The 124,035-nt window shown below is 39.9% G+C and overlaps 1 protein-coding gene across 1 annotated transcript; it reads right to left on the bottom strand.

Annotated features, from left to right (window-relative positions):
- Nucleotides 1–2,650: 2,650 nt before the first annotated feature.
- Nucleotides 2,651–122,101, bottom strand: LOC148847844 (alpha,alpha-trehalose-phosphate synthase [UDP-forming] 1-like). Its single transcript, XM_088952281.1, has 18 exons — nt 121,807–122,101; nt 120,606–121,020; nt 120,193–120,290; nt 119,627–120,015; nt 88,785–88,899; nt 88,510–88,611; nt 63,521–63,671; nt 47,241–47,329; nt 27,696–27,744; nt 25,068–25,168; nt 14,667–14,854; nt 13,681–13,798; nt 12,570–12,749; nt 12,369–12,491; nt 12,188–12,275; nt 11,938–12,068; nt 11,748–11,846; nt 2,651–3,388 (listed from the first exon to the last, which is right to left on the bottom strand). The coding sequence occupies exons 2-18, from the start codon at nt 120,997–120,999 to the stop codon at nt 2,990–2,992; spliced, it is 2,814 nt and encodes a 937-aa protein (XP_088808407.1). The 5' UTR covers nt 121,000–121,020; nt 121,807–122,101; the 3' UTR covers nt 2,651–2,989.
- Between the last annotated feature and the right edge of the window lie 1,934 nt (nt 122,102–124,035).

Raw genomic sequence — 124,035 nt, 5'->3', positions numbered from 1 at the left:
ATAAATAAATAAAACAAAATAAAAATGAAGGGTCCATTTCATTCATAGTTGGAATTGGAATCAGAATGATCTATTACCATAGTCTATTTGGTTCAGACAGGAATTGGAATGAGAATTGAAATAAAGCTAGAATTGGATTTCATTCTCAAGGGTGGGGGAGGGAATGGCCATTCCCTCATTTTAGGGAATGCCATTCCACCAGGAATGAGAATGGGAATGAGATTCCAATTCCACCCAACCAAACAGTTGGAATTGGATTGATCCATTGCAATTCTGATTCCAGACCCCTATTCCAGCAAACCAAACATGCCCTAAAAAATGGGATGCGCCAATAACCCCCACCTCACCCAGACATAAAAATAAATAACGGAACCAACAAGAATAACTTAGACAACAATGGCACTATGAACATAAATGTGTAAAGAATGAAAAAAAGGAAGAAAAGTTTTGAGACGACGCATAACAATGGAATAGGAGCATGCGTGATCACCATCAAGTGTTTTAGTTTCATTGAGTATTGCACCTATTGAACTTAAAAAAAAAAATTGAGAACTAGACCCGATCTCGGTCCATTAACATTTTATACTGATTTGGGCTCACGTTTCAAGATGGGTCCATTCAAATTTTAGTAGAAGCTCAACTTTAGCCCAGCCCATGACCAGGTCTACCAAAAACCATCCAAAGTCACAACAATATATCCTTTTGTCCTCTGACTAGTTCACATCTTCCCCTCCGGAGTAGCACTTTTTATGTTGATATTGACTATGGAAAAGAACAGAAAAGAGGGAAAAAGAGGACCCTCTTTGGTTTTTGTATCAATCATTCTAAAAGGTTTTTAAGATCTTTACAAAAAAAAAGGTTATTTACTAAATCCCCTGTAATTTCATGTTTTTACTAAATTCTACCCTACAATTTGTGTCTTGCTAAACCACCCTTTATAGTTTACAATAGTGTTGTCAATGGACTAGTTTTGGATTGGACCCCGTCCAAACCAAAATCAATTTGGACGAATTGGACAGACTAACAAGACATATTGAATTGGACCAGTTCAGACTTAATGGTCCAAAGTATTTATTGGATTGGATTGGACCTGCTCCATCCATAATGAATTTATATTGGAATGGGTTGGGTTGAGCCAATATCTGGTCCATTGATAGAAGATAAGAACATAGGTGTCAATGGACCAGGTTTGGGTTAGAATTAATCTAAATTAAAACAAATTTAAACAGATTGAATGGTCTAAACATTGAATTGAACTGGTCCAAAATATTCATTGGATTGGATTGGACCTAGTCCATTTGTAATGGACTCACATTGGACTGGATCAGATTGGAACAAAGCCAGTCCAATTGACAACCCTAGTTTAAAACCGATTTACTTAATCCAACTTCCTTCACTTAAACCAAGTAGAAAATGTTTAAGGGCCTGGGCCCATGGTTATTTATTACGAAATTACCCCTATCAGTTCAAATCAAGCTTTCAAAAGAAATGCTTCACCCACAACAGAAGATGCCTTATTTGTGGAAGCTTGGCATTATTGGATTGAATTCGATTAGATTAGACCATGGGGTTAATTGCACCACTATCCACTGCTGCAAATTAGGATTCGACGGAGAAAACGATTTGGCAATCGTCCCATCACTGGAACTAATTATATTCTTGGCATTTGGTGACATGAACATAGTTTGGCGTTTGGCTCCACACTGAATAATTATATCCTGTGAGTAGATGTGATAATAGAATGATTTCAGATTGATCTGAGATTCTGAATGGTGAAAGTATAGGGGATGAAATGAATCTGAAACAATCCTCATACTTGGATAAAATTGATATTAAGTTGGAGCAACCAACTTAACAACTATTAGTTGGTAATGGTACCGTTCTTATTTGCTTGTGGCATCTATACATTCAGATCATCTTAACTCGCTCCACTCTCCTCAACAATTAATGAAGGCACAATAATTGTAGAAGGTTAAATGTAAGTCTCTTAGTTAATAGTACCCGTTGTTTCTTTTTCTGTCTTGCTTTCGCTCTTAATATATTTCAATACAACTTAAGTTTTTCAATCATTTCATTAGTCTTTTAGGTATGTTTTCTATTAGCTTCTTCTTCTCCCTTTGTTTCGTAGGCGAACCTCATGGAGACACTTCAAGCTGGTTGGTAACAGCTTAAGTGGCTACACAAAAACTAAATGATATTTCTTTGTTCTTTAGCGGATATATAAAATAGCTAAATAATAAAATGTTTAAGCGTATAGCATAATAGCAATCAACTAAGCATCAGCTTCAGCCTCACAACCTTCTTAATAACTTATTCACAAAGAGACAAAGACATTCAGTTTTGCCCCTTCAGGTGTTATCAAATGGCCACTTGGAAGCATGAAAGACAGAGAAGGTTATACACTCACGCAAAGTAGACAGAAGTTGAGTACACGATGATGGGATTTCTATTGCAGATTTTTCAATCTTAATTTTGTCATTCTGATCATTGTTTTCAATCTTAATTTTGTCATTCTGATCATCGTTTTTCAATCATAATTTTATCATTCTGATCATTGTTTTTCAAATTTAATTGGTTCCAACTATTCTGCTTCAAGTGTTGAAATCCCCACAACTTTGGCAACATGTTTTCAATAATTGTACAAACAGGGTGGGCCAAAAGAAGGATTTTACTCCCATTTGTAATTTCTGTTTTAGGACAAGAATCATTTCTTTTTCTTTCTTTCCATTAGTATTCAGAACAAAAGATTGTGATTCAGATTAATTTAGTCCAGTTAACATTGAAGCACTTAGTGAGTTCACCCACAGCAAGAATCCTAGACTATCAAATCATTTAGAATGGTGAAAAAGGTAGAGAAGAATGGGAGAACTCAATATTTGCCTCAGAAAAGAATTGAATGACCATTTTGCTATCACCCCCACCAAATCTTGAGGATTCATTGCCAGGTTGAATCTGGAGAACCCATCACAAGAAGCAATTCATAAAGATTTTAACTCCAGGAAGAAGCCGCTGCCAACTCCTTTAAAAATGTGACAATGCCATCTGATGAACTGAGGAGATACCGTGCATTGGAGCGCTTTCTCCCAACAGCACAGGAAAAGTAATTCTCTCCCTTGAGATCAAGCACAGAACCCTCATGCCGTGGGATACTGTCCTGTGGATGCTGCAACACTGACCCACTGACATGATTGGTTGTTTTCTTCTCAGGGGTCACTGATGCCCGCTGTGTCCTACCATGACATGACTTGGATGCATTTTTGCTTGCTAAGAGTTTTGGTGTAGGACGTTTTTCAATAGGTGTCTTTACTGCATCAGCTACCTTGGCTCTTGTATTACCTGATGGTTCTGCAGGAAGCTCTGGCTCGAAAAAAGTATAGATATCTTCATCCTAAAACAGAAAGAATATGTCACCATGAGTCATAAGCTAGAAAGACATGAAGTCAAAGCTTATATTCTAGTTTCTGTGCTTCTTCATCAAGCAATCAACCCATTGGAGTGTCATTTTGAACTTTAGGCATCCAAGCAAATTAAAACTCTTATATTTGGTGCAAGTTTCAAGAGGATTAACTGATTTAAAAGTGGATAAAGATGCATAAGAGTATTTAGCTATAATTGTATTGAACATTCACTATTATGCCATCCGGCCCATCCATTTCTATTCCAATAATAAGCACAAAATTTCCATTATAGAAGCAATCTTCCTATATATGCCATCTGCCTCAATGCATAAGAGTATTTAACTATAATTGTATTGAACATTCACTATATATTCCATCCTCTATTTTGATGATGAGGAGGCATAGGCATTGGTGTAGCTGGATACTTCCTAAGGTAGGTTTGGAAGGGGTAGTATTGGAAATTCAGAATCATTTGCAGAGACAAAGTTATACAAAATAGAGAAGGATGGTGCAGGTAATTTAACAATATGTTAAAAGAAAGATATATTTAAAGATAACATTCTGAGATATGCAAAGACGACGAACTTTAGGATAATAGCAGAAAAAGCCCTTATGTTATGAACTGCAACCCATGAAGGTACATATACCCGATTGAGCAATAAGCTTAGTATGCTCATGGGGAGGGAGATGCACAAAACAAAAACAACCAAAGACAAAAAGTATAGAATAGCTTGGTGAACAATGAAAGAGGCAATAAAATGGTGATTGATTATTAAGAACTGAAGATGGGATGATGTTAACGAGATATACAACAATATTGGTCGCTTCCACCCTAAAGGTAACAAGGACGTGGGATTCAAGAAAAAGGGATCTCACCATGCTCAAGATGTGTCAATTCATGCGTTCAACAACTCCATTTTGTTGAGGAGTTCCTGGGCAAAATTTTTGGGACAAAAATACTATGTTTCTTTAGACATGTCTGGAATTCTCTGTTTTCCCATCAAAATATTCTCCCCCTGAATCCGATTGTAAAATGTGAATGGTGGCATTATGTTGGGTCATTACCATAGTGTGGAAGTGCTGGAAGGTAGAAAGAACCTCTGATTTCTTTCGAAAAAAATAAACCCAAGTGTATCTAGTGCAATCATCAATAAATAACACAAAATATCTACAGTGAATTCTAAATATAGCATTAAATGACCAAACATCACTATGTATAATTTGGAAAGGAATGGCAGCATGCTCAGAATATGGAAAAGGAAAAATATGACCATTGCTAACACCACAAGTTATGCAAGATTTATTAATGTTCTTAGAAACAGAAGAAACAATACGGAAGCAACTAGAAGCAAATAAATGATCCAAGTTCTTATCATGTGTGTGGCCTAAATGTCAATTCTATAAATGCCACACATTATTAAAATGAGAATGCAAAACATCACTAGTAGTAGAAAGGAAACAAGAAACTGTACATGAATCGGGGTGCAGCATGGGCTAGCCTAGCCCAAGCTTGAACCTACTCAGCCCGAAATTTTACACATTCTGAGTTTGGATTTTCGGTCTTTGGGCTGGGCTGGGCTCAGGCCCAAGAAGTTGGGCTTTTTAATTTTTTGGGTTGGGCCCGGGCCTAGCCCTTCAGTAGTCCGAACCCAGCCCAACCATACATACAATACATACATACATACGTACATACAATACATATGTACATACAATACATATGTACATGCATACATACAATATATACATACCAGTGTTTTAAAACGTGGAGGCATGATGCGAGGTGTTCCACTACCCGGAGGTGTGAGACGTAAGCCTCACGTATGTATTTTTTTTTTTAATTATAGTGGGTATATTAATAAAAATTAGATATTTTAAGCATAAAAACATATATAACACTAAAATGACTTAATTTCAATCAATATTTGAGTTCTAAATCTCAAATTTTCAACACCAACCAACAATATAGCATAGTGAAAATGTGAAATACAATTATTGATTCAAGTACGCAACATAGATCACAAAAAAAAAAAAAAAAACCTCTAAGGACTGAAACTCAGTCAAAATTCACAAATTATAATTTCTATCATTTAATTCAGATATCTACTTTCTATAAGACTATAAGCATTCAGTTTCTACAATTCACAAGCAAAATCAATTAATCATTTATCAAATTCAAAAGAAGCAAAATCAATAAAAGGCTGAACTGATGAAGTTACAGCCAACAGTTGGGTCTTGGGCCTCTTGGCCTATTTGGTCCATTAAATGTGTTACAAAAAAAATAAAGAAAAAATAGGAAGAACAGAATCAACAAATTACATAATTTATTCATGCAACTTTGTTCAAGAAGGCTGAAACAAAACTACTAAAATCAAGAAAAAAAAAAGAAACAAAGAAGCAAAGAAACAACAGAATACAGAAATGAAGAACACAACTACTAACTACTAAGTACTAAGTTACTAACCGTTGAAACTTATTTCCAAAAAAAAAAAAAGAACCGTTGCAGCTTTGTCACGTTCACAGCCGCCCAGGTTGGTCGGATACTCGGTTGGCCCAGCAGCAACCTCTCTTCAATAGTTCGATTGCAATTGAAAATAGAATAAAAAAAGTAAGATCACATCTGAGAAATTTCAGGTGACTCGAAGAAGAAGAAAGAAGAAGTTGCAGGTTGCGAAGTGCAAAAGGTTGAACATTGGAACAGAGTAGAGGTTCTTTGCAGTTCACACTTAGCAAGAGGTTTCACAGTTCAGAGTTCTTTCGAGCCATAAAGTTTGGGTTCAAAAGAGGGATATTTCCCCCTCTTAGACTTAAAAAATAGTTGTATACAATGGGGGCCATGATATAATCGTGGCTCCAGCAATTAGAACATTAAAAAATTAAAACAAATAATCTGTTAAATGTTTACACACATGGGAGGCGTAAGCCTCTTTCCAGGGCGTGCCAGAAGCGTACGCCTCTGTCATGCGCCTCCGGGCGTACGCCTCCCACGCCTTTTAAAACACTGATACATACATGCATACAATATATATATATATATATATATATATATATATATATATATATATTTTGTATGTATGTATGTATGTATGTATGTAAATTTTGCATACACATTTACACACACACACACAGATATATATGCATACATATTTACATACATATATGTATACATATTTACATAAATGCATATATATATATATATATATATATATATATATAATTTTAGAGTGGGTTCATTGACCAACTTGAGCCCGGCCTAAGCCCGAGCCCAACCTGAGAACATCAAATTGCAATGCGGGCTGGGCTCAGGTTGGGAAGATCTGGCTTGAACTTGGGCTCGGGCCTAAAGCCCAAATTTTAGGCTTGGGCCTAGGTTGACCATAAGCTCTGCCCAACCCGCCTTGTTTGCAGCTTTATATATGAAGGTCTCTTCTCAAACTCAAGAGCAAATAGACTCCCAAGCCTATGCCCCTTCCCCTTCACTTCCCAAGTGATCTGGTCCTATATGACACAACCATCACGAGAAAATAAAACCAAGTTACTATCATCAACAAGTTGTCACATAGATATAAAATTGGTTGTTAACTAAGGAATAAAGAATGTTTTGGGAGATGACTGAGAAGTAGGAAGAAATAAATCATTACAATCGGAAATTTTCAGTGACTCATCACTAGTAGTGACAATCTAGTCATTAGAAGAGTAGGGTTTGGGAGTTTGACCAAAGGAGGCCCCAATCATATGATTTGAGGCAACAAATCAATAATCCACAATACATATGGCTAGGAGAGAAATAAGTAGTAGAGGACTTCCCAAATAGGCCAATAGTAGAAAAAGTAGATAAAATAGATGAAGACATAAGATGTCATATCTTTTCCTCAATCAAAGTGCCGAATGATTCCCCCTTTTTATCTGAAATGGAGGAAGGAGTACCATCAAATGAAGACATTGCAATTGTCTAAAGTGACTTATGCTGACCTTTCTTGGGAGGCCGAGTAGGACGTTCAATGATTATATAACCTTGTTTGTAGTAGGTATACAAGTTTTTTTTTTTCTTACAATGAGAGGCCACATGCTCAAACTCCTTGCATTCATAACATTGTATCTAGGAAAAGTCCTTCCCTTTCAGTTTGGTGGCTAGAACCACTATGTCATGGCCATGTTCTCTCTTGCTATCAAAGAGAGTACTGTGTGTACAATCTGGTCTCCTCCCTTAGAAGATCACCCAATATAGTGTCTAGATTAGGCACATTTTCCCTACTAAGTATGCTAGACCTTATCATCTCATAATCCAGTCTAAGATGCATTAGAAAATGTATGATTTTCCTCAGACCAAAAATGCTTTCTCATAGTCTTCACATAACAGTCGATAGTGATAGCCCCAAGATGAAAAAGTTCATGTTATGTCCATAGATTAAATCCAGCATAGTATTCCTAGATCTTTCTCTCCTCCTGAGTGTATGACAGTATGTCCATTTCAATCTGATATTTTTTTGATGAATGTCCATTTCAATCTGATATTGCATAGACATGTTACTGAGATTTTCTCTAGGTAGTCATGCCTGTTACTAAGGTTCCGCATTAATCTGAGGGTGAAAAGATGAGGATGCCCTCAAGGGTCTACGAGATGACAAGATTGTCCCCATGGGTGTGCCACGAGTCATCATGTGGTAAAGAGGGTGGATTTGGCTACATCAGCTACATCAACAGTAATCGAACTCAATATCTAGGAGACTATCCGGGCATTATTAATTTTCCATTGTTTCAGCCCTTTAACATCTGTATTATCAGGGATGGTTGTGATACCATCCAAATACCCTTTCCCTCAACAAAAAAACTGGAAATGAAATTTCTAAAAGGGCATAGTTTGTTTCATCGAACTTCACAGAGATGAAATCACTCCTTTTGCATCCCATATTCAGCCAAGAAACCAAGAAAACAATAAGAGTGACTAACAATAGCCACCAAAAAACAAGAGGAATACCTAAAAGATAAGTTAGATAATCATCAAGAGTCACTGAAGATCTTAGAGCAAGCAAAATAAGCCCAAAACTTGAGTTTGAATGAGCGACAGTCTAAACAAGGAAACTATAAGTAGCAACCGCCCGAGGAAGAAGATCAAAACTCCATAAAAACTTCACCACAACAAGATCTGTTTATAAGGAAGAGATATCAGGTCTAGGTGACACCAGATCTGAAGTTTGGCCTTGATCTGAAGTCTCCTACGAGAGATCTAATGAAATCTCTCTTGCTGGTTGTGCAACAGCAAGTAGGGTTGACCAAAACAGCCCTACACTCTTCCACCAAAAGAAGAATGCAATGAATCCCAGTATGGAAATGAGATTACTACGTAAAGAAAGTATTAAACAAACAAGAGGCTGATCAAATAGCAACCTGCTCCAATGCCATGTCAGTTCCAGTCAAAATAGAGAGGAAATGAGAGAAACATGATTTCGTGGGGTGTTACACTTGTCTCACACACCCAAAAAGAAATATATATATATATATATATATTTGTGTTAATGGACATTCTTGTCCTTACGAGAATAATAAAATACAGAAGTGTACAAAAGAGAAATAAAAAGAAAGGTAAAATTACAATATTAACACCCATCTTCTCTACACTTATATCCTTTATTACATAACAAACCACATCACGTCTCTTGCATGGTTGTTATGCACACGGCTCAAGCTTTCTAATGTGGCTTCTTAATGTATAGATACTTGATGGGGGGCTTCTGGGCTGTGGCTATCGCTCTGGGCTGGTAGTCAGCTAGCTAGGCTAAAGCTGGTGATGGGCTGGGGACTTGGGCCTTATCATAAGGAATGCATGAACTTGTGTCTATAACTTTGGGGTGTACCTTAGGGTTAAATTAATATACATTGTGCTACTGTAGTATGAATAAGCTGGAAACATATATAAAATTTCAACAAGTGATATTCTTTTTTCTTCATTGCAGAAACAAGTGATATTCTCATTGATAGATGGTTGGCAGATGTCCCTAATTGATCAACATTATGGTATGTTGAATACCAGAAAAAAAAATAAAGCTCAGTTTGGAAAGAGTACAAATACATACAAAAAAATATAAAATGCAAGGTTTTCTACCCTACAAATTTGTATTTGTACTCCTTCCAAACTGAGCCTAAGGTACAATGAGAATGCTTTTTATATTTTTCATCCAATGGAGTATACCACAACAACCATTATTCATAAAAAGATGATTTTATTTACATTCTAGTTACATTCATAATGTGGAGAAACAAGGTGTTCACTTGTTTGGAAAGAGTACAAATACATACAAAAAAATATAAAATGCAAGGTTTTCTACCCTACAAATTTGTATTTGTACTCCTTCCAAACTGAGCCTAAGGTACAATGAGAATGCTTTTTATATTTTTCATCCAATGGAGTATACCACAACAACCATTATTCATAAAAAGATGATTTTATTTACATTCTAGTTACATTCATAATGTGGAGAAACAAGGTGTTCACTTGTAAATTTTTGTGCAGTGTTTTGTTGCAATGAAAATAAATTTACACTGATGCAAAACTATGGCAGTGCAAATGATTTGACTGTAAATTCTGATCTATTTTTGTTTTGAATTTTAGCTTATTTTGTTTGATTGCAGTGCAAATGAAGTAAATTAAGACCTGAAGCATAATAAAGTAAAACCCAAAACAAAATTAAGCAAAAATTTACATTTTTTTTTTCATTTGCACTCCCATGCATTTGTACCAGTGTTTTAAAAGGCGTGGGAGGCATACGCCTGGAGGCGTGAGGCTCCCCCAAAACGCCCTGAGGCATATGCCAGAGGCGTACACCTTTTTATGAGGCGTGCTAGAGGCATACGCCTCATGTGCCTCATGCACATTTCATCTTAACATGGTTAATTGTTAACTAAGACCAATACATCTCATATTTTGGTTTTAGTGAAAGTCATAGTAGAAAGCAACTCTACCTTAGTGAAATTTACAAACACCTAAGCTACCTAGTTAAGGTAAGGATATGGACAATGATAGAAAAGATGAATAAAATAACTTCAACTCTCAAGATAAAAGGGTCATTATCCAATGTTGGCCCCAGCTGTCCAAGGTCTTTGGGAGAGGGAGAAAGGAGATGGACCTTTGGCATTTTGGCACAGAGTAACCATTGTTAGATAGGAACATGCATTCTCATGCTTGCCAATCTGAGAGTTTACCACAGCAACCAATTGCCCCTAGTTCAACCCTTAAGATCTATCATAGAAATACGGGTAGGCATACATGTATCCTATTCTATATACTATCAAAATTTTAATTTTAGTTTTTTCTTCAGAATTAATATTATATTTTACACATAATATCATACTTGAATGTGGTGGATAGATGGTTAATTCCATAGTTTTTAAAGCAAAGTTCAAGACTTGCTATTGTCATTTTGAAATTTCAAGTCATTCAATGACTCAGGTGGTTTTATGAACACCGGTTCTTTGGTTAAATCAACTGGTCAGCCAGTTTTGACCAGTTTTCTATCAAATCTGGTTTCTACGGTATGACCAAACCAGCCAATGCCCTAGGTGCTAGGTCACGGTTCAACCAGTCTGATTGGCTTGTCTGGTTTGGTTTTCTAAACACTGTATATAACTATGTTTATGTGAAAAAGGAGAGAGGATGGTAATAAAAGGTGCTTTATTGTAAAATGTTGCTATAATACGATGTCTATATATGACCTACATATACAATATGTGTGTTTGCATGAACATGATGATGTGTGTATTTATAAATTTATTTGTAAATGCGGCAGAGAAAGTTACAAAACAGACCAGCTTATCCATCCTAGTCTAATGATTGGGTTAAGAACCTTGGGTTGGGTTAGAGTTTGCACCCCATACCAAGCATGTTGAGCTAATGGAGTATCATAGATCAATATTGGACCACCTCAAGTCCAATGAAAATTTAGTGTTCAATTGTTTGTTCTTACACTGATTGTAAAGAAAATGAGAGGAAAGAAAAGAAAATAATTTCTTTTAGGAGGTAGTGGGTCCAGTTTTGCTTCCTCTCATTCTTCATTGTTTCTCTCTGCTTTGTTTACCATTTTGGAGAGAAAATAAATGCAAGCCGAAGAGAAAATTTATCTTCCTATTTTCTCAAAGATGTTTCTCTTTTCAGCCAAACCAAGCCAAGTCACTTTCTTTTTGAAATTTCTTTCCAATTTATTTGCAACTAAAGGTAGCCTTATAATATTTTTTAATAAAAATGCAAAGTTATGCAAAACACAAAGATAGAAATTTCTTCACCCTAAAGCATAACAACTCTAGAGCAGTTTTAGTTCTTGAAAGACATCCTGGGCTTTATAGTGAAGGTAAATATACCTTGCCCAGAAAGTGACCAACGCATAGAACATAGTCAATAGGTGTCACCATGCATTTGCTGTGGATTATCTCTCCTAGGATGCGATCGATTGCAGCACCCTGTGAACATGTACCAAATAAATAAGATAAACCTGTCTTTCAATATATTATGAATCTAGAAAATAAAGCATATACATTTGGGATAAGTCACCTTCGTAACACCAACTGATCGAACCTCAACTGATCGGCTACCTTGGACAACATCAACAGCTGAATTAGAAATTGGGCCAGTCCATAGGTGCTGCAGCAGATCCCTTGCTTGGAGCCTCCCAAATTCAACATCTTCAGTACAAACAGGTGATAAGGAAATAAACAACAGCATATAGGTAATGGAGATTAAAGCAAACTAGAAAAGAAAAAGAAAAACAAAATTAAAAGAAATTAAACATCTGATCAAGTACCTGCATACTTGTAATTCCACACAAGTGAGGTCTCACGAAGTTCAAAATGAGAGCGAGGTGTTCTTTCTGTGAAGTACTCAAAAACATGCTGAAAAATCAACAAGAACATTACCTGTTTAGAGTCTGGAAGACACCATATGAAGATATTATAGATAAATTTGGAAAATCCAACATCAATTACCTTTACACTATCAACCCAATCCATATTGAGATGTTCAGGCATCGTAGTCATCCAGTTTCCCTTTGCACGGCGCAGAAACATCCCATTTTCGGCAGCTAGCCACAGGTTGTACTCCCCAAAGTTCTGTGGATGCAGTAATTTTTTTTTAAATATGATATACTTGGGAACAAAAGAGGAAAAGGAAATGTGAAATAGATTTACATCATCCAACACACGTCTGTTACTTCCACTGAGGACGACGATTGTTGTCCTTGGATCATTGCAAAGTATTGCCAAGGGCTCCTTTAAATCTGGGTGCAACTTAAGCTCCATCTCCTTAATTTGATCACCTCCTCTTCTACCAGGAGTATCCACTGGCTCAGTTAATGTTGCATTGAATCCCTACAATTTTGAAGCACCATAGCTGTAAAAAACAGTGTAAAATAAACAGCTAAATGATGACAAACTCCTAGAAAAAGGACCCTGAACCATAGATGGAGACATAATGTAACCTTACTTAGGATAACAAATTTCTCCCTTATTTATTCAAACTACAAATTCCCAAACTCACTATCAGATTTTCATGTAAGGTGGAGTTAAACAATCAACATTTTACAGTCAAACTAGATTCTTTTTCATAATATCAGTCAAACTAGATTCAAGAAGTACAAATTACCCAATATTGGTCCCAGCAGAGTAGAACCTCCTTTTTTTAATGCTGTTCATTCATTCTTCTTAATACAAGACATTTTTTAAAAGAATTAAAATAATAAAACCATTCTTTTGTAAGGATTAAGAACTTAAGACCCTAACATGGACATGTTTGAGCTTGTTTCGAGGGGCTTGATTGGGGATCCAGGGTTGGAGTCAAAATTTAATGAAGGAGCATGCCTGAGCTGAGGCACAAGGTACACCAGGTGCACTAGGCACACACATTTTCAAAGGGGATGCACCTGGGCCTAGGCGAGGTGCAGACCTTGAAATGCACCTCAGTTGTGCACCTAGGCATGCCTATTAAATCACTGCCGATATCGTCATGGTGACAATCTAAGAAAACTGCAACATTTGTTAATCCTAAGAACTTCACAAAACAAGAGGAGAGAGTGGCATTCCAAGAGTTTCACACCTGTCCATTGGTTCAATACCAAACAGAATTTACATGATAAATTGTTAGGAACAAAACCTAATTTCGAGACTGGTCATTTCACCAACTAAATGAAAGAGAAATGCACGAAAAATATTTGGGAGTTTTCTTATTGAACTAGAGTTTAATAGAGTGACATTGATATTTCAAGTTTTGACAGTACCAAATAAGGTATGAAATAGAGAATACCAGTATGAGCAATCGATTCCGAGATTGCAAATAACGTTCAACTGCATCCCTAACTGGAAGTGGTGGTGGAATTTGTCTTGTCCTCAATTGAGCTTCAACGATGGTATCATTCAATTCACTACATGTAAAACAGTGCATGAAACACCACATCTCAAACATCATAAAGGAAGTTAAAAGTTATCTAGAAACCAAGAATAAAATATTCAAAGGTACAAGCAGTGCATAAAACAAGGTTCATTTGGTGTGCAGAGTGGGAAAGACCTTGGAGATGCAGTACCAAAACTTTGTTTACTTACTAACCAAGGCCATAATTGCCAAATATCAATCAAAAGAAAGGCCATTTTAAAGCACATAAAGAGATAAAAAGCAAACTTTACTGAAAGTTTTTTTTTTCTTTTTCCTCAAACTATATCAAATATCCAACACAAGGAAGCAATTTGCAATTTTGAAGAGTTGGAAAGGTGAACGAGTTTCCAATACATTCAAACCCTTAATGTATAAAAATCTTCTTTTTTCCTTCCAATATACAGTACATGAGAAGATATACCAACGACCTATTCCTTGAAAAACAATATTTATGTGTCCCATGCCATGAGTTTCATATATTTACATGCTAGAGATTTTTTTTTGAAGAGTAAAGAAAAAAATTATTAAAATAAAAAGTGAACACAAGCTAGTTGAGTGTCAAGGTGACGCACCAACATGGGCACCAGAATACTTGGCACTAGTGCTATAGACCAAGATAACATTGGTAAGAAGAATATCATTAGGCCTCTTTGTCCTTTTCACCCCTCTGTTTGCAGTAAAATTCTACCAATAATGGTCTCCTATTTATCCCAATCAATTTTATTTTCTTATACATGGTGCTGAAGAAGAAAAGGATTTCCATTTACAAAGCAAGAGTTTAAAATAATATATTTCAAGTTTCATTACATATGAAAATATAAAAAACTACCCACAGACAAATCCAGACCAATTAACCATACCTTACAAATGTTTCAGCCCAATCTTGAGCAGTGTGGGTTGTCACATGCAAAAAATTATGGCGGTGACGCTTTTCTCTTTCATCAGCTGGCATGTTCAAAGCATGGCCAATTGCAGAAGCAACCTCGGTGATGTTCCATGGATTTACTAGGATAGCTCCAGCACCAAGTGACTGTGCAGCACCTGCAAACTAGAAACCAATAGAAGGCATTAAACCAAAAGTATAATCCATTTATTGTTCATCATAGATGGAATAAGATTCTACAAGCTTAAGATAGAAAGAAAAGCATAAAACCTAATAAGATCCATTTACCTATCAATATATATAACATCCAAAGTTTACCTATCAAACAAAACTTCCATCTATATATCCATTCAAAAAATCCAATGGGCATGTAGACATAGAGATTATAGGAGTTAAGATTGTATTGTATTGTATTACTATTTTCCCTGTTGTATTTTATTTCTTATTCTTTTAACTTCAGCCCTGTAAGGGCATTTATGTAATTGTACATATCTTATATTCTTTAATATATATATTTGGCTCTTTGGGTTGGGGGTCAATTAACTCTAGAAACTCCTTTATTCTGTTTTCCTATCTTTCTCTGTTTAAATCCTAAGATCAAGAGTATGAGTGGACTAGTTGTCATGGTACCAGAGCAGGTCACGATCCAGCCTGCCTGATTGTGCTTCCTCTCTGTTTGATTTCTTGCAGTCATGATATAAATCTGGAGTGTTTAAGGGTTGTTTTTTGCTGTCTTTGGTGCTGCTCTTAGAGCTCTTTCAATCAGTCCTAATCTTCCATCTTTTCTGAAGTCTGTGCAATCTTAACTGGTGTTTTATGTGGAGAGTATTGATGTATTCTGTTATTATAGCCCCTTCTGTATTGTATCTTTTATTCTTTTGTTTTTTTCTCTTTCAGCCCTATAAGGGCTTCCTTTGTAATCCTTTAGGCCCATAAGGGCTTACTCGTAAATCCTTTAGGCCTAAAAGGGATTACTTGTAAATCCTTTAGGTCCATAATATAATAAAGGCTCTTTGGGGGTGGGGGTTGAATTCATTCCTTGCACTCCTGAAACCTGGTGTTAGACTCTCTTTTGTTCAGCTTGTTGTCATTGGTATAAGAGCATTTGTTTTGATTTAAAACCTGGAATTTGAAGAGCTGTTTAGAGAGATCAAGAACTACTTTCAGTCATAGTTTGGGCCTTTCTTGAGTAGAGTTTTCTCGGTCCAAGAAGCTGTCTTCTTCCTGGAAAAGGACGCCTACCAAGTAGCTTTTTCTTCGATCTCTCTTGATTGGCTTATCTTACTGATGACAAGCAAGTTGATACTCCCTTGGAATTGAATGGCAAGTTATCCAAAACAGACGGTTCACTACTTCCTAATGCCACACTCTATCGACAACTTGTGGGCTATCTCATTTATCATACTATGACTCGTCCTGACACCTCCCATGCGGCTTAGGTTGTTAGTCAGTTTGTTTCTGTCTCCTCGTCATCCCCATTTGACTGTTGTTCATTGGATTATTTGATATGTTCATGGAACACAATCCTAGGGCCTGTTCTTTTCCTCCTCTTCCTGTTCAATTGAGGGCATATGCTGATGCTAATTGGGCAGGCTGTCTTAACACTAGACGCTCTACTACAGGGTGGTGGTCTTCATGGGTGATTCCCTTATTTCCTGGAAGTGCAAGAAACAACAAACAGTCTCCAAGTCATCTACAGAAGCAAAATATAGAGCTAAGTCATCTGTCTGCAGCGAGATTGTCTGGCTACAGTCCCTTTCTGATGATCTCGGTGTTCATCTTCCTACCCCTATTCCTCTTTATGATGATTAAACATATTGAGTGGATTGTCACTTTATCGAAGACCTGTTCCTTGCTGGTTCTATTTCTCTTTCTCATGCAGCCTCAGGTATGCAGATTGCTAACATTTTTATTGAGGTTATGACAAGAGTAAGACATCTCTTTCTTGTGAACAAACTGATGCTTATGATTTCACATCAGTTTGAGGGGGAGTGTAGAGAGTATTGATATATTCTGTTATCATAGCCCCTGCTGTATTGTATCTTTTATTTTTTTTGTTTTTTCTCTTTCAGCCCTATAAGGGATTTTTGAAATCCTCTAGGACCATAAGGGATTACTTGTAAATCCTTTAGGCCTATAAGGACTTACTTGTGAATATACATAATATACATAATATAATAAAAGCTCTTTGGGGGTGGGGGTCGAATTCATTCCTTGACACTCCTGAAACCTGGTGTTAGACTCTCTTCTGTTCAGCTTGTTGGTCATTTTATTCCTTAATCTATTTTTGGAAGTGTCAGATCTTGTTGAAACTCTAGATTGTGGATCACCAAGACCTGGTTTACTTGTTCTCTTGGATGATTCTAATTCTGATCAGATTTGAGAGGCTTTTGATCACTTGTTGCAGTTTCCTTTTTTGGACAGGTGTGCAGCATCTCTCTTATTTGATTTCTAGTTCTATTGGCTTACTCAAATCTGGTTTCAAAATAAGGACCAGGATCTTGATACATATCTCTATACCTAGTGCTACAAGTATTTTCAAGGGATTCTTGCAGTCTGATTTAAATGTGCTTGCTGAAATTAATATTTGGACACAATATTTTCTTTCTTCGAGAAATCACACTTTATTCATATATCATACCTGTTTGATTGCAAATGGCCTTTGATAAGATTGAAGTTATTCTAGTTAACCTTATTGGATCCAACTAGGGAATACGGAAATTCCATTTTGACTTCTTTGTTGAAGAGAAAGGCCTAGAAGATCATTTGAATGGTATTGTTATTTGTTACTCAGCCCAATGAAACTGATGCCAAGGCCTATCAACAAGGGAAGTTGGATAATGGTAGATTGGTTTTCAGGATTCTTGGTACAATTGAGTCTAACATTGCACTACCTATGAGAAAGATACAAACTTCCTATTACCCGTAGAGGAGGTATGCTTCAGAGCATGCTGCAACTTCAAGTTTGTCATGTTTATTAAATAGTAAACCTTTTCTACGGCATGTCTTGAGGTATCTGAAGATTCTTTCAATGGCCTTCATGTGACAAACTCTAGGGGCATGCAATCTACTGAGAGACAATAGAGAAGTTTAACAACCAGCCATTGGTACCTTGTTGGGATATAGCTCGTCATCACCTTCATGCAACCCATGATTCTATTCAATGGAAGTGTCTGCCAGCCTACTTACTAGCTTCCCTGTTTCATTCAACAAGTCCAATGCATACTTCCTCTGACATATGTAGATCCCTTCACTACACCTTGCCACTTCTATTCCAAGAAAATATCTTGAAGGACATAGGACATTGATTTCAAATTTTGAAGCCAAAAAACTTTTCAGCCTTTGAATCATTTCTATTAACCACCATATCATCAACATACACAACCACCTCAAAATTCTCCTTTCGATTTGAGTATTGTTTCTATTAGCCCGTTTATCCATATTTTATCCTCTAATATTGATAGTCCTAATCCTTCTACTTTTCCTACTATCAATGTTTCTTCTCCCTCCAACGTTGATTTGCTCATTGCCCTTAGGAAGGGAAAGAGTATCCAACATCCTATTTTTAAGCATGTTTCTATCTCTATTTCTCCAACTTACCATACCTTTATTGCCTCCAGTGAGTCCATTTCTTAGCCCACTAGTGTGTCAAATGCACTTGCCAAACCTTAAAGGAGAAAATCCATGGATGAAGAAATGAGAGCATTAGAAAAGAATGGTACTTGGGAATTGGTGGACTTGCCTATTGGGAAATGTCTAGTAGGATGTGAATGGGCGTACAAAGTTAGATACTATCCAGATGGATCTTTGGAAAGGTACAAGGCAAAGCTTATTGCTAAAGGGTTTACTTAGACCTATGGAATATAGACTATCAAGAGACTTTTGCTCTAGCTGCCAAAATTAACTCTATAAGAGTGTTTCTCTCTATTGCAACAAATAGGAGTATTTCGGTCTTTGTACTTGTTGAGAATGTTGATGTGTACTGTTATGTTAGTTCGAGTGCCTCTTACTTAAAGAAGGGCACTTAAGTCTTTTCCAATAAGTTAATAATATAATAACAGGTCTGGCCGAATCTAGGGATGACTTTTTCTCTAATTCGAACCAGTCCTTCTCTCTTTTCTTTCTTCTTCTTTCCTCTCCTACTTCTTGCTGTTTACTTTACTTTACAGTCAACGAACAAGACAGAATTCTAGGGCAGGTCGAACTTCAACATGGTATCAGAGCAACATTAAACAAATCAGACTTGCTAGAATTCAGTCTTCTGCACATTCGAACTAGGGTTTCTCTTGGGTTTCTCAGCTGTGAGTTGGAGACTGGGAAAAGGGCTGAAAAGGAGTGATTGCCCTCTTCCCTTGGAGGTTCCTATGCCTCCAATTGTGTTGCTGGTGATTGGTTGCTGTGGCTTCTAAGCCCTAATTAGGGCTGGTACGTGTGGTGCAGTGATGTCTCAGTCTTTCGTGTGGTTGGCCTTCAGGCGATGAGGTAAAGTTTTTTTTACGCATATTTTCTATTATGGAATACATGAGAGGTGTAGTACAGTTCGTATGATAGGTTTTCAGATTGCAGTATGCTAGGGTTTATTCTGGTTTGTGTGTGATTCGAACGGCAATAGTGTCAACTTAATGGTGAAACTTCTGGTAGCTGTGGATTAGGGTTTGTGGTGTTACAAGTGTGGTTTTCAGCATTTAATATTGCTGAAATCAGTGTGCAGACTTCGGTGAGTAGGGTTTGTGGTGTTGCAGTTTTCAGCATTTAATACTGCTGAAATCGGTGTGCAGATTTCGGTGAGTAGGGTTTGTGGTGTTGCAGTTCTCAGCATTTATTACTGTTGAAATCAGTGTGCAGATTTCGGTGAAGTGTCTGTGTGTAGTGTTCAGAATTTAGTGCTCAGAATTTAGTGATAAGGGAATTCGGCAATGGCAAATAACAGTGATAGTAAACCTAGTGTCATGATATCTACTGACTACCTGAATGTCCAAATGACCTCCATTAAACTGAATGGAGAGAATTATGACCCTTGGGCCAAGTCTGTAGAGGTTTTTCTGAAGGCGAAGAAGAAAGTGAAGCACATAAGAGAGGAGAAACCCCCCGCTAATTCTCAGGAGTATGAAGACTGGGAACAGGAAGATGCACAGATCATCACATGGTTGTGGAATAGTATGGAACCCAGAATCAATGTGAACTTCATGTTTCTTGACACAACCAAAGAGGTGTGGGATCATTCTAAGAAACTGTATTTAGGTCAGGATAATACCACTAGGGTATATCAACTATATCAGGAATACTTCAATCTGTAACAGGGAAATTAGAGCCTTGAGGAGTACTATGCCAGTGTGAGAAATATCCGTAATGAGTTAAATGTCTATCATCCTATCACTTCTGATGTCAAAGTTCAACAGCAATAGCGAGAGTAGCTTGATGTGACACGGTTTCTGGTGGGGCTGAGGTCTGAGTATGAACCAGTACCAGCCCAGATACTAGGGGGATCTTCTCTTCCATCTGTAGAGGAGGTGTTTGCTCGTCTTCGGAGGGCTTCCATTGGATCTATGGATTCTAATGTCTCAGATAAATCAGCATTTGCAATGTCGAGAGGTCGAGGTGGCAGAAGTGGGGCTCGAGGAGCCCAGCCTGGCAGGAGTGGTAGTGGTGGATCTACACATATCCGTGGTGGTGGTCGTACTGGAGGCAGAGATTCAGGGGAAGCTCGTGGTAGAAGACGTGGCTCGAGTCCACGGAAGTGTACTCATTGTGGTTTGGATGAACATACTATAAACTACTGCTATGACTTACATGGTCCTCCCTCGATGTGGGCTAACCATGCCATGACTAGTGACACCAGTTTCAGCTCTAGACAGGAGAACCGGTCAGCTGACCTGATGCCTTCTACTCCCTCAGATGGTCTAGGCAAGGAGATGGTGAGTGTTCATCGGGATGAGTATGAAAGGTTTGTTCAATCCAAGTCGCAGCAGAACACAACTACCTTTGCACACTCAGGTATGGCTTGTTTGGCATCCACACCCAACCCCTGGATTATTGACTCTGGAGCCTCCGATCACATGACAGGAACTCCAGGTGTGTTTTCATCTCTCACTCATTGCTCAACATCACAATTTGTTACCCTTTCTAATGGCTCCACATCATCTATCTGTGGTGTTAGTAATGTTGACCTAGACCCTGTATCCCTATCCTCTATTTTATATGTACCTAAGCTTCCATTTAATCTTATGTCTGTTAGTAAGCTGACCAAGTCCCTTAAGTGCTCCATCACATTTTACCCCTCTATGTGTGTTTTTCAGGATCTCAAGACGGGGATGAAGATTGGTGGAGGGCATGAAGCCGGTGGCCTGTATTATCTTGATGGTGGTGGAAGAACGTCAACGGCCCTTCAGTTATCCATTTCTCCTCTCCAGTGGCATTGTAGATTTGGTCATCCTTCGCTGAAAGTGTTGCAGTCCTTAGTCCCTTCATTGAGTCAACTTTCTGTTTTAGATTGTGAGTCATGTCAATTTGGGAAACACCATCGTGTTCCCTTTCGTTCTAGGGTCGATAACCGTGTGTCGAGTCTTTTTTCTTTAATTCATTCAGATGTTTCGGGTCCTTATAAAGTGATGTCATATAATGGATACAAATATTTTGTTATTTTTGTTGATGACTGTTCAAGAATGACGTGGCTCTATTTAATAAAAGAAAGAAATGAATTATTTGCCATCTTCCAGAAATTTTATGCTGGGATCCGCAATCAATTTGGCGTTCACATCAAATTTTCCGTTCTGATAATGGTCGTGAATACTTGTCTTCATCTTTTCAAGAATACTTGGACAAACATGGCATTATACACCAAACTTCATGTACCTACACTCCGCAACAAAATGGGGTTGCTGAGAGAAAGAACCGACATCTTGTAGAAACGGCACGCTCCCTCATGCACCACATGAATGTTCCCAAAACCTTTTGGAGCGATGCAATGCTCACCTCTTGTTTCTTAATTAATCAGATGCTCACATCTATTCTTGATGGTCGTTCTCCTTTTAGTGTCTTATTCCCCAACATGTCTCCGTTTTTGCTTTCTCCTCGGGTATTTGGGTGTGTCTGCTTCATTCATAATTTGGGTCCCGGGACTGACAAGTTAGATGCACGTTCCCTGAAGTGTATCTTCCTTGGCTATTCCCGAACTCAGAAAGGGTACAAATGTTATCAACCCAGTTCTCGTCGTTCCTTGGTATGTGCTGATGTTACATTCTTCGAGTCTACTCCGTTCTTCGTGGGGTCTGGTGCTGCTGCTTCCTCCACATCACCACCTCCTCTTCCTCTTCCTGTGGCTGATCCACCTCCTCTGATTCCAGTCATGCCTACGTCCTTGCCTCCGGAGCCACCGTCAGTTGACCGTCCACCCATCCGTCACGTGTATACACATCGCCCACGTGTACCGGCTGCAGCTCCTCCAGCTTCATCACCGTCGACAGATCCAGCTCCAGCTCCAACACCAGCCTCTGACCTAGATCTTCCTATTGCCTTCCGGAAAGGTAAACGTACTTGCACCCTTCACCCTATTTCCAATTTTGTTTCACTTACTCACCTGCCTCCCATCGCCAGTTCGTCTCTTTGTTATCCTCCGTGGTTGTTCCTAAGGATGTCCAGGAAGCCCTTACCTCTCCAGAGTGGTGCCGTGCTATGGAAGAAGAGCTCTCCGCTCTGCATCATAATCACACTTGGGACCTCACCGCTCTTCCTCCTGGGAAGCAGGCTGTCGGTTGTAAGTGGGTGTATAGTGTTAAGTACTTGCCAGATGGTCGTGTTGAGCGCCTGAAGGCGTGGCTGGTTGCTAAAGGGTACTCTCAAACCTATTGCATTGACTACACAGAGACATTCTCCCCGGTTGCTAAGATAGGGTCAGTTTGTGTCGTCATCTCCCTTGCAGCTATGCATGATTGGCCTCTACATCAGCTAGATATCAAAAATGCCTTTTTGCATGGTGATTTACTCGAGGAGGTCTACATGGAGCAACCACCAGGGTTTGTTACTCAGGGGGAGGATGGTAAGGTATGCAGACTTAAGAAGGCTATATATGGACTTAAATAGTCCCCTCGAGCATGGTTTGGTAGGTTCAATGAGGTGGTCAAGAAGTTTGGTATGAAACAGTGCCAAGTTGATCACTCTGTCTTCAGTTTTGACTCTTCGGCAGGCAAAATAATATTGGTGGTGTATGTGGATGATATCGTTGTGACTGGGAATGATAAAATGGGCATTGACAAATTGAAGGCATTCCTACAAGAACACTTTCAGACAAAGGACCTTGGCAAGTTGAAATACTTTTTGGGCATAAAGGTAGCAAGATCTAAGCATGGCATTAATTTGTGTTAGAGGAAATATGTGCTTGATTTACTGGAAGAAACAGGGTTGTTGGGTACTAAACTGACTGAGACACCTATGGAAACAAATACGAGGCTGGGCAGTGATATAGGTGAAGTATTTGAAGACCCTGGCAGATACCGATGACTTGTAGGAAAACTAAACTATCTAACCATTACTCGGCCAGATATTTCATTTGTAGTTAGTGTGGTGAGTCAGTTCATGTAGAAACCTTTGGTCCCACATTGGAATGCAGTGCTAAGGATTGTGAGGTATCCGAAAGGAGCTCCTAGTCGTGGTTTGCTGTATAGGAGTGGTGGAAAACTGGTAGTAGAAGTGTACACCGATGCTGATTGGGCAGGTTCTATGTCTGATAGACGATCTACCACAGGCTATTGCACCTTTCTGGGGGGTAACCTGGTAATGTGGAAAAGTAAGAAGCAAACAGTTGTGGCAAGAAGCAGTGCAGAAGTAGAATATAGGGCCATGGCACATACTGCTTGTGAATTAGTGTGGCTAAGGGACCTTCTACAGGAGATAGGATATGACATCAGTACTCCAATGAAGCTCTATTGTGACAATCAGGCAACGGTTCATATCTCTTCCAATCCGGTGTTTCATGAAAGAACCAAGCACATCGAAGTTGATTGTCATTTTGTGAGAGAAAAGGTGCTGAATGGAGTGATAGAAACTGCATATGTTAGTACGGGAAACCAGTGGGTAGACATGTTTACAAAAGGTTTGAGTCGGGGGAGAGTGGACTACATATGTAACAAGCTGGGATTAAATGATATATACTCACCAGCTTGTGGGGGAGTGTTAGTGGTGTTAGTGAAGGGGTATTTTGGTCTTTGTTCTTGTTGAGAATGTTGATGTGTACTGTTATGTTAGTTCGAGTGCCTCTTACTTAAGGAAGGGCACTTAAGTCTTTAATATAATAACAAGTCTGGCCGAATCTAGGGATAACTTTTTCTCTAATTCGAACCAGTCCTCTCTTTTCTTTCTTCTTCTTTCCTCTCCTACTTCTTGCTGTTTACTTTACTTTACAGTCAACGAACAAGACAAAATTCTAGGGCAGGTCGAACTTCAACAGTTACAATGCTATCTAATGAAGATCACTACTTTCGCCAATTTAGATGCTTGCTGGGTGTTATGCTAAACTATGGAATCAACCTAGAAACTATAGTTTCTTTGTCAAAATTCATTTCCTAAGTGGCTGCCTATGTGACTAAATGATCTATTATCACCCAACATAGCCTATACAACTTGACAACTATGCCTTATACATATCCTTGCACATGCAAGCTATTAGCTCTCGGATTCTAACTTCTTAGGGATGAGAGAAATGACCATATCATTTGAACCTTTGATGATGATATCCTTCATGAAATTCCTAAAGAAAATCAAGAAATCATCCTCAATATCCTCGCAACACAATGTGAACCCATCAGGACCTGGGGCATTGTCTTGGTCCATTGCAAACATGCTCTCTCTTATTTCCTATTGCACAAAAAGTCTTCCTGATCAGATGGCTATGTTATGGAGCAAAGGGCCTCCCATTGTCCTTTGACCAAGGGGACCCATGAGAGGAGGGGGGATGGAACGATGTGACATTCTGATCCAGAAGCCTCCACAATTTTTTGTTGATCAGACATCTCTTCCCAATTCAGCTTAATTTGGGATATACAGTATCTTGTTGATCAATGCAAATGCAATTTCTGTTACATATATAGGTCATGCATCTGAATTTCATCAACACCAAATCATCTCTTTATTTGTAGCTTTCAACACCCAAAAATTGACTACTGCTTCAGCTAAATTGATTAGCCAAACCATTCAATGAAGTTTGCAAGATGACTCAATCAAATTATTAGCATGCCAAAGCTGTTTTGCATGAATTTTGGATAGGCAGAAAAAAAAATCTTTTTATCATATATTTATTCTGTATATCCCACAAAAACTAGTATACACTTCAGATCATTAGATAAGTTCAGAAATAAAACAAAAGGAAATAATAATAGCTAATTACTTCGCTCAAAATGAGAACCCCCTTTTTTGAATCTTGGCATGCCACATATTCATAGCTGACGAGGTTCATTCCATCTCTCAATGATGTCACAAGGGCAACATCTGTATAGGGAAGAAAATTAAGGAAACAAATTAGTCTATTAATAAGAGCATACACGCAAGTATGCTTAAGCTTAATGATAAGAGCCATGGACCTGCCCATGGTTTGCAACTTCAATGTCAATAGATGTTTCATCATGCAGAAATGTGGAAATTTAAGAGATATTTTACCAATTCAACTAAGATATTTGGAAAATATGAAGAAATTAGGTGAAATTACTAAAAACATGAATTTTTCTAATGAAACTTCTTAGATACTTGGAACTATAATTTCACAATTAAAACTCAAATGACTACAGAAAACAACCATGTATATAAAATTAAAGAGGATTACGATACTTGAATAGGTATCTCTATTTATCTCCCTTTTAATCTTTTAACCACCTTCTCTTTTATATGCATGTCATTCACTTGCCATTTGATTTGTGCTTTTCGTTAATGTTTTGATTACATTGAGAAATCTTTTTTCAAGTTGTGTGTACTTTTTTTTCTTTCTTTTGAATTATAGCGATTTAGTGAATCACGTATAGACCAATAAATCAATCATCCAATTACAAAAAACCCATTTGTTCTTTTAGGAAAATACTTTCAAAAAAATTGATAATTTTTACATTGGCTCCTAACGAAATGGAGAGATTTCACCAAATCTTGCTGATATTGCAAACCATGGTTTTGACCATCTGGGGCTTTGAAAGGGTAGACTGGAAATAGACCTATTTTTTTTAAGGTGAAGTATAATGTATTAACTGAAAAGAAACTGTACTTTTACCAAAAAAAAAATGTATGGTCCTCTAATAAGATTTCTGTACAATTACAACACCATCAAGGGTTGTACAGTGCAGATAGAGGTATGTTGGTCTTTTTGAAGGTAGACTGGAAATAGAGAGAAGTGCTGAAGAGCTGGGGTATGTTGGTCTTTATGGGAAAAAAGAAACTCCAGGATTTTTTCTGAAATAGAGAGAAGTGCTGAAGAGCTGAGAGAAATGATCCATATAAGGGTTGTACAGTGGCTAAAATCTTCAGAGCTGTTCACAGATTACACAATGGATGACATGTTGAGGAGGTGGGGTGAGATTGCTAGCTGTACCCAGATTACTAAAACAGGAATGAGTTTGTCTTGGACCCCTCCACCAGCTGGTTTCTTAAAACTAAACTTTGATGGTAGTAGAGTTAATCCTGGACACTCGGGGATTTGGGGTGTGTTTAGGAATGAGAATGGGATTGTTTCAGCCCTGTTTTCAGGCCCAATTGGAGTGGGTGATTCTCACAGAGCCGAGATCTATGCAGTTATGGAAGGAGTCCAGAGAACTAAGGATATGAATATAAGAAAACTTATAATTGAAGGGAACTCGGAGGTGGTGGTGGGGTGGCTGAATAAAGACAACAGTGGGTTATGGAATTACAGCAATGAGAGGAGGAAATTTAGGTGGCTGGTTCAAGAGACGGAAGTCAAGATCAGTTGGGTGAAAAGATCAGCTAACTCTTTTGCTGATGGGTTAGCTAAACAAGGGGTGGAGAGGGATTCCATGCTTTGGGCTCAGTTGCAACTCTTTTTTCCTTTTTTCCTTTCTTGGGGGCTCAAGCCTCAGCTGGAAGATAATAAAGCTTTTCTTCCCCTTTGTAATTATTTTCGATTAATTAATGAAATGTTTTATTGATAAAAAAAGGAATTTGTGAGAAAGAAATTCAAAGAGTTGGAAGAGAGTTGTCCAATGCCTATAAGGGTGGCTGAGACAGGGCTGAAATTCCCAAAAAAAAACTTGGATCTGGAACTTGAAAGATTAATGAGAAGACTAACGATTTTACGGAACTTAGAAAGGATAATCTTGCAATTAGAAGATTTAAGACTCAGAAGAGACATCAAACAATATGGTGTCAAATGTTTTTTACTAGATGAAAAGGAGGGCTATTTGGGATTGGTCCAAGAAAGAAGGATTTGAAATATAGGAAAATTCAGAAAAATAAATAGAGAAAACCATTAAGATAATCTTGCAATTAGAAGATTTAAGACTCAGAAGGGACATGAAATGGTATTGGAGTCAAACATTTTTGCTAGACTAGAAGGAGGGCTATTTGGGCTCGGTCCAAGAAAGAAGGGTTTGAAATATAGGAAAAACCAGAAAAATAAATAGAGAAAATTGTTTCTGCTCTTATTTTCTCCAGTTTGTGGGCAGGGAGTACTTGTTTGGGGTATTTGTTTTGTTTCTTGTCTGCTGGCTAGCTTTTGATTGTGTACTATTTCTGTTAAGAATGAAGATGGGTTGTAGTCTTGTTATGGGTCTTGGGATGTTTGTTTTTTCTTGTTTGGAAGGTTTTCTTTGTGGGTTCTTTTAGTGTATGGGGGTGATTTGCTTGTTATATGAGGCTGGGTTCGGAGTCTGAAATCATCAGTAGATATAGAACACGTGCTTGAACAGAGAGTCATATTTAAGAACGGTTCTCAGGAGGTGTTACTTTTTTCTTGGTAATTTAGTGCATATTTCTTGCTACTCACAAGGAACAGTTTAAAAATAGAGAAAGAAAAGAGTACCAGTCACTGCATATAGCGCACATAATTTGTGAAAGTCGAGGGAACGATCCTGTAAACAAAAACATGTCAGACAGACAGTCTTGTTACTCTTGTCAATATTATCATTTTAAGATATTACAAGAAAAAGAAGGGACAGGCTGATAAGCTGTGGACAAGACTATAATGTAAAACAAAAAGTTTTGCCAACATTTTTATATGCCCAACCTTTGAATATAAGTTCTTTGCATAACTATGAATAATAAACACGTTTGTATGGACTTTAAAAATGACAAAACTGGGACTTTTGGTACCACTCAGAAAAATAGATTCTAGTAATTCAAGATTTTACAATACATGGATAAACAACTATAGCAAGAAATGGTCCAACTACTGAACACCATGCATGTTGAAATACAATACTTACAGAAAATGAACACAAAAAAGTCTTGGTTGAACATATACTGGAATCATGAAATAGCTCAAGTAGTGAAGAGTTTCTTATTAATTGAAAGGATCCACAGAAGATAGCATCAAAGCAACATAAGAAGACGACAAAGCAATGAACATATTTAACATCTTAAACTTTATAAATTTGGTTTTTGTTGAAACTGAAGAGAGGAGAGGAGAGGAGACGTGTGTTTCGGCAATGAGGGTTCTGAGAAGAGTTTTCGAACAGTCTCTATCTCAGCCCTCTAACACTGTTTTATTAGATAATTTTGAGTAATTACAAGGAGGCCCTTAGTTGGGCAGAATTTACAATGAACTTAAAAAATAACTTAACATTGACAGGATGAGCCCAAAATAACAAGAAGAATAAACAACCTATGGGCCATTTGGCCCATCTTCTCTACACTCCCCCTCAAGCTGAGCATCGATGTCAATCATGCCAAGCTTGCTGGTATCATGCTGAAGTTTTGCCTTGGGAATGCCTTTGGTAAGAAAATCTGTCAACTGTCCTTCAGATGTGATGAAAGGAAGACACACTTCACCTGAAGAGACCCTTTCCCTAATGAAGTGTCGATCAACTTCAATATGCTTGGTTCTATCATGTTGCACTGGGTTGTGAGCAATGTTGATGGCAGCCTGATTATCACAGTATAACATCATTGGCTTGTCATATTCAACTCCAAGTTCTTCCATCAAAGATTTTAGCCATAATAATTCAGAAACCCCATGTGCCATGGCCCTGTATTCTGCTTCAGCAGAAGACCGAGCAACAACCGATTGTTTCTTGCTTCTCCAAGAAACAACATTACCAGCTACCAAGCTGCAATACCCAGATGTAGATCTTCTGTCATCAATGTTCCCGGCCCAGTCAGCATCGGTGTAAGCTTCAAGTTTCATATGACCATGCTTGGCAAACAGAATACCCTTTCCTGGGGAGCCCTTCAAATAACTTAGGATTCTCTCTGCAGCTGCCAAATGAGTGTCTCGAGGAGCATGCATGAATTGGCTAATGCAACTGACTGCATATGCAATATCTGGCCGAGTCATGCATAGATACAAAAGTTTCCCAAGAAGTCTCTGAAAGATTCCTTTGTCTTCTAACAATGTCCCTTCTGAGGCTGAGAGTTTATGACTCATATCAATAGGAGTAGCAGCTGGTCTAGCACCCATCTTTCCAGTTTCAGAGAGCAAGTCAAGAACATACTTTCTTTGGGAGATAAGAATCCCATCCTTGGATCGAGCCACTTCTATGCCAAGAAAGTATCTCAATTCCCCCAAATCTTTAATCTCAAACTCTGTATGGAGAAAAGATTTTAGATCTTGAATTCCTGAGGCATCATTACCCGTCACTACAATATCATCTACATACACAATGAGGTATACGGCCAGAGGTCCACTCCTCTTCACAAAAAGGGTATGATCGGACTGTGTCTACACATAACCAAAGTTAACAAGTGTTGTTCTAAATCTCTCAAACTATGCTCTAGAGGACTGTTTTAGTCCATAAAGAGATTTCTTCAACCTGCATACCTTCCCTTTTATATCAGTTCCATACATCCCTGGAGGAAGAGACATGTAAACCTCCTCATGTAATTCAACATTCAAAAATGCATTCTTCACATCCAATTGATAAAGGGGCCAGTCAAAGTGAGCAGCTAAAGATAGAAGAACCCTTAGAGATGTCATCTTGGCAACAGGTGCAAAAGTCTCTAAATAATCAATCCCATATGTCTATGTATAGCCTTTTGCAACCAGCCTGGCCTTGTACCTTTCAATGGTACCATCAACTCTGTATTTGATAGTAAAAACCCACTTGCAACCAACAGGATCCTTCCCTTCAGGCAAATCCATCACTTCCCATGTGTCATTCTTGTGTAGGGCATCTATTTCAGATTTCATAGCATCCCTCCATTCTGGAATCTTAAGAGCTTCTGACACAGACCTGGGAATAGGATGAGAAGCAACAGAAGAGAGAGGCAAAATATGAAGGTGAAAGCAAACTGTAAGAAAGGTGCTTGGAAATGCAGTGTGCAGTGCACTTCCGTTTTCCTTTTCTAACAGCAATGGGAATATCAAGGTCAAGGAAGGATGAATCCAAAGGTGCTGAACCAGTACCTGTTGTCTCTTCTGTGACTGGAAGTGTAGGAGGCTCATGTGTTGTAGGAGAAACAACCTGCACATTTCTGGATCTTTGCCTTTGATACACCTTGGGATTGAGGACAGGATGAGGAGGTAGGGTACCAGGACAAGGAGAATGGAACGACTGATCCAACCTTGATTCATTTGAGGGAGAGGCAGACACATCAAGGGACTCAACAGGAACAGGAAGAGGAAGAGCAAACACATGTGTCAAATTCTCCCCCTGTGGACAATGTCCTTCTGGAGAGGAACCATAAAAAGGGGAAGACTCATCAAAGGTGACATCCATTGAGACATACCGATTGCCAGACTTTGGATCAAAACAGCAATAACTCTTCTATTTGGGGGAATAACCAAGGAAGATACACTTTTGGGCTTTGGGTTCAAATTTATGCCTTTGGACACTTGCAACATGTACATAACAGGTTCAGCCAAAGACACAAATAGGAATAGGAAAAGAAAACCCAAAACCCTGGATGGCATGCGGTTTATGAGATAGGTAGCAGTAAGTAAAGCATCACCCCAAAACCTGGTAGGAACATGTGAGGCAAATAAGATACTTCTTGCAACCTCAACAATATGCCTATTTTTTCTTTCAGCAACCCCATTCTGTTCTGGGGTCCTAGCACATGAGCTTTGATGAATAATCCCCATGTCAGAAAGATAGCAGGATAGGTTTTTCTCAAAGTATTCTTTTGCATTGTCTGATCTGAAGATTTTAATCCTGGTATCAAATTGGGTTAGAACAAATTCATGGAATTGTTTTACAAGTCTTGGGACTTCATCACGGGATTTCATCAGGAATATCCAAGTGAATCATGAAAAGTCATCAATAAACAGGATAAAATATTTGTAGCCACCCATGGAGGGTAAGTGGTAAGGCCCCCACACATCAGAATGCACAATATTAAAAGGAACAGAAGATCTTTTATTTCTCAAAGGATACTTGCTTCTACAATGCTTTGACAATTCACAAGACTCACAATGAAGACTGGACAGACTAATTCCCTTAAACAGTTCAGGGAATAGATGACTCAAAGCCAAAAAAGATAGACGACCAAAACGACAATGACACAACATAATCTGACTAACAGACTCTGAAGAGACAGATCCAAGAGCAACATTCCCAAGATGATCAGTGCATTGTCCCGGAGTATCAAGCAGGTATATTCCGTTCGCCTCATGGCCACTCCCAATCACCTTCTGAGACTCCAGATCCTGAAAAACACAGTAGGAAGGAAAAAGGGTTACACAACAGTTTAGTGACTTGGTTAAACTGCTCACAGACAACAAATTTGTATTTAGTTTAGGTACATGAAGGGCAGATGGGAGGTACAAGGAATCTGTAGCCTTGATGGTTCCCTTACCAGAGATAGGGGCAAGTGAACCATCAGCTAAAGTGATTTTATCACGTCCAGGAAGTCAGTCATATGAAACAAACAAGGTAGGCAGATTGGTCATATGGTCAGAAGCACCTGAGTCAATAATCCAAGGGATCTTGAGATTACCTGAAGAAGTAGCATGATTAGCAGAAGCCCTTATACCTGAATGAGCAAATGCTGAAGTAGTAGATTTTCTTGAAGGGTAGGTAGCAGAGGTCACATCACTCAGTTGACTGATCATCTTCCCAAACTTTTCATATTCTGCTCTCATGGCTGCCAACTGTGCAGAAGCATACATCTCTTCACTATCTGGCCCGGCAGCTACATTTGTACTTCCTGATCTTTTACTATCATATTTTTTCTGAAACCTGATGGGAACAAGATTAAGATGTAACTTCCAGCACTTGTCTTTGGTGTGCTTCGGCTTCTTTCAGTACTCACATACAACTTTCTTTCCTGTTCCACTAGAAGCTCCAACATTCCCTTTAGGTTTAATCCCCATATTGGCTAAGTGACCATTAATATCAGCCCCTTAAACCTGTACAGCCCTTCTGCTCTCTTCACTACTCACCAATGCATAAGCTTGTGACAAAGATACACACTCCTTGGAAAGAATATTCTGTTTTGTGATATCATATTCCGGGTTTAGTCCGGTTAAGAACTCAAATACCCTGTTTCTTTCAACCAGTTTCCTGTAGGTCTCTGCATCATTGGTGGTGTCCTAGGTTACAGCTTCTATCAAGTCTATTTCTTGCCACAAAGACTTCAAAGTTGAGAAGTATACAGATAATGGTTTCTCCCCCTGTCTCAGATTCTTCACATCACTTCTTAACTTATAGGCTCTAGCCACATTTAGTTTTTGGGAATAGGTTTCAGCAACACTATCCCATATTTCCTTTGCTGAATTCATCCATAGATAGTGTTGGTTGATCCGTGGCTGCATTGAGTTCACAAGCCACCCAATGACAGTGTAATTTTCTTGCATCCACTTCTCGTAGGATGGATCATCTTCTGGGGGAGCCTTCTTACTCCCGGAAATGAACCCCCACTTTCCTCTACTACAAACATGAATCTTTACTGATTGTGACCATGCCAGATAATTAGTTCCATCTAGCTTAACTGTGGTCACAGTCAATAAGGAATCACTTGGAGTCCCTTGACCCATTCCATATTCAGCACCACTTTTGTTTTCAAACTCTAAGGAGTACATCATGTAAACACTCCAAATATGATTTCAGATGACTTCTACAAGTATGTTGGATAAGAACAAGCAATAACTGAGTTCAGCCGACCACAAGGAGACAACACACTGAGTTCAGCCGACCACAAGGAGGCAACACACTGAGTTCAGGCTTCAAGAAGAAATCAGAGGCACTGTGCACTTAGCCGAAGCACCTTTTCAAGGTTGTACACTCAGCCAAGAAGAGTAAGTACCAATCGGTATTGTTGAATAAGCCTTTTCACAAACACAGTGTGGGCAATAGAGATAACCCAACTGTCAAAGAAGAGAAAAGACCCCAACAACTGTTCGTACAGCCCTCTAAAAAACAGCCGAACAAGAGTAACAATACACAGCCTTGTTACAAGGATGTTTCGGCAGGTTTTAACAGTCCAAGAAGAAGAGAAAAACAGCCCAGAAATTTCTGGGTTAAACTAGATTTAATGCAATTGAAGGTAGTACAGAACAGCTAGGATTTTCAAACACTTCAACAGTCCAAACACAGTCGAAGGTAATGCAAAACAGAACCAGAAAACTGAGCACAACTTACAATTCGAGCTTCAGCAGTCCAAACACAGTCGAGCTTCAAAAAACAGAACCGAGCTGTTCCCCTTCCCTTGTTTTTCTTCTTCTCTGATTCTTCCTGGTCACCGAACCCCTTCTCCAAGAGATTCTAGTCTTGGGCTTGTCCAATGACCTCCAAGAATCAGGCAGTACGTGACTAAGCCTCCAGCCCTAGGACGTTCAAGTTCAGATATGCTCTGATACCATGTTGAAACTGAAGAGAGGAGAGGAGAGGAGACTTGTGTGTTTCGGCAATGAGGGCTCTGAGAAGAGTTTTCGAACAGTCTCTATCTCAGCCCTCTAACACTGTTTTATTAGATAATTTTGAGTAATTACAAGGAGGCCCTTAGTTGGGCAGAATTTACAAAGAACTTAAAAAAATAACTTAACATTGACAGGATGGGCCCAAAATAACAAGAAGAATAAACAACCTATGGGCCATTCGGCCCATCTTCTCTACAGTTTTAATGCAGCTAAAAGGGCACATACCCCTGCAATGAAAAACCAAATATAAGTTGTCAACTCCATAGAATATTCTAGTAGGCATTCATGGCCTAAGATCTCATCAAAACACATAAATCTATGTTCTTTTTCTTCTTTCTTTTGTTTTTCTTTTTTTGTTTTTTTGATGATAACGATCCAAATAAACAAAATGTTTCAATGAGACCAAAAGAACACCTTAGGCAATAGGAAAACCAAAATGCCTACAGATAATACTTGATCAGCTGATTCAAGTATAATAGATTCCCTGAGATTCCATACTTAGACTAAGCAATATTGGACAACCAAGTTTACCACTACAATTAAATGCTTAATTTTGTGCCAAGGATTAAAACTTCTTAAAAAAGTAGTTTAAGCTCCATGGCCCTTCTAGACTTGACATAAAGCCAAACAATCACCAATTTTGAGTCTCCTTCGACTGAAATGCTCAAATAACCAAGAAAAAAGACCAAGATAATATAATAGCCTAAGGCCTTGGAAAATAGATAAGATCTTAGTCATAGGCTCCTAGCAGAATCACTCTGTCTGATAAATCCTAAGAAATATAAAATGATCTGGCATCCAGAATCCTTGAAAAACCTCCTATCCCTAAGGGAACAGAATTTCCCTAAGAACATCTGTTAAAATTGAGCTTAACAAATTCCAAAAGAGCATGAAGAAAGTTGAACTTTCCATTTGGTGCAACTTGGATCCTAAAACTGCATATCTGCCATGATCCAAGTAATTAACAGGGATTCCTCTGGAGTCTGGATAGATCCACAAAAAGTGCCAAATAACTACCTTATGAAATCAATAACAACCTGGAAAGAATCAGCCTTTTCAATAAAAGATCCTGAAGCAACTTTACTTCCATATGCTCCAAAATATTGAAAGACTTGTGCAATGCCCTCAGTAAAGGATCATCACACAACAGCAATCTCTTCAGTAAAAGATCATCACATATGAAAGAGCTACTCAGTAAATTGGTAGTGAATATCAAATGGCTATTGACTTCCCGTCACCACATACAATGAGCAGAACTCAAGGGAAAGAATCTATCATTTTCTTTGTCTTCTCAGAAGCATATCACAGGTATTAACTTTCTTGTTGGCTACTTCCCTCCCAAACATCTTGATCACGGGAGGAACAAGATCTGCTCAAATGATCTTAGCAGGACCACATATCTAGGAAAACATATTACAGTACAACCACAAGGTACCTTAATAAAGAATGAACAAAGAGAATATATCATCAGATTTAGTATGGCATTCATTCTTTTCCCTAGTTCTTTAATAGAATAATAATGTATTCTAGAAATTAAAGAGGAATTATACATGTAGCAGTGCAAAAAGGAGATGAACAATGGGAAAAGAAGAGAGAGAGAGAGAGAGAGAGAGAGAGAGAGAGAGAGAGAGAGAGAGATGAACAATGGCTCTCAAGTTACACTTCCCAACCAGCCAAGAGAAAAGAACAATGGAAAAGAAAAGAAAAAAAAAGGAAACAATTTATACAAAAGTGTTCAACTCAGGTAACCTTGCAAAATCCTGAACTTGATCTACCAAGTAGAAGCATCTAAAAGCATCAATAGCCAAATCCCCTCAAGTACCCCTCTCTTAATCAGAAACAGAATCTCCATGTCGGATAAAATGCATGAGTAAGACATGAGAAAGACAAAATCAAGCTAATTGATCACAACCAAACACTCCATAGTTTACCTACCTATGTATCTATTTACATACATAAAACATGCTTACACACATGTATATATATATGTAGATATACATGTATGTGATCAGTGACCGAAACTTTTTCAAAGAAAAACAAACTATCATGCTGCCAGAAAGGGAGAAGTGGCCAGTAGAAGAACCTCTATAGAAGCAAGACACTAAAAAAACATCTACAAAAAGCACCCACCAAAAGAAAGCAAAATAAACCATGAAGTAAGAACCCAAACCAATATAACTCATTTCCAGCAGCTCCTCCCCTGACTAAATCATCAGCCAACTAATTAGATCATCTAAGAATACATGTGAACGAGATAATGAGATCTTTATTCCTTCACCATGCCATATTTAGAAGGTACGAAAATAAAATGTAAAACACCTGTTTTTGAAGTTGGAAAATTGCAGCCTATAATTAGTCAACAGACCAATCAGCATGCATTATGTGGTTATCAAGTGTAATCACTACCTTACACAGGGAAAGAACAAGATAATGAGATATCTATGTGCCTGCTTCTCTCATGAAACACCGGATTAGAGGAAATATGAATTGCAGCCTGATTGTCACAATAGAGCTTCATCGAAGTATCAACAGTGTATCCCATCTCCTGTAGACAGTTCCTTAGCCACACTAATTAACAAGTAGTATGTGTCATAGCTTTATATTCTGCCTCTGCACTGCTTCTTGCCACAACTGTCTGCTTCTTGCTTTTCCATGTCACCAGATTTCCCCCAAGAAAAGTGCAATAGCCTATGGTAGATCTCCTATCAGATACAGAACTGGCCCAACCAGCATCAGTATATCCTTCTATTTCAAGTTTTCCACCACTTCTGTATATCAAACCATGACCAGGAGCTCCCTTTAAATACCTCACAATCCTTAGAACCGCATCCCAATGTGGAACCAGAGGTTTCTGCATGAACTGACTTACTACACTAACTGCGAATGAAATGTCTAGCCGAGTGATGGTTAGGTAGTTCAGTTTACCTACCAGCCGCCAGTATCTATCAGGGTCTTCAAACACTTCACCCATATCACTGCTCAGCTTAGTGTTTGTTTCCATAGGTGTTTCAGCTGGTTTAGCACCTAACAAACATGTTTCTTCAAGCAAATCAAGAACATATTTCCTCTAACACAAGTTAATACCATGCTTAGACCTTGCTACTTCTATCCCCAAGAAATACTTCAATTTACCAAGGTCCTTTGTCTGAAAATGTTACTGCATAAAAGTCTTCAACCTATCAATGCCCATTTTATCATTTCCGGTAATGACGATATCATCTACGTACACCACCAATAGGATCTTCCCTACCTAAGAGTCATGACTGAAGACTGAATGGTCAACTTGGCACTGTTTCATACCAAACTTCTTTACCACCTCACTAAATCTGTCAAACCATGCTTGAGGAGGTTGTGTAAGCCCATAAATGGCCTTTAGTAGTCAGCACACCTTACCATCCTCCCCTTGAGCAACAAACCTCGATGGTTGCTCCATATAGACCTCCTCGAGCAGACCGCCATGCAAGAAGGCATTCTTGATATCAAGCTGATAGAGGGGCCAATCATACATCGCAACAAAAGAAACCACAACACGGACTGAACCAATCTTAGCAACTGGGAAGAAAGTCTCTGTGTAATCAATACCATAGGTTTGGGAATACCCTTTGGCAACCCGTCTAGCTTTCAGCCGCATTACACTGCCATAAGGTAAGTACTTAACCATATAAACCCACTTACAACCAACAACCTGTTTACTAGGAGGCAGAGTGGTGAGTTCCCATGTATGATTATGGGCCAGAGCTGAGAGTTCTTCTTCCATCGCACGACACCATCTTGGAGAGGCAAGGGCTTCTTGGACATCCTTAGGGATAACAATAGAGGATAACAAAGAGATAAACTGGCGATGGGAAGCGGAAAGGTGAGTTAGTGAAACATAATTAGAAATAGGATGAAGGGTACATACATTTCTGCATGGCAATGGGAAGATAAAGATCAAATACTAGGGTTGGTGCTGTTGTGGGAACAACTACCGAATCTGTCAACGATGATGGAGTTGGAGGAGGAGCTGGTACATGTGGGCGATGTGTATACACATGATGGATAGGTGGTCATTCAACAGGTGATGGCAATGGAGGCAAGGACTTGGTCATAGTTGGAACAAGAGGAACAAAATCCACAACTGGAAGAGGAAGGGGAGGTGATGAAGAGGAAGAAACATCACCGGACCCCAAGAAAAATGGAGTAGACTCAAAGAAGGTAACATCAACACACACAAAGGAACGTCGAGAGCTGGGATGATAACACTTATACCCTTTCTGAGTCCGGGAATAGCCAAGGAAGATGCACTTAATAGATCGTGCACCTAACTTGTCTTTTCCTGACCCCAGATTATGAATGAAGCAAACACACCCAAAAACCCAAGGAGAAAGAGGAAACAAAGACAAGGTAGGAAACAATGTGGTGAATGGAGACTGACCATCAAGGATAGACATGAGCATCCAGTTAATCAAGAAGCAAAAAGTAAGCACTGCATCACTCCAAAAAGATTTGGGGACATTCATGTGATGCATGAGGGACCGAGCTGTTTCCAAAAGATGACGGTTCTTTCTCTCAGCCACCCCATTTTGTTGTGGGGTGTAGGTACACGAAGTCTGATGGATAATGCTATGTTGGTCTAGGTATTCTTGAAATGATGAAGAAAAATATTCACGGCCATTATCGGAACAAAAAATTTTAATGTGAACACCAAATTGGTTGCGAATCTCAGCATAAAATTTTTGTAAAATGGTAAACAATTCACTTCTTTCATTAAATAGAGCCACGCCATCCTTGAATAATCATCAACAAAAATGACAAAATATTTATATCCATTGTATGACATTACTTTATAAGGACCCCAAATATATGAACGAACCAAAGAAAAAGGATTCGACATACGGTTATCAACTCTAGGACTAAAGAGAACACGATGATGTTTCCCCAACTGACACGACTCACAATCCAAAATAGACAAATGACTCAATGAAGGAACCAAAGACTTCAAAACATTCAGGGAAGGATGACCAAATCTATAGTGCCACTGGAGAGGAGAAAGAGACGATTGCAGAGCTGTTGACGTACTTCCACCACCATCAAGATAATACAATCCACCAGCTTCATGCCCTCCACTAATCTTCATCCCTGCCTTGAGATCCTGAAAAACACACAAAGAGGGGTAAAAGGTAATGGAGCAATTAAGAGACTTTGTCAACTTACTAACTGACATAAGATTAAAAGGAAATTTAGAGACATACAAAACTAAGGATAAGGATACAGGGTCCATGTTAACATTACCAACACCACAAATGGAAGATGTGAAACCATTAGCAAGGGTAATAGATTGTGATGTTGGGCAATGAGAGAGGGAAGAAAACACAACTGGAGTTCCAGTCATGTGATCGGAGGCTCCAGAATCAATAATCCAAGGATTGGGTGTGGATGCCAAATAAGCCATACCTGAGTGTGCGAGAGTGGTCGTGTTCTGCTGAGATGTGACTTAAACAAACATCTTATACTCATCACGGGGAACACTCATCATCTCCTTCCCAGTAACATCTGTGGATGTAGAAGATATCTGATCAGCTGAATGACTCCTGTTTGAAGCTACTATCACTAGTCATGGCATGATTGGCCCAAGTTGAGGGTGGACCATGCAAGTCATAGCAATAATTAATGGTATGTCCATCCATACCACAGTGTGTACACCTCCTCGGACCCAAACTATGTCCTCTTCCATGAGCTCCCCCTAAATCTCGATCTCCAGTACGACCACCACCACGGTTATATGTAGGTCCACTACCACCACTCCGGCCATATGCCGGTCCACAGCTACCACTACGGCCAAACTGAGCTCCCGAGCTCCACCTCTAACACCACGGCCTCTGGATACTGCAAAGGCTGATCTATTAGAAACATTAGCCTTCTCGGTAGATCTAATGGAAATCCTCCTAAGTCGAGCAAACACCTCTTCTAAGGAAGGGAGAGCTGACCCTCCTAGTATCTAAGCCCGCACTGGTTCATAATCAGATTTTAGCCCCACCAAAAATCGAGTCACATCAAGTTGTTCCCTTTGTTGTTGCTGACTTTTGACATCAAAAGTGAAGGGGTGGTAAACATTCAATTCATTACGAATGCTTCTCATACTAGCATAGTACTCCTCAAGACTCTGATTACCCTGTTGTAGATTAAAATATTCTTGATACAACTGATATACTCTGGTTGTATTGTCTTGGCTTGAATACAACTTCTTAGTATGGTCCCACACTTCTTTGGTAGTATCAAGAAACATGAAATTCACACTAATCTTGGGTTCTAGACTATTCCATAACCATGTGATAATTTGTGCACCTGCTTGCTCCCAATCATCATACTCATGAGAATCGGTGGAGGGTTTTTCGTCCCTTATGTGTTTCACCTTCTTATTTGCCTTAAGAAAGACTTCTACAGATTTAGCCCAAGGTACATAATTTTCTCCATTCAGCTTAATGGAGGTCATTTGAACATTCAGGTAGTCAGTAGGAACCATCACACTAGTCTTGCTATCGCTACTGTCTCCCATTGCTGAATTCTGGTATGACTGAATTCGGCACACTAGACCACACTACACACTGATTTCAGCACTTATTATTGCTGTAAACTGCACTCTTTACCTCACAACTACCTGAAACTTCAACACACTGTTCAATGAACACTTCCCCTTCGAATCACACTGAAAACTGCACAAACCCTATCACACTACAATCTGAAATCCCACCATACCATCTGAAACAGACTTATGTTAGAATGTTGAATGATGTCTCTTTGTATGAGTGTTCGGCTGATAAGAGTTCGTATTAGCCCATACTTAAGTTCAAGTTATCTTGTAACTGGGCCTGTGTTAATGGGCCTAAGCCTGTTTAATGTTTTAAGTTACTAGGTGTCCCATCACTAATCAGGGGCATTCCAGTAATTACTTGTATCTTGTACTACATTCAAATATAAATAATAACATGGTCGACTGGCTAGTACAGTTCGACATTCCAGCATCTCTTCTTCTTCTTCTTCTTCTCCTTTCTGCTACTTCGGCTACAATAGTTTAGCTTTCATGGTATCAGAGCATTAGCTTCTTCCTGGTTTCAGCCGGCACACACTCTCTTCTCTTGCTGTCTTTTCATCTTCTCTCTTCCTTTTCTGGGTTGCTGCAGTGAAGACCTAGGGGTGTAAGAAAGTAAAGCAAGTTCGAACCTAGGGTTTCTCTTGGTTGTAGGACTCAAGGGAAGTAAGACCCAGAAGTAGATGTCCTACTAGGTTATTTCCAGCAAATAGTAGCTATTTGGCTACTAAGAGAGGTCTGTATAGGACAGACCTAGTTGAGGACTGATTTCAACAGTCCTAGCACTAGCTGAAAAGGGCTTTGCTTCTTCTACAGTTGCAGCTTCGGTGCTCCAGCAAGACTTGCACAGAACAGTGGTAAAGACTTAGCTTCTTCTACAGTTGCAGCTTCGGTGCTCCAGCAAGACTCGCACAGACATAGCTTCTTCTACAGAGCCACTGTTCACTTGCTACTGTTGCAGCCTCGAACTGTTCACTTGCTACTGTACCCGAACTGTTGCAGTTTCGGTTCAACCCAAGTGAAGTCTATCTAGTGTTCTACCAGCACTGTGAACACTTCTACCAGCATAGCAAAGTGGTAAACAGCTCCAAGTTCAGGTTGGTTATCAGTCTGAAACCCCTCACCACTGCTGTGAGATTACCTAGGGAGCTGCCAGCTCCAGATTGTTCAGCACTGTGAACCCTAGTTGAGGACTGATGTCAGCAGTCCTAGTATTGGCCGCAAGGAGAGGCACTCTCTTTACAGTTGCAGTACTCGAAGTTCAAGTGGAGTCTACATAGCACAATAGTTGAGAATCCTTAGCTTCAGAACCTTCAGAACTGCTTCGGCTAGTCTTAATCAGTGTCACCTGCACAGTGGCTGCAGTCAAGATGTCTTCAATACCCAGAGATGTTTCTTCTAGAGATAACAGGCCTGCGGCAAGTTGGAATTCTGTCACCAGCAACAATGATGACAACTCACAAAATACACCAACAGTGTCTTCTTCTCCTATGGGACAAGTTGCTGATTCCTTTGGAACTGGTACTTTGGGCTTCACTGCTAGTGAGGTAGAGGTCCTTAGCAGGGCATTAGCCCGTTTAAGAAATAATTCTTTTGCTTCTACATCTCTTTCCAGATCAGGTACAGCCTCTGCCTTCAGTGCCTCTGGCTCTATTGACTCTACTTCTTGGGTTATTGATTCCGGTGCTACTGACCACATGACACATATGTCTTCCCTATTCTCTTCATATCATTTGTTGTCTGGTCAGGATAAGATGAGAGTTGCTGACGGGTCTTTCTCCACTATCTTTGGAAAGGGAATGGTTGACCTAAGCAAGGACCTCTCTCTTAAATCAGTTTTACATGTTCCTAGTCTTACCTCAAATCTTTTGTCTATTTCAAAACTTACCAAAAATTTGAACTGTAGTATAACCTTTTTTCCTACTCATTGTGTCTTCTAGGACAAATTGACAAGGAGAACGATTGGGTGTGGTCATGAGTATGGAGGCCTCTACTACTTTGATGCAGACATCGGTTCAGCCTTACAAGCATCTGCTGCTAGTAGTCCGGAGAGTGTGGAGTCAATAGCTGAGCTGCATCTTTGGCATGCTAGGCTAGGTCATGTGTCTTTCTCTTCATTAGAAATGTTGTTTCCCGAAATGTTTAAGGGCATTCCAAGTCAGAGTCTAACCTGTGAAGTATGTCAAATGTCAAAACAATGTAGAACTGTATATCCAATTTCCAGTAAGGAAATTTGTGCTCCTTTTGATTTGGTTCATTCTGATGTCTAGGGCCCTTCACCCATTGTTTCCTTTGATGGCTTCCGGTACTTTATCAGTTTTATTGACCACTACTCTTGTTGCACATGGATCTACCTGTTAAAAGGACGGGATGAGGTACCACGGATAACCATGGCATTTTGCAAGATGATTGAAACACAGTTTAATAAAAAGATTAAGCAATTCAGGTCAAACAATGCTGCTGAATACTTTGAAAAATCCTTGAACTTATTCATGGAAGATGCTGGCATACTACATCAGTCATTCTGTGCTTATACTCTTCAGCAGAATGGGGTTGCTGTGCGCAAGAATAGACATCTATTGGAGACAGCTCGAGCCTTACTATTCCAGCACAAAGTCCCCAAGCAATATTGGTCTCAAGCTGTACTTTCTGCATCATATCTGATAAACCGGATGCCATCTAAGGTGTTGGGTATGAAAACCCCTTTCTCTGTTTTGTGCCCCACTCTTCCAAACTTTCCCCTTCCTCCTCGGGTCTTTGGCTGTATATGTTTCATACATGTGAATGATCCAAAGAAAACCAAGTTGGATCCTAAGGCTACAAAGGGAATATTCTTGGGGTACTCTCCTACACAAAAGGGTTACAAGTGTTATGACCCTGTCTCCAAGAGAAAGTATGTTACCAGAGATGTGGTCTTCTTTGAGTCTCAACCCTATTTTCAGTCTTCTCAGAATCCTCTTCAGGGGGAGACTAGTGGGATGGAAGAGGATTCTCATTCTCCCTCCTTTTTTGTTCCCCTATCTGCCTCGGGTCTTCCATCCTCTTCTCCTACTCCTTGTTGTGACATTCCGGGTCAACCCAGTGAGGCTCCCACTGTGCCGGTTACCTCTCCTGATGTTGCAGATGTTCTTGAAGGCTCCAGTAGCCAACAAAAAGAGATACTTACATACAACAGAAGAAAAAGGGGCCCTTAACCTCATGACAGCAACCGGTTGGACTCGGATCAATCTGTCTCTACAATCCAAGGTAATTCAAACTCTCATACTTCTGATTTGGATCTTCCTATTGCTCTCCGTAAGCCTATCCGCTCTTGCACCACTCGGCACCCCATTGCTAATTTTGTTTCTTACTCACATTTATCTCCTGCCTATCACTCCTTTGTGTTTGCTCTTTCCTCTGTGCGTGTTCCTTCTAGGTACTCAGAGGCTATGTCTGATCCAAGGTGGAAAGAAGCTATGAATGAAGAGATGAAAGCCCTAATGAAAGCAAGAACTTGGGAATTAGTAGATCTGCCAGAGGGGAAGACCACTGTTGAGTGCAAGTGGGTGTTTACTGTAAAGCACAGGGAGGACGGGTTCATTGAAAGGTACAAGGCCAGACTTGTGGCAAAGGGGTTTACTCAGAAAGAAGGGATTGACTACAAAGAAACCTTTGCCCCAGTAGCAAAGCTCAACACAATTCGAGTTCTATTGGCACTAGCAGCAAATTTTTCATGGGAACTTCATCAGCTGGATGTGAAGAATGCCTTCTTAAATGGTGACCTTCATGAAGAGGTATTTATGGAACCTCCACCGGGCTATGACTTTGGTAGAAAGGTGTGCAAACTGAGGAAAGCATTATATGGGTTGAAGCAATCTCCCCGTGCATGGTTTGAGAGGCTCTGTGGGGCCATGAAGAAAGTGGGATACACTCAGAGTGGTGCAGACCATACCTTGTTCATAAGGAGACAGGATAGCAAACTTACTGCACTCATTGTTTATGTGGATGATATGGTAATTACCGGGAATGACTTGGAAGAGACAAAAAGACTGAAGGAGTTTCTAGCTTCTGAATTTGAGATCAAAGACTTGGGTCATTTGAGATATTTTTTTGGGATTGAAGTTGTCAGGTCAAGAGAGGGAATCTACATATGTCAGCGGAAATATGTTCTTGACCTCCTAGAGGAAACATGCATGATGGGGTGCAGGCCTACAGGAATCAGTAGGGGAGGACTAGTGTGATAGAGAGAGATACCAAAAATTGGTAGGGAAGCTAATATACTTATCCCTCACTCGGCCAGATATTGCTTATGCTGTGCATGTTGTCAGTCAATTTATGCACTCTCCAAAGATCCCTCATATGAAAGCAGTTGAAAGGATTCTCAGGTACTTGAAGACTTGCCCAGGAAAGGGAACTCTCTTCAGGAAAAACAATAGAATTGAAATTGAAGCTTATACTGATGCAGATTGGGCTGGTTCTGTGGGAGACAGAAAATCAACTTCAGGATATTGTACATTTGTGGGAGGGAACCTGGTCACATGGCGCAGTAAGAAGCAGAATGTTGTGGCTAGATCAAGTGCAGAAGCAGAATACCGAGCTATGGCACACGGGGTAGCTGAACTCTTATGGCTCAGAACTCTTCTTAATGAGCTTGGTATTAAGGCTGAGGGTCCTCTTAGGCTGTATTGTGATAATAAAGCTGCTATCAACATTGCCAACAATCCCGTGCAGCATGACAGGACAAAACATATTGAAATTGATCGACACTTTGTCAGAGAGAGAATTGTTTCAGGAGAACTCTGTGTGCCTTATACTCCACTAGAGATGCAAATTGCAGATGTATTGACTAAAGGGCTGGCAACAACAAAGTTCAGGGACATACTTGGCAAGCTAAACATGATTGATATCCATGCTTAGCTTGAGGGGGAGTGTTAGAATGTTGAATGATGTCTCTTTGTATGAGTGTTCGGCTGATAAGAGTTCTTATTAGCCCATACTTAAGTTCAAGTTATCCTGTAACTGGGCCTGTGTTAATGGGCCTAAGCCTATTTAATGTTTTAAGTTACTGGGTGTCCCATCACTAATCAGGGGCATTCCAGTAATTACTTGTATCTTGTACTACATTCAATTATAAATAATAACATGGTCGACTGGCTAGTACAGTTCGACATTCCAGCATCTCTTCTTCTTCTTCTTCTCCTTTCTGCTACTTCGGCTACAGTAGTTTAGCTTTCAACTTATCATTTAATTCATGCCAAGAAAATGCATAGAACCTCTTACCTGATCACCCGAAAATAAGACCACACAAAGCACCCACTGCACCACACGAATCAGCCCTCTTCTCTTCATCGATTAGGGGAGGGCTTCTTAGAAACCGCAGTAACCGACCATGAACACCATAACTGGAGGCATAGAAACCTCCAAGGGAAGAGGGCGATCACTCCTTTTCAGCCCTTTCCCTTATCTCCAACTGATGGCAAAGAAAGCAAGAGAAAACCCTAGACTGGGTGCGTAGAGAACAGAATTTTGGGCAGATCCAATTTGCTCAGTTTAGCTCTGATACCATATTAGAGTTCGGCCTGCCTGTTAGACTGATAACAGTCAAGGAAAAGAGAGAAGAGAGAAAGAGAGAGAGAGAAAGGAGAAGAGTAGAAGAGAGGACGAGGAAAAGGCCAGATCTATTTTACATTACTAAAATATTGTGGAAAAGTCACATGTGCCCCTACTTAAGTTAGGGACATTAGGTCTAACATAAACTTACACATCAGCACCTAACCATAAGCACAAAGACAGAAATACTCCTACATACTCGACACTAACACCAACAAACATTTCAGGGACGAAGACAAACTAGAAGATTTCTTCTGCAATCATCCAGTATCATATAGAGATTTTCTGGTCCCCAAACCTGGAAAACTACCGTTTGGATCCTATGTAGCTTGAACTTTAGAATTTAGTGGCAGAGTGATCAAAATAGGGAGACATAACTAACTCTGCCAATGCAGGGATGCATTTGTGTGTGTGTGAGAGAGAGAGAGAATGAGTCACTCAGGTGTCATTATTTGCTTCATTTGGTTGAAAAATTTACAAAGCCAATGACCAGAGTCATACTTGGAGGTGGGAATCAAAAGGTGAATTCTTCTTTTCTTTTATTTTCCTCGTTGGGTACTGATAGCATCTTTTCTTCAAGGTAATCAATGTAGTTGACAAATTTTTTCGTATCTCCGACCACCTTATTATGTACATATAAGTACAGATGCATATATTGTAGAGAGGATGGACCGAATGGCCCATAGGCTGTTTATTCTTTCTTACCTTTTTATATTCCTTTCTATGTTAAATTTAACATAGAAAGGATGGGCCCAGAATAAGGCCCATTACAGAAAGGAATATAAAAGGTAAGAAAGAATAAACAGCCTATGGGCCATTCGGCCCATCCTCTCTACATATATTTATACACATACAAACACATATGTATGCATTTATGTATGTATGTATGTATGTATGTATGTATTTATTTATGCATATTCTCTTATAGTTAACAAATTACTAAATATTCTCTGTTCTCCATTTTCTCCATTTAGTAAACCATTCTTAGTACTATCCCACTTTTCATTCATAATTTCTCTCTGATGCTTCTCCTCAGTATTGATTCATAAAAATCATTTCCTAGTTGATGACCTAAACAGTAGTAGACTAACCAAAAGTTACAGGTGCATACATCAAGAAACTAAAGGCTAAATCATAATAATTTTCTGGTAAGGCACCTTTACCCAACAGGTCAGCAAGAATGATTAGCTTAACACTTAAACTAACATTTGATAACCAATTAATTAGTTAAGAGTTTCCAAAGGCTTCCTAGAGAATAACAACAAGGTAAAACTCAAAATGGTCATGAACCATATCCTTATTCCAAACCATTCAAGGAGCAGATCATTTTCAGTCATAAATATCTTGGTATAATTTACATGAGGAACCATTAAATCAGACTGATAGAGACAAACCAGGTGATGTATGGGAACAGCAGTCAAAGTTCCAAATCTTCCATTAATGCGCCCAACAATTTCATGGACCTGGCTGGTAAGCTTTTGATCTGTCATAGAAAAGTAAAATATATCTATTGAGTAGAACATATAAAGAATGCTTAATAAAAAGCAGCAGCAAATGTTAAAGCTAATATAAAGGACTGAGAAAAAGTACATTTATGATATAGAAACTTGCCCACAAGACAATTAACTGATTAAGAAAATGATCATGTTCTCAAATGAATGAAGTTTTAAATCATGGCACAAGAAATTCAGATATCCATCCTTTTCATTTTCTTTCTTTCTTTTTTCTTTTTTTTATTTTTATTTTTTTGATAGTAACCAGATGGACTGCATTAAAATGATAGTGATCAATAGAGAGTAAACATCATCAAGCTTAATCTCAATAGGCAGTCTAGACACTAAGCTTAATCTCAATACATGATCATCCTATTTACAACCAGAACATCTAATCTGAGAGAGGACTCACCCAATACAACTTGGACCGCCCTATTCCACTTTGTGCAAGACTATCACTCAAATAATTGGCTGGTCTCCTGATCCACCTGAATGAGATATCCACTTTTTTCATTTGATAAATAACAGTGTTTCATTAATGAATAAACCAATTGCCCCAACAGAGGTAGCAATCGACAGTTACAACACCATCTTGTCTTACCCAATACAGATCAGAATTATCAAAACATTACAGTAACATTACAAAGTATCCTAGCCCTAGTTCTCTCCAATCCAAGAACTGTCTAACTGGTCCAGCTTTAGTTAGCACATCAGCCAGGCTATTTGTACTTTTAGGAATCCACTTGAATTAGGTATTCAAATTTTCGCCTAGGAAATGAGCATGTCTAACTAAAGGCCGACGTCTTCGAGGGGTATCCTCCCTATCTTACATCCAAGATATGAGATTGTCTGATGGTCTCCTATATCAATCTTACTCCACCCCTTCATAAATCATAACAACCAATTTCAGTCCTTATATTTAAAGCTTGCAACTCTGCCTCTAGGGAATTAGTGACTCCTATTGGGCCTGAAAAACTCAGAAGTATGTTACTGCTGTTAGACAGTGTATGCCCTTAGCTCCAATCAGATTGATGTACATTATGTCATTTATTGTAAATGAATAAAGTGCATAATTGATTCATGTGATTTGGTGTGTTTCTGTGTAATACCCTTACACTGGACACTTACGAGACTCGTGTTAGTTTAGAATCTTCACAGTCATTGGATAGATCTAGGGAGATTTATCCTGCCAAGGCTGACACTGATGTGCCGCCAAGTTGGTTGGGGTGGCTTGTCTCAGTTGCCAGGGTGAGACCTGAGGTACATGTAGTGTGGGTTTTCTTGAAACCCTGAACTAGACCAAATTCCAGTATTGCCCTGGACCTTGGAGATAGATGGGCAAAACTGGAATGTTACACCTGACCCCTAGACTCAATTATGGAATTGCACTAGGTGTTGGATTGGGTTGTCTTTGATATGCCAATCAGTGATATCTTAGAGGGGGTCAAAACCTAGGCATGTTGGGACAGTCTGAGAATTCACCTGAGTGGGTGATCATAGTGACAGGATCAGCCCCTTTGTTAGACAAAGTGAATGATCGAGGAATGCACTCTCTCTGATGGAAACCTAAACTGCCGGCAGTGGATTTCAAATATGTTTGAAACTTGGTTTTGCAAAACATATTTATATAAAGATATACTTATATATTATGGTTTCAAAATGTTTGCAAAATGTTTTAATTCCCGGGATCCATGTGAGCATTGTACCTTGCAGCCGAGGGAGAGGTCCTCTCTTGTTGGGCAGTGTTTGATCATTAAGGGCTGAGAGGTTAAGTGTAAGACCATTGAGGGTAATGCCTGATGGGCTAATCTTGCATCTGCCCACAGTTCTTGGGTTTTCATAAGGTGGCTGGATCCAAGAACCATTTAGTGTAAATGTTGGGCCCATTAAGAGCCCATGGTGATGGACTCAGGGGTTCACTGTGACATATAGTGAATTTGGCCAGGCCTTGTAATAAAGGCTGGGCTGAACCCATGTGGCTAATGTGTAGATCAATGTTAGGGTCCCAAGCCATACAAAGAGAGCCAACTGGGCAGTAGATTAAAGAGTAAGTGAGCACATAACCTTAATGGGCCTAAGGCCCAATTCGAACTGGGCTTAAGTTAGTTAATTAAATGGGGGCGAATTCAGTTTTAAATTGATTACGATTAATTAAAGGATAAGGTAAGTCTTATCCATTTAAGAGTCCAAATCCAAATATAAGATTTGGATTAGGAAACTCTCCTAATTAGATTAGGAGGCTGATCTAGAGAAGCCTATAAATAGGGGGCGAATTCTTCGGATTTTACACACAATAGCAAATTGCAGAATTCTTCCCCAATTATTGCCACCCCTACCCAATTTGATCTCCACTTGTGGATCTGATCAAGAAGTGTTCTTGATATTGCTTCTTGGTAGAAGAAGCAACCTGAAGTCTTGCTCACCAGCCCTTGCTTAATTCTTGCTGAAGAATTCAGGTTCTTGCTGATCCTGGGTGACAGGTCCTGCCTTCCTCTCTGGGTGACAGGTCAACCAGTCTGGCTGTTTGGATCAATGACAGATTGCAAATACTGCTCAAAATATGAGATGAAACAGGTCTAGTTTCTAAGCAAAGATGCCTTATCATGCCTGTATTTAGTTAAACAAATAAAGGGAAAAGGTTCTGGTATGAGTCTAGTGATGGAGAAGGATAGTGATGGAGGAGAGAAGAGGGAGACGAACAGAGTAGGGCAAAACAGTCTCTATCAAGAGAGAGAGCTGCCACCCCTGTATGTTTAATTCATAATGAAAGCTAGAATTGCAAATATTACCCCTGTATACAGAGACTTAAGAACAGAGACAAAAAAACAGAGTCAAAAGAAGGGAAAAGACTAAAATAACTCTAGAACAAAAACTGTATTTTCACACCTTACATACATTTGGACAGGTGTATGCCCTAGTTCAAGTTCAAGAGAGTAAGAGATGAGTAATATAGGAGACTCTAAGAAGTGATTGTTCTGCCCTGATTACTACCAAGGGGTAAGGAAAATCTAGTAATAAGAAAGAAAGTTCCAAGGATTCTAGGGGAGATGAAGTGTCAGTATTGTGGCACATGTAATTAAACTAGGGAGAATGGTTAAGCACCACATAGTACATGCCAAAAGAAGAGAACTAGTAATGCATTCAAGGAAGAGATAATCAGATAACTAGTGAGACATCTTCACAAGGTGCTGCAGATGGTCAAACATCCTCATCCTCCAAAAAAAAATTTAGCATCTACAAGGAGGTAAAGAAGTTCTGCCATATTTTGGACAGTTTTGACTAGTATGCTTAGCCTTCAACTTGTAATTTTTTTTTCCGTTAACTTATAATAAGAATAATACAAGGTTTATGTACAACGTGTCATCAAACATTATATCTACAAGAAAGCTGTTATAGAGCTAGCCCATTGCTGCTCCCCCACATCCACCCAAGATAACCCAAATAATCTTTTACACTCAATCTAAAGGATAACTTGCCTACATTAAGCACTGCTACTCCTTTGTTTTTTTTTAATGGAAAACAGAAAAGGTTTTATTACTAAATAAGAATTGGTAAAGAGTTGCAGGATCTGGTTGACTGCCTTAGCTAACCACCTAGTACATTACAATTACAGCTTCCCTTGATAGACCAAACCCCAATATGTTGCTCCCTACCCACCCCTTGCCTTGTCAGTCCATTAGCAGATCTAGGATTCATTTTACAATCGTTCTCAAGTCCCAACCCTTGGATCAATGCTTCAATTCTCTTATAATGTGTGTGTCAGTATTTCAATGGCCCATCATGATTACCCCTAAGCCGCCCAATTACAACACATGAGTCACTTTCTACAATTATATTTCTAAAATTCATTAATTTAGCCCTTCTAAGGCCTTAAAGAGCTGGCCGTGCTTCTGCCATGGTGGAGGTCTCCTATCCCTATAGGGCCTGAATGCAATGCTAATGGAATTCCTCATTTCTAAATACACTACCAATCCCAGACTGGCCTGGATTCCCAATGTTGTAGCCAACAAAGTTTAATTTTATGATATTGGGAGGGAGGATCCAAACAGCCTTGGTTAAGACTTTATCAAGCGAAAAATCTGCCACCTGCTTCCAATTTCTCATGAGGTTGTCCACTGTATATGTTAAGATGTCTCTAGAGTATTAAATTTATCTCCTCCACCGATCTCTCATATCTCATTTCTTTCTTCCTATATACACCAAATAATGGTAGCTCTCGTGCATCTCTAAAGTGTAGAGACAGTGAGAAGATCTCTAGCCGCAGGCTATTTTTGTACTTTTACTTCTTTTGTTGTACATCTATTTTCTCTCTTCTGTCTTTTCGACTTGACTCTGACATGGTACCAGAGCAGGTCACGATCTGATCTGCATATAATATCTTTTCAATCATTTCTGTTGCTGCTGTCTCAAGAACTCTCAAACAGTATTTGGGAGGCTCTTGAGTGTCTTTGAATCTTCTTCCTAGAAAAGCTTCAGATCTGAACTTTACAGATCATTTCTCTGGACTGTTGCGCCATCAGATTTCTCCTTCTTCTTGGATCTCCTTGTAGAGACACCGGATCAGCCTGAAATCTTAGATCTGGTGTCGGCCAGAGCAGATCTACTGAATCCTTTTGGTTTGGTTTGCATCAGTTTTGATTTTGAAGGGTTTCAATCCACTTTTCAGGGCAGAATACTACAGTTACCTCTTTTGGACCTCGGCTGAAAGGTACTCTCTTGGTATCTCTTTTCTACCCTCTGGTTCAAATTTTATTGATTTCTTGGAAGTGTGCATTGCTGTCTTTTGTCCTTCAATGGCATCAGAAAGGATGGAGGTTCTCCCTATTAAATTCAATGGTACAAACTATGCTTTATGGAAGTTTAACTTTCAATTCCATGTCGAAGCCAAGGATTAGTCAAAACCGACATTGCAATCCCTAGGAGAGGGTACAGGACTGCCTATGAGATGTACGAGTACCTTGAGAAAGTTTATCAGCAATCAAACACCTCTAGATAGTAACAGATAGAGGTTGGTATCTTCTCATATTATCAGGGAGAAAGCAAAGTCTAGGAATACTATGTGGGGTTTATTAACCTCTGGACAGAGTATGAGTTAGTACACGTGGGAACGGATCCGTCAGACTGTTGCGTGAAGTATATGAAGGAATACTTTGATAGAAGGAAGATTATGCATTTTCTAATGCATCTCAGGCCTGAGTTTGAAGTTGTCAGATCTAATATCCTAAGCCAAGGAACACTTCCTGACTTAGATACTATTCTTGGGGAAACTCTGAGAGATGAAACTAGATTTGCTACATAGACCACTCTTGATGGGAGAAAAGATTCCAACATTGATGTTGTCTTCCTGGAAATAGAACCGAAAGGGAAGGACTTCTCTAAAGTACAGTGCTATGAATGTAAGGAGTTTGGGCATGTTGTCTTCCATTGCAAGAAAAAGAATACATGCACTTATTGCAAGCAGTTTGACTATATCATTACTGAATGCCTTACTCGGCCTCAGAAAATTGGTGAATCAAATCAGAAGAAAGGAAGCTACATGGCTTATCAGACTGTTGTAGATGGATCATGGATCATATGCCTCCTCCATTACTTCTATGGCTGGCCAAAATGACACCTCTGGTGGCATGTCTGAAGAACGGATTCGACAGCTCATGTCCTCGGTCATCTCCTCAGCCTTCTCTGTTATTGGCCTATCTGGTAAGTCACCAACCTTTTGTCCTTCACCAAATCACCTCTGGTATATTGACTCGGGAGCCTCTAACCATATTATAGGGACCACACTCGATCAGTATCCCAAACCCATCTTCCCAATAAACACACTGTCACTGCAAATGGTGAAAAATTAGATATATTTGGCTGTGATGATCTGTATTTATCTACATCTAAGTCATCTTTGTCTCATTTATCCAAAACTTTATTTGTACCTAAGCTCACCGCCAATTTGATTTTTGTTGGCCAATTTGTAGAGGAAGTTAACACTGTCTCATTCACTTCTAATGGTTGTTTGATACAGGACTGACAAACTAAGGAGGTGAAGGGGAAGGGGCGTAGACTAGGACGACTATTTGCTCTAGTGTTTGAGAAGAATAAGGTTGCACCCATTTCTACTTCTTATTTGCTTTCTACTACTTCTGGTTTTGAGTCCTTTAATTATAATAATGATTGGCATTTGTGGCATAAACGCCTTGGCCATTTGTTTTCTAAGAAACTTGATCAGTTATTTTCTTCTGGTAGTTTACCTATTTTTGCTATTTCCTTTAAGAATGTTGATAAAGATTGCATTACTTGTGGTTTATGTAAGAGTCACATTTCACCTTTTCCTTCTCACTCTGAGCATGCTACAGTTCCATTTCATTTAACACATAGTGGTGTTTGGTCGTCTCCTATTGTTTCACGGTTGGGTTATAAGTACTTTGTAACCTTTATTGATGACTGCACCCGTTTCACTTGGGTTTATTTTCTTCGAAAGAAATCTAAAGTTTATTCTGTATTTAAGCACTTTCATGCTTATGTTACTACCCAATTTGATGCACGGATATGTGTGCTACAATTGGATTCAAGGGGAGATTATTTTGGTGGGGATTTCCAAACTACTCAAAACAACATGGAATTCAATCCCAAAAATCCTACCCAAGCACCCCACAACAAAACGGGGGTAGCAGAAAGAAAGAATGGGCATATTTTGAGTGTAGTCAAAACACTTATACAAGATTCCCATGTACCCTCTTGGTTTTGGGTGGAAGCAGCCAGCACTGTTGTGTATCTCAAAAATCGTCTTCCTTCATCTGTTTTGAATAATTCTTCCCCTTTCCAATCTCTCTTCCACAAACCTTCAGATCTATCTATGCTCAGGGTTTTTGGCTGTACTTATTTTGTTCACCTTCCACCTCGTGAACGCACAAAGCTAACAAAACAAGCGGCTTTGTGTGCCTTTATGGGGCACAATTCTGAACATATAGGACTCCTTTGCTATGATCCTTCGGTCTGTCGTATTCAAATATCTCATAATGTAGTTTTCCTTGAGAGAGTGTCTTTTTTTGAACATACTGTAACATTTTCATCTCCTTCCACTTCCTTGTTGCATAGTTTTGACTCTACAAGTACCCTCAAGCATACCAATATCACCTCCGCAACAACTTTAGACCTACTTCAAAAAGCATTAGTCTTCTTCAATCTTAATGCCCCCCTACGCTCCACCACCAATGCTGATCCAATCACTCCAACTGCCCCAATAAGTGCACTTGATCCTCCACTTGAACCCTCTGTACCCACTTTACATCGTTCTTCTAGAATTTCTCACCCACTTGACCGCTATGGTTTTTCACTGAACCATAGCTCCTTCTCTGTTGTTTTATCTACCACAGACATTCCCAGATCTTACCAGCAGGCTATAGTAGAACCACATTGGAAAGATGCCATGGATTCTGAGATCTGAGCCCTTCTTGAGAATGACACCTGAGACTTGGTCAAAGCTCCACCTGAGACATCTCCCATAGGGAGTCGATGGGTCTACTCCGTGAAGCTGAAATATGATGGGAGCCTAGATAAATACAAGGCTACGTTGGTTGCACAAGGCTATAAACAGGAATATGGGATAGATTATGAGGAGACCTTTGCTCCTATAGCAAAAATGACTACTGTACGACTTCTAATCGCTATATCTGCAGCCAAATAGTGGACAATCCATCAAATGGACGTAAAGAATGCTTTCCTCCATGGGGAGTTGAAGGAGGCAGCCTATATGAAGCCCCCTCCTAGATATTGTACAAACCCATAGCTTGTTTGTCATCTAAAGAAGTCACTCTATGGCTTGAAGCAAGCTCCTAGAGCCTGGTTTGAGAAGTTTAGATCTGTTATCACTGATGTAGGCTTTATCCAGAGTTCTTCAAATCATTCTTTATTCATTTTAAGACGGAAGCAGGGAGTGACGATCTTACTTCTTTATGTCGATGATATACTCATTACAGGGGATGATGTAGAAGGAATTGCTGAGCTGCAACAGTTACTCAGTAAATCCTTTAAGATGAAGGACTTGGGGCCTCTGACATATTTCTTGGGGCTTGAAGTGAGACGAAACTCTCGGGGTTATTTTGTTAACCAACAAAAGTATGTGGCTGATCTAGTTAAACTGGCCAATCTCAGTGACTCCGAGATTGTGGATACCCCACTAGAACTAAATTTGAAACTCAACAAAAATGATAATTTTCTTCTAGAAGATCCTACTTTTCATCATCAACAAGTGGGGAGTTTAATCTATTTCACCATGACTCAACCGGATATATCATATGCAGTTCAACTAGTGAACCAGTTCATGTCTTCTCCAAGACAACCTCATTTATCTACAGTTCACCGGATCATTAGATATGTACGAGGCACCTTATCACATGGGATATTTTTCTCCTCTTCATACCCCATTAACCTTGCAGCTTATGCGAACACTAATTGGGTTGGATGCCCTGACACCTGACAGTCCACTACCGGTTGGTGTGTATTCTTAGGCAACTCCCTTATCTCATGGAAGTGCAAGAAACAACCTACTATATCAAAATCTTCCACTGAAGCCAAGTACAAAGCTATGTCTTCCATGTGTAGTGAAATCATATGGCTCTGGGCTCTTCTACTTTAAATACTTAATGAACCATCACCATCTATTCCTCTCTATGCAAACAATGTCGGTGCAATCAAAATTGCCTCCAACCCTGTCTTCCATGAGCGCACCAAACCATAGAAGTTGATTGCCACTTCATCCGTGACCTCCTTCTTGAGGGTGTTATATCTCTTCCTCTTGTCTCCTCTAGGCTCCAACTGGCAGACCTATTGACAAAAGCAATGACTCAGGCTCAACATCTATTTCTCATGGACAAACTGATGCTTATTCCTAGGCATCAATTTGAGGGGGAGTGTAGAGACAGTGAGAAGATCCAGCTGCAGGGCTATTTTTGTACTTTTACTTCTTTTGTTGTACATCTATTTTCTGTACTCTTTCTTTTGTACACTAAGGGAAGATTTGTCCTTTATATAAATATCTCTTTTAGGGTGTCGACAGTCACAAGGTGACACACCCACCAAACTGTTTGTTCTGTTCTCTCTTCTATCTCTGTCTTTTCAACTCGACTCTGACACAAAGGGCTTTGCCCCTCTCTACTTCTTTAGGAGCTAGAGAGTTATCATCTCTATTTAGTGGGTGATAATATTGTTGCTCCACATATCTGCAATATGATTGCCAACTCATCATGTTATAATACTATGATTAGTATCATGTACTTGTTCATAATATATATATATATATATAATCTTGTGTACTCCACATAGGAAATATGTTGATTTCCTAGTTTCCACTAGGAAATATGTCGATTCTAGTAATATTTCATGCCAAATTGTCAATACCCATGAAAATGAAAATATATCATAGAAACACTAGGAAATATGTTGATTTTAAACCATGGGTATCGCCAATCTGTTTCTCTATATTGGGGTGGTAGCCACCACCAACCATCCTCTAAAAAGACATATAGAAAAAGCTGACAATTCTTGATTCATCTTCACCAATAGATTGCTTGAATCTCGATTAACTTGACAATTCAGCCTTTGGGTATATTTTAGCATTCTGCTAATATCAGCTACATATTCATTTCCCAGATCCAGTCAGGTACCTACTTGATTTACTCCACCTTGTCTGCATAATGTTTTGGCCTATTAATAATAGTCTTCCTAACTTTCAATTTCTAATTTAAAGATGCCAATAAACAAGAGTTGTCTTTAACATGAGGAGAGGTCCTTTAAGATGAAATTTATGCCATAATTAGAGTGAAGAGAGGACTAGAAGATCAAGACTGTAATCAATCTTGAATCCTAATAGGTTTTAGGTTTACAAAATAGAAGAAAAGTGAGAGAAAGAAGAGAGAATAGAAGAGAAACAGGAGAACACAAGTGGTTGAAAGGAGGAACAGATTCTAACAGATCTGTCGCCGCCACTTTCTTATTATTTATAGGTTATGTTTAGTACACAATGGAAAGGACACATCTGCCCTTAGTACTTACATAATAAATAAAGTAAATAAAAGCTGAAATAAATTACAACTGAATTAACAAACTGACTCAAACTGACACTACTATAATTGAAACAAATAACTACACATGTTGTCCTATGAACACAGTGGGGACCACTGCAGTGGGGCCCACATCAGTGTTCTCTACACTCCCCCTCAAGTTGGGAGTAGATATCTATCATTCCCAACTTGGATAGGTCTATCTCTAACTTCTTCCTTGGTATAGCCTTGGTGAGGATATCCGCGAGTTGCATATTAGATGTGATGTACGGAAGACACACTTCTTGTGATGTGACCCTTTCTCGCACAAAATGCCGGTCAACTTCGATATGTTTAGTTCTGTCATGCTGCACTGGGTTGTGGATTAATAGCTGCCTGATTATCATAATACAACATTAAGGGCTTTTCATAGTCAATACCCAACTCCTCAAGTAGTGACCTCAGCCATAAGATTTCAGCCACTCCATTAGCCATTGACCTGTATTCCACTTCAGCACTGGAGCAGGAAACAACACTCTGCTTCTTACTCCTCCAAGAGACAAGGTTACCTCCCACAAGGGCACAATATCCAGAGATAGACCTTCTGTCATCAACACTCCCAGCCCAATCGGCATCTGTATAGATTTCCACCCTCATGTGATTATTGTTCTTGAGCAGTATACCTCTACCCGGGCATCTCTTCAAGTATGCTAATATTCTCTCTGCCGCAAGAAGATGAGAAGTTCTAGGAGAGTGCATGTACTAGCTAACAACACTAACTGCATAGCTGATATCCGGCCAAGTGAGGCAAAGATATAGGAGCTTTCCAACCAACCGTTGGAACATAACTTTGTCTTCAAGAGGCTCCCCGTCCTCTGCATCAGCCGGCTTAACCCCCAACTTTCCAGTTTCCGCCAACAGATCTAGAACATATTTTCTCTGAGAGATAAAAATCCCCTGCTTGGATCTAGCAACCTCAATACCCAAAAAGTACCGTAGTGCACCAAGATCTTTCACCTCAAACTCTTGATGAAGGAACTGTTTGAGGGACTCAATCTCATGATTGTCATTTCCTATCACCACAATATCATCAACATATACTGCAAGTAGTGTCAGAGAGGACTCCACCTTCTTGATGAATAGTGTATGATCTGACTAGGCCTATACATAACCAAACTTTCCAAGGGCTAATCTGAACCTATCAAACCAGGCTCTAGGTGACTGCTTCAGACCATACAATGCCTTGTTTAGTCGGCAAACCTTCTTACCTGTCTCTGTATCATAGAATCCAGGAGGCAACTGCATGTAAACCTCTTCCTGTAAGTCTCCATTTAGAAAGGCATTTTTAACATCCATCTAAAACAGGGGCCAAGAATGATTTGCTGCAAGGGAAAACAGAACTCGGATGGTGGTCATCTTGGTTATTGGGGCAAAGGTCTCCAAGTAGTCTATACCATAAGTCTGAGTGAACCCCTTTGCAACCAGCCGGGCTTTGTACCTTTCAATAGAGCCATCAGCATTATGCTTCACAGTGAACACCCATCTGCATCCCACCGGTTTCTTTCCTTTTGGTGGGTCAACCAGTGCCCAAGTATTATTCTTCAACAAGGCATCCATTTCGACTTGCATTGCATCTTTCCATTCTGGAATTGATAAGGCTTCTTGCGCTGTTCTTGGAATAGGGATATCGGCAATGGAAGTGAGATAAGACCGGTAAGATGGAGACAAACGATCATAGGATAAGAACTGTGAGATGCTGTGAGCCGTAGAAGTGGTGCAATGTCGTTTCCCTTTGCGAATGGCAATAGGGAGATCAAGGTCATCCACAAGAGAGGAAGTGGCAACAATGAGAGGTATCTCAGTAGGCTTTGGATCTGGAGCCACAGAAGGAACTAGAGTTGGCCAGGACTACCGATGACTAGGATCAACCTGCCTGCATCGCCTGTGATAGACTCTCAACTCCGGCTCCCTCTGACCATCCTCACCACTACAGCCTTCATCATCCAGTGGAATAGGTAAAGGAACAACCCCACTTCTACCAGCCCCACTCAAAACAGCCCCACTTCTACCAGCCCCACTTCCACTCTCACTGCTCTCCCCCTGAGGAGAAACCCTAGGATAATAGGGTGTCTCCTCAAAGAAGGTGACATCCATGGAGACAAATTGTTTCCCTGAAACCGGATCATAGCAGCAATAACCCTTTTGAGTTTGTGCATAACCAAGGAAAATGCATTTGGAGGCCTTAGGTTCAAACTTGGAATGATGAGGCCCGAGAAGCTGAACGAAACAGGTACAACCAAAGGTTTTAAGGGGAACAATGAACAACTCCTCGTCTGGGTATAGAAGGGAAAAGGGGGTTCTCATATCAAGAACCCGGGAAGGAACTCGATTAATGAGATAAACTGTCGTGAGAATAGCATCACCCCAGAAGCGAATAGGTACATTGGAGGTAAACATAATGCTTCTAGCTACCTCCAAGATATGCCTATTCTTCCTTTCAGCAACGTCGTTCTGCTGTGGTGTATAAGGGCAAGTGCTCTGGTGAATAACTCCATGGCTAAGAAGGTAGGAGGTCAATGGCTGAGCAAAGTATTCCTTTGCATTATCAGATCTAAGGACTTTAATTTTGGTCCCAAACTGAGTGAGAACCATCTAATGGAAGTTTTGGGTCAGAGCAGGAACCTCATCCCGAGAACGCATAAGATAGACCCAAGAAAAACGGGTATGGTCATCAACAAACAGTAGAAAATATCTGTACCCACCCATCGAAGAGAAATGATATGGCCCCCAAACATCAGTATGCACAATATCAAAAGAGGAATTACTCCTTTTATTACTTAAAGAATAAGAGGTTCTACAATGTTTGGCAATCTCACAACTCTCACACCTCAACTTTGATAACTCAACAGACTCAAACAAAGCAGGAAACAGACTTTTCAAAGACTTAAAAGACAAATGACCTAATCGGTTATGCCAAAGCATAACCGAACTCACAGACTGGGAAACAAAAGACTTCTTATCCACTTACTCCTCCCGACGAGAACTCTCTCCAAGCAAATAGATCCCGTTCGTCTCACGGCCAGTCCCAATCACCTTCCTCGTCTCCAAATCCTGAAAAACACATCAGTCAAGGAAAAAGGTTACTGAACAGTTCATGTGTTTAGTAATACTACTAACTGAAAGCAGGTTAGTATCAAGCTTAGGAACATGCAAGACTGAAGATAAGGAGATAGTATCTGATAGCTTGATGTCCCCCTTGCCCGAAATGGGAACAAGAGAGCCATTAGCAATGGACACTCTATCTCGGCCAGAGGACAAGTGATAAGAAGTGAACAAAGATGGCAAGTTAGTCATATGGTCAGATGCACCTAAATCTATTACCCAGCAGTGGTCAGTATTACCTGGAGTTGAAGCATGGTAAGCTGAGGCTCGAGTACCTGAATGTGCAAATGCAGATGTGGCAGGAGCTGATGGTGACTGAGATGGCTGAGCTGAACTCCCAACTTCCTTTTCCAACTGTATGAGGGCAGCCCGAACAGCAGCTAAAGTCTCTAGGGATGTGCCTGATGAGGATGTTGAATCAGTGTTCACGGCCACATGAGCATTACCCTTCTTATTTCTTAGTTTTGCTGGGACCAAGTGAGGATGTAGCTTCCAACAAGTATCTTTTGTGTGCTTGGGTTTCTTGCAATGTTCACATACCGGATCCCGTTTATCTTCCTTCTTCTGGTCCCTTTCTGAGCCCCCTGGCTTAGGTTTAATAGCTGTCAAGGCTGGGAAAAAGGGCTGAGGCTGCATCATGACTTTCCTCCTGATCTCTTCACTATGCACCAGGGAGTATCTATTGTCGCACAATGTCATAATCTAAATTCAAACCAGCTAGAAACTCAAATACCCTATTCGTCTTGACTTGCTTTCTGTGAGTCTGTGCATCTTTGGGACTCTCCCACTCAAGGGTCTCTAGATGGTCAATCTCATGCCACAAGGATTTCAAGGTAAAGAAGTAGACAGAAACTGGCTTCTCTCCTTGTTTAAGGTTGTTCACCTCACACTTCAGTTCATAGGCTCTGGCAACATTAAGGGGTTGGGAATAGATTTCTTTCACGACATCCTATATCTCTTTTGTTGTCTTTGCCCACAAGAAATTTCGGCTGATATGTGGCTACATAGAATTACACAGCCATGCCATAACCAAATAGTTCTCTTGAACCCACTTGGTGTATGTTGGGTCCTCCTTGGAAGGTTCTTTCACATCTCCCAAGAGGTAACCCAGTTTTCCCCTTCCTCCAATAGCCATCATGGCTGATTGAGCCCACTCCAAGTAATTTGACCCATCAAATCTCATAGTTGTAATCTGAAACCCGGTTTCAGATACACCACCAAAACTGTTGTTTCCAAAACTACTTTCTCCCTGACCCTTAAACACCATCTTTGATCAAGAACCAATGGCTACAAATAGTTAGAGCCACCATACCAGAAAACAGAGTAAAACAAGCAGGTCTGAAATCTGATCTGAAACCAACACAAAACTGATCTGAAATCTGATCTGATCCGAAATCTGATCTGAAAACAACCCAAATCTGATCTGAAATCAATCGCCTATCACAGTATATGCAAGAAATCAACTCAAATCTGATCTGAAATCAATCGGCATGCATAGTACCAAGCAGCCTGTCAATCTGAGATGCTATTTTTCTGAAATAACTACTGTGGGGCCCACTGCTGCGAGAGCAAAATTAGGGTTTCAACTGTAGGTCTGAAATAAGTGCGCAGCTGCACTCTCCAAGCAGTCCGCACAAGTGGGACTTGTTGTAGGGCAATATGAAACCCTAAAACTAATCACCTCTGAGAGGGGGGGTGGGTTCGGCCCAACAGTCAAACCCTAGAAACAAACTTAAACACAGTTCGGCAAGTCAAACCCTAGAAACAAACTTGAACATAGTTCGGCCCCTCCTTCTAGACAGGTCCAACCTATCTCGACTGATTGCAGTCTCTGAAACTCAATAAAAAAAACTTATGTACTTCGGTTTACTGTCTTCTAGGGTTACCTGAACCCTAACCTTCGCTGCTTCTTCCTTATTACCAACTCTCTGCAAGCCGCGGCAAGTCTTCAACTGCTGCGAACCTCTCCTGGTAATCTCCAAGATTCAGCCACCGAATACTTCTTCAAAGCTTCCAGCCCTAACTAGTCCTCATGTGGTCGGCTGGACTAGACACACATGAGAAGCCCTAGATAGGCTTTGATACCAAGTAGAAGATCAAGACTGTAATCAGTCTTGAATCCTAATAGGTTTTAGGTTTACAAAATAGAAGAAAAGTGAGAGAAAGAAGAGAGAATAGAAGAGAAACAGGAGAACACAAGTGGTTGAAAGGAGGAACAGATTCTAACAGATCTGCCGCTGCCACTTTCTTATTATTTATAGGTTATGTTTAGTACACAATGGAAAGGACACATTTGCCCTTAGTACTTACATAATAAATAAAGTAAATAAAAGCTGAAATAAATAACAACTGAATTAACAAACTGACTCAAACTGACACTACTATAACTGAAACAAATAACTACACATGCTGTCCTACGAACACAGTGGGGCCCACATCAGTGTTCTCTACAAGAGGAATCCAGAAACTCTTCCCAGAACAAAGAATTAACCTTAAGGAAGTTTCCTGGGACATTATTTATTTATTTTTTATCAATAACTGCAAATTTCGTTAATGATCAAATCAAGGTACAAAAGAAGAGATGAAAGAGGAGAGATAAACTCTCTTAACTCTCATCAGCATATTAGCAGTGTTACAGTTGAGCCCAAAACATTTGAGTCTTTCCCACCCCTTGTTTAGCTAGTACATCAGCAAAAGCATTAGTGGTTCTTTTAACCCATGTAAATCTCACATCCATGTTTTGTGTCAACCACTTGAATTTCCTCCTTTCACTTCTGTAGTTCCAGAGTCCAACTTCTCAATTAAATAACCCAACTAGAAAACCCACTTCCTGAGTCATGTATATCACAAAGAAGAAAAAGCATGCTTAGCGAAGGAGCATATATTCGGGAACATCAAGGACATAGCCAATTCAAAAGATAATTGTGCCACTTCTGATAAGAAAATGCTATATTAGAAAGAAGATAATGTAAATTTAGTGAAGGAGCATACATTCAGGGACATCTGTTCTTGTTGGAACAGCAATTTGCAACAAGACTACTTTATCACGCCAATCTGGGTTTTCCTCAAGGAATTTTTCAAATGCCAGTATCTTCTGGGGAATTCCTTTAATCATGTCAAGACGATCAACACCTAACATTACCTGCCAAGCAAATAGAAAATGAGAAGCATATAGACAACAAACAAAATTTCTATACAGGAACAAACAGAACAAAAGGTCTGAAATTCAGGCTCCATTTGGGAAGAGTGCAAATACAAATATGTAGACTGCAAAACCTTGTATTTTGTATTATTTTGTATGTATTTGCACTGTACGTATTTGTATTTGTACTCTTTCCAAACTGAGCCTCAACAACATAAGCCAGTAGCAAAACACTTCATTTCATGTAAATTAGTGCTCCACTAATTGCTTGGCATACACCAATCATGTATAGGATAATAAGAACAAGAAAATAGCAGAATATGATACGTATGTCAATAAAGGAAAACTATCAACATCTTATTGATTGCATAAACAATTCCAAAAATGTGATGAGAAACAATGCTGGGAAAATCTTTTAAGTGCTCCACATAGCATGATATATCAGGATCATTGAAAAATTAATCATAATCCCTGTAAATAAGAATAAAAGACAAAATCTATTAAAGACACAATCAAAAAGTTAACCTGAAGAGGGGAAATCAAACTCTCATGGAACTCTTAAACTGATCTCCAAGAAGGCATGAACCCTCTACTCACTCTTTCCAAGACAAGGCATTTTGATTTCCCCAAGAAGTACCATAAAATGATAAGTTTCCAGTTTTGTTCCTCAGGCGAATGCTGCTCAATGCTCCCACATCTTGAATTTAAGGAACATTAAGGTTTGGTATACAAGACATTTCTACCAACTGATTTGTATTATAAAGTATAAACACATTCCCACATGGCAACAGAGGTCAATAAGGTAATATGTGAAAGAGACAAAGTTGGCCCTTGTAAGATGTATTGTCATTGTTAATAGTAAAGTGCACCTAAAGACATGTTCTATGCAGTTTACATTATATGAGCCATTATAATTTTTTCTCCCATGATTTGCTAGGCCGTAAATGTCCATGAAAACGCAAACGCTTTGCCTTTCTTTCTTTTTTTGATAATTTAAAGAAATTTATTAATCAGCAATGGAAAGTAATACAATGTCCCCAAGGAGAGGCACAAGCTGCAACCTCTCCAGGCTAGTTAAGTACAGATTTCCAAAATAATAACAACTTACAAAGTAGCACAAAAAAGATCTTCCCTGGAAACCCCCTGTTTGGCTAAAGAATCAGCAATAGTATTAGCAAACCTGCTAACCCATTTTACCTCAACTTTCATATTGCTAGTTAACCACTTTACTTTTTTTAATGAGATCTTTGTAGCCCCAAATGGTAGTATCTGGGTTTAGAAGCCACCTTGTTACCACCAGAGAGTCCCCTTCAACTAGGAGATGCTCCACCCCAAGCTAGTTAGCGATCTGAATTCCTTGTACTGCAGCTAGTATTTCTGCCCTTGTAGAGTCCCCCACTCCTACTGGTCCTGAGAATAAGGAAATTATGTTGCTGTCCTTATTTCTCAGGACACCCCCTATACCTGAAGGCCCAAGGTTACCTTGGCTGCTTCCATCAAAATTCAACCTGATGACATTTTCTAGAGGCAGAACCCATTCTAACAAACTTCTATTCTTCTTTGTCGAAGTATTAGCTATTACTAACCAATTCCTCCACAAGTCATCAAAGGAGAAATCATCAAATATATCCAAGGTTTTCAGCCAATGAATTGCTCTTGTTAGGATGCAGTCCTTCACTTCATCTAATCTTCTCTCCTTCTCTAAGAAGACTCTTGCATTCCTTTCCTCCCAGAGAGTCTATAAGGTGGCCGCCCTGACACATTTCCACATGAACTTGCCTCTTCTAGTGTGCCATACAAAAAAAGATGGGTTAAATAATGAACTCAAATCAGAAGGTAGAGACCACCTACCTCCAAATAAACAAAGGCTTCAACTCCATAAAGCTGTAACAATCAACAAATGGAAACAGTCCTCATTCTGGGCCTTATGCAAGGAACACCAATTCGGGGAGAGACAAAGAGAGGGTCGCTTTTTCTGCAAGTTTTCCAAGGTATTGATTTTCCCATAGTAGACTTCCCAACAGAATACAGCAATTTTTGGGGGAATAGGTCGTGCCCAGACTTTTTTGAAGGGGAACCCTTGGGAATTGGGGTGAGAACTGAGGGATTTTAGAAAAGAAGAACAAGTAAATATACGTTTTGGAAGAGGAGTCCAAACTCTTTGATTAGAAGATGTGGGGTCCAAACAAACGTGTTTATTATTCATAGTTATGCAAATGTGTTTTTAAAGTCCATACAAATGTGTTTATTATTCATAGTTATGCAAAGAACTTATATTCAAAGGTTGGGCATATAAAAATGTTGGCAAAACTTTTTGTTTTACATTATAGTCTTGTCCACAGCTTATCAGCCTGTCCCTTCTATTTCTTGTAATATCTTAAAATGATAATATTGACAAGAGTCACAAGACTGTCTGTCTGACATGTTTTTGTTTACAGGATCGTTCCCTCGACTTTCACAGATTATGTGTGCTATATGCAGTGACTGGTACTCTTTTCTTCCTCTATTTTTAAACTGTTCCTTGTGAATAGCAAGAAATATGCACTAAATTACCAAGAAAAAAGTAACACCTCCTGAGAACCGTTCTTAAATATGACTCTCTGTTCAAGCACGTGTTCTATATCTATTGATGATTTCAGACTCCGAACCCAGCCTCATATAACAAGCAAACCACCCCCATACACTAAAATAACCCACAAAGAAAACCTTCCAAACAAGAAAAAACAAACATCCCAAGACCCATAACAAGACTACAACCCATCTCCATTCTTAACAGAAATAGTACACAATCAAAAGCTAGCCAGCAGACAAGAAACAAAACAAATACCCCAAACAAGTACTCCCCGCCCACAAACTGGAGAAAATAAGAGCAGAAACAATTTTCTCTATTTATTTTTCTGGTTTTTCCTATATTTCAAACCCTTCTTTCTTGGACCGAGCCCAAATAGCCCTCCTTCTAGTCTAGCAAAAGCGTTTGACTCCAATACCATTTGATGTCCCTTCTGAGTCTTAAATCTTCTAATTGCAAGATTATCTTAATGGTTTTCTCTATTTATTTTTCTGGATTTTCCTATATTTCAAATCCTTCTTGATTGGACCAATCCCAAATAGCCCTCCTTTTCATCTAGTAAAAAACATTTGACACCATATTGTTTGATGTCTCTTCTGAGTCTTAAATCTTCTAATTGCAAGATTATCCTTTCTAAGTTCCGTAAAATCGTTAGTCTTCTCATTAATCTTTCAAGTTCCAGATCCAAGTTTTTTTTTGGAAGAGCTGACCTGCTTCCAAAGCTTCATTCTTATTATTGCTGAAGTCTGCAGGTTGAGCAGAATTCTCTTCACCGTTCAAATCTTCAAGCCTTGACGTAATTCCTTCAGATTCCTTCTCAGCCACCCTTATAGGCATTGGACAACTCTCTTCCAACTCTTTGAATTTCTTTCTCACAAATTCCTTTTTTCATCAATAAAACATTTCATTAATTAATCAGAAAATAATTACAAAGGGGAAGAAAAGCTTTATTATCTTCCAGCTGAGGCTTGAGCCCCCAAGAAAGGAAAAAAGGAAAAAAGAGTTGCAACTGAGCCCAAGGCATGGAATCCCTCTCCACCCCTTGTTTAGCTAACCCATCAGCAAAAGAGTTAGCTGATCTTTTCACCCAACCGATCTTGATTTCCATCTCTTGAACCAGCCACCTAAATTTCCTCCTCTCATTGCTGTAATTCCATAACCCACTGTTGTCTGTATTCAGCCACCCCACCACCACCTCCGAGTCCCCTTCAATTATAAGTTTTCTTATATTCATATCCTTAGCTCTCTGGACTCCTTCCATAACTGCATAGATCTCGGCTCTGTGAGAATCACCTACTCCAATTGGGCCTGAGAACAGGGCTGAAACAATCCCATTCTCATTCCTAAACACACCCCAAATCCCCGAGTGTCCAGGATTAACTCTACTACCATCAAAGTTTAGTTTTAAGAAACCAGCTGGTGGAGGGGTCCAAGACAAACTCATTCCTGTTTTAGTAATCTGGGTACAGCTAGCAATCTCACCCCACTTCCTCAACATGTCATCCATTGAGTCCAAACCCTTGGGAATTGGGGTGAGAATCCAAATTTCTCTTTGGGTTTGTCTCTGTAGAGAAGATGGGCCGAATGGCCCATAGGTTGTTTATTCTTCTTGTTATTTTGGGCCCATCCTGTCAATGTTAAGTTATTTTTTAAGTTCTTTGTAAATTCTGCCCAACTAAGGGCCTCCTTGTAATTACTCAAAATTATCTAATAAAACAGTGTTAGAGGGCTGAGATAGAGACTGTTCGAAAACTCTTCTCAGAACCCTCATTGCCGAAACACACAAGTCTCCTCTCCTCTCCTCTCTTCAGTTTCAACAGTCTCAAAAGGCTTACTTGGGGTCCAAGGGCGGTTAAAAAAACACAAAAAGCCAAAATTTAACTCAGGCGCACACCTGTCGTGAGGCACAAGGTGCACCAGGCGCACTAGGAGCACACCTTTTTAAAGGGGCTACACCTAGGCCTAGGTGAGGTGCAGGCCTAAAATGCACCTCGCCTATGTGCCTAGGCATGCCTTTTAAATCACTGTTGAGAACTATCTGCCAACCTCACTTATCCCTCCCAGAAAGTAAATGGTAAGAGCTTATAATGATTAGTAGCACTGGAATCAATAATCCAACGGGAATGAGAGGTGGTCACACGGAAAGAAAAGGCCTATGTACCTGAACTGGAAGCATAGGATGAAGAGGGAACAATAGAGGTCTCCTCCAGTTAACAAAGAGCCCTACCATATCCTTCCAACAATTGATCTTTCAAAGCATTTAGTATTTCTTCCTTTAGTGCAAAGCTTGTAGAATGATCGTGGGCTGCATTGGTGCTAGAATTACTCTCTTGATATACAGTACCAAACACAACATTATCTAAATTCTGTTTCTTTCCAGGCTTCTGCTGAAATTTCTTGGAATTTCCTACAAGATCCCAACAAGTCACCTTAGTATGACAAGATCAGCCACAATCAGAGCACCACAACTTGTCTTTATCAACTTCTTAATTCTTCCCATTCACTGCAACTTTCTTACCCTCATTGCTGCCACCCAGTCATAAGAGCCACCTACCCCTCAGGAGGATTCATAGCTATCCTCCTACTTTCCATTGATTGAACAAGGGGATACAGCTCTTGAAGAAAGGGAAGTTCTTTGCTGCCCAATATCTGAACCCACATGATCTCATAAATATGATTCATGCTAGCAAGAAATGCAAACACATACTGCTGATTCACAAGCTTCTTATAGTCCTTAGCATCCAATTTTCCTCCCACTCAATGGTTTGATAGTAGTCCAGGTCTGTGCCTTTTTTAAAAGATAATAAAACTTATAAAATCATTTTTTTAGGGATTAAAAATTTAAGACCCTAACATGGACTTGTTTGGGCTTGCCTCAAGGGACTCGATACAAAGGCGGCTTGTAGAATTAGGAATGAAAGATGTAACATCACATTAACTATTTTAAATAATGCAACTGAGAAAGAAATAAAGAAATTAAAAGTTTGACATGCTTGAATATGTTTTGTATGCTATTTTCTATTTTATTTTATTTTTTCATTTTTCACTTTGAATATGTTTTATATGTTATGTTTATGTATTTAAATTTGAGCTAATAGGATTTTCTAAAACATTTAGTTTAAAAATAAAGTTTAAACTTTTTAATTAATACTATTCAAATATTTTCTTAATTTATTTCGATTTTTTTTTACATTTTTGCATTTTTTTTAAACTTTGCACCTTGATTCAAAAAGGAGCATGCCTCGCCTTGGGCGCATAATGGTGTCTGCACTTTTTTTGTGCCTTGCACTTTTAAAACATTGAAACACACCAAGAGAAATTTGCACCTGCCAGTCTGCCCTTAACACTGATGTAGAAACAACCCAGCAGAAAAACAGCACCAACTATGATCAAATAGGAAGGAAAAAAAAACTAAATACAGCAGCAACTCAACTCCTAAAACCACCAGAAAAGAAAGAGGAAAGACTTCTTACTACTGCTGCCACAGGCCAGCAATCAAACACCTTGAAGACAAATGTTACAGTGAATACCCAAGGCTTCAACTAAGCAGCAGATCAGGGCAGATCACTAGTTGGAGTACAAACTCTTAAAAAACACATCAGAACCAGCCCAACTTCAGCCCAGAAACATGTAGCTGCAGAGACCTTTTCAAGCCAAAAAAAGCAAATATGCAACTGCTCCATTGCAGTCCAAACAACTATGCAGCAAAAACAATTTGTTTGCACCTCCAGATTAAATAATCCAACTAGCAGTACTTTCTGTTCACCAAGGATACCCCTGCACTAGATTCATTAGGCCACAACCCAGATTGAAGAACCACTTCTTAGATCTGAACCGCCATTAAAACAGAGAGGAAAACTCCCTCCAACACTTATACTTCCATTCATAGTCCAAGGAGACACTCAAGAGAAAAAAAAAATGGTTATACAACCAAATAAATAAGAATGAAGAAGAAATCCCCCCCCCCTTTCTATGGGTAGAGCTAAGAAAGTTTCTCTCTCCCCTTTTTGTTCTTGTACCCATTTTTCCCCTTCTTAATTAATGAAATAGGTTCTGTTATTGATCAAAAAAAGAAGAGAGAAAAGAGAATCACAGAAGCCTCAAATCTCGGTAAAAAATGCTCTGGTACCATCTAGGTTGCTTTTGGAAGAGAGAGAAAAGACAGTATTGAGGCAATTTTAGTGGACTGGTGGTGCCCACTTGCACACACATTAGTGTTAGGGAAAGAAAAAGGAGGAAAAGACAAGTATATCATTGGGTACACAACAATACCAATAATGCATATAAAAGCAATCCTAACTGTTAGAATGCTCGAGTCAGGGGTATTTTGGTCATTCTAGTGTATCTTATTGAAAGTGAAATGTCTATTGTATCTGAGTTTAAGTTATGTGTCCCATCTTCTATGAGGGACAAAATTGTCTTTCTTGTAACTCAAGTTTTTCATGAATAAAAGTTAAGTGGGTTGGCTAGGAGAGGTACTTTTGTACATACTCTCTTCTAGTCTGGCCGAACACTCTTCTCCTCTCCTTCTTCTTTCTCTTTTCTTTCTTCTTTCTTCTTCTCTACTTTGACCTAGAAACAACTAGGATTTATTCACATGGTATCAGAGCATTAAGGTCTGGTGTTCGTTTTCTTGCTGTTGTCTTTCTTCCTGGGTTCGCCGCCAGCTTCACAGTAGGTTTCATCATCCTACAACTGATCTGATTGAAGACTCGATAAAGGGCTGAAAAGGAGTTGTTGTTTTGAGGGCCTGGAGGTGAGAATGCCTCTGTCCGGTGCTGTGGTGGTCGTTGAAGTGGTATACTAGACCCTCTATTCAGTGTACAAAGAGGGCTGGTCGTATACAGGTATGGACACTGCTGTCGTGTGTTCAGAAATGGACTGTGAATGCTGATTTTTTTGTGTGTGCTTCGAAAGTTAGTTGTTGTGGTGCTGGGTGAAACTGATACACATATCAGTCATTTTTTTGTGTGTTTTCTTGCTCACATGTGTGCTGAATGAAGAGTGGTAGACTGCTGATGTCCACGACAGCAGTGGTGTGGTGTTGATTGTGTTGTGGTGGCTGACATATCTATGTTTTTAAATGCTTAAAAGTGAACCCCTAGACCTTGTGTGTAATCAGTTATGCAGTTTGCAGAACAAGTGTTTGATGAAATGACCGAGTAATTTCAGTAGTGGTGTGGTGGTGGTAAATGGTCCTGCAGTGTGCAGTCCAAGTGTTTGATGTGTTGACTGAATGATTTCAGCTTTAGAGTGTAGTGTGTAATGTGCAGTTGAAGAAAGTGGGTTGGTGGTATTGTAAGCGAGATAAGTCTTGTGACAAGTGTGAGATTGTGGTGTATATTCAGAGGAGACATAATTGAGATGGCTTCAACTGTAGTAGGGAATGACAACAAAACAGGCATCATGCTCTCCTCAGATTATCTAAGTGTTCAAATGACATCCATCAAGTTGAATGGTGAGAACTATGTACCATGGGCAAAATCTGTGGAGGTGCTCTTGAAGGCCAAGAAGAAAGTAAAACATGTGAGGGAGGAGAGACCTTCCTCTGATTCTCCTGGGTTCAGTGATTGGGAACAAGATGATGCACAGATAATGACATGGCTTTGGAACAGCATGGAACCAAAGATTAGTGTGAACTTCATGTTCCTAGATACAGCCAAAGAGATCTGGGATCATACTAAAAAGTTGTACTCTGGACAAGACAATACAACTAGGGCATATCAGTTATACCAAGAGTACTTCAATTTGAAGCAAGGAAGTCAAAGCTTAGAAGAGTATTATGCAAGTTTGAGAAACATCCGCAATGAGCTAAATGTGTATCACCCTCTCACATCAGATGTCCAGATCCAACAACAGCAACGTGAACAGCTTGATGTGACCAGGTTTCTTGTGGGCTTGAAGGCTGAATATGAGCCTGTCAGAGCACAGATATTGAGGGGATCAGCTCTCCCCTCACTTGAAGAAGTTTTTGCCCGTCTTAAGAGGGCATCCATTGAGCCAGAGGAACATTCTTCCTTCTCTGATAGATCTGGTTTGGTAGTGACTAAAGGGAGTGGTCGTGGAAGTAGAAGTGGTGGTGGCAGCAGTGGCCCTCCAAGCAACCGTGGTGGGCACATGTTTAATCGGGCCAGTGGCCGGACTAGAGGCCGTGAGTCAGGGGGAGGCCGTGGAAAAGGAAGGGGTAATGCTCAGAGAAAATGTACACATTGTGGCTTAGAGGGGCACACAATTAATTTCTGCTATGATTTGCGTGGTCCACCCAACACTTGGGCTAACCATGTTACATCTAAGAGTAGTAGCACAATTACTGAAAGCCAGTAAACTGCACCAACCCCCTCCACACCCACTTGTGCTTCCGAGCAAGAAATGGTGAGTGTACCACGGGCAATATATGAGGAGTTCCTTCAAACAACTCAGCAGAACACAACTACACTTGCCCATTCAGGTATGACTTGCTTAGCTTCCAAAGCTTCACCCTGGATCATTGATTCTGGCGCCTCGGACCATATGTCTGGGACTCTTGATGTATTTTCTTCCCTTTCTCGCACCTCCACATCTTAGACAGTTACACTTGCTAATGGTTCTACATCTCCTATTTGTGGTGTTGGTGATGTTGATCTCTCCTCATTGTCTTTAGCATCTGTTTTATATGTTCCTAAGTTCATTTTTAACCTTATGTCTGTTAGTAGATTAACCAAGTCCCTTAATTATTCTGTAACCTTCTATCCTTCTTCTTGTGTGTTTTAGAATCTCATGACGGGGACGAAGATTGGTGGAGGGCATGAAGCCGATGGTTTGTATTACCTTGATGGTGGTGGCCCTCTAGTGGCTTTTCAGTCATCTCTTACTCCTCTCCAATGGCACTGCAGACTTGGTCATCCCTCTCTCAAGGCTTTGAAGCTGCTAGTTCCTTCCTTGAGTCATCTTTCATCATTAGATTGTGAGTCATGTCAGTTGGGAAAACATCATCGAGTCTCATTTAGTCCAAGAACTGATAGTCGTGTCTCAAGTCCTTTTGTTTTAGTTCATTCTGATGTATGGGGTCCAGTTAAAGTGGTGTCATACAATAGGTTTAAGTATTTTGTAATCTTTGTTGATGACTTTTCAAGAATGACATGGATCTATCTTATGAAAGACCGTAGTGAATTGTTCTCTATTTCTCAGAAATTTTATGCTAAAATACGCACTCAGTTTGGTGTTCATATGAAAATACTTCACTCCGATAATGCCAAAGAATACATCTCCTCATCATTTCAGCAATACCTAGAACATCATGGAATAATTCATCAAACTTCTTGTGCCTACACCCCACAACAAAACGGTGTAACTGAACGGAAAAATAGACATCTTCTTGAAACTGCTCGGTCCTTGATGATCAATATGCATGTCCCAAAGCATTTTTGGAGTGATGCTGTTCTTACATCCTGTTTTTTGATAAATTGGATGCCCATGTCAATCCTTGGAAGTCAATCCCCTTTCTCCGTGTTGTTCCCCACTTTGTCTCCCTTTCCTCTCACCCCAAGAGTCTTTGGCTGTGTTTGTTTTGTTCAGCACTTGGGGTCTGGAGTAGACAAGCTAGATGCTCGGGCTACAAAGTGTATTTTTCTTGGCTAATCAATGACTCAGAAAGGGTACAAGTGTTATAACCCTAAGTTTCATAAATCGTTTGTGTGCCCTGATATCACCTTCTTTGAATCAGTTCCCTTTTTCTCCAATGTCGGGGTCTCTTCTTCTCCCTCTGTGGTTCCTCTTCCTGTTCCAGTTGTGGACCCCCTTCCCGTAGTTCCCACTCCTACTGCAGATGCACATCATATGCCGGTTACTACAGAGAGGCCGCCAATTACTCAAGTGTATACTCGCAGAAGTGCTTCGGCTCCTCCTCCACTTCAGCACCCATCGACAGATCCTGCTACTGCCCCTTCTCCCTCAGATCTTCATCTCCCTATTGCTTTGCAAAAAGGTAAACGTACTTGTACTTCTCATCCTATTTCAGACTATGTTTTCCACTGCTCACCTTTCTGCTTCCCATTGCAAGTTTATATCATTACTCTCATCGGCTCCCATTCCCAAGACTGTACAAGAAGCCCTTGTCTCTCCAGGGTGGCGGCAAGCCATGGAAGAAGAACTCTCTGCTCTACAACATAATCATACGTGGGAACTCACCACCCTTCCTCCTGGTAAGCACACTGTTGGGTGTAAATGGGTCTATACAGTGAAACATCTTCCTGATGGCAGTGTGGAACGATTGAAGGCACGGTTAGTGGCCAAGGGCTATTCTCAGTTATATGGTGTGGACTATATGGAGACATTCTCTCCTGTGGCTAAAATTGGTTCAGTTCGGGTGTTGATCTCATTGGCTACTATGTATGATTGGCCTCTCCTACAACTTGACATCAAAAATGCCTTCCTACATGGTGATCTTGTTGATGAGGTGTATATGGAGCAACCACCAGGGTTTGTTGCTCAGAGGGAGGCTAGTAAGGTGTGCAGGCTCAAAAAGGCAATCTATGGACTGAAACAATCTCCTCGTCCATGGTTCGGCAGGTTCAATGAAGTAGTGAAGGCCTTTGGGATGAAACAGTGTCAGGTTGATCATTCTGTGTTTAGCTATAACTCGAAAGATGGAAACATCTTGCTAGTCGTGTATGTGGATGATATTGTCATAACTGGAAGTGACAACAATGGAATTGACAGGCTGAAAAAATTCTTACAGGACCACTTCAATACGAAAGATCTGGGGAAGCTAAAGTATTTCTTAGGAATAGAAGTTGCGAAGTCAAAACAGGGGATCAACCTATGTCAGAGGAAATATGTTCTTGATCTACTTGAAGAAACAGGGTTGTTAGGTGCTAAACCAGCAAAGACTCCTATGGAACTCAATGCCAAGTTAAGTGTGGATGCAGGTGAAGAGTTTGATGATCCTGGAAGGTACAGAAGGTTGGTGGGAAAGTTAAACTACCTGACCATTACCCGACCAGATATATCATTTGCTATGAGTGTGGTGAGTCAGTTTATGCAACATCCCTGGGTTCCTCACTGGGAAGCTGTTCTGAGAATTGTTCGGTACCTAAAGGGTGCTCTAGGTCGTGGTTTGTTATACCAAAAAGGAGGACCTCTTGAGATAGTAGGGTACACAGATGCTGATTAGGCTGGCTCTATATCAGACAGGAGGTCAACCACAGGGTATTGTACCTTCCTGGGTGGCAATCTTGTAACTTGGAAGAGCAAGAAGCAAACAGTGGTGGCAAGAAGTAGTGCGGAAGCAGAGTACAGGGCTATGGCCCATACCACATGTGAACTAGTATGGCTGAAGAACCTACTACAGGAGATGGGTTTCTCAATTGACAAACCCATGAAACTATACTGTGATAACCAAACTGTTGTTCACATCTCATCCAATCCTGTCTTCCATGAAAGAACTAAACATATTGAGGTGGATTGTCACTTTGTGAGAGAGAAAGTGATAAGTGGGGTAATAACTACATCTCATGTGAGCTCAGGAAATCAGTGGGCAGATATCTTCACAAAAGGATTGTCTCGGGGAAAAATAGATTACATTTGTAACAAGCTGGGACTATATGATATATACTCTCCAGCTTGAGGGGGAGTGTTAGAATGCTCGAGCCAGGGGTATTTTGGTCATTCTGGTGTATCTTATTGAAAGTGAAATGTCTATTGTATCTGAGTTTAAGTTATGTGTCCCATCTTCTATGAGGGACAAAATTTTCTTTCATGTAACTCAAGTTTTTCATGAATAAAAGTTAAGTGGATTGGCTAGGAGAGGTACTTTTGTACATCCTCTCTTCTAGTCTGGCGGAACACTCTTCTCCTCTCCTTCTTTCTCTTTTCTTTCTTCTTTCTTCTTCTCTACTTTGACCTAGAAACAACTAGGATTTATTCACACTAACAACTTGAACTATGTCTCTTTCAAGATGGGGGATAGAGATAATATAAGGTTTTGGGAAGATGATTGGTCAGACATTTGTAGATTTTGTGATTTGTGTCCAAGAAAGGTTGAGCCAAATCCATTGCTGATTCTTATGAATTAATCCAAGGAAGAATGGTGTGGAGTCCAAAATTCAGAAGACCACTTTATGTTTGACTTTCTTAGGTAAATTTGCCTTATGGCCGGGCAAGAGTTAGTGCAAGAGGGGTAAGGTGACTTGGGATGGGATCAGTCACCATTCAATCAATTGGAAATATTCAAGGTCAGGAAGATGAGAGAAGATTGTTTAAAAACAAGATGAGAGAGGTGTGTGTTAACTCAACTGGAGGCACTCACAATCGGCTTCAGTTGCTCAGTAGAAGCTTGGTTGGAAGATTTGTCAATTCTGAACCAGATGTGGAAGATGTGTGGACTTGGGCAATGACTGAATGGCAGCCAAGTAGTTCCTTTCAGGTGAGGAGACTCGATGCATGTTTCTTTCTGTTGAAAAGACTCAGAGACTCAGTTTTTTTTTTTTATCAATAACATCAATTTCATTAAATTAAGAGAATAGAGGGAAAAGAATACAAAGGGAGATAAAATAACTTAGCTCCCCAAAAATCAGAAAACTCGGAAAGCAAAGAAAATTAAAAACTAACCCAGAAAACAACCTCCCTATTTACTCCTTGCTTGGCCAACCCATCCGCAAATGAGTTGGCAGTCCTCTTCACCCAGCTGTACTAAATCTCTATGTCCCTACCCAGCCATAAGAACTGTTTTTTCTCATTGTTAAAGTTCCACAAACCACTGTCCTCAGTCATGAACAAGATCAAATACGGTGTCCAGAATTAAGGTTGGGGAGATGGAACCCCCTTGTGGGGGGCTTTGAGAAACGTGGGGCTTTCAAGCTTTGTCTGGATTAACATCTTTGGTATTCCTTTACATGCCAGGAGCTATCAAATGTTCAGGGCTGTTGGGGATGCATGTGGGAGTTTCAGGCTCGTTGATTCAAGAACTAACACTAGGAAGAATCTGGTCACTGCACTATTTTAATTGAGGAGAAGGAATTCCATCTCGTTCCAGCATCCTTGTTGCTCCATTTTGGTGGAGAATCTTTTGATTTAAGACTGGTGGTAGAAGGGACTTACCCTGGTGAATGGATTGATAATATGGACTCGTGGAAAGAGGAGTGGAGTGTTTCTCTCTCATCAATTGGTTTGAATATGTTGAAGTCGAATGTGCTCTCAGCAGAGGAAGGTCTAGAAGTTGAAGAAGAGGGCATTTCTCGAATAAAAAGAGCAAATGATGATAGTGGGGTCAGTGTGATGGGGCTGATCGATTTTTGAGACATTGGGAAGGTGAAGAGGGGAGACTCGGGGAAGAGTTCAAAAGGGATAAGAGAAGTGGGGCCCACTTTAGTGGTTAATGATATCGGAGGAGGGATAGAGGAGGAGAGACACGTGGTAAGACAAGAGAAAAAGGGGCTGGAGTATTATAAGGGAGATGGAAAGCCAACAACTTTGACTTTTGAGGTGTCACACGTGCTTGGAAGGGGGATGATGGTTTGATTGGGACTCACTTTCCAAAGTCTGAACCAAAAAAGGCGAGGAAGCCTTTCGGTGCATTTGGTTTGCAGGTAAACAAAAGGAGCTTAGTCACTTTCAAAAGCTCAAAGGATATTAAACACAGGAGACCGAGCAAAATTCCTTTGGTTAAGGATCCAAGGGGAAAGGAAGAATGTTAGGAATAAGCGATCTTCATGTATGATAAAAGTAAGAAGGTGAAGGTCATGGTGAAGCTTGCAGAGGGGCGCACTGATCAGGATCCAAAGCCCTGGCATCAGTGATGATGCCCCTTTTGTTGCGTTCAATCCATGGTGGAAGGTGAAGCCACAACAGTGAAGGAGAATTCTGGTACGTCATCTCTGATTTCTATTCTGATGCAAAAGAAACTATGTTTAATGTTTCTAGTGAGATCCTTGAAGAAGAAGAGATGGGGCTGAAGGAGAGGAAGAAGGAGAAATCAAGAGGGGTAGTTGTTGCCGAAACAGGAGAGCTTGGTGTTGGCGATGGAGGAAGTGGTGGCTTTGACGCGACCGCAGTGGCGTTCCCCAAGTTGAGAGCAATGGTGCTGTTCACCGGCTATTTGAGGAGGTGGTGGTTGGAAGGTTAGGTGTGGATTTGGGTAGGAGGGGGAAGGTTGAGAAAGATCTAGGTGTAGATGAAGTGGCGACCTCGGAAAGATCTCATGGTTTTACCAAAGCAAGATACTCACATACTATTCACATCACCAAGGTCTTTTCTTAGTTGAAACTTAGGTTGGTGGAGGTCAGTCCTACAAAGAACTACAAGAGGGTGTATAAGAGAAGAGGGAGTAAGATTGTTGTGTCAACAAGCGAAGTAGCTATTATTGAGGATTCTTGGGTTATCTCCAATCCTGGTAATCAAATGGGGACTATTCTGCATGAAGACGTTAATGAGAACGGATCTGCTTCTACTGAGAGCTCTTGATGAGAGCCTTGAAAAAAAAGGCGGAGAGACCTGGTAGTATTTCCATTGAGAATGCTGCTGAAAGAAACATAGAGATTGGCAAAAGCCTTGGTTTGTTCTTTTGGGGTGGTGAGGAGTTTTCCAGGAAAGCTTTTTAAGAGTTTGAGAGGAGGAAGAAGAAAGAAAGCTTGAAGAAAGGTGTAACTGGAGGAGGAGAGATGTGGGATAAAGATGATGATGGGCAAGAGGAAGTGTTTGATGGGGAAGATTAGGGTCCTGATTTCGCTAGGTTCTATATGCTCGAAATGCAGATGGGCAAATATGGAGTTCGTTGAGGGTCTAGTCCTAGAGTTGTTTGATCTCTATATTGCTAGAGTTATGTAGTATGCTATCTTTTTGTAATAGTTGTGTCTTAGTTTGTTTTTCCTTCTCTCGGGTGATAACTTATGACCTTCCTATTGTATTCTCTTTCTATTTTAATAATAAGTGTTTGGGTCTTTTAACAAAGTTACAGTTGATGGACCTACAAGTATAGAGAAGAGATGTGAGATGGTCGAAAGAAAGTAGGAATGGTTTTTTCTCAATTATGTCCTGCAAATTAGATTTGGAGAAAGCTTAGGATTTAGTGGATTGGTCATTTTTGTTGGACATTCTGAGTATTTGTGGATTCAGTGATAGATGGTGCAAGTGGGCAGTTGGATGTTTATCAAGCCATTATTCAATTCTAGTCAATGGAAGAGTGGTGACCTTTTCACGCCCTCAAAGGGATCAGGCAGGGGGGACCCTTTGTCACCATTTTTGTTCACACTCATTATTGAAGCTTTAAGTAGAATAGTTACTAGGGATGATGCAAGAAATCTCGTGAGAGGCTAGAGAATAGATAGGGAGAAAGTGTCAGTTACTCATTTACAATTTGTGGATGACACAATTCTTTTTTTTATCAGCAATAAATATTGATTCATTAATTAAAAATATATGAGATTAAGTACATTCTGGTGACCCAAATGTCATCCCCAAGAGCTATAACCAAAATTACAAAGAAGCCCAATATAGATGCTTCCTTGCAGCCCCTTGTTTGGCTAAAGTATCTACCAACCCATTTTCACTCCTCCCGATCCACCTGAAATCAGCATTTATATCCTTTGCTAATCTTTCCACTTCCCTAAAAATGTATTTGAGGGTCCACGGGATATGTTTGGTACATCTTGCCCAAGATATAACAACTTTTGAGTCCCCTTCCACTTCCACTTGTTGAAAACCCAATTGCTTTGCCAACCAGAGTCCCTGCAATAAAGCTAGTAACTCTGCCTCTCTTGAATTTGTAATGCCAATTGGCCCTGAATATAGAGCCAATATCTTGCATTCCGCATTCTTGATTGCTTCACCTATTCCTGCCACTCCCGGGTTGCCCACAGAGCTTCCATCAAAATTCAGTTTTACTTTGTTAACCTCTGATGGTTTCCACTCAACTCTTAGAATTTCCTTGTCTCTAGAGGACCGTGCTATTTCCTCCCATGCCCTTAGAATGTTAGATACCAAGAAAAGTTGAAAACCATCTAAGATTTTTATCCACAATGTAACCCTCACTTTTATGTTGTCAACGACCTCTTCCAAAGCTCTACTTTTTCCAGCAAAATTTCTGTTATTTCTTTACTCCCATACTCCCCAAGAAACAGCTGCCTTGTAGCTCTCCACATTATTCTCCCTCTCTTCTTTTGTTGCCTCAAGAAGTTAGGATTGAAAATGTCAGTCACCTCTTGGGGAGGGTCCATCCTACAACCAAAGAGAGAACAGAAAAATTCCCAAATACAAAGCACCAAGCAACAGGAGATCAATAAGTGGGAAAGGGACTCTCCACTATCTCTACAAAGAAAAAACAATTCTTTTTTGTTAAGGGAATGATATGAAGTAAGCTAGAAATTTGAAAGCTGTAATTCAACTCTTCAAACATGTGTCAAATCATAAGTTCAATTTTGACAAGAGTTGTATTGCAAGAGTTAACCTAACTAAGAGGAAGTTGGAGGAGTTTGCTATAGCGATGGGGTGTGAGATAGCATAGTGGTCAATTAAATATCTAGATCTCCCTCTTGGTCATAATCCTAGGTGTGTCAACTTCTGGGACCTAGTGGTGGAGAGTTTTGCTAAGAGACTTGCCAATTAGAAAAAGAGTTACATTTCTTTAGGTGGAAGGATTACTCTAATCAGAGCTACCCTTGCTAATCCTCCAATTTATTAGTTGTCAGTCTTTAGGACCCCTAGAAATGTGACAAGGAAATTGGAGAAGATTATGAGAGAATTTTTTGTGGGAGCCTGGTGAAGGGAGAAAAGGTCACAAAGTTTGTTGGGAACAAGTCAGCAAGAGCAAATCTTTAGGAGGATTGGGAAATGAAAATATTGAAAGAAGAAATTTGGCTATGTTGGGAAAATGGCTATGGAGGCTTCCTATGTAAAAGGAAAAGTTATGGGCAAAGATTGTGAAGAGTATTTACAGGCTCTTGGCAAATGGATAGGACACTAGAACATTGTCTAGGGCTTCCCAGGCTTCTCCTTGGAAAGATATCAATGCATTGTTGCCATCTTTCTTTCCTTATATCAGCTATGAGGTTTGCAATGGGAATCGGATAAAATTCTAGGAACATCTTTGGGTAAGGAACTCTCCATTGAAAGATCAATTTCCTTCTCAATATCTCTTTCAAATTTTAAGAAACAACCTATTTCCTCTTTTTCTCCTACTTTGATTTGAATTAAGGATTGGATTGGGGTTCAACATTTAGAAGGGGGCTACGGAAGGTGATTTGAATGGGGTGACTAAACTCATCACTGTTCTTTTGGGGGTTTTTGTGGACCTGTTGAATCAACATTACAAAATTTGGACTCTCCCCAACTGGCTCCTTTTCTTGATCTTCATTTTTCAAAGCATTGTCTCATTCATTGCCCATTGTTAGTCTGTCCGTTCTGATTAAAGAGATTTGGTGCCATCCCATTCCTCTGAAAGTTGGGGCCTTCTTTCGGGAATTTTTTTGGGGAAAATTAATACCCATGACATGCTTCAAAGAAGGAGACCAAACATGTGCCTTTCTCCATAATGGTGTGTGTTATGTAAAGCCAATGGTGAGACTTGCCACCACTTACTTACCTCTTCTCCTTTTGCATCTTGCATTTGGGATTGGTTTTTTTCCTTGTTTGGGTGCAGGTGGACTCCCCCGGATGATTTGCAAGGATTAATTGCTTCTTCTCCTCTTAGCTTGCCAAAAAGAGGGGCAGGATGTTGTGGAGATGCGCTAGGGATGCCATTTGTTGGGTGTTATGATTTATCAAAAAAAAAAAATTGTTGGGTGTTATGGGGAGGAAAGGAATTCTAGAATATGTGCTGAGAAACAAAGAAGCAAAGATGATAACATAGACATCATCATGATCAAGGTTGCTCATTGGGTGAGGACAATGGATCTTTTTTCTTCATTCTCAGTTGATGACATTATGCTTAATTGGAAAGAGGTGGCTAATTTTGCACCTGTGTTTACAACTTCTATAGTTAATTGGATCCCTCAAAAAAGAGGTTTCATCAAATTAAACTTTGATGGGAATTGCCTAGACAATCCAGGTGCTTCTGGAATAGGAGTTTGAAGAGACAAGGGAGAAAGGTTGGTGGCTCTATATTCAGGACCAGCTGGGACTAGCAATTCTCTTCGAGCTGAGGTATTGACAGAAGTGGAAGGGAACCAAAAAGCATCCTCTCTAAATATTAAGAAGTTGATAATTGAGGGGGGATTCAAAGTTGGTGGTTAATTGGCTGCAAAAAGAAGAACCAAGTCATTGGATATTCAATAATGAAAAGAAAAAGATTAAACAGCTAATTCAGAATATGGAAGTGAAAGTTCAATGGGTGAAAAGATGTGCAAATTCACTTGCTGGTACTCTAGCCAGACAGGGGATGGGTAGATCTCATCTTTTTTGGGCACAATTGTAATTGATTTCTTGTAATTTTCTGTTTCTGGGGAGAGATAAGAGAGGTTATCTCTTGTTATTTCTTTTGATGTAATCCTTCTAACTCAATGAAATTTTCAGTCATTGATAAAAAAAGTATTTTTATAAAGCCTTCGCAAGGAATCAGGTGGAGAAGTAGGATGTGAGGGGGGTTTAGTGGAATCCCATTTCCCCTAGGGTGGAGGCTTTTGCTTGACTAGTTGCTCTGGACAACATTCTCACCCAGGATCGCATCAAAAGTAGGGGAATTTCAATTGGCAATGAGATGCTACTTATGCTTAGCCAAGGAGAATGTGATGCATCTATGCTTCTTGATGTACATTTGGTGATATTTCTTTAGCCTTTTCAGTCTTGATCTGTGGGAACAAGATCTCCAAAAGAAATCTTTGCACAACGGCCTACATTCAGAGGGAATAGAAAAGAAAAAATTGCATGGAGTTGTGTTCCTTTTACTATTTGTTGAGAAATATGGAAGGAGAGCAACAGAAGAATTTTTTATGACCACTCAATGTGCAGAGATCAAAATGTATTCTCTAGTGGAAAATTATGGAATGGATTTTAATCTTACCTAAATTTGAAGGGTTGTCAAAGGATTCTCTTGGAAATGGATTCTCATCATTTTCAGAGTTGGAGTCATTGGGTTGATCTATTGTTTTTTGTTGTTGTTGATCTAATGCTTGGTGATCTCTCATCATGGATGCACTCTTTTTTATCTCCAGATAACGTGCCAAGTTTGTTTGCTTCAACAGCATTTGTGTGACAAAAGAAAAGGGGAAGACTCATGTGGAGATGTACCAAGGCAGCAGAAAGTTGGACAATTTGGCAAGAAAGGAACCCTAGAATATTCTTGGAAAAGGAAAGAGTAAAGAAATTATAATTGAACACATCATGGTTAAGGTGGTCCATTGGTTGAAATCTTTGGAACTTTCTCACTTGTCCCAATGGATAACTTTCCTTCGAAAATGGGAGAAGTAGCTGATTCATCAACAAATAAAACAGTCATTAATCCTTATTGATCTCCACTGGAAAGAGGCTTCATTAAGCTTAGACATGTTCATGGGCCGGGCCGGGCCCAACTTTTTCTCTTCATTAACAAGATCTTTTCAAGCCCAAGCCCGAGCCCGGCCTGACCAACGGGCCTACAACTCGGGCCCAAGCCCGGCCCTCATAAAAAGCCCGAAGCCCGACCTAACAGAGGCTGAAAGGCAGGGTGACTGAGTTCACTGGTGGTGCGGCTAGCACCAGTGCCTAAGTTCGCCATCGCCAATGCTTGAGTTCACTGGTTCCTGAGAATATGCAACAATGCATGAGAATGAGAACTGCGAGAGAGACGAGAGAGAGGAATGGTGGAGAGAGAGAGAAGATTCATTGCCGGAGAGAGGGGCGACTGAGTTCACTAGTGGCATGGCTGGCGCCGGTGCCTGAGTTCGCCCGGTTCCTGAATCCTGAGAAATATGCGAGTGCGTGCGAGTGAGAACTGTGAGAGAGACAAGAGAGAGAGAGAGAGAGAAGACTCACCACCAGAGAGAGAGATGACCGATGCCCGAGTTTGTCGGTGCCTGAGCTTGCCTGTCACCTCTGAGACTAAGAACAGTGGCTGCTTGCTTGGATTCGCACCGGTTATTGAGAGTGAGAATGAGGAGAGAAAAATAAAAGATGAAAAGAGGGAATAGGAAAGGTTAATCGGCTAGGGTTTACAATAAAATACAAAATGTTGGGTTAGGCCGGGCTCAGGCCAGGCTTTTGTGACAAATCCCGAGCCCGGCCCGTAAAATAGTCGGGCTCGGGCTTTTAGGCCCGTAGCCCGCAGGCTAAAGTTCATGCGCAAGCCTGTCCGGGGGTTGGGTCGGGCCGGACCGGCCCATGAACAGGTCTAATTAAGCTCAATTTTGATGATAGTAGTATGGGGAATCCAAGAATATCAAGAATAGGTGGGGTGTTTAGGGATGGTCGGCCAAATATTTACTTTTTATTCAGGCCCAGTTGATGTGGATGATCCTATAAGGGCTGAAGTTATGGCAATGCCAAAGGGAGTGCAAAGGGCAAGGAGTTTGAATATAAGAAAATTAGTCAATAAAGGAGACTCTAAGTTGGTGATATGTTGGCTACGAAGTGAGGAATGAGGAAGCCAAGATGTGGAATTACAGAAATGAGATAAAGAAATGCAGATGGTTAACAGAAAATATACAATAGATCAAAAGGGGTCTAATACTTTGGTGGATACATTAGCAAACAAGTGGTGGGGAGAGATCAACTGTTTTGGGCACAATTGTAAGAAAAAGTAAGGTTTGCTGGCAGAGAGATAAGAATATTTATCTCTCAATGACTGCATTATTCTATTGTAATTGTAATCTCTCTTTTATCCATTAATAAAATTTATGGTTATTGATCTAAAAAAATCTTTATTATTTATTACTAAAAATATTCTTCAAGTGTATTATATCATTGCTACAAAGTGAAAATGGACAGAAACAAGAAATGTCATTGCTTCCTGAATATAATTTCTTCACCTGATGGTCCGGATCCCAAATTTCTCTAAATGTATCCAAAAATATCAAGTGCTACTGGTTTTGCATTTCACCAAGCTCATAGCCACTTTTTAAACCAGACATCCTCTTGCACCCACTTAGAATAAATAAAGCTAACAGATTTTGGTTCCCTAACAGTCAAGTATTTAACTTTTCCTTTATATATCAAAAAAAAGTATTTAAATCTTTCCTGTAGCTGTTATAAATACTTCAACAGATTTTACCCATTCTGCATAATTGTGTCCATTCAACTTAACTGAAGTCATCTGAATGGGTGAGAAATTTATTTTGTTTTTTTGATAATTAGGAGATAACATAACATCCAACTAAGAATACATATCTATGTACTCCTTTTGCTTAATCAAACACAATAATCAATTCCAAAATTTGATATTCTACTCACACAACTATTGGCTACTCACAAACAACATCAAATCTACCAATTTAGCATATAAACAGCACTTACTAACCTTTCCATGAAAAATCACATATCCCGAAAAACTCAACACTGCATTCTTCAATCATAGATCGTAAAGTCAACCCAATACAATAAGTAATCACCACTTTTCTCACTTCACAATCTGCATAGGATTCTTCTTTTAACTCACAACCAGCACGGTATACACCACACTCAATCACCTCAGTCCCTCTTTGTCTGAACAAGTTTAGAAATTTTTTCAGTTCAGTATCCACCTCCCTTGGGAGAAGAAAAACAAACATCAAGAGAAAAAGTGAGAAGAAACCAAATATGATCACTCTTCAATATTTCTCCAGAGAAGAGAAAGAAAGATTTGAGATAAGAGAGGAGAAAATAGAATGCTCTAATCAGACCGATAGTCTTTCTCTAATGCCATGAACGAGGTCTGATTAGTGCAACCTAAACAAGAAAGTTAGAACAGAGAAGAGAAGAGAAGACAGTCATGTAGGTAGGAGAGAAGGAGGACTGCTGATTGGAGAGAAAAATCCACTCTCCCAATTGGACAGACTTATACATATTCTATTTTTAAAATATAATGAGATTACAACTATACCCCTATTTAAGTAATAATACAGCATCAACTAAACTCCCCACTTAAATAATAAAATCAAACAGAGCATTGTACCTCCTACAGAAAACAGTCCCAGATGTGAATAGGAAACAGAAATAATAATCCCCAATTCCCAACAAGTATCATTTTTATTGCATATTTTCAATCTATATTAGCTTCTTGATTGGATAGCATCACTGCCACATGGACTCTTCTACATGGATGCCGTGTCTGTTGTCAGACACGGGTCAGAGTCCAATACTCCACAGATTCTTGAGGACACTTCCACATAGCATTTTCTTTCTACCTCCAAGCTTAGATTTTTAATATAAAAAACTTCCCACCTTATCTGACATAAATGAATCGCTAATGTACAAGATGAACTATTTTGGACCCCCTCTTTATATATATATATATGTGTGTGTGTGTGTGTGTGTGTGTGTGTGTATGTATATGTATATATATGTATGTATGTATGTATATATGGGAAAATCCATGATGTGGGAAAGACATGGTACCAAAAGAGTTTTGACCAATCAAAACCCACCCATGAATTTTGATAAAGAATACCTGATTGGCTACCACGTTTATGATTCCAATTGATTGATCAGACGTTTTTCCGATATCATATCTTTTCATATCATAGTCGAACCCTATATATATATATATACTATTTTAATAGTATTTTTTTCCAAAGACATGTCCACAGGTCCATGTTTTCTATTATTGCCAAGTCAGACTCTTGGATATGTGTTGGATTCCAACTCCCATGTACATGTCCATGCAATATTGATAGTGTTAAATATCTTAAATTTAGAACCTCTCTTTTTTTTCTGGTAGCCAGTGCCTAGCCATCAACAAGTCCTTGTGTCAAGTCTATCAACTAGAGAGGCCAAAACGACTAGTCATTGTTTAACTGCATTGATAACATTTGAATAGAAATAAAATACACCATATAATATGGTGCCTGGTTTAAACTTCTCCTTGCCTAAGTAGGCACCAAAAAGTATACCTAAAAAGCATGATAAGAAGCACACCCTGGATAACATCTTGTCACCTAGGCATTGTTTCAGTGCCCACCTAGGCATCACCTTAACAACTATGTATGTAAGCAAGGAAAAAGGTTTTTAAATAGAAATGACTTCTTGTGTGGAAAGATGGGAAAGATTAGAATTCCAAGATAAAAGTAAATTCCCTAGTTTGTTTATCCAAGTGCTGAGGTTTCTTCTCTTAGAAGTCATGCCTCTTCTAAATTCTACATATGTGACAAGGAGCTTCTCATTTAGTTAGGTCCTTAACGAGAGCATTAATGAGCATAGAGATTCCTATCATCAGGTAAAAAGGGAAAAATTACCCAATGTTGATCCTGAATTCTGGGTCTTGGAAAGTGTAAACTGGATATGGACATAACTTCTGGCATTCTTTGCATAAAGTGACTGCCGTCAAACTCAAACCCACATTCTCATGCAGGCCAGTCCCAACATTCCTCTCATTGGGTGACCCAATTGATGGGTTGAGGGTGTTCCCATCCTTTAAAATGAATGAGTTTCCATGTATCATATCTTTGTTTTCTCTGCTTTTTGTGTATCTTCTTTGCAATTTTGAAATGCATCATCTTATTTCATCCCCACTGCCATTCCCAGTATACAGGTTATATGTATTGGTTTTAGAAGAAAAGGAGAAAGAAATTTAGATTAAGCTCATGGAAGACCTTGCTGGATGAGGTGCTCTCAACATTTAGAAGCACCTGGTACCAACTCTGAGAATCAATAAATGGATAATAGAAAAACAAATTATCAATCTTATCATCATTACCTTGCATAAAGAATACCAATGAATAGGGTTGCAACTAGGGAAGGTTCAGGTTGATCATTTGTTAAATTCTGGATGGACTGGGCCAAAGGGTCCAAGCCCGACACTGTGTAAATTCTTCAAGTCACCAATAAGGACTTGGTGCTTGTCAAGGTTGTAAAAGGACAAGTTGAAGGCCAAAATCAACCTGTATTCAGATAGTGGAGAAAGATTTTGTTTGCTAATTCTTTAATTAGAGGATATATCCTTAAAAGAACAGAATGACACTGACAGTTTTACAATTTATAATACCAAAATATTGTCAAACGCATCACAGAAGAACAAAGTTCAAAATAATTCAGATGTTTATAATTTTTCATGGGCATTATACATAAAACACTTTATCCAGAGTTGAAATGCTGGATTTCAACTGTACTACCCTAAACCTAAGATGCATTTCAATCAATTCTACTTTCATTTAAACAAAATAAGACATTGGCAGTAAATCACAAAAACCCTACCTTCCTGCCAGCAAATCTCTCCTTCAGTTCTTTAATATGCTCCTGAACTTGAGGAAGCTCAAGCGCTCGAATGAACCGATCCGAATCTATCCCAATAGGAAACTGAAGTCTCAAATGGAAAGTAGAACAAATAAGCATCACAAGATTGGTTAATGGTTGACATCAAAAAATTAATAAATCAATGCAACCTAAAAGTAACAGTAACAAATAATTCTTCAGTAAAAGATATATAGATATGCCGAAAACAAATTTTTAACTGAATCAATTATATGTACCGCTGCTACACGAGTCAGCTTTCCTTGATCCTCTACTCCTTCAGGTGTACCCTCAAGTCCAAGAATACGAGTGCAAGCACTAACAAAGTGCCTTGCATAATCATATGTATGAAAACTGGAAAATAGAATGTCCAGTGAGCAAAATCACTTATGTCAGGTGAGTTAGAATGCAACTATCCAACTAAAAAGAAACAATAAATTTGCTATGAAGATATACTGAACTTTTTAATTTCCATAATAACATCAAATGGCTGAACCTTAGGAGTAAAACCCAATTACTCAAACTGGACAATCAAATATAATTCCAACTGGTTCACAACAAAATATTAGTAATAGGGTGATTTAATTTTTTTTTAAAGGTAATGTAATTTTATTAAGAGGAGACAAAGATTACAAATCACCCTAATCAGGATCTATAGATCCTAAATCAGGGCCTAAGAACAGCATTACAACTCAAAAAAACTACAAGAACCCAGATGCAGCCCAAGCGCCCTGCTTTGGAGACCTTTTACAGCAGCTGTCCAAGAAACTAGCCTCCCATAGGATGTGGAGATTAAACTGTTGACTTCTTTGGAACAGTTTTGAAAAAGTCTCTTATTTCTTTCCTCCCAAGTGGTATTAATAATAGCAGCCAGGACTGTCTTCCAAACCTCTTTAGCCAATCTTGACAAGCCTTGAATCTCCCAGCACCATAAGTCCTTTACTGATGATGGCATGGTCCAGCTCAAACCCACTGAAGAGAGATAATGATTCCACAAATCCACAGCAACTGGGCAGTGGAGGAGTAAATGATTATTGTCCTCTTCCTTCCTCCCACACATCACACAGAGCAGGTTAGGAACCTGGACACCTCTCCTTGCCAGGTTCTTCTTGGAGAGACTTTTGTCCAACACAATAGCCCACAACAGTGCATTCACCTTAGTAGGGGGAATTGGATTCCAAATCTTCTCAGTAGGAATCTCAGCTCTGTCACTATCAGATTAACTTCTAGCAAAGGAACTGACTGAGAACTGACCATCCTTAGACTCTCTCCAAATCCACGTGTCTTCTTCTTCTTGGTTTAAGGACTGAGAGGCTAATAACTGAAATAAATCTATCACTTGGTCAAGTTCCCAATCATGGAAATTTCTTCTGAAGTAGGGGTTCCAGGAAACATAGTTTTCAAGGCACCAAGGTGAGGCTAGGCGACAGGGGGGGCGCCTTGTCGCCTAGGCGATGGATTTTTTTAAGGTGAAAAATACATATCCTAGGCAGTTCCCTAGGTTCCATAATCATCTTTCCTTAAAAACTAACCATAATTTTCATAAGAAAATTATAAACTTCATGTTTATGTCTAGAAAATCAACATATTTATGAGAAGAAAAAGAAGAAAGAAAAGAAATTTCAAAAAATATGGGGACTGAACCCCTATTTTTGTTATAGGAAAAGAAGAAAAGAAAAGGCGCCCCCCTTAAGAAGAAAATTTGGAGGAAGAAATGTGTTGATTAGACAAAACTTTAAGTTTTTCCCTCACTTATTGGTTCAAATTCTGAAGTCTTTGAGGGTTCAATACAGCAGTTAGCAATGTTTGTGTTGATTAAACCCTAACAAAAAAGAAAATAATAAAAAGAAATTAGTTTATAAACACAAAAAATGAATATTTTTGTTTAATAATGTCTATTTTATAATTATAACTCAAAAAAGTAACAATATAAAAGTATTTTATAAGACACTATACAAAACTGCTAGGCGACTAGGCGAGGCAAGCCTCCAAGGGCGCCTTGTCGCCTAGGCGTCGCTTTGACAACTATGCCAAGAAGTCAAACAGTCTCTCAACTCATAACATTCCGCCGCCAACACCTCCTGATTCTTTGCTAGCTAAAACAACTAAGGAGGTATCACTTAAGGAGCAGTGGTAGGATGATGATCTGAACCAGGAAGAAAGAGAGTCGCAGGCGCAGGGACTGGAGCTTGCGAGAGAAGACGAGAAAGTCCTCAGCAGAAAGAGGTGAAGCATCCTGTGAATCAAAGTTTGGCAAAATAGAAACAACATTACGTGATATACGAATGTTGCGAATAGAGGGATCATAACAAAGAAATCCTTTGTGGTAAGGACTATAACCCACAAAGGCACACATGACAAACTGTGCAGACAATTTAGAACGTTCACGAGAGGGAAGATCAACAAAGCACACACATCCAAAGACATGAAGCATAGATAAATCTGGAGAACGACCAAATAACTTCTGAAAGAGAAACCAAGAACTGAGGAAGGAATGTAGTTGATCAAAAACATAGTTGTACTACCTGCCTCTACCCAAAAGGAAGGTGGAGTATGGAACTCCTGCAATAATGTCCTTACAACACTAAGGATATGTCCACTCTTGCGCTCGGCCACACCATTTTGCTGAGGAGTATCTGGACAACTTCATTGCACTTGTACTCCATGATCCTTCATATAGGATAAAAAAATCTCCATTAGTGTATTCTCCTCCTGAATCCGAACGGAGAATACACACTTGTGATTGAAACCAAACCCGCACCATAGCACGAAACAACTTAAATGTTGGGAACACCTCAGACTTGTGGCGAAGAAAGTATATCCATGTGTACCTGGTACAATCATCAAGTAACGACACAAAATATTTGTATCCGAGCCGAAAAGAGACAGAAGCAGTCCAGACATCACTATGTATAAGCTCGAAGGGAGAGGTAGCATGCTCAGATGTGTGAGGAAAAGGTAAGGTACGACTCTTACTTAAGCAACAAGAAACACAAGACGTATCAAAGGTGTGCAAGGATGAAGCTTTATTCTTAATAAGGCCAAAATCAAACAAAAGTTTTAATTTTTCAAAAAGTAAATGACCTAGACATTTATGCCATAAATCCCAAACATTATTTCTATGATTCAGAAAGGAACTAGAAGTGGAGGAACTGAAATAAACTGATAATGTTGCTGTTTGAGGCTTCTCGAACTCCAATACAAACAGACGGCCCAGCCTGCGCCCCCTTCCCTTTCACCTTCCCAGTGTTCTGGTGCTGAATCAAACATCCATCCTGAGAGAAAATGAGAATGTTACCTTCATCAATTAATTGGCCAATAGAAATCAAGTTTGTAGTGAGATTAGGAACAAGAAGGGTCTTGGTAAGAGGGAAAGATGCAGTGGGTGAAAGCTTAACAAACAGATCACTACTACCAATGATGTTTAACTTTTCACCATTGGCAGTAACAATATGTTTGTGATGGGTTTTAGTAAGGTTACTTGGTTGGTTAGGGTAGGCTCCTGTCATGTGGTTGGTAGCTCCAGAGTCAACGATCCAAATATGAGAAGGAGAAGCATAATAACCGAAAAACTCACTAGGTAAGCCAATAGCAAAAAGAGCAGAAGGAATAGCATATGTTATCAGTTGTCGAATGTTTTGCTCAACCATAGATGCCAGAGAATCACGTTTAACAAAAGAATCGCTACTATCGGAGGCCATTTCAGCAAGAAAACAGCAGTCCAGGCACAAGGATATCAAAGACAACCAAATTCAGCAATCAAGAAGATGATAGTTCAAAAAAGACAAGTTTTTAAGACTGTCGAGTCTAAGGCCTTTCAAATATGAATCTGAAGTCTGAATCAAATAAATAGGAGGCAAGAAAACCCTAGGACAACACCAGATCTAGGATTATAGGTTGATCAAGTCAGCCAATTGAGAGAAATCTGTGATTTACCAACACATTAGACGTCTTCTTCACAAACATGGAGGTATCTTATGATGATTGAGGCAGTCTTTAAAAACTCCAAACCAGAAACTGAGTGTAGGGTTAAGGAGAGCTTGAGAGAACCCTTCGATCTAGAGAGAAAAAAACTAAATCACAAGCTGATGTTGAAGACCTGAAATCCATAAAAGGTTGCAGTCCAAAAATGGAAACTGTAAGTGCTGCCACCCCAAGAAGAAGATCAGAACTCCTTCGAAAACTTCACCAAATTAGATGTTGTTTGTAGGTGGAATAGACCAGGTCTAGGCGACACCAGATCTAAAGTTCAAAGCTGTTGCAGTCCAAAAAAGGAAACTGTACAGTGTTGCCACCCCAAGAAGAAGATCAGAACTCCTTTGAAAACTTCACCAAATCAGATGTTTGTAGGGAGAATAGATTAGGTCTAGGCGACACCAGATCTGAAGTTTGGCCTCAAACCAATGTCTCCCAAGAGAGATCTAAAGAAATCTCTCCTGCTGGTTGCGCAAAAGAAGAAAGAGCAGAAAAGGGTTGATCAAGACAGCCCTAATACGACAGGTTTACTGCTTCTAGTAAGGTTCAAGAGAGTGAGAAAATAGATCAGAGAGCAACCTGCTCTGATACCATGTCAACACTCTTGGCCGAATAGAGAAAAGAAAAAGAATAATCTTAGAGGTGTCAAGAATGAATGACCCCCACCTCTCAAAGACTCTCTTATATGTTAAAAGATATGTACAATTAAAGAATGCCCATATAGGGCTGAAAGAGAAAAGAAGAATAAGATGTAAAAGTAATATACAACAGGGACTATACTAATAAGGTACATCAAGTCATTGGCAGTAGTTGGGCCAATCCTTGTTCTTCAAACCACGTTTTCCATCTTAAAAGGGCATTTTCTGGTCTGGTTACCACACACTAACTGCAGGGGGATGACCAGATATTGGCCATGGGAGAGCTAGTTGTTTCACACCCTGGAAATTATCTTCCCAACCAGATGAAATTAGGAACCTGTCCAGCTTCACCAAAGCCAAAGAATCCTGGTTGTTTGTCCAAGTGAATTGGGCTCCAATCAGAGGCAAGTCAATCGATTCAAACCGGTTAACAAATTCCCCAAATCTTCTCATCTCTCTGGTTCTCCTGGCCCCTCCCTTTCTTTTCTTCCCTAAATCTCACTACATTAAAGTCCCCCCCAAGAACCCGCGGAATAGAACAATTCCCTCTTGCTTCTGCAAGGTCCCCCCATAACCTCTCTCATCTCTCTGGTTCTCCTAGCCCCTCCCTTTTTTTTCTTCCCTAAATCTCACTACATTAAAGTCCCCCCCAAGAACCCGCAGAATAGAACAATTCCCTCTTGCTTCTGCAAGGTCCCCCCATAACCTCTCTCTCTCTTAGAATACTCCGTCAGACCATACACATTTGTGAATTGACCTTGGAATCCCCCTTCAAATTCCAGAACAACTGAAATTGAGAACTCTCCCACATCGGCGACATCAACTTACACTTCAGCCTATCCCACATGATTAACAATCTCTCCCCCCCCCCCCCCGCACTACCTCTAGCTGGTTTACACACCCACCTTACCTGCCATGGACTCCAAATGCTCCTCACCACTCCAGGATCAACTGTTTCCAATTTAGTTTCTTGGAAAAACACCAGCTTTGACTCCCACCTCTTCAACAAATCGCAAACCACCATTCTCCCAAAACCCAACCCCCTCACGTTCCACGACATAATTTTTAATTCCATTAAACAGATGACTCTCCCCACCCCACCCTACCTTTTTCCCCCTCATGCCTTCTCCCCCCCCCCCCCCCCCCCCGCCCATGAGGAGTCCTCTCCTTTGCCCCCCTTCTCATTTAAACCCCACTCCAACCTCATTATCTCCCTACTCTTCTTCATCTCGTTTCCCCCTGTTTTAGCATTTTGTTTTCCTTATCCCTCCCGACTTCTTTTCTCGATCTTTATAGGTAGAGGATCATTTATGTCTCCAAACCAGCAATGGAGACACCTAGAACTTTTCCCGGCCCCAAAAGTTTTGCATTTACCCACTTCAAAGTTGATTCCACTCCCTTCCCCTTACTTTCCTCCCTCCCCTTGACCTCCCTACCCTTTCCCACTCCCCTCGAAAATTCCACCCTTGAACCTTCTCCTTCTTCTCTTCCCAAATACAAAAGATGTACCTGATTTTCTCCTACTTTTGAGATTTGGGACCAGCCCTCCTTAACAATTTCCGATGTTTCAGTTGCTTCAATTATCGCTAGGGGAGTTGCTTCGGCTATCTCCTCGTTTAGGTTGACCACAACCATGAGCTCTACCATCCCACCTTCATCTTCCATTTCCTCTGCAAGCGAAGGTCGGGCCAATTGCAAGGGACTTGACTGCCACTAAGACTTCTGTGAATTGCTCTGGTCTTGGCTCTTCCGCGATTCTTCAGGTTTGGCAAGGCTTTTTTTAGGCACTACGCAAACCTTGGAGCTTGCAGATTGCCAATTCAAGCCTTCTAAAGCCCCTGGCCCAATATCCATCCTATTTTTATGGGTTTGGCCTGGGAATAGATTTTGTTGGTCTGACCTGGCCTGCCCCTGATTGGTTGGACCGGGTTCACTTCTTTCGAACGAACCAGGTTCAGCCACATCTGACCCCATCAAGCTTCCTTGAAGAACCTCCTTCCTCTGATTCTCATAAGGCTTTGAGACTTTCTTAAGGCCAGCTGGCAACAGCTCTAGTTCTTTTAGACACTCCAAGAGTGTCTCCTTGAGCCACAACTTTGAGTAGTCAGACCAGGTTTGACTACCTTTTAAAATTTGAACTTCCCTTTCTTTACTGCCTGAGCTCCCAAGCTTCAACTGACAGGCCTCCATAGGTGTGTCAGGAATCACACCTCTCCCCAGGGATGAACAGAATCCCAGGCAACCGTGTTCCACACGGCCTGATACTACCCTTATGCCTCCCTCAACGTCTTCTTCGAATCCGGTGACCTTTTCTCCCCACTGCTTTTGTCTTCTCCATCAACCAGCACCACCGTCTTGTTCGCCAACGATTCCTCTTTCTCTCCCTCTTTCACACAAGCCCTATCCCCTAATCCTACCTCTCCTGCCCCCTCCATCTATCCCGTGGCCTTTCTTCTTTCCAAATCCACACCCACACTAAGAGGTCCCCCGACCTTAGCTCCACTTTTTCAGGAATCAACCCCCCAGCCTTCACCCTTATTCTTACCCATTCACAGGTTTTTAGTTCTTCCTCAAAGTCATCTATACAAATGTATCCTCCATAGAGATTTCATTTTCCCTCCACACTCGGGCAGCAAAACAGAAGATGCAGTCCGAAAACTTTTATCCAAATCTCCTTAGGTTCTTTAGCTACTTCTGCCCTCTCCGATGAGGGATTCATCATGGCCCATTTGTTAGAACCTAGTGTGCTTCCTCCCTAGACGAGAAGATGAAAAGGTACAACTCTTCTATCAATTTTTTTATCCTCACCCCACCCAATTCTCTCCAACACCTTGCCGCCCCAACTTCCGCCTCCTCAATAGAAATCTTTCCCTTAAAGCATCCAACCAAACACCTCTGCAAGAAGGAGGATCTCACACGAACACCCTCTTCTGAAGTTACTAACACTAATCCTTCCCCCAACTTTGTTGGTTTTGTCCTCCCAAAGTTTGGGTAGGCATCCACCTGTTAGACAGTTTTGTATGCCCTTAGCTTCAATCCAAATTTGATGTACTTTTGACATTTAGTGTAAATAAATAAAGTACATGTTTGATTCATGTTGTTTGGTATATTTCTGTGTAAGACCCTAAAACTGGACACTTATAGAGACTCGTGTTAGTTTTAAATGTTCACAGCCATTGGATAAATCTAGGGAGATTTATCCTGCCAAGGCTGATACTGATGTGACACCAAGTGTTGGGATGGCTTGTCTCGGCCATCAAGGTAAGACCCAAGCCACATGCAGTATGGGATTGCTTGAATCCTTGAACCAGACCAGATTTCCAGTATTGCCCTAGACCTTGGAGACAGATGGGCAAAACAGGAAAGTTACACCTGACCCCTGGACTCGATTATGACACTTCACTAGGTGTCAGATCGGGCTGTCTTTGATATGTCAATCAGTGAGATCCTTAGCGGGGGGTCAAACTTGGGCATGTTGGGGCAATCTGAGAATTCATCTGAGTGAGTGGTCATAGTGACAAGATCAGCCCCTTTGTCGGACAATGGTAATGATCGGGAATGCACTCTCTCTGATGGAAACCAAACTGCCGGCAATTGATTTCAATCGTTGGAATTTTGTTTTGCAAAATTAATATATATATATATATATATATATATATATATATATGTATATGTACGGTTTCAAAAGATTTGCAAAAGGTTTTAATTCCCGGGATCCATGTTTGTAGAGAGTGCAGCACTGTTCCTTGCAGCCGAGGGAGAGGTCTTCTCTTGTCGGGCAGTGCTTGATCATTAAGGGCTGAGAGGTTAAGTGTAAGACCATTTAGGATAATACCTGATGGGCTAATCTTGCACCTGCCCACAGTCCCTGGGTTTTTATAAGATGGCTTGGCCCAGGGACCACTTAATGTAAGTGTTGGGCCCATAGGGTCCATGTGATGGGCTCAAGGGGTCACTGAGCTTTTCAGTGAATTCGGCTGGGCCTTGTAATAAAGGTTGCGCCGAACCCATGTGGCTGGTGTGTAGATCAATGTTTGGGTCCCACGCCATACAAAGAAGCCCAACTAGGCAGCAGATTGGAAACTGGTTAAACACTGAACACTTAATGGGCCAAAAAGCCCATTACGAGCTGGGCTGATATGATCACCCATCTAAGGGGCGAATCTGAGATTGATGTTAGCAAAAGGATTGGGCTCTTGACCTTATCCACTCTGAGAGACCAAATTCAAATTAGATCTGAATCTGGTAACCTCCTGATAAGATAAGGAGTAAACTAACTTAATCTGCAGATAGGATTAAGATTATCCCCTATCCAAATATTGATTTGGATTGGGATAACTCCTAATTAGGAGGATTTCTTAATCAAGAAGAAAGGAGGAGAAAACAATTCGAATATACCAAATTTCGAACCAAGTTTTTCAAGAGAGAAGAAAGTCTTCTGCATACAGAGATTACATCTCAAAACTCCAGAGAGAAGAAAAGTTGTTCAGCCATCTTCGTCCTAGGAGTTCTCCTCCAGCCGCCGCCAACCCCTCTTGTAAGATTCGATCTTTGTGGGAGAAAGAAGTCAAGAAATCAGTTCTTGACATCAGTCTTGCAGAAAAGACTGAGAAGGATTCAGTGTTCAGAGTTTCCAGTGGGTTCTTGCGAAGGATCCAGTGTGTAGGACGCACCCTGCTGGTTCCGTTCCATCCACAGCTGTGTCATCTTCAGCAGGAGCGGATCTTGGTATCTTCTTTGGGCGTGAACACCAACTTTAGGAGATATTGTTTCTCCGGATCAGGTATAATCCTTTTTGTTCCCTTTTGGTTCAGATCTGGTTTGATTATGGTTCAAGTATAATCCTTGAATATTGTATTCTAAATCTAGGGAATATGATTCCTAGTTGGGAGAAGGTAGGAAAATTTTTGTAATTCGCCCACCCATTCCGCACCCTTTATGGCAACCATTAGATGGATCCTACCATTCTTTCACCACTATCATTGCTTTGTTAAATGAGAAATTCCTTCTTAAGCTAACCATTGGATGGCCTTGATGATACCACATTTTTCCTCCCCAACATTTTCCTTCACCCCTTTTCATCCTCAACACTTTCACATCTTCTTCAACTCCCTTTTGTACCTCTTCTTCTTGTCGTTCACCAATATTCCGTTGTCGTCATCGTCGATCGTAGCTTCTTGAGTTCATGAGTGGCATACTTAGGTTAGAAGAGAGAAATTGAATAAGGTTTTAAGACGATCAACATGATCGATGAGGCTCCGTGACTGAATAGGTGATTTAAATATTAAGATCTCTTTCCACATTATGAGGCTTGGACAAGGTTATTCAAATGAAATACTTGATGAAAATATGACCAAGATTTTTTTTTAATGGCCAAAATATGACCAAGGTAATCCTATTAATTCGTATTCATATGTGAAAGTTGTCAAAGAAATGTCTTGTAGCTAGTAAGAAAAATAAACATAAATACTTCTCAATAAAAGAGATAAGAAAATTTTTACAATAATGATAAAAAAATTTATATGGGAGGATGCAAATCAATGTACAATATGTGCAATAAAATCCATATCCCCAAAAAATTTAAAGAAAAAACAAAATAGGTGACGAGCTCCCACTACAAATAAAAAGGCCTCTCTTCCTGGATCTAGCACATCCAACCTCCAAACTGTCTATTCCTCGATTCTTTTTTTTTTTTTGATTGATAACAAGTGAAAATTTTTATTGATTAGAAAAAAGGAATGTTATGTACAAAAGAGAATTCTACCAAAAGAATAAAAAAGAGAAACCCAATTGTTAGGCTCTTGTACTGCCTAATCCCCCATAAATTTTCTATAACTTCTTCATTTAGCTTACATTGATAATTCCCCAAAACATATGTACCCCTAACTGAAACTCCTTGTCGATCTAATTGATGCAAGTGCTTATAAGAAGATTTTAAGCAAGTCTAAATGAAGAAAATTGAAGAAAAAGGGTCAAACAGTAGACTCGCAGAATGCATCAACTGGAAAAGAAGTGACTGTTTGACCAGCCAAATGTTGTTTGATTTGACTGAAATTTGGTGGCATTCAAGTACACTTACAGAACTCCAATACTGTAGAATTTCAGTTCAATCCAACATGTGAAAATGCCTCAACTAAAGAGTTTAAGTTGGCAGGATTTTGTGTTCTGCAAGTCATGGTCAAAGTCCTAGTCAACAAGTTACCTAGCATTTATAGTAATTTTCATCATCACTATGTATAGACCCAAAGTAGCACTCCCAACTCCTATTTGGATTCTAACTTCCAAGTCCTACTTCTAATTCCTATGTGTATTCAAACTTTAAACAAAATTTAGAAACTTTCTTTTCAAACTAGGACTTTCTATAAATAGCGATGATGAAAATTACCATAAATGCTGCAAGTCATGGTCAAAGTCCTAGTCAAAGTCCTACCAACTTTCTTTTCAAACTTCATATGTGAAAGTTGTCAACAGTTCTTATAAAAGGCAATCTATTCCATGGAATTGAGTAAAGAATTCTTTTTGTTTTCTAGTTCTTCCATAGCCAGCAGCTATGGTAGAATTAATTCTTGCCTCCTCTTTTATTTTCCATTCTTTATTTGCTAGTTAATAGTTGTGGATGAAGCCTATTGTTGAGTGTTGGAAATTCTCTGCTTCACTAATGAATCATCCAAACTGTGAGCTGGCCTCAGAGTCCAATTCAATCATGTCCCCAGCCATTGCTTGGTTCAAGGTTCAAAATATCGCAACGTATCGGGCCGTATCAGCTGATACGTATCGTTTCGACACGAACCTGATACGTGGAATGTGTATAAATCACTTGTTCCGTTTCTTTTCGTACGTATCAGCCGATTTGGGCCTGTATCAGGCTGTTTTGGATCTGTATCGGCCGATACGGGCTCGAAACAGTCCGATACAGTTCAATACATATCATTAGTTTCGTTAAAATCCATATTATACTGAATCTCTCATTAATGTCGTTTATTTAAGTCTAATTTCTCTTTAATTAGTCAATTACTCCAAGGCAAATTTAAATTTAAATTTGAATTTTAGCGCCTAATTCAAACTCTCTCATTAATTCCGTTAATTAATGATCCCCTCTCATTAATTTTGTTTTGTTAGTGTAAAAACTTCAAATTTTAGCTATAGCAAGATGTGAACCTTGGTCACATGATTTTAACAAACACAAGTTCGCCAATGACCCACACATATTTACTTGCTATGATTATATGTATTTTTTATTTTAAGTAAATTTTCACTTTTCTTAACGAGTGACAAGTGTTTATTAATAAATGCTAGAATTAATTATTAAAATTTATATACTAATAAATATTAAGATTAATTATATTTGTTTTTGAAAATTGACATTCACATTTTAGTTTTTTTTTTTTTTACATTTTAGTTATTCAATCATTTTTCAACAGTTACTAATTGTGTCCTGATATGTCACACTTTATATAAACCATTAAATTATGGCTTTTTACATTTAAAACAATCATATAAAATTTGTAAATATAATTAGTAATATATTTTTTAGGATTTATTTGAGTTTTCTACTATGTTTATGTGTATCCTGATTTTTCATCCGTATCCATACGTATCCAAAGTGCATCCCAATACGTCTCTTAAAATTGTCTTTCCGATACACCCTGCGTTTCCGATACTTTGAACCTTGGCTTGGTTTCCCTTAAAACCTGCTAAATGGCAAAATGTCTCAGCATCCATTCTTTAACCAGCCTACCACAGTTTTGGAATCACCTTCCACCACTAAGTTCCTCATATTCAATCTGCTAAATGGCAAAATGTCTCAGCATCCATTCTTTATTTGCTAGTTAATACTTGTGGATGAAGTCTATTGTTGAGTGTTGGGAATTCTCTGCTTCACTAATGAATCATCCAAACTGTGAACTGGCCTCAGAGTCCAATTTACTGTCACAATCATGTCCCCAGCCATTGCTTGGTTTCCCTTAAAACCTTCTAAATGGCAAAATGTCTCAGCATCCATTCTTTAACCAGCCCGCCACAGTTTTGGAATCACCTTCCACCACTAAGCTCTTCATATTCAACCTCTTGCCCAGCAAAAGTCCATTCAAGAAAACCTGCTCTAGTGGAGTCCCCAATGCCTATGGGGCCTGAGTAGATAGTTACGACCTCTCCTTGACCATTCCTGAATACTCCTACATCTGCCAGTCCTGGATTGCCCAAATATCTTCAATATTTTAGCCCAATGTACTACTCTAATTATGATGTTGTCAGTGAAGGAATTCAAGCAAGGGATAAAGATGGAAGTAGGATATTGGTAAGAGTTAGCTTTTGGCAGGAGGTTTGGTGTGGGGATAGCCCTCTCAAGGACAGATTCCTAACTCTTTATGAAATTGCTTTCAACAAGGAATGTTCAGTGTCAGAGGCGTTCTCTCAGGAAGGAGGGGCGGAAGTTAGGTGTCCCATTTTCAGAAGGAACCTCAATGATTGGGAAGAGGAGCAATGGGAAGATTTGATGCAGATCCTGAATACAGTAAGGGTGGATAGCACAAGGAGGGATAAGAGGATTTGGTTAGGGGATAAATCAGGAATCTTTACAGTCAAATCCTTTTATAACAGACTGTGTAATGACAAGGAGGCTTCCTTCCCTGAAGACAGGGTCTGGATATCAGTTGCTCCCCTCGAAGTCTCTTTCTTTTTTTGTGGGTGATGACTTTGGGGAAGTGCTTAACAGTTGACAATTTTTCAAAGAGAGGAGTGGTGGTAGAACCCAGTAGATGTGTTCTCTGTTACAACAATTCTGAGGAGATGGAGCATCACTTTCTGCATTGCAGCTGCAGTTGGGAAATATGGACAAAAGTGCACAAGGTGTTTGGAGTTCAGTTGTGTTTCCCAAGGGATTTATTGGTGCTGTTAAAGAGATGGTTTGTGAGTGGTTTCTTGAGCAAAGGTATGATTGTTTGGAAGGTAGTGCCAGCTGCAGTGTTGTGGTCAATTTGGAAGGAAAGAAACAAGATGCTATTTGATGAGAAGTTCAGTTCAGAAGAGTTAGTTTTAAAGGGCATTTGGGGAAGGTTATACTCATGGGTGGAAACACACAAGTTATTCAAGAATTGTCCTTGTAGCTCTTCTTTTGAGCATAGCATTCTTTTTGTTTGATTTTGGAACAGTGGTTTTTTGGGATGTACAAAGTTTTTCCTGCCTTATCCAGTGCCATACTGGGCAAGGTTTGTATACACGCTCAATTTTCTTAATGAAATACTTTACCTTTTCTCCTAAAAAAAATGTTTGAGACCAATGCACTACTTTAATTATGATATTTTTCCATCAATGCTTCCGTGGAGTATGTCATTTCTTGAAAGATTCTTGCATTCCTTTCTTTCAAAATAATCCATATAATAGTGGCTCTCATGCATCTTCACTATGTCTTCCCCCTTCTCTTACGTGGATTGAAGTAGGTGGACAAGAACACACTTATAACATCTCTAAAAGGATTCCAACTACAACCATAAAGAGTTATAAACTGTTCTCAAATACCCAAATATTAGAGGTAAACGGGCAAGAGGTTATCAGATGGAAAGTATTCCCCACTTTTTCCACAAAGAAAGCATATATGAAGAGACAAGCACCAATTGGGCCTCCTTTTTTGCATATACTCACAATTATTGATTTTCTTATCATATACCTCCTAACAAAAATCCTTAACTTAGAAAGAAATCAGTCCAGCACAAATGAAGCTAACAGAAAAGGGCTATGATTTATGAAGAAGAATTATGAGAAGCTACCAAAACGGAGCACAAGAGAAAGAACCCAAGGAAGACAGTATCCAAATCCTAGAATCGAGTGAAGAAAAGTCTAAGAAGAAACCATCCATCAATTCATCAATATGCACAAGTTCCTGATCTCAACCCACTTCTTAAACCCAAATCCCAAGAAAAACTAAGGTGGGAGGGTGGATGCAGAGGGGTTGGATTGGAAGAGGTTGGATGACGATATGATAAGTTTGTTAGAAAGGGACTTTGATTTGGAGGAAAATTAGGATGGTTGTATTTGTATTTTCAATGGACAGATCCAAAGTTCCTGGTCCAGATGGCTTCACTATGGCATTCAACCAAGATTTTTGAGAGATAATTAAATTTGATCTGTGGGTAGTTTTGAGGAGTTTGAAGAGGAACGTTTTATCAGCCTTGGTATTAATGCTACTCTCCTGGCCTTAATTCCTAATAAGGAGTTGTCATATAGCCAAGAGACTTTAGGCCCATAAGCTTTGTGGCTAGCATTTATAAAAGTGGCAAAAATACTTTCTTTAAAATTGAAAACAGCCCTGCCATTGCTAATAAGCCAGTCCCAGGGAGCCTTTATCCAAGGTAGAAAGATTACTAATCAAAATTTGATAGCCAATGAGTGTGTGGAAGACTTAAAAAGAAGGGGAAAAAAAGGTTTTGTGTGTAAGTTGGACCTGGAAAAAGCATATCATCTGGTAGATTGGCCTTTTCTTTTGGAAGTAATGAGAAGGTGTGGCTTCAGGGAGAGGTGGTGCAGGTGGATTGAAGGTTGTTTAAAAACTTGTCAGTATTCAGTTTTGGTCAATGGAGTGGTTAGGGATTTTTTTCCAGCCTCCTGAGGATTAAGGAAAGGGGACCCTCTCTCTCACCCTTCCTTTTTACCTTGATAACAGAGGCGTTCAATAGATTAATTTTAAGAGCTAATAGGTTAGATATCTTTAGAGGCTGGAGGGGTAGTAGAGTTAGCATAGTAGTTATACACTTGTAGTTTGTAGATGATATAATTATTCTTTACGAGGGTGGAGATTCCAAGAAGGCGAGGAACCTAAAATGGGTTGTGAAATTATTGAGCATATCTCAAACTTGAAGATTAATTTTGAAGAGAGCTGTGTAGCTAGGGCCAAATTAGAGGAAGAGGAGCTGAATTAAGTGGTAGGTTCTTTACAATGCACCTTTACTGGTTAGCCTAGGAAGCACCTAGGCATGCCTTTAGGAGATAACCCTCGAGAGGGCAGGTTCTAGAGTCCAATTATAGAAAGTTGTGCGAAGAAACTGGCAACATTGAAGAGAATCTATATCTCATTAGGGAGTAGAATTACTTTGTTAAAGCCCACTTTAGCTAACCTGCCTATCTACTACCTGTTTTTAGGATTCCATAGAAGGAAGTGCTGAAACTAGAGAATATTATGAGGTATTTCTTGTAGGAGCTTGGTGAGGGAAGGAAGGATCATTTGGTTAAATGGGAAGTGGTTGTGCAAGAGAGTTGTTTAAGGTGAAGTCTAAAAACAAAGAAAAAAGAAGGGAGAAGAAGGGAGGAGAAGAAGAAGAAATGTTACAAAGTTATGTCACGAGTTATTGTTCACACCAGAGACTAAAAGTTTATAATGTTTCTGAAAGTACAAGTTTGCCCTTACTTGGGTGCCCAAATACAAAGTGGAAATGAAAAAACCCAAAAAAAGCCCTTTCATCATATTGCATATTCTCAACACTCCCCCTCAAGCCGAGTATATACGTCTATCATGCCCAGCTTGCCTAGGTTACTATCAAACTTCGGCTTGTGAACTCCTTTAGTAAAGCAGTCAGCAAGTTGATCCTCATACAAGGGGCAGGCAAATTTCTCCACTATCAATTTTCTCTAGGGTGAAACTCCTATCCACTTCAATATGTTTTGTACAATCATGCCGAGTATAGATATCCATCATGCCCAGCTTGTCTAGGTTACTATCAAACTTCGGCTTGTGAACTCCTTTAGTAAAGCAGTCAGCAAGTTGATCCTCATACAAGGGGCAGGCAAATTTCTCCACTATCAATTTTCTCTCGGATGAAACTCCTATCCACTTCAATATGTTTTGTACAATCATGCTGAATAGGATTATGAGCAATGTTTATAGCTGCCTAATTGTCATAGTAAAGTTGCATAGGATTTTTTGTCGGAATTCCCATTTATGTTAGCAAGATCTTCAACCATAGCAACTTTGAAACCCCATGAGCCATTGACCTGTATTCTATCTCTACACTAGAGCGAACAACAGATTACTTCTTGCTCCTCCAAGATCACATTGGCCCCAAGTAAGGCACAGTAGCCAGAAGTAGATCTTCTGTCATCCATTGACCTTGCCCAATCTGCATCTGTGTAGGCCTCAATCTTCAAATGCCCATGATTGGAGTATAACATTCCTTTGCCAAGACACTCCTTCAAGTAAGTGAGAATCCTATTTACAGCTTGCATGTGAGGTTCTGGGCTCGTGCATATACTAGCTAACCACACTAACTGCATAAGATATATCTGGTCTTGTCAAACATAGATTGAGAAGACAGCTAAGCAATCTTTGATAGACCTCTCTATCTAGAAGAACATCTCCGTCTGTGGCATTCAACTTGTGGTTAGGGTCAATTGGGGTTCCAACAAAGTAGCAAGTGTTAATCATTCCAATGAAGGCCTCCCAACAAAGGGCCTGAACTTTATGGAGGGATTGGCTTATTCTAAATTTCTTTGACAGGAAGTTCACCCCCAAAGTAAAAGGTTGTATTAAGAAATTGAAGAAGGAAGAACAGGTAAACAAGCCATCTAGGAGAGTGACCAAACACTAGTGCCCTTGGTGTTTTGATCCAAGAAGATAGAACCAAGCTTGGCCAAGAGAAGGATGAGAGGTTCACACTCCATCTCCCAAAGGCCCCTTATAAACCCAAAGTCCCAATTTAAACCTGAGGTAGAGAAAAACACAAATTTAGAAATAGGTTTTGCCTTATAGTTGGATAGTACGTAAAGAAAAGGAAATTGGACCTTAAGCGGGTGTTCCCCTAACCAAAGGTCCTCTTAGGCCATTCCCCACATCAAACAAAAAATGGTTAAGAGAAAAAGGATACACCTCATATATTGCTTTCCATAGAGAGGTTGGAGTTGCATTGGGGGCTACCTTTGCATCCTAGTTGTTCACCCATCCATGTATACTTCCAATAACCCTTTGCCAAAGCCTTTCTCTTTCTAATGGAAATCTCCACAACCACTTTCCTAGGAGAGATATATTCTTTTAAACTATGTTTCCTATCCCAAGCCCACCCTTTTCTTTTAAATCTATTTGACCTGGCAACCTTTAGATGGCCTTTGAGAAGGGGTGAGGCTCTATGGAGATGTGTGAGAGCTACACTGGTTCAGACAGTTTGGGAGAAGTGAAATGCTAGAATTTTCAACAAGGTAAGATGGGAGGATGTTGTATGTAGGGGTGAGCATTATTCGGTTAAAACCGAAAAACCAAACCGAAATTTTCGGTTTAGTTAATTCGGTTTTAAAAATTTTTGGTTTCGGTTTCGGTTTTCAAGATTAGAAATTCGATTAACCGAAAAAACCGAATTAACCAAAATTTATTATATACCTAATATAATATATATTATTAATATGTATATAATATATATTATATATTATATATAATATACATTAACATATACATATATTATAATATACATAAATATATTAATATATAATATATAATATGTATTAGTATAATATTAATAAAATTCAGTTTTAACTGAAATAACCAAAAACCAATCCGAAAAATTCGGTTTCGGTTTTTTCGGTTTTTTAATAATTCGGTTTCGGTACAGCTTTATATTTTATAAGTTCAGTTTTTAAAAATTCGGTTTATTCGGTTCGGTTTTTAACTGAATAAACCAATTGCTCACCCCTAGTTGTATGGGAGTTCCTAATAAACAGAGCTATACATTGGGCTAGAGCTTTGGGTATCTTCTCAAACTATTCTTTTGATGGCATTAGGTGGAATTAGGAGCTGTTATATAAAATTTCTAATACTAAGGAGAGGCCTAACATAGCTTGGATGCCTCCTAAACAAGGATTCATAAAACTAAACTTCGATGGCAACAACCTAGGCAATCCAGGGCCTTCGAATTGGGGGAGTGCCCAAGAATGCAAAGGGCCATGTTCTTGCTTTATTTTCAGGTCTGACTGGAGTGGGGGATTCAGTTCGTGATGAATTTCAAGCAGTTTTGCAGGGAGCACAGTTAGCTAGAGAGCTGAATTATGACCAACTACCAATTGAAGGGGACTAAACTGATAGTTGGTTGGCTGGAGGAACTGGAATCAGTAATTTGGACATGCAGGGGAAAATATAAGATTTAAATGACTGACTAGAAACATGACTCTTAGAGTTCAATGGAAAATGAGATCGGCAAATGGAATGGCTGACTTGTTAGCCAAGTAAGGGGTGTATAGAAATCAGTTATGGTGGGCTAAATTGAAATTCAAACTTTGTAACTGAGGTCGCATCTTGTGCCTCTGTTTGGAAGCCTCCACTGTATAACTCTCTTATTTTGAATCTAATAAATATTGCCATTTATCAAAACAAAATATTATTAGCATCAGATTGGGAAGGCTAAATCTTTGGTCTATAAAATGAATACCTCATTTAGATGAGCAAGAAGATCAGTCAATATGCTAGCAGATATATTAACTTGGGAGAAGAGAGAAGATGGGAGGAAGAGAGAAGATGGTGCCACACCAACCAGACTGACCCAAACTCTTCCTAACCTGAACTGCCCTCCTTTAGCAGTCACGAGACACCTTCCAAGCACAGAGCGCCACACCCAAGCTTCACCTTTCCTGGTAACCTCGAAAATCTCTAGTTGGCTAGGGTTTTGGGCAGCAGCAAAACAGCATCACTTCTTGGCAAAATCTGGCCAGAACATAAATCTCCAAACCCTTCTACCAACTAGGCAAGTGATTCTCTATACTATAGAGAACCTATCTCTCCATACTCTTGATTTTAGAGTGTACAGGAACGAAGAAAAAGGAAGAAAGAAGAACTGAACCCGCTCTGATACCAAGATGTGAATCAGTCTTCTAATATCAGGTTTAAAATCAGTAATCAACAGTGCAAATCAGATCTGAATAATAGTGCAAGAGCTGTGTATGTCGAAGAGAAGAGGTAAGAGAAGAAGAAGTCGAATCATTCACCCTTCTCCTCTAACCCTATTTTATTAATCTCTAAAAATTAATGATGACAAGTATGCCCTTAAGTGGGCGGCCAACTTAGCAATTACATAAAGAAAATAAAACAAGAACAAATAACAGGCCCACTAAGTGAGGCCCATCAACATAAAATAAAAGATAAAAATAAAGGATATCACACAAGCAGCTGTTAGGGCCCATTCGGCCCAGTCTCTTTACATCTTTTCTTTTTTCTGTATGGTCGCCCTAGTATAAATACCAAATAAACTGGTGCTGCCAGTTGACTTTTTGCCTCTCTCTTCTCCCTTCTTCTTCTCCTCTCTGTTCTGGAATCATACCATCTCAGCACCAAGAAAACATGGTATCAGAGCGGCAGATCCAATCTTAGGACCAGGGCGGCGCTTCTTTCCTTTTTTGTCTATTGGTGATCGAACCAAAGAACAAGATCTCTGGTAGACGTGTGAGGAAGCTCACTGCAAGATAGTTCTTTTCTCTTGGTCATGAGCCCAGAAGTTATCAGGGGAGAGAAAAATCGAATGCTGTGAGTTTTTCTTTATTTTTCTTCATCAGTTATGGGGACCGAACTGATCCTTTTGTACCTAGATGAGTGGGTTATGTGGATCTAATGACCTGCGGCTGGTGTGAGAGTGTCTTCTCTCAATGCATGTGGATCGAGTGATCCTTATGCCCAGAAAGGTGTGATTTCTTCAAGACTGCAGATCTGTAACTGCTGTGACAGCAGTTTATTTCCTTCTTCTATTTACATTGAACCTAAGTTACTGTGTGAAAGTTGATTTATTGCTAGAGGGAATGGTCAGATCTGTTTCTTTGATATACCTTACACATCTGAAATGGTGTGTGATCAGTCTAAAATGGTTCAGTAAGGCCAAAAATCTGAGAACAGTAATGGTGTGTGACCAGCTTTGATTTCTTTGTGTGAGAACAAGCTTTCTTGTGTCCAGAAGTGTGACTGAACTGAAACTGCCACCTGTTTTAGACTGTACTGTGAGTCTGAACTGAATTGAAAACTTGTTCTCAAGCTGGATTGTGACTGATCAGATTCGGCTTCTATGTCTTCTAAAGATTTTGGTATGTCTAGTGTAACCTCTAGTCAGAGTGGGATGAGCAGAGGTTTTGACATGAGTTTTCCCATGGCTGTGATTCCCTTTGATGGCCTCAATGACTTAGAATGGTCAAGGGGAATCAAGCTCTGCATAACTGCAAGGGGAAAAGTGGGGTATATCAATGGCAGAATCAGAAAACCCCAGTCTAGTGGTGTGGAACATGATAGGTGGGACCAGGGAAACAGCATGGTGTTGTCAAGGCTGTTATTGTCTATGCTGCCACAAGTGAGAAAGACCTTCATGTGGGCAGAAACAACTCATGAGATATGGGATTAGGCACAGCCTACATACTCCGAACAACGGCATTATGCTAAAATATATCAGTTGCAAACTGCCTCCTCAACTTGTAAACAGGGGGAGAAGAGTCTCTCCACCTACTATTCAGACCTGACTTCTGTTTGGAAGGAACTAGATCACTATCAGAATATAGACTGGAAATGTGATGCAGATGCCAAAGCATACAAGTCTCTGGTTTCCCAACAACGAGTGTTTGCCTTTCTTATAGGGTTGAATCCCACATATGAATCTATCGGGGTTCAGATATTGGGGGGTAAAGACCTCCCAACAGTACAAGAAGTATATGCTCTAGTACAGTCAAAAGAGAGCAGACGGAATGTGATGAATAATCCCGAGGGAGAGCATGTTGCTTTACCAGCTAAAGGGGGTGTTGCTACGGGTGGTGGAAATTCCTTCAAGAAAAGTGACTTCCAAAAGAAAGTTGATGACAAAGATAAGCTATGGTGTATGTTGAAGTTTGACCTGCCCTAGAATTCTGTCTTGTTCGTTGACTGTAAAGTAAAGTAAACAGCAGGAAGTAGGAGAGGAAAATAGAGAGAAGAGAGAGGAAAGAGAGAAAGGGTGGTTCGAATTAGAGAAAAGTCGTCCCTAGATTCGGCCAGACCTGTTATTATATTATTAACTTATTGGAAAAGACTTGAGTGCCCTTCTTTAAGTAAGAGGCACTCGAACTAACATAACTGTATGCATCAACATTCTCAACAAGTACAAAGACTGAAATACCCCTTCACTAACACCACTAACACTCCCCCTCAAGCTGGTGAGTATATATCATATAATCCCAGCTTGTTACATATGTAGTCCACTCTCCCCCGACTCAAACCTTTTGTAAACAAGTCTGTCCACTGGTTTCCCGTACTAACATATGCAGTTTCTATCACCCCATTCAGCACCTTCTCTCTCACGAAATGACAGTCAACTTCGATGTGCTTGGTTCTTTCATGAAACACTGGATTGGAAGAGATATGAACCACTGCCTGATTGTCACAATAGAGCTTCACTGGAGTACTAATGTCATATCCTATCTCCTATAGAAGGTTCCTCAGCCACACTAATTCACAAGCAGTATGTGCCATGGCCCTATATTCTGCTTCTGCACTGCTTCTTGCCACAACTGTTTGCTTCTTACTTTTCCACGTTACCAGGTTACCCCCCAGAAAGGTGCAATAGCCTGTGGTAGATCGTCTATCAGACATTGAACCTGCCCAATCAGCATCAGTGTATCCTTCTACTACCAGTTTTCCACCACTCCTGTACAGCAAACCACGACCAGGAGCTCCTTTCAGATACCTCACAATCCTTAGCACTGCATTCCAATGTGGGACCAAAGGTTTCTGCATGAACTGACTCACCACACTAACCGCAAATGAAATATTTGGCCGAGTAATGGTTAGATAGTTTAGTTTGCCTACAAGTCGTCGGTATCTGCCAGGGTCTTCAAATACTTCACCTATATCACTGCTCAGCCTCGTATTTGTTTCCATAGGTGTCTCAGTCAGTTTAGTACCCAACAACCCTGTTTCTTCCAGTAAATCAAGCACATATTTCCTCTAACACAAATTAATGCCATGCTTAGATCTTGCTACCTCTATGCCCAAAAAGTATTTCAACTTGCCAATGTCCTTTGTCTGAAAGTGTTCCTGTAGGATTGACTTCAATCTGTCAATGCCCATTTTATCATTCCCAGTCACAACGATATCATCCACATACACCACCAATATTATTTTGCCTGCCTAAGAGTCAAAACTGAAGACAGTGTGATCAATTTGGCACTGTTTCATACCAAACTTCTTGACCACCTCAACGAACCTACCAAACCATGCTCGAGGGGATTGTTTAAGTCCATAAATAGCCTTCTTAAGTCTGCATACCTTACCATCCTCCCCCTGAGCAACAAACCTGGGTGGTTGTTCCATGTAGACCTCCTCGAGCAAATCACCATGCAAAAAAGCATTTTTGATATCTAGCTGATGGAGAGGCCAATCATACATAGCTGCAAGGGAGATGACGACACGAGCTAACCCTATCTTAGCAACCGGGGAGAATGTCTCTGTGTAGTCAATGCCATAGGTTTGGGAGTACCCTTTGGCAACCAGCTGCGCCTTCAGGCGCTCAACACGACCATTTGGAAAGTACTTAACACTATACACCCACTTACAACAGACAGCTTGCTTCCCAGGAGGAAGAGCGGTGAGATCCCAAGTGTGATTATGATGCAGAGCAGAGAGCTCTTCTTCCATAGCACGACACCACTCTGGAGAGGTAAGGGCTTCCTGGACATCCTTAGGAACAACCATGGAGGATAACAAAGATATGAACTAGCGATGAGAGGCGGAGAGGTGGGTAAGGGAAACAAAATTGGAAATAGGGTGAAGGGTGCAAGTACATTTACCTTTCCGGAAGGCAATAGGAAGATCTTGGTCGGAGGCTGGTGTCGGAGCTAGAGCTGGATCTGTCGACGGAGATGAAGCTGGAGGAGCTGCAGCCGGTACACGCGGGCGATGTGTATACACGTGACGGATGGGTGGACGGTCAACCAACGGTGGCACCGGAGGCAAGGACGTAGGCATGACTGGAACCAGAGGAGGTGGATCAGCCACAGGAAGAGGAAGAGGAAGAGGAGGTGGTGATGTGGAGGAAGCAGCAGCACCGGACCCCACGAAGAACGGAGTAGACTTGAAGAATGTAACATCAACACATACCAAGGAACGACGAGAACTGGGATGATAACACTTATACCCTTTCTAGGTTCGGGAATAGCCAAGGAAGATACACTTCAGGGAACGTGCATCTAACTTGTCAGTCCCAGGACCCAGATTATGAACGAAGCAGACACACCCAAATACCCGAGGAGAAAGCGGAAACGGAGACATGTTGGGGAATAAGACACTAAAAGGAGAACGACCATCAAGGATAGACGTGGGCATCCAATTAATTAAGAAACAAGAGGTGAGCATTGCATCGCTCCAAAAGGTTTTGGGAACAGTCATGTGGTGCATGAAGGAGCATGCCGTTTCTACAAGATGGCGGTTCTTTCTCTCAGCAACCCCATTTTGTTGCGGAGTGTAGGTACATGAAGTTTGGTGTATAATTCCATGTTGCACCAAGTATTCTTGAAAAGATGAAGACAAGAATTCACGACCATTATCAAAAGGGAAAATTTTGATGTGAACGCCAAATTGATTGCGGATCTCAACATAAAATTTCTGGAAGATGGCAAATAATTCTCTTCTTTCTTTCATTAAATAAAGCCACGTCATTCTTGAACAGTCATCAACAAAAATAACAAAATATCTGTATCCATTATATGACATCACTTTATAAGGACCCCAAACATCTGAATGAATTAAAGAAAAAAGACTCGACACACGGTTATAGACCCTAGAACGAAAGGGAACACGATGGTGTTTCCCAAATTGACACGACTCACAATCTAAAACAGAAAGTTGACTCAATGAAGGGACTAAGGACTGCAACACTTTCAACGAGGGATGACCAAATCTACAATGCCACTAGAGAGGATAAATGGATGACTGAAGGGCCATTGACGTTCGTCCACTACCATCAAGATAATACAATCCACCGGCTTCATGCCCTCCACCAATCTTCATACCCTTCTTGAGATCCTAAAAAACACACATAGAAGGGAAAAATGTGATGGAGCACTTAAGGCACTTGGTCAGCTTACTAACAGACATAAGATTAAATGAAAGCTTAGGTACATATAAAACAGTGGATAAGGATACAGGGTCTAAGTCAACATTACCAACACCACAGATAGATGATGTGGAGCCATTAGCAAGGGTAACAAATTGTGATGTTGAGCAATGAGTGAGAGATGAAAACACACCTAGAGTTCCCGTCATGTGATCGGAGGCTCCAGAGTCAATAATCCAGGGGTTGGGTGTGGATGCCAAACAAGCCATACCTGAGTGTGCAAAGGAAGCTGTGTTCTGCTGCGACTTGGATTGAACAAACCTCTCATACTCATCCCGAGGAACACTCACCATCTCCTTGCCTGAACCGTCTGAGGGAGTAGAGGGCATCGGGTCAGCTGACTGGTTCTCCTGTCTAGAGCTGAAACCGGTGTCACTAGTCATGGCATTGTTGGCCCACGTCGAGGGAGGACCATGTAAGTCATAGCAGTAGTTAATGGTATGTCCATCCAAACCACAATGAGTACACTTCCGTGGACCCGAGCCACGTCCTCTACCACGAGCTCCCCCTGAATCTCTGCCTCCAGTACGACCACCACCATGGATATGTGTAGATCCACCACTACCACTCCTGCCAGGCTGGGCTCCTTGAGCCCCACTTCTACCACCTCGACCTCTCGACACTGCAAATGCTGATTTATCAGAGACATTAGAGTCCATAGATCCATTGGAAGCCCTCCAAAGACAAGCAAACACCTCCTCTAAAGATGGAAGAGCAGATCCCCCTAGTATCTGGGCTCGTACTGGTTCATACTCAGACTTCAACCCCACCAGAAACCGTGTCACATCAAGCTGCTCTCGTTGTTGCTGTTGAACTTTGACATCTGAAGTGAGAGGATGATAGACATTTAACTCATTACGGATATTCCTCACACTGGCATAGTACTCCTCAAGGCTCTGATTTCCCTGTTGCAGATTGAAGTATTCCTGATACAGTTGATATACCCAAGTGGTATTATCCTGACCTGAATACAGTTTCTTATCATGATCCCACACCTCTTTGGTTGTGTCAAGAAACATGAAGTTCACACTGATTTTGGGTTCCATACTGTTCCACAACCATGTAATGATCTGTGCATCTTCCTGTTCCCAGTCTTCATACTCCTGAGAATTTGCGGGGGGGTTCTCCTCTCTTATATGCTTCACTTTCTTCTTCGCCTTCAGAAAAACCTCTACAAACTTGGCCCAAGGGACATAATTCTCTCCATTCAGTTTAATAGAGGTCATTTGGACATTCAGGTAGTCAGTAGATATCATGACACTAGGTTTACTATCATTGTAATCTACCATTGACGAACTCCCTTATCACTGAATTCTAAGCACTGAATTATGAGCACTACACACTGCACACTACACGCAAACACTTCACCGAAATCTACACACTGATTTCAACAGTAATAAATGCTGAGAACTGCAACACCACAAACCCTACTCACCGAAATCTGCACACTGATTTCAGCAGTATTAAATGCTGAAAACTGCAACACTTGTAACACCACCAACCCTAATCCACAACTACAGGAAGTTTTCACCATTAAGTAGACACTATTGCCCTTCGAATCACACACAAACCAGAATAAACCCTAGCATAAACCCTAGCATACTGCAATCTAAAAACCCATCATGCGAACTGTACTACACCTCTCATGTATTCCATAACAGAAAAATATGCATAAAAAAAACTTTACCTCATCGCCTGAAGGCCAACCACACGAAGGGCTGAGACACCACTGCACCACACGTACCAGCCCTAACTAGGGCTTAGAAACCACAACAACCAATCACCAACGACACAATCGGAGGCATAGGAGCCTCCTAGGGAAGAGGGCGATCACTCCTTTTCAGCCCTTTTCCCAGTCTCCAACTCACAGCTGAGAAACCCTAATTCGAATGCGCAGAAGACAGAATTCTAGCAAGTCTGATTTGGTGAACCTCGCTCTGATACCATGTTGAAGTTTGACCTGCCCTAGAATTCTGTCTTGTTCGTTGACTATAAAGTAAAGTAAACAGCAAGAAGTATGAGAGGAAAGAAGAAGAGAAAAGAGAGAGGAAAGAGAGAAAGGGTGGTTCGAATTAGAGAAAAGTCGTCCCTAGATTCGGCCAGACCTGTTATTATATTATTAACTTATTGGAAAAGACTTGAGTGCCCTTCTTTAAGTAAGAGGCACTCGAACTAACATAACCGTACACATCAACATTCTCAACAAGTACAAAGACTGAAATACCCCTTCACTAACACCACTAACAGTGTACACACTGTCTGAAGACTAGGCATACTCGAGAGACATGTTAGGAGCTTCACGGGAAGCCAAAGTGGGCTCAGAAAATGAGTAAAAAGCCGGATCAAAACAAGAAGCTAGGACAGCAAGGTCAGAGAAAGTTTAATGTAGCAAATTTAGCCTCTCAAGAGCCTCAATCATCAACCACTACTATGAGTCCTTCCGAGACTGATCCGAGAGAAGATATCATTAATTCTTTCCATGACCATTTGGAGTTGTATGGGAGGGCAATCCGCCAGATGGATTCTGCTTCTCCACCCTCGACTTTCTTTACATCTACATCAGGTAACAGTAATTCTGCCACAACTTTCCATGTGCCCTATCATCCCTCAGATTCCCCTTGGATAATAGATTCTAGAGCTTCAAACCATATGATGGGTAAGTCCAATTGTTTCCAATCTTATCATCTATTATCTAGTTGGGACAAGGTGAGACTTGCTGATGGTTCTTTCTCCACCATAGCTGGTCAAGGAACCACCCCCTTCCTCTTGGACTCACCCTCTCTGATGTTCTACATGTTCCTAAACTACCGATAAATTTGTTCTCTGTTAGTAGTATAACAAATTCGTTAAACTGCTTAGTAACCTTTTTTCCTTCCTCTTGTATGATACAGGATTTGGCCTCGGGGAAGACAATTGGTACAAGTCATATGGTAGATGGTCTTTACATGCTGGAGAATAAAGCTTGTCTTGCAGCTATTGAGTCCAAGAGTCTGTTTAATAAGAGTCAAGTCCTTTTATGGCACAATCGTTTAGGTCATTTATCTTTTGAGTCATTGAAAGTGTTGTTACCATATTTATTTAAATCAGTGTCAGTGTCGGATTTCACATGTCAAACTTGTCAGTTGAGCAAACATTGTAGAAATCACTTTACTTCAAGAAATAATAAATCTGATTTTCCTTTCCGTATTGTGTATCCTGATGTCTAGGGCCCTGTTACTTTAACATCCGAGTTTGGCTATAAATATTTCATTACACTTACTGATGACTACACCCAATATACATGGGTGTACCCTATGTAGTCCAAAGATGAAGTACCAAAAATCGTTAAAGATTTCCAACGCTTGATACTCACTCAGTTTCAAACGGAAATCCAAATTTTCCAATCAGACAATGCCAAAGAATATTTCCATAGTGATCTCACGGAGTTTTTTGCTTCATGCGGATCCATACACCATAGCTCTTGCTCTAGAACCCCCCAGCAAAATGGTGTTGCAAAAATAAAGAATCGTCATCTCCTTGAAGTTGCTCGCGGGTTACTTATACACATGAATGTTCCTAAACGTTTCTGGTTGGATGTTGTGTTGTGTGTTGCCTATCTCATCAACCGTATGCCCTCTCGCTTGTTAGGGTACAAGGCCCCACCTCAACTTCTTTTTCCCAAGGCTCCCCTCTTCTCTATTCCTATCTGTGTGTTTGGTTGTCGTTGTTTCGTCCAGGACCTTTCTCCTACTCGTGGAAAACTTGATCCTCGTACCATTCCTTGTATCTTCTTGGATTATCCTTCTTCCCAAAAGGGTTATCGATGCTTTGACCCCGTTTCCAAGAAGTACTATGTCTCTATGGATGTGTCTTTCTTTGAAAGTGATCCTTTTTTCCCGGTTTCTCCTTAGGGGGAGAGTAAAGTGGAGGAGAAACCAGTTCAAGTTCAGGTTCTCCCTCCTTTGCCTGGCCCTCCTCTATTCCGTGTTTTTCGTTGTCGCAAGAGCCATCTAAATTCAAGAGTTGTGGAACAACCTGAAACTGTACCGCCAACATCATCAGATTCACCAGGGACAGATCATATCCAACCAGGTACTATCATTCCTATTGATGTTCCTAATCCTCTTGCCATAGATATTCCATTTCGTGGTGACCTTGACATTCCCATTACAAAAAGGAAGGGAGTTAGGTCTTGTACCACCAAGTATCCTATTACCCATTTTGTTACCTATGAGAACATCTCACCCTTCTTTCGTGCTTTCATTTCTTCCATTGACAGTGTCCCTACCCAAAAAATGTGGCAGAAGCTCTCTTAGTACCTAAATGGACAGATGCAATGAAAGAAGAGATAAATGCCCTACATAAAAATGGTATGTGAGAATTAGTGGATCTTCCTGAGGGTAAGGAACTGGTAGGGTGCAAGTGCGTGTTCACAATGAAGCACAAGGCTGATGGCATGATAGAAAGGTACAAGGCTAGGTTGGTGGCAAAAGGGTTTACCCAGGTATATGGTGTAGATTATGTAGAGACTTTAGACCTAGTAGCCAAGATGAACTCCATTAGAGTTCTTTTCTCCCTTGCAGCAAATCTTAATTGGGATCTTCATCATCTAGACATTAAAAATGCCTTGCTGAATGGAGACCTTGAGGAAGAGGTGTACATGGTCCAACCTCCTGGCTTTAGTGCCCTAGGCAAAGAGCAAAAAGTGTGCAGACTAAAAAAGTCTTTGTATGGTCTGAAGCAATCACCGAGAACCTGGTTCAACAAGTTTCATCTGGCTATACGGCAGATTGGATACAAACAATGTTAGACTGGTCATACTCTATTTGTGAAAAGAGGAGAGGGAAAGATTGCAGCCTTGATAGTGTATGTTGATAACATATTAATCATAGGTAACTGGAAGGTTGAAATTCAGAGACTAAAAGATTTCTTAGCCACTCAATTTGAGGTGAAGGATTTAAGTCCCCTTCGATATTTCCTTGGAATTGAAGTGGCCCACTCTCAAAAGGGGATCTTCATTGCTTAGAGGAAATACATCCTAGATCTGTTATAGGATACAGGAAAACTAGGGGTTAAGCCAGCCGACTCTCCCATTGATCCAAATCATAGACTTGGTGACTGTTGTGGTGAAGTTGTCAAAGATGTAAAACAATTCCAAAGACTTGTAGGAAGGCTCCTGTATTTATCCATGACCAGGCCAGACATTGCTTATGCAGTAGGTGTTCTTAGTCAGTTCATGCATGCTCCTAAGACCATATACTTAGAGGCAGTAGAAAGAATACTCAGATACCTAAAGAAGTTTCCTGAAGCTGGTTTGTTATACCAAAAGAATGGTCATTTGAAGATTGAAGTATATACAGACGTTGATTGGGTTGGATCAGTTGATGACAGAAAGTCTACTAGTGGATATTGTTCCTTTGTGGGAGGAAACCTAGTCACATGGGGAAGCAAGAAACAAAATGTGGTGGCTAGGTCTAGTGCTGAAGCTGAATACAGAGCAATGTTCCATGGGGTGGCTGAAGGCATGTGGATAAAGAATCTGTTGAACGAACTAGGTTTTCCTGTTGATGGCCGTATGTCCTTGTATTGTGATAACAAGGCTGCCATCAATATTGCAGCCAACCCAGTTCTTCATGATAGAACTAAGCATATAGAGGTTGACAAACACTTCGTTAGAGAGAAAATTGTTAATGAGGAAGTGTGCACCCCATATGTGAGTTCTAAAGGGCAACTGACAGATATATTTACAAAAGGCTTACCGCTTACATCACTCGCGGCATGATGATTTATGTGACAAGTTGGGCATGATTGACATCTACATCCCAACTTGAGGGGGAGTGTTGAAATAACTTAGTTTATTTTAAGTTTAGTGCCGCAAGGGCACCTTTGTAATTTTCTCTTTTCTTTTTTCTGTATAGTCGCCCTAGTATAAATACCAAATAAACCAGCGCCGCCAGTTGACTTTTTGCCTCTCTCAATTCTGTCTCTCTTCTCTCTTTTATATCTTCTCCCTTCTCCTCCTCTTCTCTCTGTTTTGGAATCATACCATCTCAGCACCAAGAAAACAAAGCTAAAAGTATTACCAGATCTAATGCCTATTTTTCTCAATTCCACTGAAGTTGCAGGATCAATATCAAAGATACATCATTTCCAACCAGTACTGAATTTTTTTACTGAAGAAAAAACTAGTATTGAACATTAAATCATGAAATGCCATGCTATTTTTAGATGTATAAACATAACCATATTCTATGTTATGTGATGATACAACAAACTTTAGCTTTTATCCATATGATCTTTTAAAAAAGGCATGCAACAATTTTCAGCACATAAGACAAAGAAAAACAGGAGATATGCCATGAAATGTGCTTCAAAATATTGGTGCAGAGTACAACAGTAACATACCCAACTAAGTCTGCAGCAAGAACAGCTCTCAGAAGATCTGATCGGGATGGCAATGTCCTATGAATTTCTGATGAAGGGAAGGGTGTGTGGAGGAACCAGCCAACTTTCATGTTTCTATTATATTCCTTTAAGCATTTTGGGAGAAACATAAGATGGTAGTCATGGCACCAAACAACATCTCCCTCTTCATAATGTTTGTTTACCACATCAGCAAACATCTGATTTGCCCTCTTGTATGCATCAAACTGGGACTGAAAACTCCGGGTGGTTGCAAGACGATCTTCTTGTGGAAGTCCAAGGTAATGAAAAAGAGGCCACAAGATGTTATTGCAGTAGCCATTATAATATTGATGAACTATCTCCTCATCAAGGAAAACTGGGATGCATCTCTGCATTTAATTAAAAATACTTTAGTAGGGTGAGCCATGAGGAACTCAACAATCACTTTGATGATGCAAAAATATAGAGTTAATTAACCCATTGAATTCAAAATGGTAGGAGCATATAGGAAATGTCAATAAACTGCATATCAAATAAAATCTGAAGGACAAACCAAGACTTTATACCTTTTCAGCAAGGGCTTTAGTAAGAGCTCTCTGCCCAACCTCATCAGGTACATTTACACCAGCCCACCCAATCCATCTTGCCTCAAACTCCTTCACTCCTATGAGAAAATTATCCAGGACGCACTTTCTCATTTTCAGGTGAAAAACTCAAAACATACAGGTGTGTATGTGTCTGTGTGTGTGTGTGTGTGTGAAGAACATTAAAGGTCTATATTTAAACTGTAAAGAATAATGTAATCCAACATATTGTTAGCAACAAGGCAAAAACTCAGTAAAGAAACAAAAAAGAAGTGCTCATTTTGGAGGAAAAAACTAAAAGAAAACCAACAAAACATATGAAACTGAAGAAAAGAAAATAAAACTAAAGAACAACAACAAGTAACAATTGAAACAAGAGTTTAGCAACCACCTACCAAGCAGAGCACTGACCAGACCCCCTGCACTTATCTCCAGAGACCATGAATCCTCACCCCTCCTAACTGCAGAGACAGGCAACCTGTTTGCCACTACCAACAGTCGTTGTTTGGAAGGCCTTTTCTCTTGTCGTTCATATCCCTCGCTATATGATCTCACTGCTGAAGCTGCATCAAAAGACTCTTGATCATAGGGAACTTTGCAGTTGTTACCCTCTCTTGAGTTCAATCCATGCTCATATGGTTCGGTCTCCCTGTTACCATCACTACCTTCCTCATTTGGATGAAATGCCCTGTTGGATTTCCTTAGCTCCCTTAGCTCTCTTTCTCTTAGGAGCCTCTCCAATCGAGTTGTGGGGACAGAAGCATTACGGTTGCACTTGTTTCCAGGCATACGCTCAGCCTGTAGCCCAACCTGCAACGCCAATTTCACAGGAACTACTGTCTATCAAAAGAGTTTATTTTTTTTTTCCTTGCGTTTGTTTGAGCCATATCAAGTCATCACCAAGCCCCATACGACACATGAATATAGAAGGTATGGTTATTACCAGAAATGATAAACTAAGTCCAAGTCCCACAACCAAGCAATAGTCTAAACCACTCCCTATAAAGCCAGTCGGATTCAGGGCAGTGTTACATTGTTCTCTGACGATTTCTATCAACTAATTAATGACTTTGTTTTTCTACTGCAGTCAAAGAATTTTACCAATTCCGATATGGTAAAGCATCATTATCTTCAGTAAATTAGAAGAAACAAAACAGAACAAATAGACATACACACAAACAGAGTGAACAGAAAGATTAGGTTCCACCAAATGAAGAAAAGAAAGAGCTAGTGGAGGCTTGACCCAACTGAGTACAAAGGCCAAACCTCTTTTTCCTTTTATCTGCTCAAGTTTCTAGAACCCGCATCATTCAGAAGCAAAACAAGCACAGTGTATGGGAAACCCAGAAACCATAAAAGATAAGAAATCAAGGGCACATTTCTCAGATAAAATTTGAATCCTCTGCCAACTCTAAAATCCAAAAACCATCAAAAAAGTTCAGAACAAAGACAAACTACAAGACCCATTTTCAGAAGACCGAGAAAAACACCTTGGACCGAAAAACAAGAAAGCCAGGAACTCCATACAGGTAAAACAAAACAAAAATAATACCAAAAAAAAAAACAAGTATACGCCAGCATGGTCCATGGTCTCACCTAATTTCGAACCCAAAAATTTTGATCTCCTGAAGGATTTCACCACCACCACCACCACCTATTATAAGTTTATAACTCACCACCTGCGTCGAGCAAATCCTTCAAAACCGTCCGTACCTTTCTGTGGGTTCAACAGATAGTTGACTAACCGATATTCCTGGTTGCTCTAGTGAGGAGCGACGGAGAAAAAATCTCCAGTTTCCAGAAGTTCATAATCCAATAATCCATGTTCGCAATATATAGTGAGAGATAGAAAGAGAGGGAGAGAGAGAATGACAGAGAAGTAGAATGAGACATTTAACCAAAGCTTCGTGGAAGATTTATAGTTGCATAAAGCCTTTGCCATGCAAAGCAATCATTAATTCAGGAGTCATTAAAATATAACTTTGGTTTTATTTGGTCTAATCAATGTTTAGTAAACAACCCAGAAAACAGAGATGGAGATTTGTACTAATCTTTGTATTCGTATAGATGGTTAATTAATTAAACTGTGCTAAATCCACAAACACATGGATCTGTTATGAACTAATGGATTGAGTGGGGTCAATTAACTCACAGCCACACGATTTACAGGAGCCCTTCCATGATTTCATGATTTTCTCGTGGGCCTCTGACAAGCTTCACATCAAGGGTCACGATCATCTTATTCTCCATTGATTATTGGAGTTTGATGGGTAAGTGTTGCGGGTAACAAATCCAGGGAAGTGATTTGGGCATAAAATGATATTGAATGGGGCACACCCATGGTGAAAAGATAAAAATACCCCTCCCTTCTAAAATGTAAGAGAACGCATCACATGTGGATTAATGGGTTTGTCCCTTCGTAGAAACAAAAAAGAATTCCTTGTTTGGTTTAGTTTTTCTTTGCACCCTAGATATATTCTTTTACTTATAGCCCAAAGTGGTAAATCATAAATAAATTATCCTTTGGATAGAAAAAGAAAAAGAAAGAAAGAAAATTCCATGGGTACCTGTGGACCCAAACTATATTCCTTCACGTCTCCCCCCTCAATTTTTGGTTAAGATTATGTTTGTTTTGGAGATCCCTCAATTCTCTTTTTTTTTTTTCTCTTATTTTCTATCAACTCAAACATGGTTTAAGGTCCTCTGTTCACACAGTGGGGAGTAGAAAATGACTTAATGAGAAATCAAATCATAAGTCATTTTCTAGAAATTTTGCATGCTTTAGAGGGGAAAGCATTTTCCATGTGATGGGCATCCACTGAAAAGATGAAGATATAGATCTTTATTTGGAGAGAAATCTCTAATAGAACCACTCCCATGGGCCTTTTTGTCAATGCATCTTTATCTCCTTATTTTGGCGAATGGACTACATACACACAGGTAGATTTGATCCCAAGTCTCAGCTACAATTAGTTAGAGAGACCTTACCATCAAGCTAACTGGCACCTAAGAAAGGAACAATATAAGTTTTAATAAATATAAAAGAGCATAAAATTGTCATTTTCCCAGGTAGGTGCTCCAATAATTAACGTCTCAATCTGCTACTCACAAGCATTACATTCATACATTTGGAACATCTCTCCATGAATGACAACATATATAAGATACAACCATAAGAGATATTCCCAATGTGTGATTGCAGTGTCTTGTGGATAGCATTCTTGTAGGTGGCAAATCCCCAAGAATTGCTACTGAAGTTCCCTTCCATGGATATGTAGCCTATTACTCCATAGGTTGATAAGGGTATCTACTAGCTGGAGGGTAAGATGCAGACATGCAACAAGTCTAGAATGTTAATCTTGAAACTTCTGGTGTACAATCGTCTACAAGTCAAGCACACTGAGTGCTAACCAAGCCAGCTCCAACTGATATCATGGTAAGGTAGGGCAGAAGATGCAGATTCCAAGATTATTTTCAACTCAATTTCCACTTATAAGCAAGCATTGAAATATAAATTCAAAGACACTACACATATCCACCCCAAAATTCCTAAGCAAGAGACACGGTTCATGCTATGTTATCTGTGGTATGATTATATGCATTATAGTTATAACATTGACAAGAGGAATTATCCCATGTTTGGATAAGCTTCGGGTTTGAGCTTTTGGGCTGTGGTAAACAAAAATGTGGCAAAAAGTATAGTAAGCATTTGGTAAGTGTTTATTCCAAAAACATAACCTAAAGCCTTAAAAGACAAAGCTTAAAATTGGGGTTTTAAAAATACAAATTCCTAGCTTCTCCAAATCCAAGTTTAGTGTCATTTGT

The sequence above is a fragment of the Nelumbo lutea genome, chromosome 6 (genome assembly GCF_056320005.1).
Source record: "Nelumbo lutea isolate HS-2025 chromosome 6, American lotus-T2T, whole genome shotgun sequence".
In the NCBI taxonomy this organism is placed as follows: Eukaryota; Viridiplantae; Streptophyta; class Magnoliopsida; order Proteales; family Nelumbonaceae; genus Nelumbo; species Nelumbo lutea.
This window is presented reverse-complemented; position numbering and strand designations above follow the sequence as displayed.

What these genes read in the sequence shown, in the direction of transcription:
- LOC148847844 (XM_088952281.1), bottom strand. Translation starts at nt 120,999, where the DNA reads ATGCCTGGAAACAAGTGCAACCGTAATGCTTCTGTCCCCACAACTCGA. An exon ending in TGCGCTATATGCAGTGACTG is followed by an intron (nt 25,169 to 27,695) that starts GTACTCTTTTCT and finishes TTCCCTATACAG; the next exon opens with ATGTTGCCCTTGTGACATCA. An exon ending in GGGTTCTCATTTTGAGCGAA is followed by an intron (nt 14,855 to 25,067) that starts GTAATTAGCTAT and finishes ATTGGTTTCTAG; the next exon opens with TTTGCAGGTGCTGCACAGTC.